Raw genomic sequence first — 102,541 nt, forward strand, 5'->3', positions numbered from 1 at the left:
CTCTTAAGGCCTCTTTTGGGGGCCGTTTTGGGAGGGCACTGAGAATACACCCTTTTCCCACTGTCAGACCAGGTCCTGCCGGGCCCTGAAGGGCACCCAAGTGACAAGCCTGGGGGCACAGAGGGATGCGAGGGTCACCCTCCATGCCCAGTGTGCTTAATGGTGCAGAGAGGCCAGGTCTGGGGTCTGTGCCCAGAGTGGGCAGTGCTGGTGTCCAGGTAGTCAGTTGTGGGCATGGCCCCATGTGGAGCTGGGCAGCCTCTGTTGATTTCTCCTCAGGGCTCTCCCTGGAGGCTCAGGGTCTGGCATCTGTGTGCGTGTGTGCACATGTACGTGTGTGTGCAGGCATGTCTGTAGTGTGGGAAGAGGCCTTTCTCCTGTCTCAAGCTTAGCTCTTACTCTTCCCAGCCCCCTCCGCTCCCTGTCACCATTGTCTTCTCCTTCACGAGCGCAAGGCAGGAGTGCATAGGGGGTTCCCAAGGTCCCTGGGAAGAATGTGGTGGGCACTGCATGTGATGTTGGGTGTGGGCATGTATCTGTGGGTGCACATATGGATGTGATTGAGAAGCCCCTGCCACTCCTTGTGTTTGTGTATGTGTCTGGGTATATCCTTGGGGTCCTAGAGGTTGTTTTTGTGTCTCCTGTGGCTGTTGAAATGACCTATCGGTTTCCAGAGGGTGTGAATGTGGCTCTGACCTACCCCCTCCCACCTCTTTCCTCTTCTGATTTTCTCCACTCTAGGGTTTGCCCAGTTGGCTTGGCTGGGATTGTCATTGGGTCTGTGTTAGAGAATTGTGTCATCTGTTGAATGCCAGCCCTCAAGTGTGTCACCCAATGTGATCCTGGATGCAAGCACGGCTCAGGGTACCTGGGAGCCCCTTGCCCTGTGTGGGGGCTGGTGTTTGTGTGAGTGTGTTATAGACGGTGGGGAGTTAGTGTGTGCCTAATGCCCATAAATGGCTTGAGTGCGACGGCCGCAAAACGGGTCGAATGTGCACACATGGATGTGTGTGTAAATGATGGATGAGTGTGTGTGCGCGTTCCCTCCTGTGGGTGCCTGGACTGGTCCCTAAGCCCTGTGGGGGGCCTCTCCCACTTCAGCTGTGTGAACAAAGCTCCTGCTTTCCTCCCTGCTTTGCCCCCCAGCCCCCTCTCCCTCAGCACTGAGTTTGATTGACTGTGTGCGGTTGCAAGGTTATGAGATTATATGATTGGTGTGCACTGAAGTGTGTGCCATTGAATGTGAAACTCTAGCATCCCCTGGCCAATGCCAGCCTCTCAGGGGCAGGCTGGTGGACCCCCAGTCAGTTGAACCTAGCTCTCCCAGGTTCCTAGGCTGGCCCATCCATCCTTTTATAGCCAGGCTTGGCGACAGCCCTGTAATTACCTGGGGCCAGATGCGTGGTGAAGGCCAAGAGTTTGGTGTTGACACTCTGGGCAGGGGTCATATCTGCCCCTCCCCCAGGCCACACCAGAGGAAACTGGAGGATGCCAGACCTCCTTGGGGTCAGATCACAGGCCAGATTACCGGGTTCAGCCTGAAGCTGCTCTGCTGCTCTTGGCCCAATGTGTCTCTGGCTGACCCAGCCCCAGCACATCTGGACTATCCCATCCGTGTAACACTTCCCCAGACTGTCGCACGGGCTGCAGACACCGAACCTGTGTTCCCATCACCCTGTTGTGCGACTCGTCCTGCTACAACCTCCCACCTGGGCCCCTCTTGCCAGTCCATGCCCCCAACCCGCTCATGCCCCTCGTTCCCCTCGCATATCCTCCTACCCACCTCATCCCAGTTCTTGTCTCCTGGTCCCAGCTGGTGTCCTTCATTCCAATCCATGGCCCCCCAGCCCCGTCACTACCACCTCCAGTCCACGCCTCTGTCCCCCCTCCACGTACTTCCAGTCCAGTCTGTATCCCTGGTTTGCCAGCTGGACGGAACATGGAGGTTGAGGGAGAATGGTGAAATTTGGTGCCGAGTACGTCTGGGCTGGACGGCTGTGGACTGAGCCCAAGTCCACTCCAAACCCCATGGCATCTACAACTAGGGAAGGAAAAGAAGAGAGTGGGGATACGAGAAATGGACAGAGAGTGGGCTGGCTCTTAGCCCACCCTGCCCCAGGCCTGAGAACAGAGGGTCCTACAGCGCGGCTGCTTGAGTCCCCTCAAGGACCAACACCCGCTCTCAGCCCTTCCGCAGACCACAAACCTTTTCCAAGCTCCCCTCACAGCTCTGGCGGGTCCCAGCCCAGGTGCTGCGCCACCTGGTGGATATCGGCAGACTTGCAGGCCCCGAATGGCAAACCCACGTGGCAGCGAGGCTTAGACCCCAGCCAGGATTGTAAATAGCTCCTTCCCTCCTACCCACGGCGCTGCTGGAGTGACCTCTCACCAGGAAGGGAGGGGCGGGGCAGCTCTGAACTTTACTCTCCAAGCCAAAATATCTGTTCAGTTGTTTGATGTTGCTGTTGTTTTTCACCCTGGGGAGGATGGGAAGAGGAGGGATGTGTGCCATCTCTACCTGTGTTGGGGGCATTAACCTGTGACAGCCTCTGGGAATGCCAGCGTGTCAGATGGCAACCCTCTTTGTGCCCGTGCTGGAGGCGGCCAGTATGAGACAAAACAAGGGTGAAGAAGACCCTGCCCAGGGTAAGGCCGCTGCCCTTGTGGAAGGGGCCCTGCCAGTCTGGAGCCCACACAGTTCACTGACTTGAAGTTCCCTTGCCTGGGGGCTGTGCTTTGGGGTGGGACAGCAGGATGAGCAGAATGTCCAGGCCCTGGGGCACCATCTGGCGGCTACCAGTCAATTGTAAGGGCTCCCAGGTGCTGGGGTTGGGCAGTAGAAAGCGGGGAGCTCTTCCTGGCTTCCCCTTCACCAGCTGTGGCCCTGTTGCCATCTGCTCCACTCCCCCATGTCTTGCTCAGTCCCATATCTGAAGCTGTTCTGTTCTGCCCATTCTATTCTCTCCTCTCCCATCCATCAGTAGGCATTGGGTCTGCACTTCAGGTCTCTTTCCTTCTCTCCCTTCAGTCTCTGCCCTCAGGCCATACCACTGTGCCTGGTTGACATCTCACCACTGCCTTGGCCAGGATGCCCTGGGCTCTGCAGACTTGGTGTCACAAAGTAGGGCCCTGGGCTGGGCACAGTGGCTCACGCCTGTAATCCCAACACTTTGGGAGGCCGAGGTGGGTGGATCACGAGGTCAGGAGATCGAGATCATCCTGGCTAACACGGTGAAACCCTGTCTCTACCAAAAATACAAAAAATTAGCTGGGTGTGGTAGCGGGCACCAGTAGTTCCAGCTACTCTGGAGGCTGAGGCAGGAGAATGGCATGAACCCAGGAGGTGGAGCTTGCAGTGAGCTGAGATCGCGCCACTGCACTCCAGCCTGGGCGACAGAGCGAGACTCCGTCTCAAAAAAAAACATAAAACAAACAAAGTAGGGCCCTGTACCAGACAGGCTCAGGGTCACTGGTGTCTGGCCATGTAATTGCAGACCTCTCTCCCCAGTCTCCCTTTCATGCTCTGGGATTGAAAGCCTCGCTGGATGGGAAAATCCTCAGCAGGGTTCCGCAGCTTTTAAAACTGATTTCATTTGTTTATTACTTATTTAGTTAGTTATTTTTGAGAGACGGAGTCTTGTTCTGTCGCCCAGGCTGGAGTGCAGTGGCTCTATCTCGACCAACTGCAACCTCCGCCTCCCAGGTTCAAGCGATTCTCCTGCCTCAGCCTCCTGAGTAGTTGGGATTACAGACATGCACCACACGCCTGGCTAATTTTTGTATATTTAGTAGAGACTGGGTTTCGCCATGTTGGCCAGGCTAGTCTCAAACTCCTGACCTCAAATGATCTGCCCACCTTGGCCTCCCAAGTGCTGGGATTACAAGTGTGAGCCACCGTGCCTGGCCAATTTACTTATTTATTTATTTAAAAGACAGGGTCAGCCAGGTGCGGTGGCTCTGGCCTGTAATCCCAGCACTTTGGGAGGCCAAGGCAGGTGGATCACCTGAGGTTGGGAGTTCGAAACCAGCCTGACCAACATGGAGAAACCCCGTCTCTACTAAAAATACAAAATTAGCCGGGTGTGGTGACTCATGCCTGTAATCCCAGCTTCGGGAGGCTGAGGCAGAAGAATCACTTGAACCCAGGAGGTGGAGGTTGCAGTGAGCTGAGATCATACCATTGCACTCCAGCCTGGGCAACAAGAGTGAAACTCCGCCTCAAAAAAAAAAAAAAAAAAAAAAAAAGTCAGTTCTTGCTCTTGCTCTGTCACCCAGGCTGGAGTGCAGTGGTGTGATCATAGCACATTGCAGCCTTGACCTCCTGGGCTCAAGCAATTCTCCCATCTCAGCCTCCTGAGTAGCTAGAACTACAGGTGCATACCATCACGCCTAGCTTTTTTTTTTTTTTTTGGTAGAAACAGGGTCTCACTATGTTGCCCTGGCTGGTCTTGAACTCCTGGGCTCAAGCGATCCTCTCGCCTCAGTCTTCCCAGTGCTGGGACTACAGGTTTGTCACCACACCTGGATTTTAAAAATTTTTTGTACAGACGGAGTCTTCCTATGTTGCCCAGGCTGGTCTTGAACTCCTGGGCTCAAGTGATCCTCCTACCTCAGCCTCCCAAAGTGCTGGGATTAGAGGCCTGAGCCACTGTGCTTGGCCATTCGTTTTGTTTTTGTTTTTTTAAAGATAGGGTTGACTGGGCACAGTGGCTCACACCTGTAATCCCAGCACTTTGGGAGGCTGAGGTAGGCAGATCACCTGAGGTCAGGAGTTCAAGAACAGCCTGGCCAACATGGCGAAACCCCATCTCTACTGAAAATACAAAAATTAGCCGGGCTTGGTGGCAGGCACCTGTAATCCCAGCTACCCGGGAGGCTGAGGCAGGAGAATCACTTGAAACCACGAGGCGGAGGTTGCAGTGAGCCAAGATGGCGCCATTGTACTCCAGCCTGGGTGACAGAGTGAGACTCCGTCTCAAAAAAATAAAAATAAAAATAAAAATAAAAATAAAAATAAAAGATGAGGTCTTGCTATATTACCTGGGCTGGCATTAAACTCCTGAGGTCAAGTGGTCCTCCCAACCTCAGCCTCCTATTAGACCCACTTTGAATGCCAGCCCTATAATTAGCCAGGCTGTGTGACCCCTGTCTTAGATCCTCATCTGTGTTATTGGAATAGTGAGGCTTACAAAGGTGCATCACTCGGCACATAGGAGGTGCTCAGTAAATGGAAGTTGGCTTATTCTAGTTACTGCCCAAAGCGCTTGGCCCTTTCAGTCTTACCATTCCTGAATTTTTGAATCCACAAGGCCCTCCCTGAGCCCAGCTGGCCAGCCCCTATCCTGCCTGGTCTGGGGATTGAAGCAAGCCTGCAGCCCAGGCCCACTGCTATGGGCTCCCTCATGAGACAAGTCCTCAGTCTGCATGCTTCAAGGCCCTCGAGATTCTCCCCAACAGGACCCAACCCCAGCTCTGTGTATCTCCTCCTCCCTGAAGCCTCTTCCCTTTGTCCCTAGGCAAATGTGTGCTTTTTCTTGGCATTCCCACAGCCCCCAGGCATTTACCCACGAAAGAGCTGGTTGTCAGTTATGTATGTGTGTGTTACCAATTTCTGCTCATACAACACATACTGAAGTATGAGCTTATTCTGGGGTAGAGGCTATATGTTGTGTCTCCAATACCCAGGATAGAGCCTGGCACTTGGCAGGTGCTCCATAAATGTGGATTAAATGCATGGATGATTGGATGGATAGGCCCACCTTTCCTGTCTTTATCAGTATGCAGGGAGTCTCAGACTGGTCTAGTGGCTGCCCCCAGTTCTTTCCCCACCTGCTCTCCCACCCCACACTCCTCCCTGTTCCGCTACTGGGAAACCCACCCACTCTCCAGAGTCCAGCTGAGATTCCATTTTCTATGTTTCATGGGGAGAGAGGAGGAGAAAACACAGTCCCTGCCACCAAGGGCTCACTCTCACAAAGCAGCTGGCAAGAGCTGCAGGGGCACACAGGATCCGGCCTGCCCACACAGTGCCAATTAGAGAGCCTGGGTGGGATGGAGTCCCATGGGTGCACAGCTTGGAAATAAGGTGTCTCCTCCCTGGGCCAGGCACTTGGCTCAGCAAGTGAAGTTGCAGGCACATTTCAGCCCCTGTCTGCACTCCCTTATGCTGCGCTGGCCTGTAAACCCTGACCTTGCCCTGTGGCCCCCGGGAAGTGGCTATTCTCCTGTCTTTTGCTTTCTTTCCCCTCTGCCCTCCTGAGCGATGCAGGGTGGTGTAGTTATGAGCAGCCCCAGCCCCAGCAAACTCCCAGCCCCTTGGGCATAATGTTTGAAATGAGTAAAATTACAAAGGGTTATAAAGGAAGCTGATTATATTGAACGTTATCAAAACATCTACATTTATTGATATAGTAATATATATGCTTTCTTATTAACACATCAAAAATGAGGAAGGCCTAACAACCATGATCATTTCAAAGTACTGAGTGTAAATGGTATTTTGAGATATCTTCAACAACTATAATGCAGCCTGAAAACATCTGTGATTTCTGGTTACAAAGTCACAGGTACTATTAATACTATTATGGCTTGCTGCCCAAGCACACAAGAGAATGTTACATTTTAGTTATAGGCAAGTGAAAATAAAGATAGATTTTTTTTTTCTGTCTAGGTTCTCAACTCCCCTGAAATCCATAGACTCCAGTCAAGAACCTCAATTACAGAATGGAAGGGGAAGAAAAGGTGGAAACCATAATTGATGGAGCCTTTAACTCCTTACGTCATTTAATCCCTACACCAACCCTGACAGAGAGATACCACAACCAGTTTTTCTGGTGGGATACCTGAGAATCAGAGAGGTTGAGTGATTTGCCCAAAGTCAACCAGGCCCTGCTAGGAGGCCCCTGTTACTCATTCCATGCAGCGTCGCCTTTATAAAGAAGATGAGCCCCAGAACAAGGTCTGAACACCTTGTGACTCTTTGGCCCCAGAGACCCACCTACCCAGGCCCTGTGACCTGTGGGGTTTAACAAGTGTAACAGAAGGGTGATGGCCCCTTGAAATCACACACACTCAGTTATTTTTATCTCCAGTTTATTTTTTTTAGACTAAGAGCAGAGTATGAAAGTCACAGCCAAAGCACTTGAAAAAGGCCCAGGAGGATGGGTGGGACCACATAGGGTGAGCAGGGCAAGGTCCTGGGAGATGGTTCCCGGCTCAGGGCTGGAAGGGAGGGGGCGCTGTTGTTTTACGGTCTCCAAAAGTGTCTGTGCGTTGCATAGGTCCTGTCTTCACAGAAGACAAAAGAGGGGCCAGGGGGTCCCCCAGGTGTGGGGGGCCTAGCCTGGTGGGGAAGGGGTCTGAAGCTGGAAGGGGAAGTCAAGAAAGGTCAGGGGGTTAAGGAGGGAAGGGACTCTGTCTGTACATTATATATAGAGATATAGAGTCTGTACATGCCTGCCTGGCACCCCAATGCCCACCCCTTGCCATCCTTGTCCACTGCCCGCCCCCCCAGGGGTGACTACTTGTAAACTTGGTTTCAATCCAAACCACAATCCTGGAAGTGGGAGTGGGGGAGGAGGACGTGCTTATTGCTGTAAACAGGGGAAGGAGACAGCAGGCAGTGCTGCCCCTTGCCCATCTAGTCCCCTCCCCATGTTCTGCCCCTGGAGAGCAATGGGGGTGCCTCCCATGCTTCGATTTGCTCTCTCTGGGGGCATATGTCTCTCTGGGGGGACAAAGGGAGAGGGCACCAGGAGTCAGGGGAAGGTACCAGGGGCCAGGGAGTCCTGAGCACTGCCCTTTTTGGCCCCCAAGTTTGGTACCAAACATTACCAGAGCCACAAGGCCACCTGGGACCCATGGCTGTCCCTGTGCTTGGTCCACTACAGTGCCCTACCTGGGGGTAAGGGGTAGAGGGGGCGGGCACAGATGTATGGTGCAGGCCCCACTTCTAGCCACTGGAGGAGGGGTCTAGGCCCCATTGCTAGGCTTCCCTTGGAGAAGCCAAAGGCTCCCTGCTCCTTCCAAGCCCCGCCCCATCTCTCCCCGCCAGGGGAGGGGGCAGAGCTAGGAGGCCAAGAACGTCATGAGGAAGAAGGCAATGCCCACGGCCAGGGGCAGGTGTTCCCGTTTGGGGCTGGTTCCGCTGATGCTCTTCTCAAGCTTGGGCACCTGAGGGTTCTCTCCCTCAAAGTCTTCTGTGGACAGAGGAATAGACAGACTGGTGAGGGCTGGGTTGCGCGCCAGGGCAGGGGCACGCGGCAGCGGCAGCAGCAGTGGAGCCAGGGACGTGATCACCCACGGGGTAGATGCCCCTGGGAAAGGCATGCGAGGTGAGCAGGCACCGGGGTGGGGGGCTGCGGTTCCAGCAGTGGCCACCAGAGGGCGCTGCGCAGACTCACCCAGCACGTTGATCTTCACATTGGGGCCCATGGTGAACTGGGGGAGAGTGGGGACCGGCTTCTCCCCGGAGTGCGATGCTGCGGGGTGGGGTGCGGGTGGGGAGAGAGGAGGGGAGAGTCAGGGCCAGGATTCCCTCCCCTTGCTACGGCTGGGGAGCAAGCCCCCTTCACCTGTGCCCTCCACCCCCACCCCCAGGAAGCCAGGGGAGCCCCAAAGCAGGGAGCTGAGGATGGGGGCGCGGCTCGGAGCCGAGTCTACTCACTGGAGGCGCAGCAGACGAACACCTTCATCCTCAGACACTTCCAGTGCAGGTTGTGAGTGGGCGTGGCTGGGGAGGAGACAGGGCCCTGAGTCACTTTCGCCCAATTCGTGCCCTGTGCCCTCCCTCGATGGCTCTATTTCTCACCCCCTTCAAACTGTCCCCGTCGGGCGGTCTCCTTCAGGAGCTCCCCTACCCTTTGGACACAGGTCACTGTAGCTCTGCTGTCGGCCCCAGTAGCCCCTTTGATCCCATCCCTTAAGAAACTGGGATCCCTGATGTTCCAACCCCGGAATGTCCCTCACAGAAACAGCGATTCTCCGCAGCCCAAACTTGGGACTGTCACCAAACTCCTCTCTTGGCCCCACGACCTTGTCTAAGCGGAACCCCTGAGGCGCCCCGTGCCCACGCCTTCTCCCGGGTCTCTCAGCCGCGAGACCTGGAGCCCGCCGAGCCGGCCCCGCCCCGGAGCCTCGGGGCTCCAACCCCCGGCTGTCACTCAGACTCTCGCGTTCAGACCCGCCCGCCTGGCCGCCGTCACTCACAGATGTAGTAGTACTCGTGGCCGGCGTGGAACTCGTAGCCTAGCGAGAAGGCGCTGTAGCGCTGGAACTTCTCCGAGAACTTGATGGGGCTGTGCGGGGCGTGCGGCCGGTTGCATTCCCAGCGCTTGAAGCCCTGGCTGGCGTTGCAGGTGCGGTAGCCGTTGCGGCTCACCATGTACAGCACGTACTGCTCTGCCCCGCCTCCGGGCCCCGGACCCGCCCCGGGGCCCACCCCCGAGCTGTTATAGTGCGGGCAGTAAATATCCAGATAGTCGTTCACATTCACCTGCACGGTGTAGCCCTCTCGCCGCAGGCTGTGGGGAAGAGGAAGCGGCTCAGAGAGAAGAAACCCCAGAGCAAAGCCGCTTTCCATCTGACCGCTCCGCAGCCCCTCCCCAGGGTCCGCGTAGCCTCCAGACTTTTCCTCTGAGCTTCCTCGCGGCTCAGCCCTGTCTCTGCCCCCGCGGCCCTAGTGCCGCCGCTCCCCTAACGCTCCTTCCATGCCCTCCTTCTTGGTCTGTCCTTCTCCTGTTGGCCACCAGAGGGTAGCAAAGGCGCAGGGAAGCCCGGCCTGCCTCCAAAGAAAAGGAGGCGAGGGAGAGGGGCGGAGGGAAGAAGGGAGCGTACGCTTTGGTTGCCACAGAAACGGCGCAGGCCCCAGCGACTCCCAGACCCAGGCCCGGATTTCCTCCGTCCATCCCCCATAATTCAGCAGCCGGGAGGAGGGATGGGAGGGATGGAAGCCAAGGGTGAACGTGGGAGGGATCCCTTCCGAGGGACACACACACACCCTCAATCGCTTCTCCCACCATGCTTCCCTGCGGCTGCCAGTCCACCCCCGGGGCCAGTCCAACAGGACCTGCCCTTACAGACGCATGTTTGGCGGTTTCATGCATATACATGCATAAGTTCTATGGCACACACACAAATATGTCCACCGCCCACTTATAGGAGGCAGACACACAGAAAAGCTGGGCTGTATGTGTGCTGGCCCGCATGCCAGTATTGGTTGACCCCACCAATCTGGGGGTCTCTCCCTGCCCTCCCCATACTACAGTATCACTGGCTTCTGTACCTTGAGTCCCGTGACAGAGACCCCACCCTGAGGCCAAGGACAATTAGGCTCCCAGGAACTTTAAACACATGAGGGCGCTAAGGGACTCAGCACCAAGACTACACGTGGCATCATGCCAACCAGCCCAAACTTCTGTCTCACTGTGCAATGTGCACCTCCTTCCTCAACCTGGCACAACGGCCCCCCTTAATGATGCTGGGCAGAGCAGTGGGCACAGGGCCTAGACAAGATGGCTGCGCCTCTTATTTCCCTGATCCCTCTTTGGGACACAGAAGCAGATGCTGGGTCCCTTGTAATCCCCACCTGCCTTGCTAGTCACCATCAAAGTGTTGGTCTTAACATCCTCGATGGCGGTACTGAGCGGTGTGGGGATGGAGAAACCTCTGAATGGAGAGGGGGCAGGGGTTTTCCCTAATTTCTTTAGGGTAAGAATACACATATCTTGGCAGTGCCAGGAGAGTGGTGGACACAGGAAGGCATGGGGTTCTTGGCAAAATGTCAAATCATGGGGTCCCTAGTCCCTGTGAGCTCCCTGAGGGGAGAGACTGGCTCTCTGTGTCACCAGGCACCACCCAGTTCCCCAAATAGTAATTAGATGCATTAAAGAAATGAGCGTGGAGACTTCTGCATGCGGTGGGGCCTTGAGGGTCCCTCTTCACTGACCCCACTTCCTTGGCTTTGCCTGTGCTGTCCCCTCCACCAGCAACCCATTCCAAGTCTGGCAGTGAGGCAGGCAGAGAGCTGATGTTTAGGTACCCCAGTAAGAATTGGCACAGCCTCCTTGGGTCATCAGGAATGCCATCAGCCCCACTCCGTTCCCATGGGAGTAATGGGTCACTCAGGCCCCTCCCTTGCCCTGGCACTCAGGTGGGCAGGAGTCTCGGCCTGGGGCACTGGGAGCAGGAAAACGGGTTAGACCAGGCCTAGCTCCAAGCTGCCATCCTAGGCTTGCCTGTCCATTGCCAACCCCATAGTCTGTTCCTCCCCTCAGGCCTTGGGGAGGCGGCCGCCAGCAGTGAGGGTGCCAGGTCTGGAGCAGCTGCACAGCCACACTGGGATCTCTGTCTCTGAGCCTCACCCATGTTTCCAGTCCCACTCTGAAGCAGCCCCTCCCTGCTGTACCGCCCAGTTCCCCCTACAACACACCCCATTCCAGCAGGGAGGAAGCCAACACCCAAGGTATTCCTACAGGTAATTCCATTTCCTCAACAGGGCAGGACTAGCCTTATAAAAAAGATTGCAGGGCGACCATAGGTGAAGAGAAGCTATCTGTTAAGTACTCCTGCACTGTGTGGCAGGAACAGCCCCTGAAATCCCCCCAAGGCTGGGTATGTGAGAGAAAGACCTGCCGGTGGGGTGGCTGGGCCCAGTTGGTACACAGAGGGCACGCGGACAAACGGGGTGATAGCCAAGGAATTCCCAGACACAACTCTTTGGAGACCCAACGTGTCTGCATGGCTTAGGCACTTTAATTGAAACTGTCATCCTCCCTCCCTCTCCCTAGTAGTGTGGAGAGAGAGGTGCCGCTGGGCCCCTGCGAAGCTCCGCAGCTAACCCCGCCTCCAGGGCCACACCTCCTGCGGAAGGGTGGGGGTGGCCTGGGACCTGGGGACCGGGTTGTGCTCTGCTCCTTCGTACTGTTCTCTCTTCTTACTCCACTTCATCCCCTATAGCCTCTCGCCTCTCTTGCAGAAAGGCGAATGCCGACACACCCCATTTGGAAGGGGTGCCCTCTCACCCCGTTATTTCGGTCTCTCCCGACTCTCACCGCTTCTGAGGCGCATCCCGACACCTCTCTGTCTCTTTCAGTGCCCTGCCGGCCCGCGCCTGGCCTCACTTAACCTGGAGTGTCAGCGGAGGGGCCAGGCGGGCGGAGCAGGGAAAGAGCAAACTTCTCCCCCAGCCCGGAGCAATTAGGGCAGTAAACAGGGTGTCTAACAAGACCAGAGAGTAGGGAAGGTATCCCGGGGCCCCTGAACTTGTCAAATCCTCGCCATCCCCCACCCGCAGCCCCGGCCTTAGATGCCGGGCTGCAGAGTTAAAGGGATGGAGGAAGAACGTAGACCCGGGTTCCTCTTCCCTCTAACGCGCGTCCCCGAGACCGCGCGCCGCCGGCTCCAGCAGGCGAGGCCGGACCACGTGTGCGCGTCGTGGGGTCCGCGCGCCCGGGCTTTGAGGGTGGTGGCGGTGGTGGCGGGAACGCTCGGGGGGCGGCGGTTGCACGCTGAACCCCTGCGCCCCTCAGGCGCCCTGGGCCTCGGCGCCCTGCCCGTCCCAGTCTGGTCAGCCCGGGTCTGGGCGCAAGGCTTCCCTGGGCCGCGTCGGGTAGGGGAGAATCAGCGCGCCCGACACCTCCGCCCCTCCTCCCTGCGACAGCGGCGGCGGCGGCGGCGAAGGTTTATTGATCTGCAGCGGCGGAGAGGAGCGAGAGACCCGCCGAAAGCGAGACACAGAGACGGAGTGAGGGGGAGACACACACGGAGAGGGGAGCTTAGCAGAGGCCGGATTCACTAAAAGGGGAAAGGAAGGGAGACACGGCGCGATAGAGAAGCCAGAAACCGAGAGAGGCAGGAAAGAGAACGAGAACCGAGAGTCTTGGAGAACAGGAGAGACAGGCAGGCCAGAGAGGCCCAAAGACAGCGGAGACGGAGACAGAGACGCGAAGGAGAGAAGCAGAGACAGGGAAGGGTGCAGGGCTGAGACTCAGAGACTGGGAGAAAACACAGAGAAAGACCATCAGGGACGTAGTAGAGCCTCAATAAATATTTGTTGAATGAATGTATGAATGAAACACAGATCACCAACAGAAGCATTTCAGAGATAGGTAGAGAGACAGCCATATAGAAAGATGTTCCTGAGGCTCCTTGAGACAGGGGCGAATACCAACATCTTTGCTCAGCTCTGCAAAGAAATGAAACACAGGCCAGGGGGCATATATTTGGCCATCGGCCGTCCCAACCCGCCTCACCAAGTTCGATTCCCGGCTTAGGGGACTCCTCGACCTCACACTCTAATGCATCCCTCCAATACAGTCTCCCCACCCCTAGTTTCTGGGCCAGGTTGGAAACAGGTCTCTCCTATTCCACGGGACTAAACGGAAGTACTGAGTCGGGGGCAGAGGGCTAGGTCGTGGCCGGTGTGCAGGGCACTGTCCCCAGGTCTGTCAAAGGAGGCCGACGCACGTGTCCCATCAGCACCCTCCCACGTGACCCCCCCAGGAGGCGGGGTCGCAAGACCCTCCCCACGTGACCCCAAGGGGCAGAGACCCTCCGCACGTGACGGGAGGTGGGAGCCAGGAGCCCAGCTCACGTGACTAGGGGGAGGGGGCGCGGGAGCCCGTGGCTCGGTCGGCCCCGCCCCCAGCTACCCGGCCCTCTCCACTCAGCTCCGGAGCACGTCGCTCTCACGATTTATGGGGCCGCGGCTGCCGCAGTGAGGGAGCCGGGGAGCCCGGGCGCAGCGGCAACAAAGGCCCGGGAAGCGAGGCGGGGGCGGCGGCAGTCTCCTGGCCCAGTGTGCGCCCCCTCCTACCTCTGCCGGCCCAGGCCCGCACGGAGTAGAGAGGACAGAAGGGAGGCTCCCGGAACCCGGGCTCCCCGACCCGCTCCCTGAGCTTTCACCTGCGCCCAGGTGTATGCGGGGGAGGGGAACCTGATCAACACCTCCCCCCACCAAACCTATTCCCGCATCCTCCCCTGCTCTGGCTTCCCCTAAGAACGCTGAGGTGCTCCAAGGGTGGCGGGGAACCCGGGGCCCCTCACCTGCGAGCTCTCCACTCCCCGCCAGACTCTAGCGGGGTGGGGGGCGGACGTGTGAGTCTGGGGGAGGGGGCTGAGCTAGATAGAGCTGGAAAGTCAGCCCCCAGCGCCCCCCGGAGTTCTTGGAGTCCCGCTCCGAGGGGGAGGGGCCACGTCCCCACCCCCGAGGTTTCCATGGGAAGCGAGAGGGGGGCGTCGTTGGCTCATCCCCACCCCCAGTCTGACACTCCGGGCGCGAGGAGGGAGAGAGGGGGAGGCGCGGAGCCCCAAACGGAGGCGCGGAGCCCCAAACAACAAAGAGCGGAGCGGCGAGCGGCAACCCCTCCTCCGAAAGGTTGGGGGGTCGCGGCCGCCCGGCCCTCCCGGTCCCCTCCCCTGGGGTCTGGCCATTTGCTCCCTGGTCGGTCCCTGGGGTGGGGAGCCAGAGGCAGTGCTGCCGCCACCGCCCGGGCAGGTGTGACAGTGACCCCCGCGTCCCCAGGGATCCCCCCCTACCAACACAGACACACACTAAGGTGGCCAGGGTGATACACACGGCGGCGTGGCGGGGAGGAGAAGACAAGGGCAGCAAGGACTGAGCAGAATGAGGACCCGGCCCCGCAGCCAGCACCCGGCCGCCGCGCCACACACCCCGGGAAACCACACGGCCGCCCTGACACCCGCCCAGACCGCAGCGGCGCCAACAGCCACCCCAGCCCAGACGCAGCCTGCCGCGCGGACAGCGACCGCAGCCCCTTCCCCGACCCGCCGCCCGCTCCCACCCCCAGACGATCGCCGACGCAGACACACAAATCACACACTCAGACACACACGCACACTGACAGCCGCGCACGCCCGCTCACATTTGGAGCCATTCGCCGTCCCCAGCCCGGGCGTGTGTGTGCGTGTGTGACACACCGACATCTCTCTGCCTCCTTCCCTCTCGCCGGTACCCCACGTTCCCATCCTAACCAAGCAGCATTCCCAGGGCCCCCCAACTCGGCGACCCAGCCCTAGCTCACCCCAGCCGGGCTTATCCACACAACCAAGACAACCCATTCGCCTTCCTTCTAGGGAGGTGCTCGGTCGGACTCTCTGCCTCAGCTCTGGACCCCACTTTTAAAAGCAGGAGTCCTAGACAGAACCCCTGGAAGCCCTCATGGCCAAAAACAGGTCATCCCTGGGCCCAAAAATGCAGCGGCCTATCCCCAGCACACCGCTACCCCCAAACCCCAGCCCAACTGGGGGGACTATGGGACAGGGGCATGCTATTCCAGCGGCGGATGCGGAGAGAAGCCAAGATGGGGTGGGGGACCCCTCCAGCAGCCTCCTCCGCACGGCCCGAGCGCTCCTTACTATAGCCCAACAGCCTCTTCAGACACCCCCGAGTTTCCTAGACGCCCACAGAGTGCGTCCCCCTCTCTGTCCCCTCCCAGCCCCCAGCTCTGGTCTCCCAGGACTCCCACCCCGGGATCCCCCAGGACTTCTCGGGCCCACCGGCTCCCCATCTCACTGACACCGGACGCGCGGACTCCCAGGGTCCCCGACTCACTGCTGGTTGGAGCTGTTCCAGTACACCGCATGCCGGTTTCCCAGCGCCCCTCCGGGCCCTTGGGCCAGCAGCGGCAGCAGCGGCACAGGCACGAGCAGCAGCAGCAGCAGCAGCGGAGCCGCCGCCATCCCCGGAGCCGCCGCCGCCGCCGCCCCCCGACTGAGCCCCGCGCTCCCGGCTTCTGCGCTTCCCTGCTCCCTGCTGCCGCCGCCGCCAGCCTCCAGCCTTAGGCCACGCCCCCAGCCCGTCCCTCCGCCCTCCTGGGCGCGCCCCCGAAGCCCCGCCCCTGGCGCGCCCCCGACAGGTCCCATCCCGCTCCGGCCGGGAGCGCGCGACGCGTGGGAGCTGGGGACAGTGCTACCCCTTCGGGAAAGACCAGCGCATGCCTCGCCTCTCCCTCTTGGGTTCAGTTTGCTACAACTGGTCCTGGGCCTTTTGCTCCCCAGGCTGAATTTCCCAGAAGGATTTGGGAACCCAGGATAAGGATCTCGACCTCAGGGAAGCCCATTCATCTCTGGGAATGGGGGAAAGAAGCAGACTTGAGAAGAAGCTGGGGATCCAGGACCTCTTAGTAAGTAGGGCTGGACTCCCTTCCCTTCTGAACACTGTGGCCCTCTGCTGCGTCCATGCCCCCTTTTCCTGGGTGCATGAGGACTCAGGTGGGCACAGAAGGGTGGTGGAGAAGTCCTCAGCTGGCACCAAGGCCCTGACAGCTGGTGACCTGAAGCCCCCAGCTGAGCATGAGGCTTGTTTTCTTGGAGGCAGAGTAAAAGAGCTCAGCCCCCCAGAATGTCAATACTAGGTGCTGTAAGAGCCTTCAGCCGTCCAGAACCCAAGGCGCAGGAGGGTTCAAGGAGAGAGTCAGCTGGGGCAAAGCAAGGTTCCCTGGACACCTACAGAGGATTCCTTACTGGCACTTAGGCAGGGCCCCTCCCGGGACAGCCAGGGGTGTCCCCAGGCATTCTCACTCCTACTCTCAGAGACGCTGATCCTGAGTCAGAGGGCAGAGCACCTTGTGTTCCAGCTCTCACCACAGTCATTGTCCTCACAGTGACACCCAAGCACACACATCACACACACACATTCAGGAAAAAAGACACAGTAACCCAAAGGCAGAGCCTCTTCAGACACAGATGCCTGACACAGACATGCGGACACACAGGTACACCTTCCAGACACATATAGGAAAGGGCATAGTCAGACTGCCAGAGATCTGGAGACACCCAGGCACAAAGACACCTGAGCGCACACCTATATCCATCCACACAACACACACACAAATCCATATGCATCCCGACACACACAGTTCCTTGCTCTCCTCTCTTCCTAGGAAGTAGAAGTTCAGGAAAAGGGTTCAGAAACCAGACCTAGGGCTATCCGCCCCTTATCTCTTCTCTTTTGGAGAGGCCCAGACGAGGCAGAACCAGGCCTAACTGGGTTATCAGAACACAAGCCAACCACCTGTGTCCAGGGAGACAGGCATGCTGCTACTTTGCTTCTATCCTTCAGGGAAGGGAACATGCAGGCAACCCCCCACCTCCGCATCTGCTTATCTGTGGCAGCACAGGGTCTTGACCACAAGTCAGCCTCAGGTGCTAGGCTGGGGGTAGGGGCGGTGCTATCCAGAATAGGCTGTGTGTCTGACTGCTGCCAGGTGAGAGTAGGCTCTGTCTTCTCTGGGCTCCTCTCCACCCCAGGAGATCTCTTCTTCCTTCTCAGGAGCCAGCAAACAAATTAGGCCCCTTGGGATGGGAGTGGGGAACTTTGCAAACAGCTCTCCCTCCCTCCAGGCTCCTCATCCCCAGAGAGATTTTTTTCACCCAAATGATGCTAACCTGCTTACTCCAGGTGCCACAAATCCCAGCCCCCTCCACTCAAATCATATTCCCTGTTCCACAAGGTCAGCTTCTCTCTGTAGGGGCCCACAGTTGGCAGAGACACTGCCTGTATTGATAGTGAACAGGAACTTGCTTGTTTGGTCTAGGACTTTAAATTCCATTTTAGACAAGTTATATCCCTGTTTATCGAATCTAGGTTCTGCTTAAGAATTTGGGCCTTTTTCTTTAGGGTCTGGGTACTCTTTAGAATCTGTACCCCCACACCCACCCTCCAATAATAACTGAGCCCTTCTCTTAGAATCTGGAGCCCTCTCTACAGGATTTAAGCAGCTCTCTCTATGGGGTTGAAGCCTCTGGTTTTGAAGTTGAGATACTCTCTAGAGGTCCTAGCTAGGCCTGTGTCCATGGGATCTAGTGCTTTGTCTACCTGGGCCTCTATCCATAGGGCTGCTAGCTGATTTGGGCCTTTGTGTGAATTAGAAAAAGGACCCTTCTTTGCAGGCTCAGTCCCTAGGGTGCATCTCTTGGCAAGTGGTGCCTTTGTGCAAAAACAAAGGTGCTGCCTCCTGCAGTGAGAGGTGGCTCTATGTGGCTCCCTGTCTTAGTGAGGGAGCTTGGGCTGATGTCCCCTTCCCCTTGGGTGGCTCCTTTGTGCTATGCATAAACTATACCACCATATATGGCAATTCTGTCTACAGTATATGTGCTTCTATCTATAATGCCTATGTCTGTCTATAGGCCTCTATTCATAAGGTCTGGGCTTCTCTAGGGACTTAGTCCCTGTGTATAAGATCTGAGCCACTGGCCGGGCGCGGTGGCTCAAGCCTGTAATCCCAGCACTTTGGGAGGCCGAGACGGGCAGATCACAAGGTCAGGAGATCAAGACCATCCTGGCTAACATGGTGAAACCCCGTCTCTACTAAAAAATACAAAAAACTAGCCGGGCGAGGTGGCGGGCGCCTGTAGTCCCAGCTAATGTAGTCCCAGCTACTCGGGAGGCTGAGGCAGGAGAATGGCGTAAACCCAGGAGGTGGAGCTTGCAGTGAGCTGAGAACCAGCCACTGCACTCCAGCCTGGGCGACAGAGCGAGACTCCGTCTCAAAAAAAAAAAAAAAAAAAGATCTGAGCCACTGTCCACATGCTGGGGGCCTAATCTAAAGGCCCAGGCCTCTCTCTGTGGCATGTGAGTCATGGAAGGACCCAGGCCTCTATTGATGGGGCCTAGACGTTTGCATGTAACTATAACTCAAATTGTTCCTGACTGCCGGATGCGGTGGCTCAAGCCTGTAATCCCAGCACTTTGGGAGGCCGAGACGGGCGGATCACGAGGTCAGGAGATCGAGACCATCCTGGCTAACACTGTGAAACCCCGTCTCTACTAAAAAATACAAAAAACTAGCCGGGCGAGGTGGCGGGTGCCTGTAGTCCCAGCTACTCGGGAGGCTGAGGCAGGAGAATGGTGTGAACCCGGGAGGCGGAGCTTGCAGTGAGCTGAGATCCGGCCACTGCACTCCAGCCCCGGCGGCAGAGTGAGACTCCGTCTCAAAAAAAAAAAAAAAAAAAAAAAAAAAAAAAAAAAAAAAAAAAAATTGTTCCTGACTGTGATCCACCACAGTAGGGTTATATTTTGTATTGCAGTTCAGTCACACACACACACACACACACACACACACACACACACACTCTCATACACACACATACTCAACTGAAATAATAAGTTTCATGAAACAATACTTACCCTTACTACAGAGGATCCACTATGATATTTTCCTCTGTTCTAGTTTTAAAATTAAAAACAGTAAAATAAAAAGCTGGTTGAGGCCCATAAAATTGACTTCTTGACTTTACCATTCCCAGTGGATCACAACCTATAGTGTGAAAAACTGGTGTCTAAGGCCTGGGCCCTGAACTACCTCTCTGTTGGATGAGGGCCTCTGTGGAGGTTGGAGCTCCCTCCATGGGGCTGGTCCTGTCTTCAGGGCTTCAGGCCTCCTCCTCCTTACCTGCAGGCTGTGACACTTGGGCTTGCTAGCACACTGCTGGCTGCCATGATCTCTCCCAGGGCACTGAGCTCAGCTCCTGGGAGGACTCTGACATGATGCCTCACTCTCCTCCATCCCTCAGGGGCCAAGGAAGCAGGGAGCTGAGCAGGTGTGGGACAGAGGGAGCTCTCAGGCTGTGTGGCCCAAGGCAGCTTCTGGGACAGTAGGTGGCAACCACAGAGCTGAGCTGTGTTCAATAAATCATGGAGGCTAGGGCCTGGGGAAGGGGGAGGTCAGGAGGGAAGCAGGGGCCATGGATAAATAATTCATTAAACAAATAAACAAGGATCGTGTGAGAGGGAAGTCAGGCACACGTGTGAGCAAGAGAGGCAGCTGCCAGCTCCAGGCATGAAATATTCACAGGTTCTGCACCTTGCACAGGGCCCATGTGTGTGAGCCCAGCCCAGGCAGGCTGTTGGTGCAGTCCTAACTGGGAAACCTGGGTGCCAGCAAGTGTGTGTGTCGGCATGGCTCTGAGGATGCTCTAACATCCATGAGTTGACATGGGACTGCATACATGCCTGACAGCAGAGAACATGGGCACTGGTATGTGGTCCAGTTCACAGAAAATTAGGATGCAGGGCTTGGTGGGTGGCATTGGGGTGTAATCACCTCTGATTCTGGTCATGCCCTGATCCCTCTAATGAGTCCAGCAAGCCATGAAGCCTGGAGTGGGGAGGCAGCTCTGGGGTGTTACACTAGAGTTGTGTATGAGTCCTCTGAATGCTATTTCGAGAGAAGCTGAGAGGGAGGCAGTATTGGCTTAGCAATGAACAGCCTGGGCTTGGATTCGAATTCCAGTTCTACCACTCGCTAACTATGCTAGTCACTTAACTTCTCTGAGACTGCTTCCTCATCTGTAAAATGGGGATAATAATGCCCCACCTCAGGGAGCTGGTCGTTATGAGGATTAAGATCTATAATCCCTGGGAAGCACTTAGCACAGTGTTTAGGATCCCAGAGGCACTGGATTAATGGAGGGTTTCTTATAATTAAGAGGTTATCTACTGAGGCCTGCCCACCAAGACCAGCCCAGACTCTTTTCCATTTGTTCTCCCTCATTTCCAAGCTTTCTAATAGCTATCATAGTGACAGATGTGACCTAGGGCTTGGAAAGTATGCAAGGGGTAGGAAAAGATTAGATGGAATGAGATGAGGAGGTTACAGTCAAAAGAGGAAGTCTCTATTCCCGACACTGTGGAAGAAGGGGTCCTTGACCTTCTCCTCAGACCCCAGAGACTTTCCTTAAGCCTTAAAAGTCTTCCTAGATCCAGACTTTCACCAAAGTTTAGCTTTCTAGAAAGTGACTGCAGTGGCTGGGCACGGTGGCTCACGCCTGTAATCCCAACCCTTTGGGAGGCCGAGGGGGGCGGATCACGAGGTCAGGAGATCGAGACCATCCTGGCTAACATGGTGAAACCCTGTCTCTACTAAAAATACAAAAAATTAGCCGGGCGTGGTGGCACGTGCCTGTAGTCTCAGCTACTCAGGAGGCTGAGGCAGGAGAATGGTGTGAACCAGGGAGGCAGAGCTTGCAGTGAGCTGAGATCGCGCCACTGCACTCCAGCCTGAGCAACGCAGCGAGACTGCATCTCAAAAAAAAAAAAAAAAGAAAAGAAAGTGGCTGTAATGCCCATGCAGTGGCTCACACGTGTAATCAATCCTAGCACTTTGGGAGGCTGAGGCAGGAGGATGACTTGAGTCCAGAAGTTTGAGGCTGCCGTGAGCAGTGATCACACCATTGCCCTTCAGCCCGAGCAACAGAGTGAAACCCTGTCTCTTAAAAAAGAAAAAAAGGAAGACAGTGGTTGCAAGGAGGCAGAGAGATTGGAGCAGAGGTCTCTGAGTAGCATCACAACCACCACCCCCAACAAGTCTTCCCTGCCAGAGCTCTGGCCCCCACCCTCTGCCTAGTGGTTGAAGCCTTCCTTGGCAAAAATGGTTGTGTCTGGGCAAAAACCGGAAGGGTGGCACCCCAGAGTGGGTGGGGAGAATCCAGGATGGAGAGAGCCTTGGAGGGCCAGGGTGGACTATCTGGCAGCCACCCAGTAGGCCCCAGCATTCCCAGCCCTCTGTGTCCCCTGGAAAGGATCTGCTCCCTGTGGGAGAGCCAGCAAACAGGTCTGAGCTGGCCTGCTCCTCCACAGACAGAAGAAGAACAGGTTGGGGGAGGGGGCCTGTGATCTTGGTGGGGAGTGGTAGCGGTAACCCCCGTGTCTCCTCTGAGGAGTTAGGGACAGAGAGGACTACAGCCTGGGCACACCCTACAAAGCCTAGGACCCAACCCTTTGCCTTCCTTGGTCAGCCTACTGCCACTTGGGGAGCCAGGGGTCTGGGCCCCCAGGTGTGAAGATGGTGCCTGCCCACCCTTTCCCGAGGAGCCAACATCAGTCTCCACTTCCCCTCCCCTGGGCTGGGCAGGTTCAGGCCAATCTGCTGAAGAGCTTCACAGCAAACATTGATCTGTAATAAAACCACAATGTGTTTCAGGAGAAGGGATTCCAGACACAACACACATACACACTCACACACACACATACGGATGCAAAACATGCCGCTCTGGGAGGGCAGACACCAGCAGTCCTGAAAACACATCCAAACATAGACCCACATTGTGTCAAACTCACAGACATTATTCTACACATCCCCTCTCTGCCACAAACTTTGTCCTTCAAAATCAAAGCCTTCTCTGACGACCTGTTTTCCCCATGTTCCCATAACACTTCGTATATAGCTCTATATTAGCATTTTCACTTTGCATTATAATTACTCATTGGCGAGTCTCTCTCCTTGGGTAATCTGAAGATCCCTTAAGGGAAGTGATCTTGTCTTATGCAAGTGTGTATCCCCAGCATCTAGTATGCAGCCTAGTATTTACTTAGTAGGAGTAGGTGAGGTGCTTAATAATTGTTGAATCAAGGAACAAAAGAATAAATGCCTTCTGACAGTGGGATACCCATTTCTAGGATCCTTCAGAAGCCCGCAGAGGATAACCGTGCATGCTACTCAGGCCTGTGATCCTGCCTTCTTTTCTCTTGGTCCCCTCACCACCACTCAGCTCTCCGGAAGCCCTCCTTTCCTCCCCTTCCCTCAGTGTGAGACCACGAATTTGAGTTCGACTTGAGGATTGGCAGGCAAGGTAAGGGTTAATAACACCTCATTAGTGTTTAATTGGAGAAAGGAAGCTGCTTTGGCACCAGACAGGTGGGCGGGCCTGCCCCTTGCTGCAACCAGGCATCCCTAGTTCCAGCACCCCACCAGGCATGTGGGTGATTTGGCCCTGGAGACCCTCCACCCAGCCGGGGCACCTCCCCTCACCACTGGCTTTGCCAATTTAGTCTTCAAGCAGTATAGACCAGCACTCTCCATCTGTCACCAAACATCCAGAGGGAGAACAAACTCCTTATCCTTTCTTCTGTAGCTGGCTTTGCCCCATCCGTCCCCAACAGACACTGGAGAACTCGAGGAGAGGTGTGATATGAAGGTGGAAAACTGAGGGACAGATTACAGAGCCACTCAGTGATAGATTCCAGAAACAGGCGACAGGGCTGGGGATGTGGAGATGTCTGCCCAATTTGACCTTAAATGAAGAGAATGCAAATGAGATGCAGACGATATGCAGATGAACACAGGATCTCAGTACTGACATTCCTGGTGGCAGCAGCTCTGCACCCAGTACCCCAATGCTGTCGCCAATAACCAACCTATTCCTAATCTTTCTCCGTTAAGTGGTGCTAACCATTACTTTGAAAGACAAAAAGGCTCTCAAGAGAGATGAGCTTGCTTGGGCTAGGGCTGCAGGACCTGGGAAGCTGAGCTCCACTCCAGCTTCCCCACCCCATCCCAAGCTGCCACAGCAGCTCAGGCAAACATTACTCTCCAGGTTGCACTCGGACGCACCGTCGGTTGCTATGGGGACCCCTTCCCCACTTCCAGACCTGAACCAATGGGCATCACCGCTGATGACCTCATGGCCCAGGCCCCGGGATTCTATTGGCTATTTGGAAGCCAGAGTGCACCCTTTTCAATTGCGTCACCGCTGGGGATACCCCGACGACCCCAGCTAGCGTCTGGCCTACTGAAAGGCGCGCTGGAAGCTCACAATGTGCTGAATGAATGAAAAATAAAGAAAGGAAAGAAGGAACTAATAAAAAGGAAGAAGAAAAAGGGGGGAGGTGACAGAAAAAGAACAAAACTTCAGGGTTAAATCTGGAGAGGAAAAGGGAAATTTGCAACCCCAGAAAGTGTGGAGCAGGATTCCCGGTCGCAGAGACTCTCAGGCTCTCAAACAGGGAAAGAGGGCGAGGTAAAGATGAGTGGAGTTTTCGCATCTATTTGGGAGAGACTAGGGCAGGCCCAGCAAATTGAGGGCCCCACCCTGAGCCGCCTAGCGCTACTGAGTTTAGGGGAGATCGGTTACGCCCCAAAACTTTCAGGCCTGCCCAGCCTCCTGGAACCGCGCCCTGGAACACGCCTCGAGGGCTTCTCGTGGGGAAGACCTCCCAGCGCCTGCAGCCCGTCTCGGCCCCATGAGTGGACTCGGTCCTGGCTTTCCATGGGGACGCGCCCCGGGACTGAATCAGCCGCCTGCGCATGCTATGAGCAAAGTGTGTGTAGGGAAGGCCGGCTTGGCCTGAGCGCCTGTGGCTGGGCGGGCCTAAGCTTATGACTCCCCCCGCCCCCACCACCTCCCCAACCCGCTCCCGTGGTAGCTGAGGCATCCGCTCTTGCACCTGCAAGGGGCTGGGCGGCCGGCAGGGGCGTGTGTCCGCGTCAAGTGGGAGCGCCCGACATTTAGGGCGTGCGTCTGAGTGCGGGGAAAGCTGACTCGGCCCCGCGTCTCTTTCGCACATGCGTTCTTATCAGCGGCGCATCCGCGCGCCAGCCCCAGCCGCGAGAGCGAGCGCGCCCGCCCGGTTCCGCGAAAAGAGGGATGGGTGGCCCGGGGCCGCTGGGAGCCGGGTGAGACCCCCACAGTTCTCAATCCAGGGCAAGGGCTGCTAACCAGTCGCTCCCAATCTACTCCGCCTATGGCTTCACTTGGGAGGGGCGGAGGTAGCAGTAAGCCGGTTTCCATGGCAACGTATAGACACTCTCCTGGATGACTGTAAAGATGGAACTTGAACCCAGGACCTGAAGACCTAGCCCATAGCTTCTCCTTCAGCCGACTACACCCTCTCCTTCGAGCCCCAGACCCTCGCCCCCGCTAAAGATCAAGGTTTGGGGTGAAGGCCCTGATACATGCACCTACTTACAAGAGGCGTTTTCTGAAAGGTGGCCTCGAATGGGGGAGGGGACTGACTGGAGTCTGCTCTGCCCGCAGTGTTGCCCTCCACCCAAGGCCTCAGCCAGAGCAATAGAATTAACATGAACGATGGCAGCCGAAATCGGTGCATGGTGGTGGGGGAGAGGACCCCCGCCCGCTCCGAGAGAGACCGGGATCTGACCTAGGTGTGCAAAGGGTGGGGGAGGGGTTCGCAAACCCTAGCACCTCTGTGTCGGTCTCTGGACCCCTAGCGCCCTCCCTCTTGTCTCCCTCCCGCCACCGCCGTCTCCTCCGCGCCCCCGTAACCGTGTTCACACGCTGCCTCTCGCTGCCGCAGCCAGGCCGAGCTAATCAGCACAACATCCACCTATCGATCGCTGGCTCGGTGCCAGGCGGGCTGGCACTGTGCCGGTGGAGGCTGCGGGGCACCGGGGCGGGTAAAGTGCAGCTGCAGGGGAAGCGGCGCCCCTTACCCAGGCACCATCCAGGACACCATTCAGAAAGAGGGCCCCACTTCGCCTTGTGGGGATCATACATAGCCTCGCCTACCAGAGGTGGAAGAGACAGTGTGGGCTGAGAGCAGAGGGGGCCCTCCCTCCTCAGCCCCACCTCCTCCTCCTTATAAAAGCTAGGAACAAAGAGGCCGCTGGGGAAGGAGGCTTTGATCTGACCCCACCTTCCCAGTTCTAGGCCAGGCACCGCCCAGAGTGCCCTTGGGGAGGGGGAGGGATGACCAACTCTCAGGGACCCAGGCATTCTGAAACCCAGATGCTGTCTTTCTATTAATACTACCCCTTGCTTTTGCTGGGCACCCGGCTTGGTGCTACCAGGACTTGGGCAGGGCCCCAGGCGGATGGGCTGTCAGGAGCATCTGCCCCTCCTCAGCACAGGAAGCCAGTTGGGGAGGTGAGAGAGGGTGCCAAGCTCCACAGCTGCTGCTGGCACCCACCCCACATTGCCCAGAGGGGTGCCCACTGAGGCCTGGCATGGATGGCCTGAGCACAGCTGGCATGGAGGTCAGGCCAAGCTAAGCTGAGAGTACAGGCCACAGGGAGTCCTGCTATCAGGGAAGGGGCCTGAGGGCAGTAGGTTGGGGAGAGCAACAAAAAGACGGGTGCTTTATTGAAGGTTTGGTCTAGATACTTATAAAAATACAAACTGGCATGAAATTCAACCTCATGAAGAGTCCGTCTTCACAGAAGACAAGTGAGTGACCCCGTGGGGAGGGCAAGGTGCTGCCCCAGGGAAAAGGCCCACAGGGCACAGATGGCAGGGCTTCTTCTTTGCCCTGGTCCAGCAATCCACCTGTCCCCAGGTCTTCAGCCTTGGCCCCCAGCTGGCTTGAAGATTTGATCGTACCAAATCCCAGTCTTCCTGGGGGATGGGCTGAGACCCTCAGAGCAGCCTGCAAAGCACCTGTGTTTGTCTTGCCTCTGCTTCAGAGTGTCCAAGGCTGTCTGCTGCTCTTCTTTAGCCTGTGATGAGGGGACAGGCACCTGCAAGGGTCACCTCAGACCCTCTGATCTCCCTTGTGCTCCATCTTGTCGGTCTGAATGGGTACCCCCAGTGCAGGCAGCAAGGATCCCCCTCCTTCAGGGGATCTTGGGAGGGCTCTGGCTCCTTGGGGTAAGAGAGAAGGTCTGCTTGGTTCACAGAATTCGCAGAAGACGAAGAATCAGGAGCAGCAGTAATAGCAAGAGACAGAGGGGGCTGGGAGTGTCCCCCCTTCGCCACCCTGATGTGCCACTCTCTCCAGGGCTCCCAACAGGATGGGCTGACTCAGACTCTGTGAGGGGGAGGGGTAGCACTGATCAGTCCTCCCACTTTACCAGCCTCCTTCCTCCCCTTCCCATTAGCAGTTCCCTCCTTTACCATCCTCCAGGGTCTCCCAAACCAGCCAATCCCTTCCCAAGATCTATGACCTCATCCTTTCTAAGCCCCAACTTCCAAGCCTCCCCAAAATTGCCAATAGAGGCAACCAACTCAGCTAAGGCCTTGAAGGGCCTTGCCCCTGGACACGCCATTCTCTTGGCCCAGCTTAAAAAAGTGTACAGTAGGTCGGTGTGATGGCTCATGCCTGTAATCCCAGCACTTTGGAAGGCTGAGGCGAGCGGATCACTTGAGGCCAGGAGTTTGAGACTAGCCTGGCCAACATAGTGAAACTCTCCCTCTACTAAAAAAAAAAAAAAAAAAAAAGCTAGGTGGCGCATGCCTGTAGTCCTAGCTACTCGGCAGACTGAGGCAGGAGAATTGCTTGCACCCGGAGGGTGAGGTTGGAGTAAGCTGAGATTGCACCACTGTAATCCAACCATGGGCGACAGAGCCAGAGCGAGACTCTGTCTCAAAAAAAAAAAAAAAAGTGTGCAGTGAGGCCACACAAGACGTGGTGGCTCACGCCTGTAATCCCAGTGCTTTGGGAGGCAGGAGATCTCTTGAGGTCAGGAGTTCAAGACCAGCCTGGGCAACACAGTGAGCTCCTATCTCTACAAAAAATAAAAAGTAATTTAGCCAGCTGTGAGTTGCGGTTGCCGGCGCCTGTAATCCCAGCTACTCAGGAAACTGAGGCAGGAGAATCGCTTGAACCCAGGAGTTTGAGGCTGCAGTGAAGTATGATCGTGCCACTGCATTCCAGCCTGGGCAACACAGCAAGACCCTGTCTCTTAAAAAAGAAGTGGGGGAGCTGGGGGCGGTGGCTCACGCCTGTAATCCCAGCACTTTGGGAGGCCGAGGTGGGCAGATCATGAGGTCAGGAGATCGAGACCATCCTGGTTAACACGGTGAAACCCCGTCTCTACTAAAAATACAAAAAATTAGCCGTGCATGGTGGCGGGTGCCTGTAGTCCCAGCTACTCAGGAGGGTGAGGCAGGAGAATGGCGTGAATCTGGGAGGCAGAGCTTGCAGTAAGCCAAGATCGTGCCACTGCACTCCAGCCTGGACAACAGAGACAGACTCCATCTAAAAACAAAACAAAACAGAAGTGGGGAGAGGATGGTGCAATAGAAGCTCCCACAAGGCTAAATGGGGAGAAGAGACCACAGCTTGAAGCTTCACCAGGACCCCTGGAGTCTGATGCTCCTAGATTCTTCTCACTCCTTCCCACCTTCCCAAGGCCCCACATTAGCCAGTAGGGTCCATGCCCCCAACCCACTTACTCCTCTCCTTGCAGCAGACAGACACCTGGAGCCTCAAGCACTGGCCAGAACTCTCTGGAGTGGGCACCGCTGGGTAGTGGGAAATTGGGAAGAAGTTAGCACAGGGAGTCACCCCTTTGTATGCCTCAAACTGTTTCAGACCCTCCCAGCTTTTCTTCTCTCCAGGTCCCTGGAAAGCGTTTCCTTACTTTGGGGCCACACCCATGTATCAGGCCCCATCCAGGCCTCTCATCTCCCTGGCCCCCTTTTCTAGCTCCTCCTACTTTCGCCTTACTAGACATTTCCCTCCTCAGTCCTGAGTTCAGCCCTGGCCCCAACCCAGTGTACATTAGAGACCCAGCCCCCTCCTCTTCCCAGGTCTCTCCTTCCCCCTCCCTACCCTTCCCAAGAGGTATCCAGTGTGCCCTTGGCCACTCACAGATGTAGTAGTAAGTCTCTCCAGGTAAGAACTCAAAGCCGAGGGAGAAGGGTGTGAAGCGCTGAATCTTCTCTGAGAATTGGACGTGGCCGAAGGGCAGGGAGCACACCCAGCGCTTGAAGGCCCGGGGGCCCTCTGCCTGGCAGGACTCATAGCCTGGCCAGTCCACCATGTATAAAGCAAATGTCTCGGGGCCCTCAGGGGGCCCTGGGCCTTCATAGTGGGGGCAGACAATGTCTAGGTAATCGTTGAGGCCCAGCTCCACCACGGCGTCTCCTCGAAGCAGCCTGCAGGCATAAGACAGGGGTGGGCTGAGGAGGGGAGGGCACCACACCATGGCCATGGAGGCCAGAGACACCCCTTCTCAGAGGCCCCTGCCAGCCTCTCCCCCACCCATGGGCGACAGAGAAGCTCAGGAAGACCCAAGGTCCCCAGACTGACAACTCTTGAGAGACAAAGAGAGTGCAAGAAATGGATGAGATGATTGATTCACAGGTTCCGAGAGGCTAAGACCTGCAGTGCCCATAACCACACAGCTTAGATGCCAGAAGGAGGGTCACCACACCCTATCTTTCAGGGTGGAGCTGCCACACACCTCTCTAGCCCCAGTGCCCAACACTCAACGTGGTACAGCACCAGGCTTGATCAATGTCAGGTGGATGGATGCTGTGAAGAAGCTGGGCAGAGGCAGGAGGTACAGTTGTACACAGTGCAGCTGCAGATACAGAGGAGGAGACAGGGGTTGGGAAAGGTCTCCTCAAACACAGATATAAAGTGAGGAACACTGTCCTTTAGACTTCAACCCAAGGGTGAAAAGAACATCATGGTAAAAAAAGAATGAGGGAGGCCAGGTGTGGTGGCTAGTATCTGAATCCCAGCACTTTGGGAGGCTGAGGTGGGAGGATTGCTTGAGGCCAGGAGTTCAAGACCAGCCTGGGCAACATGGTGAGACTGTCTCTACCATAAATAAATAAATAAATAAATAAATAAATAAATAAATGCCATGTGTGGTGGTGCAATCCTGTAGTCCCAGCTACTTGGGAGGCTGAGGCGGGAGGATCCCTTGTGCCCATGAGTTCCTGTAGCAAGCTATTATCATGTTACCGCACTACAGCCTGGGTGACAGAGCAAGACCCTGTCTCTAAATTCTAAAAATTAACAACAACAACAAAAAAAGAATGAGGGCGTGGGTGCTAGGTGCCTCCCTTTTTTGGCCAGGAGGAGCAAGTGCCAGGCATGGGGGGAGTCCACATACTACCTAGTCTTCAGTCTTCTCAGCACTCCCTTCCCCACCTCTTGGGAGCTGCCTGGGGAAGCCAGCACAGGTGGGAAGGGCTGGAACAGGCTGCTCCCCACAGTACCACATGCTGCATGAACCACCCCCCCACACCACAAACACAGCGAAGCGTGACGTAGGAAAAGCTTCCAATGGGTGGTCCAAGGCCCACCTGTATCAGTTCTGATTCGAAAGGAAGATTCCTGGGCTTAGCCAGTCCAGACTTACTAGAACGCAAGCTGAGCAAGGACAGGGCCTTGGTTAAGTTTTGTTCTACCGCATTCCCCGTGCCTGGAAAAGTGCCCAGCACAAGACAGTGTTCAATAAATATTTGTGGATTGAATGAATGAGCCAGAAACCTTAAGATTGGGGAGTGAGAAACCTGAATTTTTAACAGGTCCTCCAAGCGATTCAGAAGCATTGGTCTGTGACAGAGATAGAGGAATTCAGAGTCCAAGGACAACAAAAACTCTTATCACTTGGTATTGTAATGACCTGTCTTTACGCAGGCTCTGCTGCCTGCGCCTGTTCTCCAGAGTCTGTGGAATCCCAGAGGGCAGGGTCTTGATCTTCTCATCTATATAGTTAATCCCCTGCAACCTATCACAGGGCCGGGCACACACAGTATGTGTTTAATAAATAAATGTTAGTGAGTGAAGAAATGAATAGACTCACAATGTCTCAAGTAGAACATCAGAAAGAAAAACAGCTGGGAAACAGAAGAGACATGGAGACTTGGGGAGGGGGTTGGAAACAGTAAAATATACTGAGGTTCAAAGGCAGGCAGCTCAGGAGAGAGAAAGAAATAATAGTTTATATCTGTACAGCCTGAGCTTCTTTCACATACATGACCTCACTTACCCCGCCGGACTTCCCAGGGTACTAGGTATTATTAGCCCATTATACAGGTGAGATATATGAGGTTAGGAGGGTCACGAGACTTGCCCAGAGGTAATTCGGCTAGAAGGGCAGGGCTGACACTGGAAAGAAACAGAAGGACCAATAAAGACAGAGATGAAAGCAGAGATAGCAAATGAGATCCGGAAACAGAGCAAGAGCCAGAGTGAGACCCAGGGGGCAGGACAGTAACCCACGCTCTTTCACAAGAGTAAAGCCCCCTCCCTTGATCTCAAGTTCGCCAGCCCCAGCTCTAGCCGGCGGGAGGTTGGGGATGCCAGGAGAGCAGCGAGGGGGGCGGAGCCCGGAGTGCGGGCAAAGCCCCCCCCCAGCTCCATGCTCCAAGACCCCCCTAGACAACCCTTGGGGCTGGGGTCTTCTGCCTGCCCCCTAACACATGCGGGCTGTGGGGAGACCCAGGGCGCGCCTCGCCCCTCCCCCCCTCCCCCCTCCCCCCTTCCTCCCTCCCCCCTTCCCCCCTCCCCCCTTCCCCCTTCCCCCTTCCCCCTTCCCCCTTCCCCCTTCCCCGCCGGCTCAAACAAAGGAGCCCTGACGCGCGGCCAGTTTCAGGCGGCGCCGCGCACAGAGCGGGTGGCGGGCGCGCGCAAAGCCCGGGAGCGCGCAGACTTGGCTAGGCGCTCGCCCGGTTCGGCCCGGCTACCTGGGGTTACTGGAGTTCCAGTAGACGACGTGGCGGACGCTGGAGCCCCCGCGCAGAGGGGAGCCGAGAAACGCGGCCCAGAGGACAGTCTGCAGCAGGGGCAGAAGCCGCATCGCCCCCGAGGTCCGGTTTGGTCTGGCCTGGCAGGTCCCGGCCCGCTTCACAGTCGAGGCGAAAAAGGTACAAAGTGAAGAGGGGGGTTGTGGAAAGGGGGGTGGGGTGCGGAGATTCACAGACCCCGCCCTGGATAACTTTCCGCCAATGGGAGCGCGTCTCCTCCTCTCCATCCAGCGCCAACTCCAGTTAACCCTCTGTGCACCGCAGCGCACGCCGGGTTCGCCAAAGCTTCCGCTGAGGCTGCACCTCACAGCGAGGGGGCGGGGAGGAAGGACGTATTCCAACAGCAGTATTTTTAGGGAGGTCATCCCTTTCGTGTCTGCTTTAGTCCTGGGTAGACTGCCTTATTAGAAGTTTGGAAGATTTTAAATAAGGGTACATAACCTTAGCCTATCCAACCACCTTCATATACTGCCCCGTTTTCTTTGCAAATCTAGGGATAGTGCAAGCGGAAGGGACAACACAGCTTCTGGGACCACCTTCCCTAAAGAGCCTTAGGTGGCGCACTAGATGCTCACTTTGGGATTGGTGTCTGTCCCTTGCCGCTCCACACCTTCGATCCGGGCTGGGGGCCCACGCGGCCCCAGTCCCGAAGACGAAGTAATGAGGTGGTTGCGGCCTGTACAAAGCACCTTTGTTCCGGATCCCTCAGGTGGCGGCGGCTGAGGGGGAGGAGGCAGGTGCGCGGCCTTGGGATTGTGGGAGCAGCCGCCGCCCCGCTCCGCCCTGGCTCCTGGGCTCTGAGAACACCAGCCAGATCCACTTTTCCCAGCCAGTGGTCAGAGTCAGGACGGCAGGTCCAATGGCTTGACAGATTGCGCCGAAAGCCACCCCAGTCTGGGCAGAGGGAAGCCGCGAGCATCCCGGGACACACGCCGACTCTTTCTGGTACTCCCGCCCCACACAGCCCGCCCTCATCTGAGGCAGCAGCGTCTCCTGGCGGCCAGACCTGGAACCGCAGCAGGAGCGACCCGGCTTCTAGAAGCAGACAAACTGCGTAACGCTCCCAAGATGTCACGTTTATTGCAGCTGAGCAGAGACAGGCTGTGCGTACCTCCCTCAACCCCTTCCAACCCCCAGCCGCTCCCCAAACCCCAGCTGCAGCTATGCCGCCGGTCCCTAGAGTGCTGCTTGACAGCGCGTGGTGGTGCCCGGAGCCTTAAGACATCGCGTCCAGCCTCTGGCGCCTTCAGTCATGGTAGGGGACTCCAGAGGGCACGCCCGCCTCTTGAAGTCCTAAGTCCGGTTTGGAGGCAGCGGAACCTCCAGAGAGGTCAGAGGTAGAGCGAGGACACTGTCGGAGGCGGTGGCGCCGGTCTGGAGTGCGGGAAGCCGAGAAAAAAGGGTCAGAGACCCCCTTCCCCCAGGTCACTCGCCCTGCCCACCCATCCCCAGGGCTCCTCCTACCTGGAGGGTAGCGCTAGGGGCGGGATTCCAGCTCCTGGGCCTGGCAGGTCACCGGATGGGCACCGGCCCTGGGGGTCGGCGGGCAGTGGCTTCCTTGGGGGTGGGGGCTTGGCTGGCCCCTGAGACTGAGGGAGAGAAGGCAGGAGGCCGGCTTAGGTGGGGGGGTGTCATGTTGCCCACCCCCAACGCACTGGTGCTGGGGAACACCAGCTTGGGGGCAGCACCATCGGTCACCCTTGTCTGCAAACAAACCTGTCACTATTAAAGGCACCACCTGGATATGTGCCCTCATGCACTGAGGGGGCATCTCGCCACGGCCACCACCGTCATGGCTACCAGCACCACAGCCCTAGATGGGGGGAGAGGCCGTGCCCTTCTCTCCCCACACCGTTACCTTCGGGCTTCTCACCATCGGGTCAGCGGGCAGAGGGCGGGTAGGGGGATTGGGTCGGTCAGCCAGCTCAGCCTGAACAGAGAGAGGGGCAGTGGCTGTGAGAGCATAACCAGGGGCTGTGGACATGCATAGAGATTCCCCAGAGGGGTTCAAGTCAACATGCAAAGTCAGCCAGGGGGCAGGAGAGAATGAGGGCATGCGCAGAGGGTTTGGAGGCATGCCAGTTGATGTCTCAGGGGAGGAAGGTGTAGGTCAACCGCGGGGTCCCTGGCCGACTGCAGTCCCGCCACTGACCACCAGATGGTGGTAGAAACCAAGGCAGGAGGCTCACCCTTTGCTGCTTCTGGGGCTCAGAGTGTCTGAAGGCTGAGGGGCACCCCGATCACCTAATGAAGAGCACCACTGGCAGGGAGCAGGGATGAGAACTGCAGTTGGGTACCAAGCCTCCCACCTGCCTTGGCTCAGGGCGGGCCCTGGCCCAGATTTACCTGGAGTCTCTTGGGCACAGGGTCAGGCGGCAGCGGCCTGGAAGGGGGGGCCGGGAAGCCGAGAGCACTAGCCTGCTGAGAGGGCAGGAGGGGCAGATGGGCACAGAGGGGGAAGAGGAAGCAGAGAGACAGAGTGGGCAGAGAAGGATCAGTGCCCAGGGAGGGCTGGCAGGGGCCCAGGGCAGTGGGTGCTGTGCATGCAGTTATGTAGGTGCATGCAGGTGGGGAGCAAGTGGGGAGGAGGTGTGCACACACTCCCATCATCCAAGCAGAGGGCTCAGGGCGGGGGTGCTCACCAGCCCTTCTAACATGGTGACCTGGGCCCACGGAAGGCCATTCTGAGCACCACTGCCCTTGTGCCCTCCTGGGGTCACTGCTGGGGGCACAGATAGACCCACCTCTCAAAGCCACCTCTTGGCCAGTGGATGGAGCCCAGCAGCCCCTGCTCCAGCTGGCTGCCCTCCCCACTCTTCTGGACTCAGCTTCTCTGCCTGTAGCCAGGGGAGGGGAGGGCAGGGCAGGGCTGGCCCTGACTCCTCTGACTGACTCTTGGGCAGTGCTAGCCTTTCTCTGAGTCTGGAGCCTTTAATGTGCACCCCCCAGGGTCCAAGCTGGATGCCCGGCCAAGGTGGAGTCCCTTTCCTCTGGCAACTGGGACTCACCTTAGTGCCTCGTGCCAGCAGGGCCCTCTGCGGAGGTCCTGGCCGTTCAGGGGGACCAGACTGGGCTGCCCTATGCATGCGGAAAGGCAAGAAGGGAGAGGGCCCAGCCTCAGACCCTGTTCTCTACCTTATGCCATCCTTGAGTGGGGTTAACCCTTTCTTTGCAGGCACTTATGTGTAGTATAGGTAAAATTGTGGTGGGGCCAGTGGGGGGCGTTATTTATTAGCTTGAGGGAAGACCCCACTTATCCAGCACAGGAGCTCCTGGGGAGAAATGGCCCTAGCACTCCAGCCACCCCACAGGGGCACAGCTGTGAGGTAAAATGCTGTGGGTGCATATAGGGAAGGGAGGTGTGGGGTATGGCAGTCAGCAAGTTTAAGGTCCAAGGGGCTTGGGGCTCAGAACCAGGTTGCAGGGGCTGCAGAGGTGAGGCAGCCTTCAGCATTGTCCCCAGTTAAAGGAAGTGGTAGCAGGGAGGTGATGCTCATACCTGTACTGGCAGGTGGGTCCCTTGAGCTGGCAGAGTCGCTGGTGCAGGCGGGCACGGTACCAGTAGCTGGCACCAAGCACCACCAGGACCAATAACACCAGGAGGCTGAGGAGCAGCCCTGTGGTCAGGGAGCTGGTTGCTGTGGGCGGAAGTCAGGTTTAAAGGAGGGCAGGGCTAAGAACTCTAGAGCCATGAAGGCGCAGGGGGCAGGGAGTGAAGTCAAGTGATCAGGGAGAGTGAAGGGGTCAAGGGGCAGACTCAGGGAACCAGCAGAAAACGGGGGTCAGAAAGAGAGGGCCGAGGGGGAAAGATAAAGCATGAGCCACTTTGCCCTCCCAGCCGCCCCTGTCCCCCAACCCCATGCCACCTTTGAGCTGAGTGGTGCAGTCAGGAGGTGCCCAGCCCTCCTCACAGTAGCAGTGCCTGTTGCTGTCACAGACCTAGGAGGTGTAAGGTGAGCAATGAGGAACACTGCACTCTGGAACTATTTCCTTGTCTCTAGCTTTTCAAGATCTCACATTTCTACAACTAGGGGTTGTGCTGGGTATGATGTGTAGAGAGAGCCTGGAGGGTCTTTATCCACACCAGAGCAAATTAGATCAAACTAACACTTACTGAACACCTTCTGTGTGCTGGGCACTGTGGTACATGCTTGCTTTCTTTGTGTTTGTTTTGTTTTGTTTTATTTTAGACAGCAAGTAAGATGGAGTCTCACTCTGTTGCCCAGGCTGGAGTGCAGTGGTGCAATTATGGCTCACTGCAGCCCCGAACTCCTGGGCTGAAGCAATCCTCCTGCCTTGGCCTCCCAAGTAGCTGGGAGCACAGGTGTGCACCAGCAGGCCTAATTTTTAAATTTTTCCTTGATAGAGACGAGGTCTCACTATGTTGACCAGGCTGGTTTTGAACTCCTGGCCTCAAGTGATCCTCCTGCCTTGGCCTCCCAAAGTACTGTGATTTGGCTGGGTGCAGTGGCTCACCCCTGTAATCTCAGCACTTTGGGAGGCCAAGGCGGGCAGATCACTTGAGGTCAGAAGTTTGAGACTAGCCTGGCCAACATGGTGAAACCCATCTCTACTGAAAATAAAAAATTAAGGCCGGGCGCGGTGGCTCACGCCTGTAATCCCAGCACTTTGGGAGGCCGAGGCGGGCGGATCACAAGGTCAGGAGATCGAGACCACGGTGAAACCCCGTCTCTACTAAAAATACAAAAAATTAGCAGGGCGCGGTGGCGGGCGCCTGTAGTCCCAGCTACTCAGGAGGCTGAGGCAGGAGAATGGCGTGAACCTGGGAGGCGGAGCTTCCAGTGAGCCGAGATCGCACCACTGCACTCCAGCCTGGGCGACAGAGTGAGACTCCGTCTCAAAAAAAAAAAACAAAAACAAAAAAAGAAAATAAAAAATTAGCTGGGTGTGGTGGCGGGTGCCTGTAATCCCAGCTAGTAGGGAGGCTGAGGCAGGAGAAACAATTGAGTCTGGGAGGCGGAGGTTGCAGTGAGCTGAGATCGCGCCAGTGCACTCCAGCCTAGGCAACAGAGCGAGACTCTGTCTCAAAACAAAACAAACAAACAAACAAAACTGTGATTATAGGCATGAGCCACCGTGCCCAGCCTGTGCTAGATGCTTTCATACTCACCTCATGTGCCCTGGATGGGGATACTATTATTATAACCATTTGATAGGTGGGGAAACTGAGCTCAGCAAAGTTAGTAACCAGCCTGAGGTCACACAACTAGGAAGTAGTAGAGCAAGGATTAGAACCCAGATATATCTGTTTCCAAAGCCCAGCATCCTTTTCCTCTCTAGAGGCTCTCTGCTCCCCTTCCACTTCCCCCATCCCAGCTCACCCCATGTCCATGGCATTTGCTTCGACATTCCTGTGCCCCCAGGAGATCCACACGCTGGCATCGATGGTCTATGCACACCTGACCCAGGGAGAGAAAAGCCTGGATCAGATTCCTACAGAGTTTTAATGGGACTGGGAGGCCAAAAAGGTTGAGGTCACACCCGGCGCGTAGTGGGTTGATAGGACTTTGCTCCATCTGAAGTAAGAAACTGATTTCCCTTGGAGTCCCTGCCTTTGACATTGGTAAACGGTGAAGTCTGGGCACATCACTATGGTTCAAATGTCCCTTCTCACACCTGGTCTTGCCCACCCAGGCTGCTCACCAGGCCAGGGCCACAGGCTGTGCCAGGCAGAGTCAGGAGGGGCTGGGCCACATCACTGCCCAGGTCCAGGTGCACCCAGCTGCAGTTCAGCTCAGTCCCATTCACATCTATTGTCTCCCAGAGTAGATCCTGGATAGAGCCCAGCAGAGGCTGGGTCCTACCTGTCTGGCACTGGAGTTGCCCGCAAATGGCATCTCTGGGGGAGAGGGGGAAGGGCACACAGGTTAGTAGAAGCAGGGCCAAGACTCCCAGAAACCCAAAGGAGGAGCCAGGTTTCCTCACTTACCTAGGGGTACAGGACACGTAGCCACCACTGGGGTTGCGCCCACAGCTCCCAAAGGCATTTCCCCGGGTATTGGCTGTCTGGAGGCAAAGTGGCGCAGCGGGCTGGGCTCCAGGCCCCCAAAGTGACTGGCACTGCTGGGCATAGGAGGCACAACGCCCATGCATGCACACAGCTTGCCCACCAGCGCAGGGCTCGCCGTCCCCTAGGCTGATATCAGGGGGACACTGGGAGCTGTCTCCTGGGCAGAATTCAGGCAAGTCACAATCCCCTCTGGTAGGACGACACTGCCAGCCAGATGGACGTAGCTGTCGAGGGTGGATGAGCATCAGTGTGGGCACTGGGCAAATCCAGCTAGGGGGTCAGAATGACCCTTTCCACCTTGGCCCCGGCAGGTGAGCTCTGGGTGGCCAGTCTAGTCTCTACCCACCTGGCAATTTTGACAACAGGGTCCGTCGGATGCACACTGTGCTCCTGGCCTCAGCTGGCAGGTTGAGGAATCACAGCAGGGATCGGCGCAGTCCTGTGGGCAGGAGCACGGGGGCCAGGCATCAGAGCAGGTGGGGCCTGTGAGCCTCCCTCCAAGCCCTCCTCCTCCCACAGGCCAAAACCAGAAGGATGCCCAGAACTACACAGCAAGCAAGGGCTAGAGACGAACAATCCATGTGCTGTCCCCACAGACATGGCAAGTAGGAGAGGGGTGGGAAGTCCCGTCAGAACCCGAGAGGAGCTCAGGAGGCTGGGAGAGGGCTAATGAGCCAGGGTGAAGGCACAGAAGTGAGTGGGGCGAGGCTTTGGGAAAGGGGCTCACATCTGGGAAGCCACAGTCACACTGCTCGCCCAGCTCCACAAACATATTTCCACAGAAAGCAGCCATAGGAGGCAGGCTAGGCAGCCGTTCAAAGAGGCAGCTGCCCATTCCATCCAGGAGGGCTTTCTCCAGGGCCTGTCGGCTGCAGTTGCTGAAGTTCAGGCCTGGCAGGAAGCTGGGGAGGGTGGCAAGGAAGGTTGGGGCTGGGGGCCTCTCCCTGCCCCTTGCCCCTCCGCTCTCTCCATCCTGCAGCTACTCACTCTGTGGAGGCCTCCATGATGCAGGTCTTGGCTGGGGCTGGACCTGGACAGGGGCAGCTATTCCCAGGCAAATCATGGTCCAGGCCCAGGCTGTGGCCCAACTCATGGGCTATGGAGGAGGCGACTCCCAGGATGCTGGTGGAGTGGTCCTGTCATTGGGGAGGGATACCGCAGGTCCAGTCCCAGCCTGCCTCCACCACAATGCCCAGATCACCCTCTCTGCTTCTGTTCCCTCCATGTCTGACCTCAAGGGCACTCAGCAGGCACTGCTTCCCTCCTGAATTGCTTCTAAAGTAGGAGAACCCAGGCCTGGATGGCAGAAACCTGGGCTCTAGCTTAGCTCTGTCCCCCTCCCTCACTGTGGGCCCTTGGAGATCACCTCTGTTCTTTGGGCCTCAGCTGCCTTCTACCCTCCTCCAAGAAATGGGAAGACTGCACAGGGGATGACTGTGTACACTGTGACGAGCTGACCACAAGCGAGGGCTCCCTGACTGCAAAGGCCACATCACTCACCTCCACCCTCTATACCCATAGCTTTGGGGTTGGGCAACTTTGTAGAGGGATTTCAGTGCATAAATGCTACCACACTTGGGAGGAACTGAATTGGGAATGAGGAGGAGACCTGGAAATAACTCACCATGTTCACACCTCCTGAGAAGTCAGGAGAACAGATGGAGTTCTGAATGGCCATGCCCACCATAGGCCCAGAGAATGAAGTACCACTGTGGGACAGAGAGGCCAAAGTTCAGGGCAGAAGCCACGGTGGTCAGAGCTTCAGGGGCTGAGGTAGGGTGCTGAAGGGGTGTGAATTTGGCCAGGACAGGACTGGCCTCTCTGGCTGGGTCTGGGCCTTACGTCACCAGCTGGGCACTGTCGTGAGGCAATCGAGGCAGCAAATGTGCCCTGCGCCAGTGGAGAAAGTTTTCGAGGGTGACAGCCGGGTTTGGGCTGATTTCCACCAGGTCACGCTGGGTCCAGGCCTCCAGGCCCACTAGTGCCACTCGTACATTCAGAGGCCGGAAGAACTGAAAGAGAGCTGGGGCTCAGAAGAGGGGCTGTCATGGTCAGGGGCCTGGGGTGGGGGCTGCCCTGTCCAGCACTCACTGTGTCCAGCAAGAGGGCCACTTCCAGTGTGCGGTTCAGCAGGTGCTGGAAATCCCGGTATTTCTGGACCTGTAGGCCAAGAGAGGTGACATGAAAGGCGGCAGGGCAGTGTGGGGGGAGGAGGATGCGCAGGGGCCAGCTGGCTCACCTCAGAGTGATCAGCCACAATCACCAGCTCCACAGTCTTGGTCTCTGTTACCACATCCCGCCTCCACTATGGACAAAAAGAAGTATCAGGCAAACCTGCCGCTTGCAGCCAATAGCTGTGCAGGGCTGACCAAGAGGCAGCCACTCCTACTCTGTGGGTGAAACAGGAGGGTGAAGAGCCCATTTTACAGATGAGCCACTGAGGGCCAGAGGGCCCAGGAACTTGCCAAGGAGGACCAGGAAGTAGATAATGAAGGTCGGAGTAGACCCCTGCTTTTCTGGCTCCAAACTCAGTGGTTTTTTTTCAAATTTTTAAAAAATAATAATTTAGCCAGGCATGGTGGCTCAGGCCTGTAATCCCAGCACTTTGGGAGGCCGAGGTGGGCGGATCACGAGGTCAGGAGAGCCAGACTATCCTGGCTAGCATGGTGAAACCCTGTCTCTACTAAAAAATACAAAAAATTAGCCGGGCGTAGTAGCGGGCGCCTGTAGTCCCAGCTACTCGGGAGGCTGAGGCAGGAGAATGGCGTGAACCTGGGAGGCGGAGCTTGCAGTGAGCCGAGATCGTACCACTGCACTCCAGCCTGGGTGACAGAGAGAGACTCTGTCTCAAATAATAATAATAATAATAATAATAATAATAATAATAATAATAATAATTTGATGGCTGGGCGCCGTGGCTCAAGCCTGTAATCCCAGCACTTTGGGAGGCCGAGACGGGCGGAGCATGAGGTCAGGAGATCGAGACCATCCTGGCTAATACGGTGAAACCCCGTCTCTACTAAAAATTACAAAAAACTAGCCGGGCGAGGTGGCGGGCGCCTGTAGTCCCAGCTACTTGGGAGGCTGAGGCAGGAGAATGGCGTAAACCCGGGGGGTGGAGCTTGCAGTGAGCTGAGATCCGGCCACTGCACTCCAGCCTGGGCGACAGAGCGAGACTCCGTCTCAAAAAAAAAAAAAAATAATAATAATAATTTGAAAAAATCCCAATATCAACTCTTGTCACTTACCATATGCCTGGCACAGTTTTAAGCACTTCACATCTATAGTGACTCATTTAATCTTCCCAGCAACTCTCTGCAGCAAGTAGTTTTATTATCTTCATTTTACAAATTAGGAAATTGGGTTTATATTGCTTTATCACTGGTAACTGTGTATTATCTATAACCAAGTGAGAGCTCTCTGCAAATGGGATCATAAGACAGATGAAGAGTTTGAGCCAAATACAACTAATATGGATAGGCCATTTATTAGTTGTATGGCCTCAGGCAAACCACCTAACCTGTCTCAGCTAGATTTTATTTTATTTTATTTCATTTCATTTTCATTTTATTTTATTTTTTGAGATGAGGTCTCACTCCGTCACCCAGGCTGGTGTGTAGTGGCTCGATTTCGACTCACTGCAACCTCTGCCTTCTGGGCTCAAGCGATTCTTCCACTTCGGCCTCCTGAGTGGCTGGAACTACAGGCGCATGCCACCATGCCTGAATACTTTTTGTAAGGTTTCTTCATTTTAAAATAGAGCTATTGATAGCACGTACCTCCTAGGTATGGGAGGAGTACACGGGCTAATGTTCACAAAGTTCCCAACATGTGGAAAGTGCTCCATTCGCAGGAGCTGTTGTTACTGTGAACACATAGTTCTGAGTGTCTGGGGGTCAGCCCTAAAGACAACCGAAGCCCACTCCCCTGCCATTCATCCTCACCCGGCGAATGTGGCGCTGTCCCAGGGGGTGCTTTGGTGGAGTCTGAGTGTGTACAGGTTCCCGCCAGCTCAGGACACAGGTGTGGCCTGGCAGGTGGAGATCTTGGATTCGGGAAATAATGGGAGGACCTTGAACGTCCCCAGGCCCCTGCTCCAGGGTATAGCTTCTCTCTGGGGACAGGACCACCAAGCCTCTAAGAAAAAAGAAAGGAAGTCAGAAAACATTTCAGCTCCATGCCTGGGTCTCCTTACTTTCTCTACTGTCATCAAATCCGCCCAGTATACCTGAGCCCAGAGCAGGTGCAGATGGACACCCAGGAGCCTGCATATCCCTGCACTCTTCCCTGGTAGCAGCAGTTCTCCTGCAGCACAGGAACAACATTAGTGTTGTCTCAGAGAGCAGACCAGGACTGGAACCGAGGAGTCTAGCTTGACAGTAAAAATATGCAGTGTCTTCTCACCTTCCAGTTACCCCCTTCCTCTTTCCCCTAAGCCAAAAACGGCACAAGAGGGCCTCACTCACCAGAGTGTGTCCCTCACTGACCACCCGAGTGCCATCGGGCTGGTACCACACCAGGATTGGGCGGCCTGGGACCAACTCCCTGTGGAGTGAAGGAAAAGAAGGCAGTGCTCAAGCCACTTCCCAGGTTGTGCATTGACAAGCAGAGGCCTGAAGGTGGTGGTGGGGCTGGGGACCAGGCAACACCCCCCAGCCAACTTTTCCACTCCCTGACACCAGGGCAGCAAAGTATACTGGGTGCGCCACTGACTCTGTTAGTTTATTTGAATTCCAATCTGGTTTTCACCACATACTAGCTGTGTCACCTGGGGCAAGTTATTTAATCTCTCTGTGCCTTGACTTCCTCATGTATAAAATGAGGACAATAATACATGATAGTATCTCCCTTACAGGGTTGTTATGAGGATTAAATGAGCACAAGCACTTAGTACCTGGCACATAATAAATGCTATACAAGTTGTTGGCCATGTGGTCACTGTTGTTGCCACCATCACTATTACCTATTCTGTAGCAGCTCCAGGATATGACTGTCACCATCCAGCTCCAACTTGATCCTCAGGGGCTCAGGCAGACTGGTCTGTGGGCACCAGAGGGCAGGTCACCTCCCTAGACCTGCCCACAACTCCCAGCCTCTCTAACCAGAAAACCTAAGGCCCTCAGAAGAGCACCAGCGATTAGATCACTGGTGGGGGGATTCCAGGGGAGGGGCCAGGAAGCCCTGCCTGGCGTGCAGCATTGTTCTGGGGGGTTGTGTGGGGAGGTCACGGAAGGTATCTGAGCCGCCCCTTCTCGGCTTCCTGCCCAGAGAGGAAGCACCGTGTAGGACCCAGCACAAGCCCCAGCCCTTCCTCTGACTCAGCTTTAGAATGGGGTGGGGGGGTGGTTTGGTAAGGTCCTGACTCTTTCCAAATCCCCCCACTGAAAAAACCAACAACATGAGATGAAGAAAGCAAGTTTGGCTTCACAATTTCCCCAGTGGAGATGGATGGGTTGGGTGGGGCTGAGGCAGACAGATGTGCGTGCAGAGGGAGAGGGAGATAAGTGAAGCCAGGTGCTGGGGTGTGGTGGGAGAGGCAGCTGGGCCTGGGATAGACCCACTACAGCGAGCTCTACCCACCAGCTCCTCAGCCAAGCTTTGGCCTTGAGACACCTGACTATGCAGGGGCGTGTGTGGATTCGTTTATTTATTAGAGGGGAGTGGGAGTTCACCTGAAGCACCTTTTTGAGGCTAATCGGGAGATCGTCCTGAAGGACCTGGGGCTCCAAGGGCCCCCTCGGGGCCTTCTCTGACATTGCCTGCTGCTCCTCGGTGCCACCTGCAGGTCCCAGGACACCCGAAGACAGTACTGAGGAAATCGACAGCACGGCTGGGGGTGGCAGGTGCCCTCAGACCCACCAGTTCCCAGCCGATCAAGGTCCTTAGGCACCTGAGGGGCTTCCGCATTGCATGCTGAGACTTAAAGGGGAATACTGGAAGGAGGGGGTGTCTCTCTAATTTATGGCTTTCCACCCACCCATTCACAAGTCCTCAAGAAAGACTTTCGGCTTGCTGAGGGCCCTCCTTGTCCCCTTCCGGCCAATCCCAGGTTCTCACAGGGACCCTCCTCTGTTCCCACTCCCTCCCAATCACTCTCCCCCCACTTCAGGAACGCCCCCTCTCGAGACTGAGCTAAGCCTTGTGGCCGGGTGCCCGCTCACCCTCCCCTTCGCTCACATCGGAGATGCCAGAAACGCCCATTTCTGGGTGAGCAGTGCAAACACCCCACCTCCCTAAACACCCTCATGCCCAGTCAGGCACACCCGCTGCCTACAGCCTCTGCTTCCTCCCCGAGCACCCCCCAACCCCCCAACACACAATGGCCCTCTCTCCTCCGGACACTCCACCCGCGCCTGCCCTCTCGGTCCCGGCCCAAGACAGCAGCGGGAAGTGAAAGTTCCAAGGAGGAGTTGGTGTCCCAGCCTCTTTCCTGGCCAATTCTCCCTTCTCCTGGCTCCTCTCGGGCCCCTCCCGCTCGGCCAGGCACTGGGGGCAACAGCACCAGGGTGAGGAGTGCCTGGCGGCCCCAGGCCTGGAATACAGGCTAGAGAGAATCCTCTTCACTAAACCCTACAAGCCATGCCCGCTCAGCGCCCTGGCACAGGGTGGAACGGTAAGCTAGGCCCCAGAGCAGCGAAGATGCCAGTCCTGGGGAGCAGCTACCCTCTCACCACGATCTTGAAGTGGCGCTGGACAGGCCCCTCGGTACCTGGTACCTGAGCCTGAAAGTGTCCGCAGGGACCGCGCAGAGGATGACCAGGCAGGAGGAAGGGGGCGCCGGCATCCCCTCTCCTCCCCTCTCCACTCCATCGCCAAGTCACCGGGCCCTAGGCCCAGGACAACGGACCAGGTCGGGCCGCGCTCCGGCTGGGCTCTCCCAGGGTCTCCGTCCGGCCCCATTACCCTAATGCCTTCCGACTTTCCTGCACCTCCCTCCCAGTCCGCCCCCTGACCCACTACAGGCCGAGGACTCACCTATATTTGGGAGCGGCCAGGAAGGCAGAGGGCTGCCCGCGCCCAGGAGCCCCAGGGCCCAGAGCAGCGCCAGCCGCATGGCAGCGGCGCCTGGGGCCGGGCGAGGGCAGCAAGTGCGGAACAGCGCACGGAGGAGCGGCCGGCGGCCGGGTCGCCTCGGAGCACCCAACAGCTCCGCGCAGCCACCAGGCCCCGCCCCGGCCCGCCCCCTCCCACTTGGCCCCAAGCCAAGCTCCGCCCTCGGCAAGGCCATCCCCATTGCGCGCCGGGTGCCTAGGGAGCTGGGACCCCGCCCACTACGCCGGCGCTGCTCGCGCTGCTCGGCGCTGCAGCCTTCCCGCAACTGTGCGGGATGGGAACCAGGGTTCGGTTCGACCGGCTTGGGCGGCACGCCTTCACCAGGCCCCAGGTCTGGACCCCTCCCTAGTAGCTTCGCGGCTCTGCCCGCTGTGCGCGGCATGGCTCTGGAGAGGTCGGGCGGACAGGCTCTCCCGACTGCAGGCGAGGCAGCGCGCGGCTCACCCCAGGCCCGACCCACGTGAAGCATACAGGGCATTTTATTAACCGGGAAGGACGGTGCGGAAGAGCGAGCAGGACGCCTCTTCACCACGCATAGGCAGTGTCGTCGTTGCTGTCACTAAAGGCGGAGGAGGAGAGCTCCTCGCGGGGCGTGCAGACCGGGCACCGCTGCCGCATGTCGTCCCAGCACGACCAGCAGTACACGGCCTCACAGTCCAGCGTCCGGCACACGTAGGAGTCGGGCGTCTCGGGTGCCTGGCACACCACGCAGCGCCGGCGCAGCCAGCGGCGCAGGAGCGGACAGCCGCGGTGCAGGATATCCGCCAGCGGGTGGCGCTGTTGGGAGGTGGGCGTTAGCGCCAGCCGGGGAGCGAGGCGGGAAAGAAGGGGACCTGGACAGCGTTTCCTGACTGAAGTCGGCAGGTTTGACAATGCCTGCATCTTGGAGGAGGCTGGGTTGGACAAAGGAAACCCCTGGAGGGCTAGGGTGCCTCCCTCCCCAACTCTGTGATAGAGAATGGGAGGATGCATCCTCCAGGTTCTCTCCCAGCAGATATCAGCCACAACTCTCATTTGCACTTTCCTGTAAATCATATTATTTGACTCTCACAGTGAGGCTGAGAAGTGAGCAGGCCAGATCGACTGTCACTGTTGCTATCCCCACTTTACAGAGGAGAAAGGTGAAGTGACTCTTAAAGTCACACAGATAGTAAACAATCCAACTTGGGTGGACCCCAGGGACCCTGATTCCAAACAACAAACCTCGTTCACTATGCTCCCTGCCATCCCTCACGACATGTCTCCACACAGTTGTCAGGGATTCTTCATAAGCCACCTTACCCAGGAAGCAGACACTCTTTGCCCAAGAAACTCCAGAGGCCCTGCTGCCTGCCAGACAGGCAGAAAAACTCCTGGGCTTGGCCTTCAGAGCCTTCCATCACCTGGTCCCTTTCTAGCCTCTTTCCCACTTTAGCCCTCCCTGAGAGCTGTCTCTTCTGAGCCAGTTTCTCCTGAGACTAGCCCTGGCACTTGGCATTCCCTTTGGATTCTGAGTCTTTGCACATTCTGCTTGGAATGGCTGTCCCGCACATTGCCATCTGTGCATTCACATTCAGTTTGCTTCACGACCCTGTCAAGGAATCCCAGCATGTTCTTTTTTGTTTTTTGGATTTCATTTTTTCACAACACATTCATTTGGCCCCTATTGTGTGTCATGGGGGCTGGGGCTATCCAGGTACTAGGGAAAAAGCTAAGCAAACACAGCCTCACTTTTATGAACTTTGTTAGGACTGATTAAATAAGAATGGCTGCCACTCATTGCTTATAATATCAGGTCCTATACTAAGATACTGTACGTAAATTATTTCAATTCTAAATTAGCCAGGCGTAGTGGTGCGTGCCTGTAATCCCAGCTACTCGGGAAGCTGAGGCACAAGAATCGCTTGAACTGGGGAGGAGGAGGTTGCAGTGAGCCAAGATCATGCCACTGCACTCCAGCCTGGGCGACAGAGTGAGGCTTAGTCTCAAAAAAAAAAAAAAAACAAAAAAACAAAAAAAAACAGTCGCAGTGGCTCACGCCTGTAATCCCAGCACTTTGGGAGGCTGAGGTGGGCGGATCATGAGGTCAGGAGATCAAGACCATCCTGGCTAACACGGTGAAACCCTGTCTCTACTAAAAATATAAAAAATTAGCTGGGCGTGGCAGCGGGTGCCTGTAGTCCCAGCTACTTGGGAGGTTGATGCAGGAGAATGGTGTGAATCTGGGAGGCAGAGCTTGCAATGAGCCGAGATTGTGCCACTGCACTCCAGCCTGGGTGACAGAGCGAGACTGTTTAAAAAAAAAAAAAATGGCCGGGCGCGGTGGCTCAAGCCTGTAATCCCAGCACTTTGGGAGGCCGAGACGGGCGGATCATAAGGTCAGGAGATCGAGACCATCCTGGCTAACACGGTGAAACCCCGTCTCTACTAAAAATACAAAAAACTAGCCAGGTGAGGTGGCGGGCGCCTGTAGTCCCAGCTACTCAGGAGGCTGGGGCAGGAGAATGGCGTAAACCCAGGAGGCGGAGCTTGCAGTGAGCTGAGATCCGGCCACTGCACTCCAGCCTGGGCAACAGAGCGAGACTCCGTCTCAAAAAAAAAGAAAACAAAACAAAACAAAAAATTCAATTATCATATAAGGCAGATAGTGTTATTATCATCTCTTTTTCAGGTGAGAAAACTGATGCTTGGAGATGTGATCACTGCCCAGGGTCACATATGGAACTTGCTGCGTGCCAGCACCATGTGAGTACAACTCATTTAATCCTTACAACAACCACATGGAGTAGTTAACCCCATTTTACGGAAGGCAAAAACAGGCACAGCAGTTAAGTCATGTGCTCAAGGTCACACCGGTGTCATAGTAATGAGGGAAGGAGCTGGGATTCACACTTAGGCCCTCTGGCACCGGAGTCCCACACCTGACCACCACTCTAGGCTGATCTCCAGTGAGCAGGCCTTAAGATCTCTCCAGTCTTGCCATTCTTCAGAGGGAGAAACTGAGGCTCAGTGAAGACCTTGGCCAAGGTGACACAACGTAATGAGGGAGTTTGGACTGGAGTCTGCTCCCTCAGATTCCATGTGCCTTACCATGTGCCCCTGCCTGAGGCCTTCCTGACTCCCAGCCCACCTGTCTCCTCCCATCCCCTGAACTGCACTGAGCTGCTGGTCTGCAGCCCTCTGGTAGAACCTATGGTTTTGCCTTGGGCCTCCTGTTTCTGTGCAGCCTTCTTGCTTTTCTTTGAGCAGACTATTAAATCTCATTCTCCTTTTCTGCCTGCTTCCTAATGGTCCACTGAGTGTCTTAGGCTGGGCTGAATCCTGGGGTTGAGAAACGGGCACAGCCCTGACCTTAGGAGCTGGATGGTTGGGGCCCTCAGCATGTGTTGCATCAGATCTCACCAGGCTTGGCTGGGTGTGGTGGCTCACGCCTGTAATCCTGGCACTTTGGAAGGCTGAGGTGGGCAGATCACCTGAGGTCAGGAGTTTGAGACTAGCCTGGCCAACATGGTGAAACCCTGTCTCTACTAAAGACACAAAAAAATTAGCTGGGAGTGGTGGCGTGCGCCTGTAATCCTGGCTACTTTTGGAATGGGGGGCTGAGACAGGAGAATCGCTTGAACCCAGGAGGCAGAGGTTGCAGTGAGCCGAGATTGTGCCACTGCACTCCAGCCTGGGTGATACAGTGAGATTCCATCTCAAAAAATAAAAAGAACTCACGAGGCTGGAGTAGGCCTGCGACCATTGGTGGGTGCTGGGTAGACTGAAGGGAGCTGCCCCTTGCCCCACTATACTTAAACCCAGCCAGGAGCCGGCAGCAGCACTCACGCCTGGACTTACTGGAGCCTTCTGCTGTCGCGCCCGTCTCAGGATAGCGGCCCTCCTGAGTTTGGTGAAGGCTGCTCTCCTCCTCAGTAGGTCATTGTAGAGGAACAGGATCCGCTTCTTCTCTCGCTGGGGGCAGGGAGGGGGTCAATGATATTGACAGTGAGGAGGAAGGCATCCCCCAAAGATGGAGTTGGTAGGGAGCTGGGTGCAGCTGGGGAGGGGTGTGTGTGTGCGCGCGCGCGCATGCAGGTGTGTAGGGGTGGAGAGGTCTGGGGTGGGGCAAACCTTGGGGAAGTAGAAGGCAGCGATGACCCTCCGGAGTCGGTAGCCAAAAGCCTGTAACAGGCAGAGACACACTAACAGGCCAATTGGTAGTGCAGCTCTCCAGTAGGCCCTGGCATCCAGGCCCACAGGCTGTGGCAGGCAGGCTAGGGCAGGGGCAGACCAGGGGTCTGGTCAGGACCAGCCAAGGGGCAGGGCAGCCCTGGGTTGGACTTCCCATCCCAGTGGGAGGTGCAGGCGGGGCCTCTGATTCCCCTGGTCTCTTCCGGCCTGCCCCTCACTGCAGAACTGCCCTGTCAGTACTGTAGCCACTGGGCAAAATGTGGCACAGATCTTGCAAATCTCCATCTTGGCTGAACGTCCTGTTGGAGACTGCTGCTCTGGAGGGCTGGGGCCCTCTAGCCCCAAGACCCTGGCCTCCAGACTCCTCTGACCCAAGCTTGTCATGCTCCCCTTATTCAAGCCTACCCAGATGTGTTCCCTGCTCCGATTTCCCCAGCTCAAATGCTCCAACCCCCATCTCTCCACGCCCAGGCCCCCAACTCTTTACCTTGGTGTCTTTTGACCCTTGCCCCACCGCCCTCAATTCCTCTGATCCAAACTTTCAGCATCACTCACGCATGTTGTTTGATTCCATCACTGTCTCTGAGGAGGTGTTTAGGGCCCCAATGGTTTTTCGAAGAAGCCGGGCTAGCATGGAGTCTCCCCCGACCTTCACCTCCAGTTTATGACTGCCTGCAGCCAGGAAGGCGGGTAGGGAAGTCAGGGCAGGTGGGGAAATCAGGAATGTGTTAAGGAGGTGGGGCAGGATGTGGGGTGGATGTCGGGGAGGGGTCAAGACACAGAAATGCTTCTCAGCTGCCTGGGTCTTTCTGTCACTTCGATGAATCCTAACCCCTCCCTGCTCCCTGTTGTAAGTGTAAAGGGGTAAAGAGCCCCCCTCCTCTGCTGTAAGAGCTGTCAGGTTGCAGGGCTGATATATGACCTTGAGGAGGACAGGGAGGGGCTGAATCATAGAAAGGGGAAAAGAAGAGGCAGAAGGATGGCCGGCACCGTGGTGCACACCTGTAATCTCAGCACTTTGGGTGGCCAAGGCAGGTGGATCACTTGAGGTCAGGTCAGGAGTTCAAGACCAGCCTGGCCAACATGGTGAAACTCCATCTCTACTAAAAATAGAAAAATTAGCTGGCCGTGGTGGCTTATACCTGTTATCTCAGCTACTTAAGAGGCTGAGGCAGGAGAATTGCTTGAATCTGGGAGGTGGAGATTGCAGTGAGCTGAGATCGTGCCATTGCACTCCTCCAGCCTGAGTGACAGAGCGAGACTCTTTGTCTCAAAAAAAAAAAAGAGGCAGAAGGAGGAGGCACAGTTGGAAGAACTAGGGTGGGGTGCCTGTGCAGGCATTGGAGTTCTCCAGAGAGTGTCTCTTGGGCCTGGAATGTGTCTGGGGGATGGGCTCACTGCGGAAGGAGTACTGCAGGAAGGAGTGGTGGCGGATGGTGTCGAAGATGGAGTAGAGAGCCCAGTCCAAGCCGCATAGCACCACCAGCAGCAGCAGAATGGGCAGTGTCTCCAGGAGCTCCCTCACCTGGCCAAGGAGCAGGAGGAGCAGAGCTGGGCAGCGCCACCTGTCTGGGCACGGAGCACTCTCTGGTGCCTTTTACCCTCCACCCTCACCTTCAGGCCTGTCTTTGCACCCAGGAGCCCGCACCCCATGCTGTCCTCACCATGTTGCTCATTTCTGAGGCCTGGATGGTGGGCTTGCAGGGGAAGATGACGGTTTTCTCCTCAGCTTTGCGGAGTGGCAGCAGAGTCCGTTTGCCCTGGAAAACAAATATCCACACAGTTAGGAAGCCCAAGGGCCCTCTGCCCTTTCCCCTCTGCCTTCCTGGAACATGAACCCACACAGGGCACATAGCAGCAAGGCTTCCCTGGGCAGTGCCACACCCACTCACCAGCTTCTTCCTGCGGTCATCGATCTGGCAGAAGTAGGTGCTGATGTAGATGTTGTCAAAGCGAATGTCATGGTTATAGCTGTCCATGTAGGAGAAAGACCTGTGGGTGGATGGGCGGGGATGTCTCTGTCTCCTCCAGGTTCTCCTCATCCATCCCCAAACATGAGCTTCCTTGAGGCACAGCCTTTCAACCAACCAGCCAGCATTCATTGAGCACCATCTATGTCCTAGGCCCTGCTAGGCGATGGTGATAATAAGGAGAAGACTCTGTCCCTGCCTTCCAGTTGTGTAGAGGAAGATATCCCCCTACACGATGGGTGAGATATAGCAGAAGTGAGTAGAGGATGAGGTGGGGGCTTAGAGGAGGGCATGGCCAGCCTGTCTGGGAGGGAGTTGCATGTGTGTGTCTGAGATAGGGACAGGCATGCATCTTGCAGGATGAATATCGAGCAGAGTCACAGAGACAGGAAACTCCTGGAGGTTTCAGGAATCACCTAATCCACTGTGACTCACAAGTTCTTGCCTCTTGGCTTTGCCTGCAGCATATCTCCTGGAGGTGTGCTGGGGCAAAACTCATCCCAAACCACCATCTCTATCCTCCCCAATACACCCTGGCCCTCCCTGCCTACCCTTGAGCATGGTGCATGTGTGCATGGGTGCATGCCTGCATATATAACTATCTCCCACGTATTTCCCAAAGCCCCACATAATGCTTCAGTTTGCTAAGGAAAAAATGTTAATTATTGCAAATGTGTTTAAAACTGTAAAAGTACATTAAATATACTCTGTAAAGCGTGCAAAATTAATTTCAATCCTGTTGCTTCTGGGGCCCTGTAAAAATCCACATCGTTGCCTTTTAAACTACTGTTAAGTGCAAAGACATACTGTGAGCGCCCTCTTGTGGAGAGGCTCACAGAGGCGGTGCCTGGGCTTCCTGAGCCAGGGCCTGCTCTCCCGCCAGCTGTCCTTTCAGTGCATGACCTCACCCAGCTTGAAAGCCTGGAAGTACCTTTTGACTCTGTGCATCCTTCCTTCCCTCCACAAGCTGGCTCTGAGCCTTGCTGCACCTTTCCCCTTCCCCCTCCACCTCAAGCCATCTTCCTGCCATGCTTTACCCTGGCCAGGCTCCCTAACCTCTGACCCAGCCTGGCCTCCCTGCCTCCAGACTTCCTGAGGCCATCTTGCCATCACTGCCAGTTCCAGGTCTTCCTGCAGGGCTTTCCAGACTGTTCTGGTCATGCCCACTTCAGTCCTCCAGGCCAGCCTCTGCCCTCTGCACCCCACGGATACCAGAAGCCTTACCCAAGGGACACCCTTCTTTCCTTGACCATCGCTCCCCATCTGCAGCCATTTGGAGCCCAGTTATGGCCCTTCTAGGGGCACCTTCTCAGCTCCCACACACATCCCAAAAGCCAATCCATAGAATGGCCCTTGAACCATCTCTGTCTTGTGGGTATCTCATCATCCCAACTAGACCATTAGCTTTTTTTTTTTTTTTTTTTTTTTTTTGATACAAGCTGTCACTCTGACACCAGGCTGGAATGCAGAATGGAGTGGCACAGTCACAGCTCACTGCGGCCTCGACCTCCCAGTGATTCTCCTGCCTCAGCCTCCCAAGTAGCTGGGACTACAGGCATGTGCCCCATACCCAGTTAATTTTGTTCATTTTTTATAGAGACGAGGTCTCACTGTGTTACTCAGGCTGGTCTCAAACACCTCAACTCAAGCCATCCTCCCACCTCGGCCTCCCTAAATGTTGGGATTACAGGAGTGAGCCATCATGTCCGGTGACCATGAGCTTATCGAGGGCAGGAATAGAGCTCCTTCATCTTTGTCTTCCCACAGGGCCCTAGATACACACATAGCCACTCACTTGCAGTTACTCTAGGCCCCCCACACATGGGCAGACAGAGCAACAGTCCTGTGGTAGCCCTCACCTAAGCCCTGCCCATCTCAGGTGTTTAGGAGTGGAGATGGGAAATAGAAGGTCCAGAGACCAGCAGGGGAGCTAGAGCAGAGCAAGGCCCCGGGGCAGTCCGGCTGGTCACTGGGCTGGGTGGGGTTGAGGACTTTCTTCTAAATGGAGGGAAAGTCGCTGCCAACGCAGCAGGCAGGAGAAAATGAACGCAAAATGGAAAGATAAAAATGGCACAAAGTCAGAGCCAAGGGGAATATGAAGGGCAAGAAAAAATCAAAAGTCAAAGCTAAATGTAAAAAAAAAAAAAAATCAGTATTGGGATAAAGGCTGGAAGGAGGTGGATGAATGAAGGCGGTTGGCCTTTTAAGGCAGTGGGAACATGGGTAATGTTCTTCTGACAAAATGTCCACATTTCCTTTAACTCTGTGTAAATGAACTTAATAAAAACAAAGGTAAATAATACTCAGATTCAGAGGTGGGAATAGGCACTAGGGTTCCATCCTTACAGCCTGCCTTAGGGCAGGGCTCTAGTCCTGGGCAGAGGAGGGCTGCTGTGGTGGGGACCATGGCTTACGTGTGCAGGACCAGCAGGAAAGTGCAGGAGAGCAGCACGTGCAGCAGCCCCAGGGCCCACTCCAGCCGGGCCTCTTGGCGGTGCATGTAGTCCCGCACCTCAGTGCTCACTCGCTCCCAGCTCGCGTTGAGTCCCAGCACCCCAGCCTGCTTCTGTTCCTGGTGGAGGGCACATGAGCAAACTCAGCCTGTGGCCGCCTCGCCGGACCCAGGTCCCACCTCTTCATGACATCTGTCCCCCAGTACCCCACTTGTGTCCCCGGGACCCTTCCAAGACCTCCAGGAGTTGTCACTTCCTTCTGCTCACTACCCTCCTGGACACAGTCTTGTTCCCCTGCACCTACATCAGCTGACATCATCTCGTATCTGGCTGATAGCTCCCGCCCCAGGCCAAGTGTGTACAAACCACAGGTTTGGCACTGTCCCTTCCTCACCACCTTTCCCCTCCCCTGCCCATCTTAGGTGTTCGGGGGTGGAGATGAGAAACAGAGGGCCTCCTCAACACCAGCGACATTCCCCTCCTTGTCCCCCTTCCTCACCCCTGGTCACCTCTTTCCTGTGCTCTCTCACTTGTCCTTTCTCTAGCCCTATTCCCTAATGCCCTCCTCCCACTCCCTATCTACCCCCCACCAACCCTCGCCCTTGCCTTCTACCTTGAAGTCAATATTGGCTGAAAATTCCTCATCCAGGCCACGAATAGACTGGTTGAGGGTGTCGTAGGTCTGCCCAAAGTTGCCTTCCACTGGGATGCGATTGCGGCACCAAACCTCCATCACTGGTGGACAGTGGGCGGGGTCAGGGGCCTCCCTGGGCCTGTCCTCCAGGTGCAGGCCTGGTCTGCCTGTCCTTCTGTGGTCCTCCTCATCCTACTTTTTTGTCTCTCTGCCCATGGCTTGCTACCATACCAACACCGAGTCTTCCCCTCTCTGCTCTCTTTGGATCCTGCCTTCCAGGAACCAGGCCTGAGTTCCCCCATTTTTTTGTCAACCTATCCTCAACCATAACAAACATCAGTAAGGAGAGCCAGCATTTACAGAGCAGCTCCTCTGTGTGCCAGCTCTGCCACCGCCTTCACATATGTTAGCCCCGTAAATCCTCAAAAGCCCTTAATGTGGCTGGGTGCGATAGCTCACACCTGTAATCCCAGCACTTTGGGAGGCTGAGGTGGGTGGATCACCTGAGGTTAGCAGTTCAAGACCAGCTTGGTCAACATGGTGAAACCCCATCTCTACTAAACATACAAAAATTAGCTGGGCGTGGTTGCGGCCACCTGTAATCCCAGCTACTTGGGAGGCTGAGGCAGGAGAATCGCTTGAACCCGGGAGGCAGAAGTTGCAGTGAGCTGAGATTGTGCCACTGCACTCCAGTCTGGGTGACAAGAGTGAAACACCCCATCTCACCAAAAAAAAAAAAAAAAAAAAAAAAGCCCTTGATGCAAGAACTACTGTTATTCTGCCCATGCCCATCTTTCAGATGAAGAGCCACAGCTCACAGCTTTGCTGTAACTCACCCTGGGTCACAGAGCTATTCAGCAGATGGACTGGGCTCTGAGGATGCTGTGGCCTCAGGGCAAAACCCTCCTCATCTGTTGCTTTCCTGCTTGTCACCTACCATGGGTCCCAAGGACTCAGCTCCCTACCCCTGATGCTCCCCACCCCTTTGCAACTGTGCAGACCCTTGGCAATGCCACAGAAGAACTTGAACTTCATAGGCAGGCAGAGCAGGTGGGTGAGGAGTGGGACCCAGATGTGCTTCATGCACTGTTCATGCTTGTGGTCAAACCAACGACGGCAGCTGAGTATGGCCTGGTTTACCACATCTGTAGGAAGGAGCAGGGGTGTCTGAGGTCCCCACATCTTGATCCACAACGCTGGCCCCGCATCCCACCCCACCCTCCACTCCCCAGGGATACCCCTCACAGGAGCAACGCAGCTTGGTCTTCAGCTCATACATCTTCTGTGTTGACAGGTGGAGGCTGGAGGCTGGGGCTTGGTGGGCCTCCCTGCCCTGGGCTGTCTCCCCTGAGTCCACGGCATCCTCAGGTGTGTAGCCTGTCTCGCTATTCACCTGGGCATCCAGGTCCTCAAAGGTGGTGGAGATGTTCCGAGTCTCTGCTCTCAGCAATTCTTTGCTGCTCTGGGATTGGAGATGGAGGGAGGAAAGGGCGAGGGCTGAGGCTTTAGAGCTTCTGCTGCCTGAGGGCCTGTCCTCCCCCAGTAGCCGAGCTTTGGGCTCTCACCCCAGGCTGGCAGGGAGCCTAGGCCCTGAAACACAGCCTCTCACCTCAAATTCCCAGCTGTCCATTACCCTTGGGAACCCCCTCCTCTCCACAGCTGTCTTGTCTGATCCCACATGTCCTGGCTCTGCGTACCGCCGGGACTCTCAGCTCTTCTTCGGTCCTCCCATCCCAGACCCTTCCTGGTCAGTGGTTCCCCAGGTCCTTAGACCTTACCCTTCACCACTAATCTCTGAGATCATTATGCCGTCTGAAGGCCCCGACTTCCAAACCCCTCAGCCCCCATCTCCCCAACTCTCCAGCTCTCCAATTCTCTCAAACCCCAGTCTCCAGCCCTCCAATACCCAACTCTTGAATCCTCTTGTCTTCAAAACTTCTCAGCTACTCAAGGCCAAGGCCCTCAAATTTCCTAGATATTCTAGTTCAGCTGTCCAGAGTACTGACCACTCAGATATTGGGAAATGTGTATAGAGCATGTCCCAATGGCTCAGGGGCTCTCCTGGCATTTAATGTCCCAGGACCAGGGCATATTCTGCAATGTTTGGGAATAGTTCTGCAAAAAATGCCAGTAGTATCCCCATTGGAGAACTGTAAATCCAGGGTGACAACTCCCAGCTCAAGTAAACTTGGCTCCAGGGAGAGGGACCCCCCAGGCCCTGCCTGTGCAGATTCCTGACCAGCAGGTGCTTGAACACGGCCCGTAAGGGGGCTGTGGAGATGCGCCAAGCTGCACGGGTGTTGTTGATCTGCAGCTCCACGGTGCAGCCCAGCGATGCGATCACGTCGTTGAGATTGTGCCGCAGATTGGCCACTGGCCCTGGAGAAAGAGGCCCTGGTGGGTCACCTCCCTGTGTAACCAGCACTTTCTCAAACCCGCTCAGCTCCCCTCTGCACATGGTGCCCATCTCCTAGAACTATACAGTGGTGGGGCCGAGAAGCCTATGAAAGGTCATCTAGTTCAACTCTTGATTTTTTTCACCTTTTTTTCTTTTTTTTTTTTTGAGACGGAGTCTCCCTCTGTCACCCAGGCTGGAGTGCAATGGTGTGATCTCAGCTCACTGCAGGCTCCGCCTCCCAGATTCAAGCGATTCTCTTGTCTCAGCCTCCTGAATAGCTGGGATTATAGGTGTGCACCACACACCTGGCGAATTTTTGCATTTTTAGTAGATATGGGGTTTCACCATGGCTGGTCTTGAACTCCTGACCTCAGGAGATCCACCCACCTCAGCCTCCCAAAGTGCTGGGATTACGGGCATGAACCACTGTGCCTGGCCAATTTTTTCACTCTTATAAACTGAGGAGGCCCAGATATGGGGAGGAGCTCCCTCAGGGACACAGCAAATTAGAGCAGCTGGGATGACACCCTTGCCTTTTCTCCTTCACCCAGCCTGGCTCCCATTGGATGGCCCACCCAGGGTCACTAACTCACTGGCCCCCACATACTCACCCACGTAGATGGCAGCCAAGGCGTATCCCAGGACAAAGAGCCTGCCTTCCTTGCCCAGCATCTTGGGTACTAGCAGGAGGCTAGCACAGCGGATGTGAGGGGAGGTCCCCCAGCCCATGGCTCCCAAACCTGTCAGGAGAGCCCAAGAGGTGGTGAGGCAAAGTGAGGAAGCTGCCTCCCTTCCTCATGTTTACCAGAACACCCACCTGCAACACCCCATTCTGGAACCACCACCATCCTGCCCTTATCCCCATTTACACAGACTCTGATAGACCTGCTAGGCCACTCATTCATTCATTCAGCAGCCACTCACAGAGTTCAGCTATGTGCCAGTCTCTGAAAAGGCATAGAGGGATGGCTAGAACGTAAAAAGCCACAAATGATTGACTTGTGTGTGTTTGTGTTAGGGAAAGGAGTCAAGGTTTTCTGGGCTACAGTCACACTGACCCTAGGTGCTGAGGGAGCAGAGAGAGCAAGAGAAAAACTCTGGAAACGCACTTATGCTCAGAGTGGTCAGAAGAGAGATCAGAGCCCACCTCAGTACTCCCGGTGCTCAGATACCTACAGCACTCGCAGTCCCTGCCTCTAATTTTAGCCCTTAGTCATGTACTGCCTGGTATGTTTTAGCAGTTTCACATGTGTCTCCCTGTGGTCTCTGCAAGGAGACAGTGAACTTCTGGAAGCTCATAATCCAGAGAAAGAGACAGATGAGTAAATAAATGACTACAACACGATGTGCTAAGTGCACAAGGGAGGTGCTTATAGAGCGCTGTGGGAGCCAAGGAGGGAGTAGGTGTTTCTGCAGGGAGGGGTGGGGCCGAGAAGGCTGGACAAAGAGAGAATGTGTCAGCTGGGCCTGGAAGGTGAGTAAGTGTTGTTAGGAGGTGCAGATGGCATTCCAGGCCAAAGGAGCATTATAAGCTGGTCAGGGGAGCTAGAAGATTCCTGTGTTGATGGAGTGTTCACCCAATGACTGCCAAAGCAAATCCCAAATCCTTACACTTCCTCCATCTCCACTGTCCTGGTAGAGTCCCCATCATCTCTTACTGGGACTATAACCTAATGAATCTCCCTATGTCCTCTCTTGCTACCTTACACTTCAGTTTTTATAAGGCAGCCAGAGTGATCTTGCAAAAGCATAAATCAGGTCATGTCCCTTCCCTGCTTCAAACCATTCAGTGGCTTTCTACCACATTTGGTGTAAAATCTAAACTCCCTAACATGGTCTACCTAGCTTGTGATGTGGCTCCTGCCTGCTTCCTGATCTCATGCTATGCAGCCCTTCGCCTGCCCACACAGACCTCGTTGCTGCTCCTTGGACAAGCCAAGCTCATTCCTCATCTCTGATCTTTGCCCTAGCTGTTCCCCCTGTCAGAAGCACTCTTCTCCCTGTTCTTCACGTGGCTGGCTCCACCTAGACATACAGGTTTGTGGCAAACCCTGTCGGGTGCCACCCCACAGTTTTTTTCTGCCTTCTTCCTTGCTAACACAACTTGGGTTTTTTGCAAGGGCAATAGCCTGGCCCTGCCCCAGCCCCTGAGGGATAAATCTGGATCTGTCCAAACCAATCATGGTAGAACAGGACATTGAAAGGGACTAGTTCTGTGGTCTTGGCCTTCTGGCCAAAGACTTGAGCTGAGGCCAATAGTTGACAAATAGTTGCCTTACATTCTAATGAGAGCCCCATGGAGCTACGGGTGTCTTCTTTGAGCTCACCAAAAGAGCAAAACTTGATGTTTACTCCTCTATCCCACCCTGTCTATATAAAAAGACCAGCAATATGGACCAGGCATGGTGGCTCACACCTATAATCCCAGCACTTTGGGAGGCTAAGGCAGGTGGATCACTTGAGGTCAGGAGTTCAAGACCAGCCTGGCCAACATGGCTCTCTCAACTAAAAATACAAAATTTAGCCATGCATGGTGGCAGGCGCCTGTAGTCCCAGCTACTCAGGAAGTTGAGGCAGGAGAATCACTTGAACCTGGGAGGCGGAGGTTGCAGTGAGCCGAGATCATGCCACTGCACTCTAGCCTGGGAGATAGAGCGAGACTCTGTCTTGGAAAAAAAAAAAAAAAAAAATGACTGGCAATGTGGATTTCCTGGAAGGAGAGAAAAGTGGCTGGAATGGGCAGGCAGAGAGGGAGAGTCTGTGGAGAGGATGGGTGTCACATGTCAAGTGAGAGACTCCAGGAGTCCAACAGGCTTCAGGGACTGGTGATGCAGGAAGGGGAACCTGCCTGGTCTCTGTAGACTGGACTCCTGCTGAGTGCAGAGCCTCATGAGACCACTCCAGGGCTGCCTCATGAGACCACTCCAGGGCTGCCACCAGAACACAGAGTGGAGGGAGAGCTCCTGGGAGAGCTCAGCCTCTGCAATGCCTCTGTAGACCTCCCCTGGACGATGGGGGCATACAAGCATGGAGACTGGTATCTGCTTCTCATCAGGGCAGGAGAGAGGCAGCCATAAGGTGCCCTGCTTTTGACGGGGCGTGGTGGCTCATGCCTGTAATCCCAGCTCTTAGGGAGGCAGAGGTGGGAGGATAGCTTGAGCCCATGGGTTTGAGACCTGCCTGGGCAATATAGCGAGACCCCATTCTCCACAAAAAGGAAGGTGCCCTGCTTTCTCTGCCTGGCAGGGCACGGACATGTGCACTTCCAGTCTGCTGGAGGGAGGGATCCAAAAAGCAAGAGGCTGTGGGTGGCCCCTGAAGGGGGGCTTCACTCGAGGTCAGCTAAAAGAACTGCCCTCTGCAGGAAACTGGGCACTGCTGAGGTCCACACACAGCCTCCAAGGAGATGATAATCAGGCCCACTGGGACAGCCAGGGTGTGAGTGCCTGCTACACACAGGCATCCACAGTGGAATTATAACAGCATTGGTGACTTACGACTTTTGTCCCTTTTCCTCTAATTCTTCTAATCTCCCTTCTGGCATCAGAAGAACCAGAAAGGGAAGGAAGTAGAGGAAAAAAAGGAAAGAGCAGGCCACACCCCTTCTCCATTGCAGGACCCCATGCCAGGGAGCAGGCCTGAGTTGGAGGCCTAAGGGATGGGGAGGGCAAGATAAGGAGGGAAGATGCTTGAGAATGGATGAGGTTAAAAGTTTGATGTAGAATGGACTGGACCTCTTTATTCCCTAAAAATAAGTCTTAATTGTTGAAGTAGGACTAGATCTTCTAAAGAAATATAACTAGAGGCTGGGCACGGTGGCTCAAGCCTGTAATCCCAGCACTTTGGGAGGCCGAGACGGGTGGATCACGAGGTCAGGAGATCGAAACCATCCTGGCTAACACAGTGAAACCCCGTCTCTACTAAAAAATACAAAAAGAAAAAAAAAAAAAAAACTAGCCGGGCGAGGTAGCGGGCGCTTGTAGTCCCAGCTACTCTGGAGGCTGAGGCAGGAGAATGGCATAAACCCGGGAGGCAGAGCTTGCAGTGAACTGAGATCCGGCCACTGCACTCCAGCCTGGGCGACAGAGTGAGACTCCATCTCAAAAAAAAAAAAAAAAAAAAAGAGAAATATAACTGGAAATCGGCCGGGCGCGGTGGCTCAAGCCTGTAATCCCAGCACTTTGGGAGGCCGAGGTGGGCGGATCACGAGGTCAGGAGATCGAGACCATCTTGGCTAACACGGTGAAACCCCGTCTCTACTAAAAAATACAAAAAACTAGCCGGGCGAGGTGGCGGACGCCTGTAGTCCCAGCTACTCGGGAGGCTGAGGCAGGAGAATGGTGTAAACCCGGGAGGCAGAGTTTGCAGTGAGCTGAGATCTGGCCACTGCACTCCAGCCTGGGCGACAGAGCGAGACTCCTCAAAAAAAAAAAAAAAAAAAGAAATATAACTGGAAATCTAAGAGGCTGTGTGAAAGGTTATCAATGGAAAAAAACATGTTCGAATATAGTGGGTCAGAGAAAAAGTAGTCTCCTGTTGGTATCCAGCAGGATTAATTCAATAAACAGGTGATGAAATGCTAATTCCATTTCCCTTGCCTGGGACAGGTTCAGGAAAGGGCATGTGTTGCACGCAGTTCTGACCAAAGAGATGTGAGGAAGTCTACTGCGGGGATGATAGGCAAGTTTCCCTTGTTCCTAAAAAGGGACATGAGGAAAGGATGTTTCTTCCTCTTTTTTTTTGAGACAGAGTCTCACTTTGTCACCTACGTCATTTTCCTTTTTTCCTGGCCTCAAATCACACAGCCCAAGACAGTGAAGTTGGGCCTGGGATTGAACTTATATTCCGTTTTTTTTTTTTTTTGAGATGGCCTTTCGCTCTTGTCGCCCAGGCTGGAGTGTGGTAGCACGATCTCCACTCACTGCGATCTCTGCCTCCTGGGTTCAAGCGATCCTCTTGCTTCAGCCTCCCAAGAAGCTGGGACTACAGGTGTGCACCACCACATCTGGCTAATTTTTGTATTTTTAGTGGAGACAGGGTTTCACTATGTTGGCCAGGCTGGTCTCAAACTCCTGACCTCAAGTGATCCACCCACCTCAGCCTCCCAAAGTTCTGGGATTACAGGCATGAGTCATCGTGCCTGACCTGTTTCTTCCTCTTTTTTTTTTTTTTTTTCTGATCTTTGACATTGTTGTATAAAGATGTGATGCCAGAGTTGCTGCAGCTATCTTGTGACCTGAAGAGAAGTGGTCAATAGGCTGAAGATGGCAGAGAAAAGAGAGAAGGAACCTGAGTCCTTCTTGAAGCTACTGAGCTGTTAAATTATCCAAATGGGGCTCGGCATGGTGGCTCACACCTATAACCCCAGCACTGTGGGAGGCCAAGGCAGGTAGATCTTTTGAGGTCAGGAGTTTGACACCTGCCTGACCAACATACTGAAACCCTGTCTCTACTAAAAATACAAAAATTAGCTGGGTATGGTGGCGGGTGCCTGTAATCCCAGCGACTTGGGAGGCTGAGCAGGAGAATGGCTTGAACCTGGGAGGTGGAGGATGCAGTGAGCTAAGATTGAGCCACTGCACTCCAGCCTGGGTGACAGAGCAAGACTCCATCTCAAAACAAAAGCAAAAGCAAAAATAAACAAACAAAACCAAAGCAAAACAACTCGATGCTTGTCATCCTTGTTCACTGCTAAATCCTCAGCAGATTCTCAGTAAGTGCTGAATGAATGAATGAATTGAATTTCTTAGGAGGATCAGAAAACGAGGTTAGACAGGTCAGGAGAGATGAGAGTTTTGAAGGGTTATGGGGTGGGACTATATCATGTGGGTGATGAGGAGTCCCTCAGAATGGAGAGACTCCCTCAGGGCAAGGATGGTGTCTTCCTTCTTAAATTGGCATCCTCTTCCCTTTGGACCTCCCCCTAAAGCCCAGGAGGAGGCTGAAGCCACAGGGGATGCTTGGGTACAGAAGAAACAAGCCCCAGCTCCTTCCTGGGCATGCAGGACGGTCCTGTGTTCCACAGGCCGCTTGAGTGTTCCTGGTCTTTGCCCAGCACTAACCCACCAAGCTGTACAGAAACATCATCTTCTGTTCTTCATAGATGTTCATGGGGTTCACCAGGAGCTGAAAGAGACCTAAGGGCACAGGGTCAAGCCAAGGACCAAAAGATGGGTCCTAGCCCTGGTGCAGCCTCTGCCCACCCCGGACTTTCTGCTTCTGCACTCACCTATGGCCAGGAGCCCCCCAGCGCCTGCCCCCAGCAGGAAAGCAGTGATGGGAAACTTGCCCGGCTGGCGCCATAGGAACCGGCTACAGGAGACTGGCAGCCCCCAGCTCAGGAGCCTCTGCACCACTAAGAGGGGGACAGGGTAGCTCAACAGCCCACTCTTCTGCCCGGGATGGGGTTCATTAGGGTTCAGGGCTTGCAGGTGGTTAGAGGCTGGGGGAACCTGGCATGTGGAACAGTAGGAACTTGGGGGACCCTGGAGGAGGATAAGGGAGCCTGAGGAAGTGGTATGGGTGTAAGGGATAGAAAAGGCAAGGGCTGGGCTGGGGGGCAGGGGGCACTAGACCAGAGAGGTGGAGGCTGGGACACCAAGTTGGGAGACAGTGTGCGGGAGTTCCAGGAGGAGAGATGGGATGAGAGTGGAGGTCAAGGGATGCTGGGTCTCTGCTGAGTGACTCACTGGTATGAGGCTGTTTTCTTCTTTGCCTTCTTGCCCCACTCTGATGATGTTTAATGTCCATGAGTCTGTTTTGGGGAAGCACCACTCATCCCAAGTCTCCTGAAAGACCTCCTTGGACACAAGGTTCTGGTGAGAGAAGAGAGGCGCTGCCTGTCTCTTCTGCCTTACAGGAAGCCTAGACCTGATCTCTAGGCCTTTTCATCCTTCTGCTTCAAAAAGTGGGGAAGGAGATTAGAAACCTACCTATCCCCTCTCCAGTCCTCGGAACTGGGTCAGGGATTCCAAGACACATGCAGTGAAAGCCCTTGGAACCTTAGAATACGGTGAGAAATTCCAGGAGCACGGAAGTCAGCGGGCATCTCCTGGAGACAGGCAGACATTTGGCCTCAGCAGCGATGCCCAAAGTTATGAAGGATGTTGTGCTCCCCTTGAGGGGAGAGGAGCCTAGCATGGCGAGAGCTGTGGTTCGCAGCGTGGGAGGCTTTACCCTGGGCTTGTCTTTGGCCACGGCCTACGGGCTTCTGGAGCTACTGGTGGAAGGGCACAGCCCCTGGGGCTGCCTGGTGGGCACCCTCACTTTGGCCGCCTTCCTCAGCCTGGGCATGGGATTCTCCCGCCAGGTCCGAGCCACTGTCCTCCTGCTGCTGCCTCAGGCCTTCTCCAGTGAGCTTGGCACCCAGGGCTAGGGGGCAGGTCCTGGAGCTGGTGCTGGGGCAAGAGAGATGCTATGGGAGAGGCAGGGGTTCAGGGAAATATTCTGAAGGCTTAAGTGAAATATTCTGAAGGGACTTGCTGCCGTGTTTGGGGCTGGGTTCTTGGTTCTAACGGAGCTGTCGCCCACAGGGCAGGGCCGGACACTACTGTTGGTGGCTGCCTTTGGGTTGGTGCTTCAAGGTCCTTGTGCCAACACTCTACGCAACTTCACCCGGGCTAGCGAGGCTGTAGCCTGTGGGGCAGAGCTGGCCCTGAACCAGACCGCCGAAGTGCTACAGCGGGCCAAGCAGCCCCTTGTCAGTAAGTCCCCCACCTCCACCACTGTCTCCCACAGGTCCTCCTTGCCCCGCTCATCCTGCATGTTCTATAGTCCTTTGGCCTTCTTCTCTGCTGGTGCTAATTGCAGAGCATCTGGGCCTGGAAGGGACTCTCTGGGCACAGTTAAACCCTCTCTCCTTGCTCTCTGGCCTCCCCCACTCCCAGATTAACTATCTCCCAGGCCCCAGAATCCAGGCTCCCCGCCTCTGGTACGGTGGCTTCCTCTTCACTCCCTGCTTAAGGGGCAATGTTGAGAACCAGCCCCTAAAGGAGGAGACTCCACAGTGCCTCTGTCCCTCACCCATCAGGTGCCCTGAACAAGATTAAAGCTATTGCCCAAAAGACCAAAGAGGTGGCTGACCGGGTCCGCAAGTTCTTTCGGTCAATCATGGATGGTGTGAAACACGTAGGTAAGCACATTAGCATGTCTACTCCTGGGGACTCAAAATGCACCCAGTCTTGGCCAGGTGCGGTGGCTCACGCCTGTAATCCCAGCACTTTGGGAGGCCGAGGTGGGAGGATTGCTTGAGCCCAGGAGTTTGAGACCAGCCTTGGCAACATGGCAAGACCCCATCTCTATAAAAAAATAAAAAATAAAACTAGCCAGATGTAATGGCGCATGTCTGTAGTCCCAGCTACTGGGGAGGCTGTAGTGGAAGGATCTCTTGAACCCAGGGGTTTGAGGCTGCCGTGAGCTATGATCGTGCCACTGCACCCCAATCCAGCCTGGGCAACAGAGTGAGACTCCATCTCTAAAGAAAAAAAAGGGGGGGACCGGGTGTGTTGGCTCATGCCTGTAATCCCAGCACTTTGGGAGGCTGAGGCAGACAGATCAGAAGGTCAGGAGATCGAGACCATCCTGGCTAACATGGTGACACCCCATCTCTACAAAAAATACAAAAAATTAGCCAGGCATGTGGCAGGCACCTGTAGTCCTACCTACTCGAGAGGCTGAGGTAGGAGAATCGCTTGAGCCCGGGAGGCAGAGGTTGCAGTGAGCTGAGATTGTGCCGCTGTACTCCAGCCTGGGTGACAGAGTGAGACTCTGTCTCAAAAAAAAAAAAAAAAAAAAAAAAAAAGGCTGAGTGAGGTGGCTCACGCCTATAATCCCAGCACTTTGGGAGGCTGAAGCAGGTGGATCACCTGAGGTCAGGAGTTTGAAACCAGCCTGGCCAACATGTCGAAACCTCATCTCTACTAAAAATACAAAAATTAGCCAGACGTGGTGGCATATGCCTATAATCCTAGCTATTAGGGAGTCTGAGGTGGGAGAATCACTTGAACCCAGGAGGCGGAGGTTACAACGAGCTAAGATCACTCCATTACATTCTAGCCTGGGCAACAAGAGCGAAACTCCATCTAAAAAAAAAAAATTTCAGTCTCCTCACCTGTATCCCTGTTCAGGGCTTTTCAGGCCCCTCCTGGGTGCTGGCTAGTGCTCACTGGACACAGCACAGCCAGGTCCCTGACCACAGGCCTCTCCAGCCCTGGGTGCCAAACCTCTGAGAAGAGGCTGTAGGATTCCAGCCCTGGGTGCCAACCCTGCAACTGTCCCCAGCCAGGGCTCTCCGGAATGTATGGCAGTGGCTCCTGCACATCGGGGATGTGTGCAACTCGGAACTGGGCAACCCTTACCTGAAGTGTGCACGGGTTTTTGATGATGCCAAGGACAGCTGCATGATGGTCATACCACAAGCCTACCATCTGTGTTACGTGCTCATGCCCTTCAAACTGGCGCTCTGTGGACTTGCCAGCCGTGAGAAAACCAGGGCACGCCAGCAGGGAGGAGCCTATGTGTGGTGGGGCAGGGTGGAAGTGTGGGGGTCAGTTGGGAGGACAGGCCCAGGAGGACCATTGGGGGCAATAGAGAGGAATAAGCTTGGTGGGACCAGTATTGGGGGTGGGGGCGGGCAGTAGGGAGGGACTGGTGTTGGGAGAGAGGAGTGACAGGGACGTGCTACAAGGTTTTGAGCAAATGTGGAGGCCAATAGGAAAATCGAAAAGAGGCCCTGTGAGAAGAGGTCTCCAGAGGTGGGGGGCAGGCCTGGCTGTGCTCCTCCTTCGGACACTCAGCAGACTCTGCCCATCAGTGGTCCAGGTGTTCTGCGTCATCCCTAAGTACATTCAGCCCTTCTTGCGCCAGACCATCGGCACCCGTGAGTGACCCCCTCCTGCCACACATGGTGCTCCCTAGTGGTCTCCTTCCCTCATCCCAGTGTGGCCATGGCCAGCCCCCAGTGCTCCCAGCCCATAAAGGAGAATGTAAGAGAAAGAAAGGGGCTCAAGAGATCACCCAGGCCCATATCCATGCTGTACAAATACAGATCAGGAGACTGAGGTCCAGCGAAGGGCCAGTGCCTCACCACAGCCTGCTGTGAGAGCAGGAGCTGGGAACAGAACCAGGGCCTCCTGTCCACACTCCGGTCCACACTCAAGTCATCAAAATCATCCCTTAGGGGCATCTGTTGCATGCCCTCTGTCATGCTGGGTGCTGAGCATGTGGTGGCGATGGCCATATGTGGAGGCTTTGTCCCCTCCTCAGTCCACCTTGACCCAAACACTGGGGGTTCCCAGCTGGTCTGTGAGCTGCACCCCCTAGGTTGTGCCAGGCCCTTCCCTAGGGCCAGCTCCACCCTCTCCTAACTCTCCTTGCCCACGTCTCTCCTGAACCTGCTGGCCCCAGCTGTGATTCAGTTGCTCAACCGGGTGCGTCAGGAGTTTGAGTTCAACATGACAGCCACCCACCACTTCTCCGTGGATCTCAATGCCTCTCGGAGCCTGTCCCAGGTAGCCATGGACCTCCACGAGGCTGTCAGCATGAAGCTGCACCGTGTCCGAGAGGCCCTGGCTCTGATGGGGTTCACCACACCTCTGCTGCTTGTGCTTCTCTACCTCCAGTGAGGCGCTACCAGGCGGCACGGGGTGGGTTGTGCAGGGCCAGGGCTGCAGGGAGCAGCTCATCCCCATGCCACCCCAGCATCCAGGGAGGCTGAAGTGGGGTTGAAGGGGAGATGCCCTGTGGGGTCTGGTGGTAAGGGGCCTCATATGTGCTCTACCTCCCCTTCCCAGAGCCCTATTTTACCGGTACTGTTACCTGAACTGGGACCATTATGACAATATCTACATCACCAGCCAATTCCTGCGCATGGAGGCTGTGCGCTCCACGGCAGGGCTGCCCACAGTGCTTCCGCTCAGTGCTCACGAGGCCAGGCGCTACATCCCACCGGGTGAGGACCCTGAGGACAGGGAGAGCCCAGCTCAGGGAGGCCAGGGCTTCCCCCCACCCCGCTGCCCTGCTCCTAAGCCCCTGCACAGGCAGGGCTCAGGATGGGCTTGGGGCGGGGCCAGAAGGAGGAGACCCAGAGCTTAAGGAACTTTCAGGCTGAGGGAAGACACTGCCTAGTCCTTGGTGAGCCCGCAGTCTGAAAGGAGAACATAGACACCCTTGGAGAAAGTAGCCAGAGACAGGAGAGGCAAATGGTGCTTCTGGGAGCACCCTGGACATCAGGACATCAGGGGATGGACACAGAGCGAGGGAAGTCAAGTTGGGAGGGCTTCCCCAGGTGGGCAGGAAGGGCTAATATGGAGGGGGAGGACTGCCTGTGAGGTGGGGAGACAGGTAAGGGGATGAGGGATGCCCTAGGAGGGAGGGCTCCTGAGACTGGAATGGGCCACAGGGCCAGGTGGAGATGATAGGCAGGCCCCTCCCCTCTAGCCACGGAGCCCCCTCCCCTGAAGAGTGTTTTCCATCCTTGCCGGAGTCCTCACAGCTTTTCTTTTCCATATTCCCAATGAGCAGACAGGCCCAAGCCTGATCGGGGCAGGAGGCCTCTCCAAGAACTGGGGTCTGGTGGATGGGAGAACTGGGGAGCATCCTCCTGACCATCCCACTCCTGCTCAGGCTCCATCTTCTTGTCCCAATGGGAGAAGTTTTTTTACATTCTGGAGACCTTCAACCTTATCCGACACCTCCTCCTCGTGCTGTTCCTAGTCTTCCTAGACTATGCTGTCTTCTGGGTGCTTGACCTGGCCCGGCACCAGCTGCAGGGGGAGATTGTGGCCCGCAGTGAGTGCCTACACGACAGCCTCCTCCCACTCACCCACTGCAGCCCCCTCGACCTGCTCCTGCATCTCCCTGCCTGCTCCCAAGCCTTCTCCTCTTCCCGTCCTCAGTCCTCGTGACTGCCTGAATGTCCCCATGTCACTGTTACTCAGCAGCCCCCAAGTGGGCCACTCTTTCAACTGTATCCTCTGCCTAGTAACACCTGTGTCTAGGTCAAGGTTATAGCATACAGAGTAGTTTAAAATGCAAGCTCTAGAGTCAGATTGGCCAGGGTTCAAATCCCAGCTCTGTCCTTTATTAGGCGGTGACTTTATTAGTAGGCAAGTTGCTTAACCTCTTCAGCTGCAGTTTCCTCCTTTTTTTTTAAGACAGAATCTCGTTCTGTCACCAGGCTGGAGTGCAGTGGTGCCATCTTGGCTCACTGCAACCTCCGCCTCCCAGGTTTAAGCGATTCTCCTGCCTCAGCCTTGTGAGTAGCTGGGACTACAGGCACATGCCACCACGCCCAGCTTAGTTTTGTATTTTTAGTAGAGATGGGGTTTCACCATATTGGCCAGGATGGTGTCGATCTCTTGACCTCATGATCTGCCTGCCTTGGCCTCCCAAAGTGCTGAGATTACAGGTGTGAGCCACCATGCTCGGCATTTTTTTTTTTTTTGAGATGGAGTCTCACTCACTCTGTCACCCAGGCTGGAGTGCAGTGGTGCAATCTTGGCTCACTTCAACCTCTGCCTCCCAGGTTCAAGCAATTCTCCTGTCTCAGCCTCCCAAGTAGCCGGGACTACAGTCACATGCCACCATGTCCAGTTGTATTTTTAGTCGAGACGGGGTTTCACCATATTGCTCAGGCTGGTCTCAAACTCGTGACCTCGGGTGATCCACCCACCTCAGCCTTCCAAAGTGTTGGGATTACAGGCACGAGCAACTGTGCTAGCCCAGTTTCCTCATCTGAACAGTGGAATAATAATGGTAGCAACCTCTCTGGGTCACTGTAAGGAGTAAATTAGATTATGTGTGTTGGGGCCAGGTGGGTGCCTCATGCCAAGTTAAGCAACTTGCCTAGCAACAAGAGTGAAACTAAGTCTAAAAAAATAAGAAGAAGAAAAAAATAAAATAAATTATGTGTGTCAAGTGTCTGGTAAGCCATTAATTGAGAATGTGAGCCAGCTGCGGTGGCTCATGCCTGTAATCCTAGCACTTTGGGAGGCTGAGGAAGACAGATCGCCTAAGGTCAGGAGTTCAAGACCAGCATGGCCAACATGGTGAAACCTTGTCTCTACTAAAAATACAAAAAAATGAGCCAGGCGTGGTGGTGGGCGCCTATAATCCCAGCTACTCGGGAGGCTGAGGCTGGAGAATCACCTGAACCCAGGAGGCAGAGGCTGCAGTGAGCCGATATCACGCCACTGCACTCCAGCCTGGGTTACAGAATGATACCCTGTCTCAAAAAAAAAAAAAAAAAAAAAGGCCGGGTGCGGTGGCTCAAGCCTGTAATCCCAGCACTTTGGGAGGCCAAGATGGGCGGATCATGAGGTCAGGAGATCGAGACCATCCTGGCTAACACGGTGAAACCCCGTCTCTACTAAAAAATACAAAAGAAGGCCGGGCGCGGTGGCTCAAGCCTGTAATCCCAGCACTTTGGGAGGCCGAGACGGGCGGATCACGAGGTCAGGAGATCGAGACCATCCTGGCTAATACGGTGAAACCCCGTCTCTACTAAAAAATACAAAAAACTAGCCGGGCGACGAGGCGGGCGCCTGTAGTCCCAGCTACTCGGGAGGCTGAGACAGGAGAATGGCGTGAACCCGGGAGGCGGAGCTTGCAGTGAGCTGAGAGCCGGCCACTGCACTCCAGCCTGGGCGGCAGAGCAAGACTCCGTCTCAAAAAAAAAAAAAAAAAAAAAAAATACAAAAGAAAAACTAGCCAGGCGAGGTGGCGGCGCCTGTAGTCCCAGCTACTTGGGAGGCTGAGGCAGGAGAATGGCGTAAACCCGGGAGGCGGAGCTTGCAGTGAGCGGAGATCGCGCCACTGGACTCCAGCCAAGTTAAAAAAAAAAAAAAAAAAAAAAAAAAAAAGGGCCGGGCGCGGTGGCTCAAGCCTGTAATCCCAGCACTTTGGGAGGCCGAGACGGGCGGATCACGAGGTCAGGAGATCAAGACCATCCTGGCTAACATGGTGAAACCCCGTCTCTACTAAAAATACAAAAAACTAGCCGGGCGACCTGGCGGGCGCCTGTAGTCCCAGCTACTAGGGAGGCTGAGGCAGGAGAATGGCGTGAACCCAGGAGGCGGAGCTTGCAGTGAGCTGAGATCTGGCCACTGCACTCCAGCCTGGGCGACAGAGCGAGACTCCGTCTCAAAAAAAAAAAAAAAAAAAAAAAAAAGTAAAAAACTCCCAAAAAACAAAAACCAAAACCCCAAACCAAACAATAAAGCACTTGGTTAAGTGTCTGCTACACAGTCAGTGCTCAGTCAATAAATGTTTCTGGGGGCCTGACTTGGTGGCTCACACCTGTAATCCTAGCACTTTGGGAGGCTAAGGCAGGCAGATTGCTTGAGCTCAGGAGTTTGAGACCAGCCTGGTCAGCATGGTGAAACCCTGTCTCTCTACAAAAAAAAAAAAAATTAGCCGGGCGTGGTGGCACGTGCCTATAGTCCCAGCTACTTGGGAGGCTGAGGCAGGAAAATCACTGGAACCTGGGAGGTTGAGGCTACAGTGAGCCAAGATCGCACCACTGCACTCCAGCCTGGGTGACAAAGTGAAACCCTGTCTCAAAAAATAAAATAAATAAATAAATAAATAAATGCTTCTGGGTGGTCATGGAGGACAGGGGTGGTGGTCATGGAGGACAGGGGTGTGGACTCACTGACCATTAAGGTCATTTTAGATGTGGTGGCTTGGATAAGAAGACCAGACACCAGTACCACCCAGCTGGACCATGGGGCCAGTACTAGGAGCCAGAACTGAGGTCAGGCCCCAGGGCACCATGAGGGTGCCTGAGGCATTAGAGGCCCCCAGCCGAGGGTCTGAGTCATCCTATGACCTGCGCTGCTCCACTTCCCTCATTCCAGAAGGTGTGGGCTTTTCTGCTTAGCAACTGCCATGAGTGTCACTCACACAGTGTCTTTGTGCCAGGTCCTGTGTTGGTGTCTATAACTGTGGAAGGGACTGGCTATGCTGGGAATATTTATCGTGACCTGGTGTCAGCATTTGATGTCCTGCAGCAAGGCAACATCAGTATTTTGTCCCGGCGTTGTCTCCTTCGTCCCTCGGAGCCGGACAGCACTGGCTACATAGTCATTGGTATCAACCACACCCTGAGGGCCCTGGGGGAGTGGACACCATGCGAGAAATGAGGGGTGCAGACTGCTGAGGGTTTGGGGGGCATCAGGGGTGGGCTGGCACCTGTGCCTGCTGGTGAGGCTGACTGGCTGCTGTGCTCCCAGGCGTCATGTATGGCCTATGCTTCTTCGTCACCCTGTTTGGCAGCTATGTCAGCCGGCTGCGGCGAGTCATCTGTGCCTCCTACTACCCATCCCGGGAGCAGGTGAGGGGTCCAGGGCTGGGAGCTAGGCCCTGCCCCCTCCCCAGGGGCTTAGCTAGTGGCTGGCTGTTTTGGCTTTGGGAACTGAATTCCTTCAGCAGCCCCAGCCCTCTCTCCTCTGGTTGAACTCCAAAGCAAATGACCTGGACTGCAGACTTTTTTTTTTTTTTTTTTTTTTGAGACGGAGTCTCGCTCTGTTGCCCGGGCTGGAGTGCAGTGGCCGGATCTCAGCTCACTGCAAGCTCCGCCTCCTGGGTTTACGCCATTCTTCTGCCTCAGCCTCCAGAGTAGCTGGGACTACAGGCGCCCGACACCTCGCCCGGCTAGTTTTTTGTATTTTTTTTTTTAGTAGAGACGGGGTTTCACAGTGTTAGCCAGGATGTTCTCGATCTCCTGACCTCGTGATCCGCCCGTCTCGGCCTCCCAAAGTGCTGGGATTACAGGCTTGAGCCACCGCGCCCGGCCTACTGCAGACTTCTGGACCCAAGATGGGGCTGGGAGAAATGGTGCCTCTGGAGTGGGGCTTTCTGAGACAGCATTTACCTCCAAAGTTTTGTTAAAATCACAGGGGCGTTGCGGGGGGTGGGGAATGAGAGATGGGGGAGAGTTGGAGAGTGGAGCTGGTGCCATGGCTCACACCCGTAATCCCAGCACTTTGGAAGGCCGAGGCAGGAGGACTGCTTGAGGCAAGGAGTTAGAGACCGTTTGGGCAACAAAGTGAGCCTCTGTCTCTAGAAAAAAAAAAGAAAAGGAAAAAAAACCGCCAGGCATGGTGATGTGTGCCTATAGTCCCAGCTACTAGGGAGGATCGCTTGAGCCCAGGAGTTCAAGGCTGTAGTGAGCTATGATTGCACCACTGCACTCCAGCCTGGCAATGGAGTGAGACCCTGTCTCAACAAAACAAAACAAAAACCATAGTGGGGGCAGTGTTGGCATGTTGAGGTATAATTAAAAACTCACCATCGGGGCCAGGCGCAGTGGCTCACGCCTGTAATCCCAGCACTTTAGGAGGCTGAGGCGGGCAGATCACAAGGTCAAGAGATCGAGACCATCCTGGCCAACATGGTGAAACCCTGTCTCTACTACAAGTACAAAAATTAGCTGGGCGTGGTGGCACGTGCCTGTTGTCCCAGCACTCGAGAGGCTGAGGCAGGAGAATCACTTGAACCCGGAAGGTGGAGGTTGCAGTGAGCAGAGATTGCGCCACTGCACTCCAGTCTGGCCATAGAGCAAGACTCCATCTCAAAAAACAAAACAAAACAAACAAAAAACCCTCACCATTGGTTTACTCATTTACTAATCATTTACTGAGCATCCACTATATTCCCCTATCTCTATGCTGGTCTCCAAGGATGCCAAGATGAACCAGACACAGTCTGGAGCTCATAGACTCGAGGCAGGCCAGACAAACTTTTTTTCTTTCCTTTTTTTTTTTTTTTTTTTTTTTTGAGACGGAGTCTTGCTCTGTCGCCCGGGCTGGAGTGCAGTGGCCAGATCTCAGCTCACTGCAAGCTCTGCCTCCCGGGTTCACGCCATTCTCCTGCCTCAGCCTCCGGAGTAGCTGGGACTACAGGCGCCCGCCACCTCGCCCGGCTAGTTTTTTGTATTTTTAGTAGAGACGGGGTTTCACCGTGTTAGCCAGGATGGTCTCGATCTCCTGACTTCGTGATCCACCCGTCTCGGCCTCCCAAAGTGCTGGGATTACAGGCTTGAGCCACCGCGCCCGGCCTCCTTTTTTTTTTTTTTTTGAGATGGAGTTTCGCTCTTGTTGCCCAGGCTGGAGTGCAATGGCGTGATCTCAGCTCACCGCACCCTCCACCTCCCGGGTTCAAGTGATTCTCTTGCCTCAGCCTCCCGAGTAACTGGTGGAGACATGTGCCACCACCCCAGCTAATTTTGTATTTTTAGTAGAGATAGCATTTCTCCATGTTGGTCAGGCTGGTCTTGAACTCCCGACCTCAGGTGATCCGCCCACCTCGGCCTCCCAAAGTGCTGGGATTACAGGCGTGAGCCACTGTACCCGGCCAGACAAGCTTTTAATAAGACATTGTAATTTAAAAAGCACTTTTATTTAGGAATGAATAAAAGTGTTATGGAAGACCAGAGGAGAGAGTGGTAACTCCACCTGGGCAAGTCCAGAAGACTTCCCAGAGGAAAGGGCATTTGAGCCAAACTTAGAGGGATTCATAGGAGTTGGACAGAAGGAAAAGGTAGGGAGTGGAGATGGGCTCAGAGGGCATTCCAGGCAGACAAAACAGGCTCAAGTGGGACCCCATCCCTGATCTCCCCGCACCAGGAGAGGATCTCCTACCTGTACAACATACTTCTGAGCCGCCGAACCAATCTGTTGGCTGCCCTGCACCGATCAGTGAGGCGGCGGGCAGCTGACCAGGGCCACAGAAGTGCCTTCCTAGAGCTGGCCAGTCGGTGAGGCCACTGTCTTTCCTATAGGGGTGGGGCAAGAGGGGAAAGAAAAAGAGCCAGGAGTCGGAATGGATTTCTGTCCTCTCTAAGTGTCAAGAGATTTGGTTGAAGAGGACGCCCATTGCATGCCCTTAACGCCGTGAGAGATGGGAATTCTTAGGGATGAGGAGTGAAGGGAGGAAGGAAGGCAGAGCCATGGAGAGGTTGCTGCTGAAGTCAGAGGGATGGAGGATGTACTGCAGGAAGTCAGGAAGTCCTCCCTGCCATTTGGAGGTTGGTGCTGGAGTGGGGAGGCTTAAGCTGGCTGGTCTGGCCTACTTAGTGTCTGTGACCCCTTTCTCAGGTGCCCTTGCCTAGGTCCATTTGTCAGCCACTTTTGGCTGCATCAGGCCTACTGCCTGGGCTGTGGGCAGCCCCAGGATGAGGGAGACATGGAGAACATTGTGTCCTGCAGTACCCCGGGCTGCCAAGGTGAGACTCCCTGGGGCGTGTGCCTCTCCCTGCTCAGACTTACCCCACTTGCATATGACAATCCACTGTGGTCCTTCCTTGATGGACTTCTCTTGCACCTCACCTTTTGTGCCCCTCCCTTCATTACTATGCATGTTCTCGTTTACACAGAGCCCTCAGGTAGCTCATTTTCTCCATGCTTGCCTTTATTCTCCCAGGTATTTATGAATAGGATTTATGTGCAAGTGGCATTGCAGCAGTTCCCTAGTGTGCACCCTTTGACAAGGATGGTTCCTCCAGGGGTGTGAGGGGAGGCAGGGGCTGGCAGCCAGGAAGCACAGAGGGTGGGTGGGTGAGCTTGGGTTCACCTCCATTCCCCCTGGCCTCCGCCAGGTCTCTACTGCCTCACTTGCTTCCGCCTCCTGGACAATACCTGCTCTGTGTGTGCATCTCCCCTCTCCTACCAGGGCGACCTAGACCTGGAGCTGTGAGTCTTTCAGTGACATGGGGTGGCTGGAGTCTGTAGGGGCAGTGGAAGTAGCCACCCTTCTCCCAGGATGTCTGCGGGCCACTGAGGTGAGAGTCTTCTCCAGGGACTCCAGCGATGAGGAGGGCCCTCAGCTATGGCTGGCTGCAGCTCAACGGAAGGACCCTGAGCAGGCATGGTTACTGCAGCAACAGCTCCAAGAAGTGCTCGGCAGGAGCCTCTCAATGGAGTCCACTTCCGAGTCCAGGTAAGCAGGAAGCAGGAGTTGGCACCTGGGAACTGTGAGGCCTAAGCAGGTTCTGTTCCATTTACAAAGGCCTTCCTGGGTGTCTGGACCTTTGCCAGGGCTTGAGAGAGACATGAGGGGAGGAGAAGTAACTGAGGTTTGCCAAGCGGCTGCTCTGTGTTAGCACCATGGCCCTGGAGGAGCTCACCATGCCCTTGGGGAGAGTGACATCGAATAGATAACAGGGTGGACAGTACCCTGATAAAGGAGTGAAGTACACTCTGGACAGCACAGAGGACACAACAGTCAATTTGGGAAAAGGGACATATTAATGAAGGCTTCATAGAAGAGGTGATAAATGAGCTGGATTTTTGTTTTGTTTTGTTTTGTTTTGTTTTGTTTTGAGACAGGGTCTCACTCTGTCACCCAGGCTGGAATGCAGTGGCGCAATCTCAGTTTACTGCAACCTCAACCTCCTGGGCTCAAGTCATCCTCCCACCTCAGTCTCCTGGGTAGCTGGGACATCAGGCACACCACCATGCCTGGCTTATTATTATTTTATTATTATTGTTATTTTGTAGAGACGGGGGTCTCACTATGTTGCCCAGGCTGGTCTCAAACTCCTGAGCTCAAACCATCCTCTCGCCTTGGCCTTCCAAAGTGCTGGGATTATGGGATTATAGGCATGAGCCATGGTGCCTGGCCATGGGCTGGATTTTGGGTGCAACTTGGTGGTTTGTTAGGCTGAGAAGTAGAGGAAAGCATTCCAAGGGGAGGCCTTTGTGGGTTTGGAGAATGTGAGGCATTCAGAAGCGTAGAGCACAAGGGATGGGTGTGACTGGGTAGAGACCTCAGAGAATGCTGGGAGATGAGGTTGGAAGTCAAGGTGGGAAGAGAGGGGCAAGAACCTTAACTTGTCATTTGAAAAGCTTAGGTTGGAAAGTGATATGCTCATATTTGTCTTTTAAGACCATAAACGAAGAAGGCAGAGTGGAGGTTGGGCAGGAGCAGGGAGGTCAGAGAGGAACTTGTCTTAGTCTAGGAGAAGTTCGTGATGGCCTCAGGACTGAGGTGCTGAGTGTGACTGGGATTTCTATGCTTGGGCCTGGGCAGGTGTTAGGGCAGGAAGATAAACAGGTTCTGGTAAAAGACGACTGGCCCAGTTTGAGATCTTTGAGGTGTCTGTAGGGCATCCAGCTGGAGATGCCCAGGGGGGTAGTTAGAAAAGGGCAGGGCTCCGGGCTGGAGGTACATTTTTGGGGGGTTGTTGAGCTAGAGACTGTAAGAGAGAGGATGAGCTAGATCATCCTGGCAGAGGGCATGGCAGGAGAGTGGGAGGGGACAGGGAGGGGAGAGGCTCAAGAAAGCAGGAGAGGCAAACTTATGAAATCAAGTGGGGGATGGGCACAGTGGCTCACACCTGTAATTTCAGCAATTTGGGAGGCCCAGGTAGGCCGATCTCTTGAGTCCAAGAGTTTGAGACCAGCCTGGGCAACATGGCAAAATCCCATCTCTACTAAAAATACAAAAACTTGGCAGGGCATGGTGGCTCACGCCTGTAATCCCAGCACTTTGGGAGGCTGAGGTGGGAGGATCACTTAAGGTCAGGAGTTCGAGACCAGCCTGGCTAACATAGTGAAACCCCATCTCTACTAAAACTACAAAAATTAGCCAGGCATGGTGGCACACACCTGTAGTCCCAGCTACTCAGGAGGCTGAGGCAGGAGAATTGCTTGAACCTGTGAGGCAGAAGTTGCATTGAGCTAAGACTGTGCCACTGCATTTTAGCGTGGGCGACAGAGAGAGGATTGGTCTCAATAAATAAATAAATAAATAAATAATAATATAAAAATTAGCTGGACATGGTGACATACATCTTTAGTCCCAGCTACTCAGGAGGCTAAGGTGGGAGGGATCACTGAGCCAGGGAGGCCGAGACTGCAGTGAGCCAAGATTGTGCCATTGTACTCCAGCCTGGACAATAGTACAAGACCTAGTCTCAAAAAATGAGAAGATTAAAAAAAAAAATAGAAATCAAGTAGGATCATGTGAAGACAGGGGACAGGCAGTTAGGAAATCACTGGAGTGGCTTGTGGGAATGTTTTTCATGGCATTGGGAAGACCAAAACTGGATCTGTCATGATGGGTTGAGGGCTGTCAGGTAAAGAAGACTCAGAAAGGCCGGGCGTGGTGGCTCATGCCTATAATCCTAGCACTTTGGGAGGCTGAGGCAGGTGGATCACTTGAGGTCAGGAGTTTGAGACCAGCCTGGCCAACATGGTAAAACCTTGTCTCTACTAAAAATACAAAAAATTAGGTATGGTGGCAGGCGCCTGTAATCCCAGCTACTTGGGAGGCTGAGGCAGGAGAATCACTTGAACCCAGGAGGCGGAAGTTGCAGTGAGCCGAGATTGCGCCACTGCACTCCAGCCTGGGTGACAGAGAGAGACTCCGTCTCTAAATACATAACATACATACATACATACATACATACATACATACATACATACATAATAAAAGGACTCAGAAATATGGTATGTGGCTCCTGCATCACTGTTGCCAGGAGTTTGATAATGCTTTTAATCTAATGAGTGCTGTAGTTTGAAAAAATGTAAGCTTGATGGTGAAGAGAAAGACAGAGTTAGCTTCACAGAGCAAGAAAGTAGCTTGAAGGGGAGTCAGCACTAAAAGCATTTTCTAGATCTAAGGACAGGAAGATTTAAGCATTTAGGCAGTGTAAAAGAGCGTTGGGGAGGGAGGTTTGGGTTCCAGGGCCAGGTGGACCAGGTGGCCTGCCTTAGAAAGGAGCAGGCTGGCAGAGGCAGAGGGGGAGAGTATACTTTCCCCTGAGCAGCTAAACCCGCTCCACCCTGGTGGCCTTGCTTCTCTCTGGGGAGGAGGAGGCAAGAGCACCTGCTGAGAGAGCAGAGCAGGCGGCTGGGAGTGGAATAAAGATTTCAAGGAGTGGGTGGTAGAGATTGAAAGACCTACAGTGGCAAGTGTGCAAAGAAGCCGACTGGGGAGGTTAAGGGATTTCCAGGTAGCGTCAAAGGCCCAGATGATGCTGGAAGCCGTAACCTGTAATGATTGCTCCAGTGCGCTTGGTTATGTGATTTTCTCTGGCACATGTGGTAGCCATGAATAGGATTCACGGGTGGAGGGCTTTTTCTGGGCAGGTCAGGAGGACAAGATGGAGCGAGAATTGAGGTGTCTTTGGTAAGAGTGTCTGAGATGACTGGGGAAGAGGAGGGGCTAAGGCTCCTGGGGGCAGCCCAGGGTCTGTCTTGATGACGTGTTAGAACAGGGGCAGTGGCCAGGAGGGAGAGTTGCCTGAACAGGAGGGGCTCAGAGAGGGGGCCATGGCCAGGGAAGAACTCTGGAATGAATCCAGTGAAGGGCCAACGCTGAGGAGGATGTCTGAGTGGGAACAGAGATGACAGTCAATAGGACCAAGGAGGTTAGGGATTGAGAGGCCAGAAAATTGGATGGGTCCTCTAATGAGGAGGTTGTAGGACCATACAAACAGCAGGAGTCCAGAGCCGGCATCTTAAACAGATGTGGCAGGTGTCTGGCAGGCCTGAGGAGACAGCCACAGCACTGCTGGTATAGCTGTCGTGGCAGCCAGGGGCTTTGCAAAAATCACTAGGGGCCAGCTGGGTTTGAGAAGGTTAAGCTGCCTCCTCTTGGGAGGACTGCAAAGAAAACTGTCCAGTGGGCACATTCCAGTGTGAATGGGGCGGTGGAGGTCGTGATGAGTGGATAGGTTGAAGGGGAAGCAAAGCTTTCTTTTCAGAGGTTCTAGAGGGCCCAGTGAAAGGATAAGCTGGGTCAGCAGAGGGGACAGCTTGAGCCTTGAGCAGGTGTGACCACTGAGGTCACTAGTGGTTCTGCCCTTCCTACCCATGTGGCCTCAGGCAAGTCCCTGCCCCTGCTCAGCATCAGCCTAAAATCAGAAAATATCTACAGCCATGGGCTGGTACGCCTCGTGGGTCTGAGAGAGCAGGAGTTCCTCATAAAGAACAGGAGCTGGATCTGAACAGATGGGGCAGGGCAGGGGGCAGGGATGCACCTGGGAAGACAGAAGGTGGGTGATCTGGCCACCCCCTTCCTCTCCTCACTAGTGACCTGGATGAGGAGAAGGGGCCTCAGCAGAGGAAGCACAGGCAGCAGCCCTTACCTGAAGCCCATCAGCCTATTAGCATTCTCACCAGCCCTGAGCCCCACAGACCACCTGAGACATCCTCCGCCCCCAAAGCAGCCCCCACTCCAGCTTCAGAACCCTCAGTCCCTCTCTCACCTCCCTCTCTTCCTGATCCTTCCCACCCACCCCCCAAATAAACCAAAAGTGGACACAAGTGTGAATCTTAAATTATTATTATTTCTTCCTGTCGCTTACACCCTTGGTGGGGGGGAAGGGAATAGGAGGGGGGGAGTGCCTCTCCCCCTAAGGCACTGACTGGGAAAGCCGAAAGTAGGGAGAAAGGAGGCCACATTGTCCCCACTCTCTGGGGCTGGGCCCCAGGTCTCCCCAGCCCTGGGCTCCCCCCATCACCTGAAATGCTAAGATGAGGCCCAGGACAACCCGACCTCCCCACCACCCCAATATATTACATCATCACTTTTTAAATAGATACAGGGACTGGTCCCGCTACCCCCTCCCTGTGACCCCTCCCCACTGTTGGGGTACCTGGGCAGCTGTGCAAATGGGCATGGGGGTGCATGGAAGGGAGGAAGAGCACCGGGCCCCTGAACCTGCCCCTTTTAAGGAGGGGGAGGAGCCGTCAGGCCAGGAAGGGGAAATAGTGCAAGGCAGAGCCCAGGCTGCAAAAGGGGTCCAGCACCCAGCGAGGAAGGGGGGGTGTCCCCCACCCCCAGCAGAATTGGGTAGTTAAAAATCTGAAACTAGATTTCAACAAGACCAACAGAAGAGGCTATGTACAGAATGGGGGTGGATTCAATCCTAAGAGAAGAGTGAGGGGATTATTCTCCCCTGCCTGACAGGAAGCCCAGCTGGCAAGGATCTGGGAAAGGGATCACTTTCCCACAGGTCCGCAGCCCCTTTCCCTGCGGCCAAGCGAGAAGTTCTGTGCCCACTGCCTTGACAAGGGGGCGCCGCTCACCAGCTGGGGTGGCTGAGGAGAGTAAAGACAGCTCGCTCCAGTGGCCGCGGGGGGCGCTCGCCCGCTCAGGGCATGGCCGCCAGATGGCGCCGGCTCGCCCGCTCTCCACAAGGCTCTTCCAACCCCTCACCCTGTCCCACACCCTTCGCTGCGCCAGCCCGGGGGCGGCGTGAGTCAGGGGCGGCAGCGGTGGCGGCGGCTCCGGCTCGCACCTGGGCGGGGAGGAGATGGGGAGGAGGAGGAGAAGAGGGTAGGACGCCGCCCGGCCCGCCCTGCCCTCTGGCCCCGGGGAGGGAGCGGCGGGAACAAGACATTCCCTGCCCAGGGCCGCGGGGAGGGAGGGACAGGGAGGGGAGTGGAACGGAGCGGCTCCCCTAGCTGGGCGGGGCCCCTCTCCACTGCCCCCAGGGGCGGGCGAGCCAATCAGGCCACCCTGCCCCCTTCTTCTCCGCGACCCCATGACTCAGCGCCGGGAGCAGGGCGGAGGGGGACTGGGATGGCTCCTTCCTTACAGGCCCAGTCCCCCAGTCTTTCAAGCTTCCACCTGGCTTTCCCCCACCTACCCTTCCTTTGCCGGCCCCCTTTGCATAATTCACTGCCAGGAAAAAGGAACAGAAACCAGGAAGGAGGGGTCTCGGAAGGGAGGGGCAGTCCTTCACCCCCTTACACAGCCAAAACCCCCAAGGGGCATAGGGGCGGGGCAAGGCTTTGGTCCCAAGCCCCCACCCCCTAGAAACCCGCATAGCCGAAGTGGGACCCACAAATCAGAAATACATTATTGCTTCTACTCCCCAGGAGCAGCTGGGGACAGGGACCCCACTTTTACAATAGAGCTGTAAATATATACACAATATATGTATCACTCCTTGGGGGATCACCCCAATTTGGGGAGCCTCTGCCCCAATACCTTCTTAGCTTGGAATTGGAATGAGGGCTCTGGGAGGAAGGGCTGATGCTGACACCAGCAAGGCTCCGTGCCCCAGACCCCTGCTGTGTCTGTCCTGCGTGCTCCCACTGCTTGGCATGGGTGTCCCCGGCCTTGTGCTGCTTCAGCCTGGCCCTCGTCCCTCTTTAAGAGGACTCCATGGCACCTTCAGCCTGGGGTGTGGTGGGTGCCCCTTCCTCCTCATCGTCATCAGGGGGCCCCGGGGTAGAGACCGGGGGCCCGGTGGGGGCTGACTGCTCCCAGAATCGAGCTAGAGAGAGGCGGAAGGTGTCCAGGTGGCCATTGGAGAGATCGAGGCCAGCGGGGGATGCAGCAGCGGTAGAGGGTGGCGGGTAGTGGGGTGGTGCATCGTCCTTGCGGCGCCGTCGGGTGCGCACCTCCAGGCAGTTCTGGCCTTTGAGGTGGCGCTGCAGGTGGTCCTCCTTGGCGAAAGCCTTGTGGCACAGGTGGCACTCATAGGGCCGGTCCCCCGTATGCAGGTGCATGTGGTTCTTGAGGTCGTAGCTGTGCAGGAAGCGGGCTGGGCAGTGCGGGCACGAGTAGGGGCGCTCTCCCGTGTGCTTCCGCATGTGGATCTTCAGCTTGTCGTTCCTGGCACAGGCAGGGGTGAGGGGCAGGGAGGTGTTCAGGATGGGATCCCTGGCTCCTTCTGGTCATACCACCCTGGCCTTGTCCCATCCCTGTCCCTCACCATTTGTTACCCCACTATTGCCCCAGGATACCCTGCTGGCTTACCTCTAGCTTAACGCTTAACTAGGCCTTGCCATTATCCACTCTTCTGCTTCCAGCACTGCCCTCCTGGGCACGAAATCCTTCATGCTCCAGACCCACCCCCCGCTGGCTTGTTTTATTGTGCTCTCCTCATTCCAGTAACCCACTCATGTCCCAGTCCCTCCATGACCACCTACCTCCACCTCGGGTCTCCTAACTCCTTCCCCCTCTCCTCCCACCCTGTCCCCTACCGACGGCCCCTGCCAGGCCCTTCCCCACTTGCTGCTCACCGGGTGAATCGAACACCGCAGACCTCGCAGGCAAAGGGCTTCTCGCCTGTGTGGGTCCTCATGTGGCGAGGCAGTTTGCCTGCCCCATGGATGATCTTGTGGCAGACAGGACACTCCTGAGGCATCTGGGAGCGGCGTTTGCGCACCAGCTTGTCTTGGCCGTCCAGGCCTGGTGCCAGGTTGTCCTGGTGCAGGGAGCTTAGGTAGGCCATCAGATCAGGATCGATGGCATCCTCATCTGAGCCCAGCTCCTCTGGGGACAGCGGGGGCCCGCCACCCTGTGCCAGCCCATAGGCTGGGGGATATACCAGCTCCTCTTCTTCTTCCTCACCCTCATAGGGTTCGCAGCTCTGGGGCCCCTCAGGAGGGGAGGCGGTTCCTGTGGGAGGGCTGTAGCTGTCCCCCAGCCCACTGCCCCCACTGCTGCCCACTCTACCCGCCACCTCCTCCTCCTCATAGGTCAAGGGATGGGTGGGTACTGCGGGCACCTCAGGGACTAGGTGGTTTGCTCTGGCCCCCTTGGTTTGCAGGAAAGCTTTCCGGGGCTTGCGGCTGCGGCGGGCAACAGGCCGAGGTGGCGGTGGTGGAGGTGGTGGGAGGGCCACCTGTGGAGGACTGTCTTCACCATTGGGAACTCCAGAGGCTGTGGCTGTGGCAAAGGCCTGTAGATACTGGCGGGCTCGCTCACAGTCATCCTCGTCTGGGCTGGGAGCTTCTAGCCCACTGCCCTGCAGAATCTCCATGCAAGCAGCGATGACACACGGGATCTCCAGCAGGCGGGCAGCCTGGAGCACAGCTGGCATGTTGGCGCTGCTGGTGGTCAGTGTGGCTGTATAGGCAAATTCAAGGAGGGCGCCTAGTGCCTCTGGCCCTACAAAGTCCAGCTCACACACGCCTGCCCCTGCTCCCCCAGCGGTCGTCCCGCTGCCCCCTGCCCCCATGACAGCTCCGCCACCGCCCTCAGTGAATAGCTTCTTGAAGTAGTGGCTACAGGCAGCTAGCACAGCCCTGTGGGTGCGGTATTCAAGGCCCTGCGTCCGGATGGTGAGGTCACATAGGTGGCCCAGCTGGCGCTGCTCATTGAGGCAGCTCAGGAGCTCACTGCTGTGGTCCGGGAATGGAATCCCAATCAGGTCATCCTCGGGGCTCCCCATCTTCTCCTGCAGAGTCAAATAGAGGGGAGGTTAAAAGTGCTCAGCCCATAGGGGTCTGGGGAAAGAGGACCAACTTTAGCCAATACTTATTGAAGGATGACTACATGCCAGTCACCCTTCTGAGTACTTTACACTCATTTCATCTTCCAAAACCCTCCGAAGTATGATCATCGTTTCACAGACAAGGAAACTGAGGTTCAGACAGGTGAAGTGATTTTCCAACTTAAGTGCAGAACAGTGTTCGAACTCAGGCAGTGGGCCCGGTCCTTGTTCCTAACTACTACACTATTCTATTCTGCCTCTGTGGCAGCAGGAGCCCTGCCTTTCTGGCCTTTTAATAGAGGTCCATCTGTGTCACCTGCCCCCTTCCCCATCTCTTTGGAAGGAGCAGTGGACTGGGAGCTAGGGTGCCTGGGTCCTGGTTCAGGCTTCATAAAGAATTGGCTGAAGGACCGGGGGTGGTACTGGCAGCTGGCCTCAGTCATTTGAAAAGTGAGGTAACGGTCTTTGTAGTGAAACCTCCTCATAACCTGGGGAGAGGCCAATGAGAGAGTTCAGACTCACACTGGACCAAGATCTGCTGGAGGCCAGGCACAGACAGGTGCTTTAACTCAAGTTATCTCTCTCCAAAGCGGCTAGGACACTGTAAAACATATGCAAACAAGAGAAGGCAGCTTCCAAGCATCATCCTCTTCCTCCTCATGCCCCTCCCCTGGCTACCAAAGGTTCATCTCCCCTTCTAGATCCCCCGCTTCTTGAGGCCAAACGGGAAACACAGCTCCCAGCATCCCTCCCCCCACATCCTCCCCTCCCCCATGGGGCCAAGGAGCAGCCACCCTTTGCTGGGGTGTCACTGGCTGGCGCGGTTGCTTCCTGCCCCGCACAGATAAGCATCGCCCCCGCCCCCTCCCCCACTGCCAATAGGCCAAGTTCCAGTCCCACCCCCCAACTCCCCCTCAGCTACTGCCACCCCTCTCTCCGTATTCCAGGGAGCCACATCTCCAGAGGGCCTTGGTCCTGCTCTCTATCCTTTATCCTCCAACGCCCAGCCACAGGAGGGGGGTGCAGAGCAGCCAGCCATCCCAAGGCTGGCAGAGGTGTGGGCAGGGGTTGGGGCCTGGAAGGGGGTGAGACCTGCTTTAAATCCTGGCTCTGCTACTATCTTGCTGAATGACCTTGGGAAAGTCATTTCTCTCTGTGCTTCCATTTCCTCAGCTGTGCAAGGACGGGGTGGAAGTAGTGGCCCCAATGGCTCAGCCCTTCAGCCCTGACATTTTGTGGGTCTGGAGCAACTGGAGACAGTGCTGGGGCCTGGAAAGAGCTGGGCTCTGGAGTCAGCCAGGTTTGAGTTTGAATCCTGTCTCTGCCACCAGTTAGCTCCATGACCTTAAACAAGTGATTTAATCTCCGAGCCGCCTTCCTCGTCTGTAATATAGGATAATTCCACCTGACTCCTAGGGTTGTGGTGAGGGTTAAATGAGACCAAATATGGCATAGTGCCTGATACGCAGTGGGGATTCAATAAATGTTCTGGCCTTGGCCTAGCCTGAGGTCAGATTCCACTATACAGATGGCCTCTGTTAAGAAAACTACTTGGGGACAGGTCAGCCTCCCTCCCTCAAATCACCCTGAGGGAACCAGGCTACTACTAGCTACATGACTTTGGATAAGTCACTTCCTTTCCTGAGGAGGCCTGTTCCTCATATGTAATATTAAAGACTACCCCTATTGATCCTTAGGGCAAGTCCCACTGACATTTTGTCAGTGTCCCCTCTGCCGCGTCAGCAGCTGTTCAGCCCTGGCCATTGATGGGGAAAGGTTTTTTTGGGGGGGTGGGGGAATGAATGGGGGAGTTAAGCCACAAATTTTCTCTTTAGGAGACAAGAACTGCATTCTCTGTGTCTGCCTCCCTGCCTGCCCCCTTCATTGCAAGGCCAGGGCTCCTGCACAGAAACCTTAGGTGAGCAGCACCCGCATGTCCGTCTTTGCTTGTAAGCCACATCTAGGCACCCTTAGATAGCCCACCTGTTTCCACCTTAAGTCCTCAAACCACTTCTCTCCCTAGGAACCAAGCCATCTGAGAGCTCTCCCTGCTCCCTTTAATCCTCCTGACTGTACTTTACAAATGGTACAAGTGGCAAATGGCCCCCAGACTTGGGAACAAACAAAAACCAGGTGGGCAGCAGCAGCAGGAGGAGCAGCAGCAACAGTGGCTGTAGCCACTTAAGCAGCAGTAGGCACCCTCCTGGGCCCAAGTGGATCCTGTCCTTCCTAAGGGGGATGGGTGGGGCTGTCCTCGCTGTCCATTGGCTGGGAGCTGGGCACTGGCAGGCATGTGGCTCACCCCATCCCTCTCCCTCCTTCCCTGCCCACCCCACCCATTCCCGCTGCTAAGCCCGCCTCCTTTCTCCCACCCCAGGGCCGGTCTCCGAGGCAACTTGGTGTGGTGGGGGCGCTGATTGGCTGACCTCACTGTCAGGTCACAGGCTCAGGCTCGTTCACCACGCAACTCACACAGGGATTGGGCAAGGGTGGGTGTTTAACTCCTTAGGCCCAAATCCAATGCCCATGGCCAAGAGGTAGCAATGAAAGAGGGGGAGAGGCAGAGGACATGCGTGGGAAGGAGAGGGTGTTCATAAGGTTCTCTAGCTTCTGGGAAACTCCCCTAACCCTTACCCAGGGCTCTAGCACCCATGCCAATATAGGTGCCACCTGGAGCTATGGTGCTGCCAACCAGGCCAAGGGGCCCTCCTAGGCCCATCATCTGGGAGGGATGGGTGGGGCGAAGGCATCCCCTTTCTTTCTGCCAGGGTAGGGCACTGGTGCCAGGGTGCCCACCCTACCTTGGGCACCTTTCCCACCTCTGCATCCCAGAGGGCCCAGTCCCCTGACGCCCCATGAAGGCGGCCCATCCCCACCCAGTCTGGCATGCCCCCTCTTGCTAAGACCTTGTGGGCATGGGCGTGTGTGGTGGTTGGGGGTGCAGCTGTGCCAGGGAACCGGGCAAGGTCTGTTTGGTCTGTTTGCCTGGTAGGGGGAAGAACTGGGGGCCCCGCCCCATCACTCCCCTCTTTCCCGCCACCCCCCCAGGCTCCCCTCACTGTCAGGCCTGCTAGACCGGCCAAGCCGGTGGGCAGCTCTCTTGAAACTGGGCCCTGAGTCAAGCCTGCCCTATCTTTGGTTGGGGGAAGACTTCAGGGTGAGAAAGTTGGGAGGGGGTAAAGGTGGGAGTGCCTATCACCTACCCTTCACTGCTCAAGGGCACCTGGCAGGGTATGTCCAGCACCAAGAAACCAAAAGGTGGAGGCCACTGGCCCGGTCTTGGAAAGAAAAGGGAGATGGGAACTCTTTCCAGGTGCTGACCTCAGGCAGGGTCCAGTGCAGGGCTGGGGGCCACTAGGGCCAACACTGCTGGCTTGAGCCAGCTGAAGGGCAGGGATAGGAGGCCCTGAACAGGGCAGCTGAGTAAAGCTGGCCCCCCTTTCCCCACCCTGGGGATTAGGGGAGTGAGGCTTAGTGTGGGGGGCAGCAGGCAGAACCAGGATTAGCGGCGGAGAAAATAGATATGGGCCTGAGACACGGGCACACAGAACCCCCCCTCCCCAGGTTCCAAGGCCCCTACCTCTAGGCTCTGCCAGGGAGCCTGAGAGGGGCCTGGCCAGGCTTCTCCAGGAGCAGCAGCTTGGGGTGAGGGAGGATGAGGACCAGGCTGTAACATCTTCCTGCCAGGGATGATGGAGAGACCTGAGGCTCTTCCTAATGCTCCTGGTGCCTTGGCTGGCCACCCCTCCCCCTTACTTCTGTCTCCTTTCTCCCTCCAGCCCCCACCCAACTCCAGCCTCAGGTTCTCTTCCTGTTTTTTTGGAACTAAGTTTGCACGAAGCCAGGGCTTTGGCCTGCGTCTGGACCAGGGGGGTGGGGAAATTGGACAGCCAGTCCAAAGTCCTCAGGGACCCAGGAATCCTTATTCTCCAGCTTCCTCCACCACTTCTCAGGGCCTCTGGGGCCCAAGGGCTGAAGCCATCTGGATTGCCCAGTTGGGGAGGGAAGGTAAAGGGGCTGAGCCTCTTCTCACATGAGGACTAGAAGAGTTTCAAAGAAGAGGTTCTTTGCCCAGGGATGCTCTGACATTTATGGAGCTCTTCTCTCCCCACCCCAGCCCCTCCAAGCTTGTGCATGCCTTCCCCATCCCCCATATGACGCTTCCCCTCCTAACCTCACCACCCCCAGCACTCACACTTCCTGGGGGCCGAGGCGGGGAAGAGAGACCGCAAGCCACGAAGGGGGAAGGAGGCGAGGGGAGTTGGCTGCTTCCCGGTGCTGTGGGGGTTAAGTCTCTGCCCAGCTCCAAATCCCCCAGTCCTGGTTCTGGGGCTCCTGAAATGAGGTAGACCTTAATGCTTCCCTACATTTTCTTTCCATGACAAGCCCTTGCCAATAGCCCCTTAGTCTCCATCAAGGGAAATATGAGGGAGATAAAAGATGGCGGAGGAAGGAATGGGGGCAACCCTCCCAGCCTTCGCACCACTACCTTCGGGTATTCCTTGCCATCAGCCAGCTCTCAATCTTGCCCTTCTCTTGGCCTCCTTGTTCTGTCCCCTCATTGCCTCCTTCGACCCTTGTCTTCCCTCCTCAAGTCCACCCTTTGCATTCCTTCCTTCAGCCCTCCTTGAACTCCGCACCCTCTCCACCACATCAGTGTCCCTAGGCCTCCTCCCAGGAACTGTCCCCGCCTCTCCTTTCTCTTCCCCTTGGTTCTCTCTTGCTCAAACCTCTCCACTTTCTCCATTGGCCCCTTGCTTCGAGCATCCCTTCCTTTCTCCCCAGGCATGTGAGGAGTGGAGAGAGGCAGAGGAATTAAATCAGGGGCCAGGCCTGCCCAACACCTGGTCTTGCCAAAAGATGGTTGAGTTTTGGGCATCCACGCCCCACTTTTGGATGAAGCAGGGGACCAAAATTTGGGAGGCAGTTGGGGAGAATGAGTGGTGGAGGGGGGTTTGCAGCGAGAGCGGATGTGGGGTGGGGGTGGAGGGACAACCTGTGCCTCTCTGCCCGTCAGAGTTTCCAGCCCTGGAGCTGCTGGACTTTCCCCGGAGGGTGCCCACCCTGGACCAGGCAGTTGTCCACTTGGACAGACTCTGGCCATCAGGATTCTCAGCAGGGTCTGCCTGGACAGTGCCAGCTCCCCTTAGGGCCTGAGGAGACCGCACAAGGTGCCAGGGTCTGCCCTGTGCCCACCCCCTCCCCCCAGCCTAGTGTCTCCAGCTGGGTAACCGAGCTGGCTGGTAACCCCACACCCGCCAAGCAGCCAGCAGAAACCTGAGCCCCCCAGCCCCAGAGGACACCCCAGCCCGATCTCCGGAGCCCGGCTCTCTGCCAGCCTGACCAGCCTTCTGGCCTGGCCAAGCAATCACTCAGTCCCTATAGGCTGCTCTTCTGCCTCTCCTGATCCGCTCGGGTCCCCTTAGACACTGAAGCCTCCCCAGATTCCCGCTTCTCAAGCCCTCAGTTCCCTAAACTCTCTTGTGAAGTCTGGGCACCCTCTTCCTGGCCTGTTTTTCAGTCCTCTGACCCTTGGCTAATTCTAGGCCTCCAAGCCCCCCTGGGGCCTGATCTCCCAAGCCAGAGCAGGGCCTACTCACCTGAATGCTGAGGGGCCTGGCGGCAACTCCTCCTGGCCCCTGGGGGCAGCAGGTTGGGACAGGTGGGGGAGGGCCAGGCTTGGGGGGAGGTAGGGTGGCTGTTCCCCGCTCCAGCTCCCTCCTTCAAAGGGGCCGCCCACGACCTGGCCCAGCCCCTCCCCCCTACAGCCTTAACCCTCTGGGTGCTGTCCCCCCTCCCCCCAGCTTGGAGGGAGGGGTTACCGGAGGGCTGGCGGCGTGGGAGAGGGCCCAGAATCTCTGCCTGTGGTGCCTGAAACCCCAGCAGAATCCACCCGCTCCTGTCCTTACTCAGTCCTAAAAGAGGAAAAAGGTGAGGGGTAGGAAAGGTAGGAGCTGGGACAGTCCAGGAGGACAGAGATGAGGAGGAGCAATGGGAGAGGCTACTGGAGGTGGGACCAGGAGAAGGAAGAAGGGAGGGGAGGGGACAGAGGCAGCAGTGGCCAGAAGAGGGAGGAGGGGAACCCTGGACAGTCAGTGCCAGGGGTGACAGGTGCCTGGGTCCCAGCCCCTCAGAATATGTGGGATGGGGACCACAGGGAGGCCCTCTAGACCCCAGCAGGCTCCTCAGTCCCCCTGGGAGCTGGCCGAATTCTCCCTACCTTGTACTGGGCTGGGGCCCTCAGGGGCTGGGCAAGGCGGCACCCCGCCCTCCCCATAGCCTCACCCCAAACCCACTCACATACCACAGTTCCTCGCCCGGGCACCAACCCCTGCCAACCAGGCCAGGGGGCAGCGCTCATGCCAGCCCCCAATAGCCAGGGGGATTGGGGGAACAGAGCTGGCCTGAGGGGGACAGACAGATTGGGGGAGCTGTGGGCACCGAAAGAGGAAGGAGCCGGGAGGGGGCATCTGCTGGGAAGCGCCTAGCCCCACCCCTTGCGCAAGCTGCTGCCACCCTGGCCGGTTGGGTGGGACCCGCCTGGGCCTGAGGGGCAACTCAGGAGGGCTCTGAGCCCAGACATGGATGGGCCACCAAGTTTCACTTAAACAACTCCTGAGGTCCCTTATTCCTGGAATGAGGAGTGCCCTAGTGTCCCCCAGACACTAGGCCATCCCAAGTCCTGCTAGGCTTGGGGGTACCATAGAAATGCCCCCTAAAGTATCCCCTCCCCTTTCCCCCAACAGCTGCTGGCTCAATGCCGCTGGCCTGCTGCCCCTCACCAGCTCCCGGCCCGGTTGGCACCTACCCACCAGGATGCTGGCAGTCCTGCCCTCCTCTCCCTCCTACCCCCCTGCTCCCAGCGCCCCATGCCAACTGTGGGCCTGAGGTGGGGGAGGGTCACCCTGTGCCTTGGTGCCAGTCTGACGGGCCCAGGTCCCTAGGCCCTACAGATAAGGCCTAAGACCCTGTTCTCAAGCCGCCCCCTCAAGAGGTAGCACACTGGTCAGGGCCTACACAGGGAGAGCCTAGGAGGCAAGGGACAGCCCTGTGAGCAGTTAATGAAGGCTCCACACCCCAGGGTGGGGGCCAGTGTCTCTCCCTACCACCAGGTGCCAACCTCCTGGCATTCCCCCTGCCCAAGCATTTGCTTGGGCACCAAAGTCCCTGCAATTCCTGAGAGCCCTAGTGCCTGCAGCCTGCGAGGGAGTGGGGTGGGGCTGCTCTCTGCCCTTTGATCCCCATAAAGGGAGGGAACCAGCCTAGAGGGCAGGGGGCAGGGAGGGAGTTCATGGGGCCCCTCTGTTTCACCCCTGCCAGGGACAGCAGGGCAGGGTGTGGGCATCTTTTGGGTGGGGCCCTAAGGTGAGGACGGGTAGCATGTCTCAGCAAGGGAGATGGATGTCAGTCATAGGTACACGGCATCCCATGGCAATGCAATAGCAAGAATAAAGTGGGGGGATGAAGAGGGTACCCACATTCCAACCCATCCCAGTTCTGGTTTTCACCCTCATCGAGAAACACTTCCAGACTCAGACAAATTGAGAGCTCAAGGACTACAACTCCCAGTGTGCACCACAATTGCTTTGTATGTACCTTGGGAGTTGTAGTACCCCTTGAGAAGCCCTGGGTTCTCCTCTTCCCCAGAGCCTTGCTGATGGGTGGGAAGGGCAGATGACTTGGTCATGAATCTCCAAGGGGGCTAGGTTTAAGAAGAGGTAAAAGGCTAGGATGTCCATGGTGGAGGAAAGAGGACCCCTGCTCCCAGGCAAAGGGGGAGGAAAGGAGGAAGGAAGGAGGAGAGGATGTCTGTTGAAAGGGGCATATGGGTGGGGAGGAGTTGGGGGGACGGTGGAAACAGGAAGGAAATTGAAGCCAGAGACATGAGGTCGAAAGTAAAGGCCTGGGGGAGCCCCACTCTGAGGCCTGTCAGGGACTGGGATGGCATTTCCCCATGTCATTCTGTTGGCCTAGGAGGAAGAAGAGGAATCAGTGATGTCAAAAGATAGTGAATTGATATATTTATGGGGGATCACTGTTTCTTTTGCCTGCCATTAGCCCTCTTTTGCCTGGGGCACCTTCAAACCTTGAATCTGGCATAGATATTTGCTGACTGGGAAGCTCTGAAGGCTGACTGGTTCTGGGGAGGATAGCAGGCAAAGGAAGGGGCTTGGGGAGATCAGAGCTAGGCCTGATGGTGAATATGGTAGAAGTATATGTGGGGTTAGGCCAGGTGTAGTCAGGGCAAGTGCTGGCAAATGACAATGCTATCCTCCAGAGCAGAACCATGGCATCTGGAGGCCTCAGGGAAGAGAGGGCTAAGATGTCCATCCTAAGCTGTGGGACAGGATGAAGAGGGCAGCCCTCTCTGGTCTCCCTGGGGAATTTGTTAAAGGTAGCTTTGTCCCTGTGCCAGTGAATATTAAAGATGGCAATTCAGGGGGCTAGGTGGTAGCTGGGTGCCTTTCCCTAGTAGGGGTGGAGGTCAGAAGTGGGCAGAGGACCTGCTTTGAAGTCACTTCTCCTGGGCTCCCCAAGGCTCTGGGACAGATGCTTGCAGGCCCCAGCCAAGATTCTTGCCAAGACCTGGGCCTGGCTGGGTGTGGGGGTCTTTCTTGTCCCCACCCCACCAAACACTCGATGGTGGATGACAGCAGCTCTATCCCCTACCTCCCAGTCCCCCAGGCCCGCCTTGGCGCCTGGCTGCTTCTGTGTTGGCAAGAGGTGGGGGGGAGGGGGCAGCGAGGCAACTTCAAACTGTCCGGGCAAAACGTCAAGTTTACTCACGAGTTTACTCAGCACAAGGAGGGGGAAGAGGCCAGGGCGGGCACACCCCATGCCAGGGTCCCATCCATCTGCCTGTCCCCACCTTCCTCCCCCACTGTTCTCTCCTGCCCTAGGCCAAAACAGGCATAGGCCCTAAGGCCTGGTGTCAGGGCAGTCTTAACTCTCAGGAAGGTCAGGGAGCCAAGCGGGACAGAGGCAGGAAGCCCCGCAGCAGGCCCAGAGGCTTCTGTCAGAGGGCAGTGCCCTGCCTGGAGCCCATTCACTACTCATCTTGGGACCTTGGTCTTGGGCCAGAAGAATTGGGTCTCTTAGCCATTAAGAAGGGGGCAGTACCAGGCCAAACCTCCTCCATCTGAGCAGTCCCCTGGGCAGTGACTTCTGACCTGAAATGCCCAGTCCTAGGCTGTCCCTCAGTCTGATGCCATCCAGGCAGCCATAGGATCAGGGGCTGGTTTTCTCAGCCTTGGCTTGGAATGGGGGGCTGGCATCCTATCTGACCTACTTCCCTTTCCTCCCCACCTGCTTTGATTCTCTGCTTCTCTCCCCCAGCCTTCACTGTCCCCACCCCAGAGCGCTCCGCCCCCCCATGCCTGCTGGGCCCCCTCCCCCACCCTTCCCCAGGGTGCCAAGTGCAGGCACACAAAGGGCCTGATGGTGCATTGTTAGCCCAGCCCCCGCTGCCCGCCGCGCCCTCCCTGGGCAGGCACTAGGCCAAGGAGGAGCTGGGGGCCCTGGGTGCCAGGGGGCACCATGGGGAAGAAGAAGGGGACAGCACCTGTCTTCCAGATACTGGGGTCTACATCAGCCAGGGCTGAGTAGTGATGAGAGTCCCATTAGAGCACGCCCGTCTCCTTGACACCTGAGCCTAGTGGGCACTGCCTTCTTTCTTCCCCAGAGCCCCATTCTGGTGGTATTAACCCCTTTTTGACCCTTGTGCCAAGGCTGGGGGTGTGTGGTACCCAAGGGAGGGGACAGTGTTTGGGGGTGCCAGCTGGTTGTGTTGTGCCCACAGCAACCATGTAACAGAGGCACGCTGCGGGAGCTGGGGTCCCCGGGGCCAGGGACAGAGGCACTGACAGAGATTTCTCCTTGTTTCATCAGCTGCTCCAGGGGGAGCCCCCTGCCCTTCTCCCCAGTTACCGCTAAGGAGAAACACTAACTACCACCCAGACATAGTCACAAGTATGTCCCTCTCTAGTGCAGCGCAACACTCCTTATGCCCACTCTCTCCTTCCCAACCTGATGCCCACTCCATGCCAGCTCTCCCAGCAGTGCCAGGCGGGTACAGGGGTGACCAAACCAGTTGGTGTGTGTAGGGCAGCAGGAGGCAACCCCATAATCCTCCAGGCCTCATCCCCGCACTCACACATACTCCCTTAGGGAACAGACAGTTCCCATCCTGGTTTAACCCCTCACAGCCCAATCTGGATCCCCCGCCCCTGATAAGCGGTCTCCCTCCTCCAGGAATAAGTTGGGGGAAGGAGGAATAGCTGCGCTGACTCATTCCCGTTCTCGGCTGCAGCTAGGGGTCTCCAAGGCATTCGGGCGGGGGTCAATTCAAGAACACCCTCCACCTGGCCCGGAAGCCAGGACAGCCTGCCGGTCTCCCCCTCTCCCCAGCACCCACTTCCGGTGTCCCAAACTAGGTCAGCAGCGCTCGTTTCCTGTGGGTCAGCTAGCACCGGCGCCTCTGCCCCTCCCCTGCTCCGGACCCAGGCTCCCCGCCCCCCCGCCCCCCAGGGCGCCCCGAGGTCTCACCACGTCTCAGCCGCCCTTTGATACGTGGGGGTTGTGCGGGGCGGGGGGCAGGGGACCCGCCCTCTCTCTAAACACCAGCAGGGCCGGGGCGCCTGGGCAGGCACGTGTCCGGGCACAACCCGCTGCCCACGCCGCCCCCCCACTCCCGCCCCCACCTCGCTCTGGCCGGGACACGTCGCTCTCTTACTTGGGATGGGGTGGGAGGAGGGAGAGAAAGCTGGAAATTGAAAGCAGCGCCCCCCACCCCTTTGAATGGCAGCCTTCTGCCAGGCGCACTCTAGGTTCTACAACAACACAGTAGCGACCCCCACTCTGGGCTGGGGCAGGTGCGCCGGCGCCGGTGGGGGGACGGGTGGTAGGTAGGAGAATTCTTCCTAGTCACCCGCCCTGGCTCTCGGGTTCTGGGGGCATGAGCTGGCGTGGAAAAGGTAGCGGCGGTACTGGAGCCTGAAGGAAGGGAGTGGGATTGAGGGGCAGGGAAGAGAGAGGTCATTCTATGTCGGTTCGGAGGTTGTTACTGAGCCCCGCTACCGCTGGAGAGAGCGCGGCTCTGGATGCGCAAGAAACCGTAGTCCAGCCGGTAACTTTCCCCCAAGCAGCGGCTCCTCCTGCGCCCCCCCAACCCCCATGCAACTGGCCTGGGGCCAACCCACCGCGCCAGGGGGCGCGGGGTGGGGGGGTGCGCGTTGTCCTAGTTAGAGTCCGTCAGCGTTTCCATTCCCTCAACTCGGTCCGGTCTGGGGTCTCCCCCTAAAGTCACGAAGGAGACTGGGGAAACGCTCAGCGTCGCCTCACCCCCTCTCCATCCCGAAGCCGCCTGTCTGTCTGATCCCAGGAGAAGTGCACAGAAAGTTTCTGGGGACCCTCCGCCCAGGGTTGGGGGGCATCCGCAGTTCCTTCTCTGTCTTTCCTCCCAATTAAAACCAATTCCAGAGACCCGGGGTGTTGGGAAAGCACAGGGAAGGGGAGTGGTGGGAATCTGATCTGCATGCGTGTGTATGTGGGGGTCCCACTTACAGGACGGACGAAGGACACTGCAGTAGTCTCGAGTCTAGTGAACCCCGAGCCAGGAGACAAAAGTGGGGTACACTCACCTCTCAGCCGTCGGGTCCGCTGGCTGGAGCTGCTGAGGCTCGGGGTGTGGGAAGAAGCGCGTCCCCCACCAGGCCCGGGGGCTTGGGGCCCTGCTCCGGTCCTGGTCAGAAGGCCGCGGTCAGTTGCTCGCCGCTCGCTGCTGGGGGGCTCCTCCTCCGCCGCCCTCAGCCTCCTCCTGCCGCCCGCCCCCCCTCGGCCGCCAACAGCCGTACATTCACCTGGCTCCCACCCGCCCCCCCCTCAGGGCCCGCCTCACCTGTCCTGCTGTCTCACCTGTCCTCCTGCTTGCTTTCCCCCCATCCCTCCCCTCCCTCCCCCCGCCCCTACCACCCCCCAAACTCCCCCCCCCAACACTTAGCAACACCCTCTGTCACTTCCTGGTTTTTCACCCGCCCCCCCAGGTCCCCCTCCCTCCGCCCAATAAGGACATAAACTTCAACCCCTTCGTCCAGCCAGTCCCTGCAGAGCGCAGATGGGTCCCTCCCTCCTTTTTTGCCCCCTTCCTCCAAACTCTTACTTAGCTCTCCTAGCCTTTTCCACCCTCCTCCTTTCCCTCCTTCTTTCCTTCTCTCTGTCTCCCTTCACCTGCCGCGGTCCCTCTCTCCCCCCCTTTCTCCTCCCCCTATCTCTCCCAGTCCACCTTAACTCAAACTCCGCCCCAGGCCCCCATCCAGCCCTTTGCCGCTGCTCTGCCCGCCCCCTGCACGCCACCGCCCTGTCCGCCCATTGGCCTGAATACCCGCTCATCTCCAGTGGGTCTCGCCTTGCTTTCGTCCAGGGAGGGGGCGGAGCCGAGGGGCTGGCCTGGAACCTGGAGAGGAGGGGGGGAGGGGGCAGTGTCCGCAGCGGCCAGGGAACCAAGCACCCCCTACAGGGGCTCCCTCTCCTCCAAGAGGGGCTTCTGCAGGGTCACGACCTCAGGAGGGAAGGGTATGAGAGGTTAGGGATAGGCTGGGTGGGAGTGAATTGGGGACTTAGGGTCTTAAGGGAGGGGGTCCCGTGAGGGGCTATAATCAGGTCAGGGACCTACAAGGGAGGGGGAGGGGGAGCCACCAGGCCTTCAGCTCCGGCCCCTACGCTCCACCCCCTCTCGGAGGGAGCCGGGGAGTTGAGCCTGCGGGCGCCCTGCGTCCCTCCCCACGCGTGACGGTGCCCCGCGGGGAGGGAAGGGCGCCCCGGGCAAGCAGCCTCTGTGCTGTCGCCAGTGCCCGCTGCGGCCTTGGCATTGTCGGAGGGGAGGGGCCCAGTCTGCGAAGGGGGAGGGGGCGCGCTCACGCTTTTGCTCCCCAACTCCATCCCGCGGGTTCCCTAAGTGGAGAAACTGAGTCTCCACTGAGGAGGGATATCTTGACATAGATTCGCTCAGAGACCCAGGTGGCGAGGGGTGCCTGGATGTTTTGGGATGTGTGTTATGTGTAGGTTTTGGGGAGGACCGGTATAAATACTTGGGAGCCCCCCAACTGAGAAAGGTAGCGGGTGAAGGATGTTTCCGACAGAGCCTGCGGAGCTGCGTACCCCAAAGGGCCCCTCCCACTAGTGTCAAACGGAATCAAATCAGGCTACCTAGGGCCAGGTTTGGCTCCCCCGCGACAAGCCAGGCCGAACCGGGTCGGACTCGCTTTCCCCTCCCAACCCCCCTTCGCAGGGGGCCTCCCTCCCTTTCCAGCAGGTGGCTCCTCGGGACACCAGCTCAACCTGTTGGACCACAATGGGCGGCGCCAGGGGGGCCCTGGCCCTCACCCGGGCTGACCCGGGATCCCCGCGCATGAGGGGCGGAGTCCAGGTCCCTCCCTCCCTCTTTCTCCCTCTCTCCCTCTCCGCGCCGGGCCGTGACTCAGCCTCGGGGCCGCTGCCCTGCTCCCCAGCCAGGGGCGGAAAGTGTGAGGCGCCCCTGAGGGCTCAGGCCAAACCAAACAGCCCCCCACCCCAGACATTATCTCACTGGAGAATTAGGGGGGCTATAGGAAGGAGGAGGTAGCTGCAGGCATGGGGCGCTCTGGCTCGAGTAATCCGCTCCGGGTTTTCCTAGCGTCCCTGACCCCCTTGGGTCCCGAGGCCGGTCACTGCTCCGGGTTTTCTTCTCAGCCCCGCCGGACAGATTCTGGTCCGGAGGGGCCGGGAGCTGGTGGGGTCCAGGCCGGGGTTTTCCCCTTCCTACTCCAGCCGTCCGGGTAGTGCAGGCCTGGCGAACGGCTGTGCTAGGAGCTAGGCGGCAGTGCCACAAGTGAAATGGAGAGGGGGCTGCTTTGGGGAGGAAGGGGGATAGCCAAAGAAAGGGGGCGGGGGACAGGGGGTGGGAACGTGGCCCGGGGAGGGCAGGGCCAGGGCTTCCAGAGGCAATATCAGGGCGGGCTCCCTGGCACCAGCCTTTGGGTACAGAAACTCGAAAGGTGCCCAGTGCCGTACGCTTGCCTCGCCCAACTTCCCCCCTGAGGGTCGCGTTCTGCGTCTGGCTGAACATGACTTATCTTTCTGCGGCTAGATTGCCACTCCCCACTTCATTCCCAATAGTCCTGGAACCCTCAGTTAGTTCCTCAGTGACGCCCACCCTCCCATGTCTCTTTTTTTCTCCTGGTGCAAATAGCTCCCCTCCTTACTCAGAAATCGGAGTGGGGAACCCCTACTTGAAATTCCCTCTTACCCCAACCCCTAACCACGCCAAACGACCGAAACAGCGGCGGTAGAGAAACGCTGACTGGGGACCCCGCCCCCTCCCATGAAGCCCCTGCTAGGCCCCAGGGGCCGGCCGCCCCCGCCCCGCCACCAGGCCCAGACTGGAACTGGGAGCTGGAGGGCAAGTGAGGGGCCTGCAGGGGCCGCCTGGGGATAGGGGAGCGTCCCAGATCTCACGTTAAGACTTAAATTTTTAGGTGACCAGCTAGACTTTAATATTTGGGGAGAGTAGCACGAGTTGGACAAATACTCAGAAAAGGAAGTGTTTACCCTAAGAGAGGGATGAAAGCCCCGAGTGGGAGGACTGAATACCTGGGGCTGGGGACAGCCACTCGGAGTGAGGGCCGGGTGCTCGGACTGACTGGGCCACGTGCGCCAAAGGGTAGAAGCATAGAAGTTAGATGCTTGCGGAACCTGGGGGAAAGAGGCCTTCAGGTGGCGAGAAAGGCGAGGCTTTGCCTGGGCGGGGTCCTGCATGAGTGGGTCTGGGGGACTGTTTCGGAATGTGGGAAACTGAGCTGCAAGCGGAGCGTCAGCCTGCCCGGCGCCCACCTCTTCCCCGCTGCTCCCCCCGATCCTCGACTGCCTCCGCTTCCTTCGAAAAACCCGCCACCCAGGAAACCGCTGGGGGCGCTCAGACCGCAGACCCCCCACGCCCCCCGCCCCCCAGCGCTCCCACCGCGACCGCCCAACCCACCTGAAGGGGCCGTGGCCGCCAGGGGTACCCCCTCCCGCCGACTCCCCTCAACACCTGCGGGTGGCACTATTTATAACTCCGCGCCTATTCCGGGCCTCTGGGTTGGAGCCGGCTGCCGCGCAGCGCTAATCGCCGCCGGGATCTCTGCGCCCCCCAAGGCCGGGGGAGGTAAATTTAGCTTCAGGAAGCTCAGGAGAACATTTTCCAAAACTCCACGTCCCAGAGAAGGCGAGAGAACCCCTCTGCACTCAGCCTCCCTCCGATCAGCCACCAGGAGGCGCAGGTCCCCGGCTCCTCGAACCCAGCCAGCTAGGAGGTATGGTCGCTTTTTTGAAGCTGGGGTAGGCGAAGGGCTGAGGGCGAATGATGGAAAGGAACTAAGGCCGGAGAATGGCTGGAGGAACGAGTACGCTCCAAGGCTGGCGAACACTCTAGAGTCTGAGAGTAACTGAGAAAGTGGGTGGGGGAAAATAACTCACATGCAAGAGAGATGTAAATAGGATGTAAGAGCCTATGCCCATGCCGGGCGCGGTGGCTCTCGCCTGTAATCTCAGCACTTCGGGAGGCGGAGACGGGTGGAACACCTGAGGTCAGGAGTTGGAGACCAGCTTGACCAACATGGTGAAACCCCGTCTCTAGTAAAAATACAAAAATTAGCCAGTCGTGGTGGCACACGCCTGTAATCCCAGCTACTCGGGAGGCTGAAGGAGGAGAATTGCTTGAACCTGGGAGGCGGAGGTTGCCGTGAGCTGAGATCGCGCCATTGCACTCCAGTCTGGGCAACAAGAGCGAAACTCCGTCTCAGAAAACAAAACAAAACAAAACAAAACCTATGCCCTTGGGGGTGGGCCTGCGCTCTGGCGCTGTCAGTGAAATGATTGCCACATCCTCCTTTCTGCCGGCCTGTTGGTGTTGGGAAAACGTGGGACACCCCCACCCACCCACGCCTCCCCACCGCCAGATTATTGCTGTGATACCCAGTTTATTGCCCGCCGCTCCTCAGACCCTTGGGCTGTGATCCCTCTCCTCCACCTGTTTTTCGCATGCCAACGAGGGTCCTGTATCCGATGTAATCCGCCGGGAATCCTGGATATCAGGCTTCTCCTCTTGCTGTTGTACTTGGGGGTCACATCCAGTTGGTCCCTCCTGTCTCCATTCCTACTCCACCCATTCCCCCACCCCCTGTGACCATTAGAGGGCACCGGGGCACCGAGGGGTATGCGAGGTTTTAATGGCAAAGACTGCAATTACTTTTGCACCAACCTAATATTTTGTACCCTCTCTCCTTCACCTCCCTCCCACCTCACTCCACTTGAGTTCCTGAGGGAGTAGTTTGGACACTCAAAACCTGAGTTGCCCTAGTTGGGGAGAGACACTTGTGGGGGAACAGCCACAGAGTAGGCAGCCGTGGGCCAGGAAAGATCTCTTGGCCTGTGTAGATTAGGTGAAAGGGCTGCAGTTGAAACCTCCAAATGGGCTGAGAACAGGGAGCTTAGGGCTGAGGTGGGAAGTGGCATGGAGTGGGTGCAGAGTGGGGTGGTGGTACCCTCCATGCTTTTGCTTGCATGGCCCTGCCTCCAGGCCACTTTGGCCACCATCTGCATGCAACAGCAGCTCAGAAGAGGAAGGCAGGCTCATTAGGAGAAGCAGTGAGTTGGTGATCTGAAAATCTGGGTTTGCTAAATGACTCCTTTACTGCAGTGTGCTGTGTATGTCCTTGGGTGAATCATTTCACCTCTTTGGGCCTATTTCCTTCATGTTAACATGGGATAATTGCTGAAGTGGACTTCCGTGGTGCCCAAAGCACTCTGTATTGTGAAAAGGGCTCTCTGAATGGTATCTGAGGTTTCTGTTATTCTCCAGTCTTTACACTGTCAAAGCCCTCTTTCCCACTCACATTCTCCTTGGGCCACTGGCAGTCTCACTCCCCCTGCTGCTCTCTATCAGCCATCTCACCACAGGCCACAGCCCTGGACTCCGCCTTCCTCTACCCACCACTTCCCCAGTGGTCTCTGCCAGACTTCCCCTCCCCTGGCAAAGGCCCTTGAGCTCAGACCTCAGACTCCAGGATCCACCTCGAGGCACTGCCCCGCTTGCGGGGAGTGAGGCCTAAGAAAGGAAAAGAAGGCAGTAGGCCAGGGCCTGAGTCGGGGAAGGAAGGGCTGGAGCTGGGCAAATAGGGTACAGGCTCTGAGGGGGAAGAAAGAGCCCCAGATTCGTGGGAAGGTAAATTCTGACTACTCCCATCACTGGGACCAGGTAAGAGCCTCTCAATGGACCAGCTAAGAGCACTAAGCTGCATTTTGTGGATGCCTAAAGAGATGCACTGAGGCCGGGCACAGTGGCTCATGCTTGTAATCCCAGCACATTGGGAGGCTGAGGTGGGAGGATCACTTGAAGTCAGGAGTTCGAGACCAGCCTGGCCAACATGGTGAAACCCTGTCTCTACTAAAAATATCAAAATTGGCTGGGCGTGGTGGCTCACGCCTGTAATCCCAGCACTTTGGGAGGCCGAGGTGGGTAGATCAGGAAGTCAGGAGATCAAGACCATCCTAGCTAACACGGTGAAACCACATCTCTACTAAAAATACAAAAAATTAGCCAGGCGTGGGGGCAGGTGCCTGTAGTCCCAGCTACTCAGGAGGCTGAGGCAGGAGAATGGCATGAACCCGGGAGGCAGAGCTTGCAGTGAGCCGAGATCGTGTCCCTGCACTCCAGCCTGGGTGACAGAGCGAGACTCTGTCTCAAAAAAAAAAAAATTGAAATTAGCAGGACATGGTGGTGCATTCCTGTAATCCCAGCTACTCAGGAGGCTGACATAGGAAAATCACTTGAACCCGGGAGACGGAGGTTGCAGTGAGCTGAGGTTGCACCATTGAACTCCAGCCTGGGTGCCAGAGTAAGAATCTGTCTCAAAAAAAAAAAAAAAAAAAAAAAGATGCACTGACCTGCCAGAGATAAGAAATAAGCTCAAGTTAGAGTACTGTAGAGACTAGGCTGCTGTAAAAAAGAATGGACAAGCTCTCCATGTGTTGATGTGGGATCCTGAATCCTGTCCAAGGTTTATCAAAGGAAAAGCAGCAAAGTGCAGAACAATGTGGAGAGTATGTTAACTAACTAGGAAGAGTAATATATCCAGAATCCAGCCACCCCTCACTACTGCTTTTGCTATAAACCTGGTCCGAGACCACCAACATGTCTGGCCTATATTGTGCCATTACCTCCTAATAGGTCACTCGTATTCTGCCTTTGCTCCCCTGAAGTCTGTTCTCAACACAGCAGCCAGCTTGAGCCTTTTAAATAAAAAAACTCATTTCATACTCAACATCCTGCAATAGTTCCTCATTTCACTCAGCGTAAAAGCTCAAATTCTTAGGCTCTCTATGACCCATTCCCAACGCCAGCTCGATTTCCACTTTTTTTTTCCTATAGTGCCTATCATCTAATAACATATACATACTTTAAAAAATGTTTCTAGTTTGTCCTGTCTGCCCCTAAAATGTAAGCTTCACAAGTACAAGGATATGTTTTGTTCACTGCTGTATCCAAAGACCCACACTGATATACAGTATACACTGAATAACTCAATATTTGTTGAATGAATGAAGATGCAGTCTATGCATAGACTGGAATGTTCTCCAAGAAACTGGTAACCATGGTTGCCTCCAGGGGCAGCACTAAGGGACTGGGGGATAGACCAGGAGACTTTCAACTATTAGAGTTCTTTTTTTTTTTTTTTAAGACGAAGTCTTGCTCTGTCACCCAGGCTGGAGTGCAGTGGTGCAATCTTGGCTCACTGCAACCTCCACCTCCCGGATTCAAGTCATTCTCCTGCCTCAGCCTCCCAGGTAGCTGGGACTACAGGCATGCGCCATCACGTCTGGCTAATTTTTTTTTTTTTTTTTTTTTGTATTTTCAGTAGAGATGGGGTTTCACCATGCTGGCCAGGCTGGTCTCAAACTCCTGACCTCAAGTGATCCACCCACCTCAGCCTCCCCAAGTGCTGGGAGCCACTGCACCCAACCTTTTTTTTTTTGTGTGATGGAGTTTCACTCTTGTCCCCTAGGCTGGAGTGCAGTGGCATGATCTTGGCTCACTGCAACCTCTGCCTCCCAGGTTCAAGTGATTCTCCTGCCTCAGCCTCCCAAGTAGCTGGGATTACAGGCACTCACCACCTTGCTCAGCTGATTATTTTTAGTAGAAATGCGGTTTCACCATGTTGGCCAGGCTGGTCTAGAACTCCTGACCTCAGGTGATCCACCCGCCTCTGCTTCCCAAAGTGCTGGGATTACAGGTGTGAGCCATCGTACCCAGCCTGGCCTAAAGTTCTTTACTGTGGGCATATATCACCTTGACAAAAAGAACCTAGAAAAAAAAAAAACAAGAGTTAACTAACAAGAACGCTGAGGAAGAGCTGGTCCCAGGCAGGGAGGAAGAGGGCCCTATCTACCAGTGCCCCAAGTGACAAAGGGCTGGGGGA

General features: G+C 56.1%; 6 protein-coding genes and 1 long non-coding RNA gene across 42 annotated transcripts; 2 read left to right on the forward strand and 5 right to left on the reverse strand.

Moving 5' to 3' along the window:
• Positions 1 to 7,075: 7,075 nt before the first annotated feature.
• EFNA3 (ephrin A3) lies at positions 7,076 to 15,811 on the reverse strand. Of its 2 annotated transcripts, XM_010364652.2 has the most exons (5): positions 15,572 to 15,811; positions 9,208 to 9,521; positions 8,666 to 8,731; positions 8,403 to 8,480; positions 7,076 to 8,198 (listed from the first exon to the last, which is right to left on the reverse strand). In XM_010364652.2, exons 1-5 carry the CDS (start codon positions 15,697 to 15,699, stop codon positions 8,068 to 8,070), a joined length of 717 nt encoding a protein of 238 aa, XP_010362954.1. In that variant the 5' UTR covers positions 15,700 to 15,811; the 3' UTR covers positions 7,076 to 8,067. The 2 variants fall into 2 exon arrangements, with proteins under 2 accessions (XP_010362954.1, XP_010362955.1); XM_010364653.2 differs by lacking the exon at positions 8,403 to 8,480.
• Positions 15,812 to 25,807: 9,996 nt separating this feature from the next.
• EFNA4 (ephrin A4) lies at positions 25,808 to 32,113 on the reverse strand. 2 transcript variants are annotated; one of them, XM_010364651.2, is made up of 4 exons: positions 31,123 to 32,113; positions 28,289 to 28,575; positions 27,871 to 27,939; positions 25,808 to 26,337 (listed from the first exon to the last, which is right to left on the reverse strand). In XM_010364651.2, the coding sequence occupies exons 1-4, from the start codon at positions 31,545 to 31,547 to the stop codon at positions 26,228 to 26,230; spliced, it is 891 nt and encodes a 296-aa protein (XP_010362953.2). In that variant the 5' UTR covers positions 31,548 to 32,113; the 3' UTR covers positions 25,808 to 26,227. The 2 variants fall into 2 exon arrangements, with proteins under 2 accessions (XP_010362953.2, XP_010362952.2); XM_010364650.2 differs by having other exon boundaries at positions 25,808 to 26,503.
• LOC104663474 lies at positions 31,068 to 51,107 on the forward strand. 2 transcript variants are annotated; one of them, XR_748143.2, is made up of 4 exons: positions 31,068 to 31,302; positions 46,917 to 46,990; positions 50,148 to 50,343; positions 50,450 to 51,107. It is a non-coding gene; the product is annotated as an uncharacterized LOC104663474 (long non-coding RNA). The 2 variants fall into 2 exon arrangements; XR_748142.2 differs by lacking the exon at positions 31,068 to 31,302 and adding an exon at positions 44,498 to 45,053 and having other exon boundaries at positions 50,057 to 50,343.
• Positions 32,238 to 44,380, reverse strand: ADAM15 (ADAM metallopeptidase domain 15). Of its 21 annotated transcripts, none has more exons than XM_010364638.2 (23): positions 44,189 to 44,380; positions 42,886 to 42,992; positions 42,177 to 42,253; positions 41,680 to 41,758; positions 41,442 to 41,518; positions 41,158 to 41,350; positions 39,453 to 39,518; positions 39,305 to 39,373; positions 39,056 to 39,225; positions 38,838 to 38,922; positions 38,201 to 38,349; positions 37,941 to 38,115; positions 37,560 to 37,652; positions 37,133 to 37,437; positions 36,847 to 37,042; positions 36,525 to 36,602; positions 35,049 to 35,121; positions 34,682 to 34,820; positions 34,191 to 34,260; positions 33,529 to 33,600; positions 33,041 to 33,112; positions 32,647 to 32,771; positions 32,238 to 32,556 (listed from the first exon to the last, which is right to left on the reverse strand). In XM_010364638.2, exons 1-23 carry the CDS (start codon positions 44,265 to 44,267, stop codon positions 32,514 to 32,516), a joined length of 2,592 nt encoding a protein of 863 aa, XP_010362940.1. In that variant the 5' UTR covers positions 44,268 to 44,380; the 3' UTR covers positions 32,238 to 32,513. The 21 variants fall into 21 exon arrangements, 19 of the variants coding, with proteins under 19 accessions (XP_010362940.1, XP_010362938.1, XP_030792081.1 ...); XM_010364636.2 differs by having other exon boundaries at positions 33,529 to 33,603; XM_030936221.1 differs by having other exon boundaries at positions 33,529 to 33,603; positions 42,895 to 42,992; positions 44,189 to 44,375.
• Positions 44,730 to 62,854, reverse strand: DCST1 (DC-STAMP domain containing 1). 3 transcript variants are annotated; one of them, XM_010364633.2, is made up of 17 exons: positions 62,806 to 62,854; positions 62,563 to 62,688; positions 62,103 to 62,228; positions 61,936 to 62,010; positions 56,485 to 56,613; positions 55,715 to 55,854; positions 54,721 to 54,937; positions 54,477 to 54,620; positions 53,455 to 53,576; positions 52,803 to 52,960; positions 50,311 to 50,410; positions 50,083 to 50,178; positions 49,817 to 49,943; positions 48,974 to 49,090; positions 48,359 to 48,501; positions 48,086 to 48,199; positions 44,730 to 45,043 (listed from the first exon to the last, which is right to left on the reverse strand). In XM_010364633.2, exons 2-17 carry the CDS (start codon positions 62,621 to 62,623, stop codon positions 44,792 to 44,794), a joined length of 2,121 nt encoding a protein of 706 aa, XP_010362935.2. In that variant the 5' UTR covers positions 62,624 to 62,688; positions 62,806 to 62,854; the 3' UTR covers positions 44,730 to 44,791. The 3 variants fall into 3 exon arrangements, with proteins under 3 accessions (XP_010362935.2, XP_010362936.2, XP_030792085.1); XM_010364634.2 differs by lacking the exon at positions 61,936 to 62,010; XM_030936225.1 differs by lacking the exons at positions 44,730 to 45,043; positions 62,806 to 62,854 and adding an exon at positions 46,990 to 47,262 and having other exon boundaries at positions 62,563 to 62,690.
• A 29-nt stretch (positions 62,855 to 62,883) lies between these two features.
• Positions 62,884 to 79,143, forward strand: DCST2 (DC-STAMP domain containing 2). Its single transcript, XM_010364654.1, has 15 exons — positions 62,884 to 63,225; positions 63,406 to 63,576; positions 63,903 to 64,004; positions 65,153 to 65,350; positions 65,685 to 65,750; positions 66,278 to 66,491; positions 66,664 to 66,821; positions 67,496 to 67,660; positions 70,793 to 70,960; positions 71,104 to 71,204; positions 73,498 to 73,628; positions 73,969 to 74,096; positions 74,469 to 74,562; positions 74,669 to 74,809; positions 78,910 to 79,143. Exons 1-15 carry the CDS (start codon positions 62,958 to 62,960, stop codon positions 79,124 to 79,126), a joined length of 2,322 nt encoding a protein of 773 aa, XP_010362956.1. The 5' UTR covers positions 62,884 to 62,957; the 3' UTR covers positions 79,127 to 79,143.
• A 1-nt stretch (position 79,144) lies between these two features.
• Positions 79,145 to 95,008, reverse strand: ZBTB7B (zinc finger and BTB domain containing 7B). Of its 11 annotated transcripts, XM_030936229.1 has the most exons (6): positions 94,965 to 95,008; positions 94,691 to 94,791; positions 87,247 to 87,386; positions 86,632 to 86,731; positions 81,856 to 83,015; positions 79,145 to 81,445 (listed from the first exon to the last, which is right to left on the reverse strand). In XM_030936229.1, exons 4-6 carry the CDS (start codon positions 86,725 to 86,727, stop codon positions 80,980 to 80,982), a joined length of 1,722 nt encoding a protein of 573 aa, XP_030792089.1. In that variant the 5' UTR covers positions 86,728 to 86,731; positions 87,247 to 87,386; positions 94,691 to 94,791; positions 94,965 to 95,008; the 3' UTR covers positions 79,145 to 80,979. The 11 variants fall into 11 exon arrangements, with proteins under 11 accessions (XP_030792089.1, XP_030792093.1, XP_030792090.1 ...); XM_030936233.1 differs by lacking the exons at positions 86,632 to 86,731; positions 87,247 to 87,386 and adding an exon at positions 83,574 to 83,652 and having other exon boundaries at positions 94,948 to 95,004; XM_030936228.1 differs by lacking the exon at positions 86,632 to 86,731 and having other exon boundaries at positions 80,684 to 81,445; positions 94,948 to 95,002.
• Between the last annotated feature and the right edge of the window lie 7,533 nt (positions 95,009 to 102,541).

Source organism: Rhinopithecus roxellana, chromosome 8 (genome assembly GCF_007565055.1).
Source record: "Rhinopithecus roxellana isolate Shanxi Qingling chromosome 8, ASM756505v1, whole genome shotgun sequence".
Taxonomy (NCBI): Eukaryota; Metazoa; Chordata; class Mammalia; order Primates; family Cercopithecidae; genus Rhinopithecus; species Rhinopithecus roxellana.

What these genes read in the sequence shown, in the direction of transcription:
- EFNA3 (XM_010364652.2), bottom strand. Translation starts at nt 15,699, where the DNA reads ATGGCGGCGGCTCCGCTGCTGCTGCTGCTGCTGCTCGTGCCTGTGCCG. An exon ending in CCACGAGTACTACTACATCT is followed by an intron (nt 8,732 to 9,207) that starts GTGAGTGACGGC and finishes TCTCCTCCCCAG; the next exon opens with CCACGCCCACTCACAACCTG. An exon ending in GTTCGTCTGCTGCGCCTCCA is followed by an intron (nt 8,481 to 8,665) that starts GTGAGTAGACTC and finishes CCCACCCCGCAG; the next exon opens with CATCGCACTCCGGGGAGAAG.
- EFNA4 (XM_010364650.2), bottom strand. Translation starts at nt 31,547, where the DNA reads ATGACCTCCCTAAAAATACTGCTGTTGGAATACGTCCTTCCTCCCCGC. An exon ending in TGGAACTCCAGTAACCCCAG is followed by an intron (nt 28,576 to 31,122) that starts GTAGCCGGGCCG and finishes TTATGCCTGCAG; the next exon opens with GCTGCTTCGAGGAGACGCCG. An exon ending in TGTCTGCTGCAAGGAGAGGA is followed by an intron (nt 26,504 to 27,870) that starts GTAAGTGGGTTG and finishes TCCCCCTCACAG; the next exon opens with AGTCTGAGTCAGCCCATCCT.
- ADAM15 (XM_030936216.1), bottom strand. Translation starts at nt 44,267, where the DNA reads ATGCGGCTGGCGCTGCTCTGGGCCCTGGGGCTCCTGGGCGCGGGCAGC. An exon ending in GCCTCAAAAAGGTGCTTCAG is followed by an intron (nt 42,254 to 42,885) that starts GTGAACTCCCAC and finishes TGGTGCCCACAG; the next exon opens with ACCAGTCTGCCTGAGCCCCT. An exon ending in TTGTGGCTGATCACTCTGAG is followed by an intron (nt 39,374 to 39,452) that starts GTGAGCCAGCTG and finishes CTTGGCCTACAG; the next exon opens with GTCCAGAAATACCGGGATTT.
- DCST1 (XM_010364633.2), bottom strand. Translation starts at nt 62,623, where the DNA reads ATGGACATTAAACATCATCAGAGTGGGGCAAGAAGGCAAAGAAGAAAA. An exon ending in CTTGGCTGCCATCTACGTGG is followed by an intron (nt 55,855 to 56,484) that starts GTGAGTATGTGG and finishes CTCTTTCTCCAG; the next exon opens with GGCCAGTGGCCAATCTGCGG. An exon ending in CTGCCTTCTACTTCCCCAAG is followed by an intron (nt 48,200 to 48,358) that starts GTTTGCCCCACC and finishes CCCTGCCCCCAG; the next exon opens with CGAGAGAAGAAGCGGATCCT.
- DCST2 (XM_010364654.1), top strand. Translation starts at nt 62,958, where the DNA reads ATGCCCAAAGTTATGAAGGATGTTGTGCTCCCCTTGAGGGGAGAGGAG. An exon ending in GGATGGTGTGAAACACGTAG is followed by an intron (nt 64,005 to 65,152) that starts GTAAGCACATTA and finishes AACTGTCCCCAG; the next exon opens with CCAGGGCTCTCCGGAATGTA. An exon ending in GCGCCAGACCATCGGCACCC is followed by an intron (nt 65,751 to 66,277) that starts GTGAGTGACCCC and finishes TGCTGGCCCCAG; the next exon opens with CTGTGATTCAGTTGCTCAAC.
- ZBTB7B (XM_030936228.1), bottom strand. Translation starts at nt 94,991, where the DNA reads ATGGGGGGAAAGCAAGCAGGAGGACAGGTGAGACAGCAGGACAG. An exon ending in CAGGTGAGACAGCAGGACAG is followed by an intron (nt 94,792 to 94,947) that starts GTGAGGCGGGCC and finishes CCTTCTGACCAG; the next exon opens with GACCGGAGCAGGGCCCCAAG. An exon ending in TGCGGTGTTCGATTCACCCG is followed by an intron (nt 81,446 to 81,855) that starts GTGAGCAGCAAG and finishes TGCCTGTGCCAG; the next exon opens with GAACGACAAGCTGAAGATCC.